This window comes from Sorex araneus, chromosome 3, assembly GCF_027595985.1.
Source record: "Sorex araneus isolate mSorAra2 chromosome 3, mSorAra2.pri, whole genome shotgun sequence".
In the NCBI taxonomy this organism is placed as follows: domain Eukaryota; kingdom Metazoa; phylum Chordata; class Mammalia; order Eulipotyphla; family Soricidae; genus Sorex; species Sorex araneus.
This window is the reverse complement of record NC_073304.1, coordinates 145,358,493-145,502,671: the sequence shown is the minus strand read 5'-3', so window position 1 is coordinate 145,502,671 and position 144,179 is coordinate 145,358,493. Positions and strand designations below refer to the sequence as shown.

Below are 144,179 nucleotides of genomic sequence, written 5' to 3'. Positions count from 1 at the left end.
AAAATGATGGCTGGAGGAATCAGTCAGCTGGAAGATGTGTGCCAAAAGTAGATAATGAACCAAACATGATGGCCTCTCAGTGTTTGTGTTGCAAGCCATGATGCCCAAAAGTAGAGAGAGAGTATGAGGAATACTGTTTGCCATGGAGGCAGGGGGAGGGTGGTAAGTGGGGGGCATACCAGGGATATTGGTGGTGGGGAATGTGCACTGAGTGGAGGGGTGGGTGTTTGATCTTTGTGTGATGGTAACCAAAAACACGAAAGCTTATAACTATCTCACAGTGATTCAATAAAATTGAAAAATAATAATAATTGAAAAAAATAAATAAAAAATAAAGTATTGTAATGATGCATAATCTAAAGTTATATTCCTCAGAGAGTTTACAAATCTTTTGACAAATCAAAGATGTACCAAGGAAAAGAGTAAAAATAATAAAATTAATAATTTTTTAAATTTTGGATTAAGAATTAGGCTTTTAAGGTCAAGACTGATGTGAATGAAAGTAACTTCATTAATCCAGGTGAGTGATATTTATTATGAATTCTCGGTGTGCTTGTCATTGTGGTCTAAATATAAATGTATACATGTGTTGACTACCCTGTTGAGGATAAAAGCAAACTAAGTAAACAAAGTAAATGTTATATTTATATAATTTCACATATATGTATTTAATAAGTATATATACATGCATAAATATCTATAATAAATAGTAAAAATAAAGAAGTAATAGAAATTAAGAGGATGAAAAGATTGGTGATTTGGGCATATTTCTGGCAAGAGAAGAGGAGAAGATAGTCACACAAACTGTGCAATAGAAGTTTCTAGATGAGGATGGCTATCCAGCATCTGGGTGGGCCAAGCTCAGTCAGGAGGGTAGACCAGTGGCAGTAACTACCTAGCTTGTAGAGGTGGGGTAGAGTGAGCTGGGTCTGTGGACTAGGGAATGTTTAGAGAAGAGTTTTTAAAAACTCAATGTGCCTTGAGTTGGAAGAGGGCTCACTTAGTAGTATTTATCTCTGACGGTTAATTGTAGCTGTTGAAAAGAACCCTTAGAATTCATATAATTTTTTAAAGGAATATAAATGATGACAGAGCTGATGTCAACCTACTGGGTAGGTAAACCATGCACTCTCAGATAGACCATAATTCATCCTGTAACACATCATTTTCCCCTCCTCAAATTATAATATGAATGAAGTCAGTCTGGTACATGAATTGGATAATTCATGCCATATACATAATATGACACCTGGCACAGAATAATTGAAATAAAATTTACGTAGAAGGGCTGGAAAAGAGTATTGTGAGGGTGCATCCACTCAACCTATGTTTGATTCTTGACAGCGTATAACCCCTAGAGCAAAGACAAGTGAAGTTCTAGAAGTCCCTAAGTACCACTGGCTATAACTATGGACTCTTCCAGAACCTCTGGGGTGGCCCAGGTACCCTGGGTCTTGTAGGGCCCAAACAATATTATATTCTTGAGCCCTTGTGCTGAACCCACAGCTCTCTGGTTGATAGAGAAGAGCTGGGGACCTCCTGAGCACTGCTTGAGATGCTCCCTCCTGAAAATTATGTAAGGGCTAACAAATAATAGGATCTAATAGTTACCTGTTGACATCAGGAAGCATGGTGGGTACTTGAGAATTTTCTGTAAAAGGCATTTGTAGGACTTCCTTTATCATTCATCCAAGTAAAGAGGGCTTTGATACCTTGCTGAAAATACAGAACTTTCCCAAAACATTTCCAGTTATTCAACATCCCGTTATTCAGTATATATCCAATTACTTATAAGTACTTTTCAAAGGCTACTTAACCCTGCTCTTTGCTTTGGGTAGAAATGGCATTACAATGTGATTCCAGTTCAGCAATGAATGCCATTGTAGATCCAGTCAAATAAAAGAAATTTGAAAAAAAAAACTATAGCATGGAACCACTGCTACCAATAAGCTATTTTGTATAATCAGAAATCTTATCATAAAGTTTATTTTCAGGCAATTTTATCATAATTTTATCTATACTGTAGAAATAAGATTTCAAGGCAAACATAAACTTTCACAGTTCACAGCCATTATGCTCTAAACTTTACTTTTTTTCTGATGGGCTGTAAATTCCGGGTACCAAAATCTGAAAAACTTATTTTCTTTTAATAACACTGTTGATGCTGACACTTTTACTGCCAGGCACCAGCTGGGTGACATTTGTGATAATAGAAAATTTCTTTTCCTTCCATTAGATTTCTTAAACAAATAAAATCTTTCCATAAATGAAGATTGTTGTTTTTTGTGGTGCTTTCCTGCTTCTGATGATTTCTTTTCATCATCAAGATTGTTTTAGTTTGACAGTGTGCTCTGTGAAATTGAAGGAGAAACTGACATCAGCTTTTAACATTTTCAATTTAAGGTTTTCATGAGGTTATAGATGCATACTTTGATGGAAAGAAAAATGAGTTTCTGTCCTTTCAAGTGTTGTTTAGTTACAAGAAGTGACTCTTATAAGTAAAATTTTGTAAGAGATTAAAACAAAGGAACTGAAAGTGACCAACAAAGAATGCCCTCACTTCTAATGGGGTCACAGATGGCTGAGGTCAAATTGCTCCCCCTCTCATCTTCTTCCTAAAATAGTTTTAGAAACTATAACTCAAGTTTTGGGTCTTGCATCTGTCTAGCTCTGTGGCTTCTGGAGCACGCTGATTTTAACCAAGTCTGGAGGGGGATGTTTGGGTAGCTTTTTGCTTCTCTTTCCTGTTCTCCTATCTGAAAGTCTCCTTCTCATTTTTAATAAAACAAAAAGAAATATGGGAGACTCTAAGTGAAGTATTGACTTTTTAGATTTCGGTTTCCATTAATTAATTCAAGAGGATCAGAGTTCTACAGTTTTCGCTGCTAATCCCAGCTCAGTGTTACTTAGCTAACAGAGAACTGATAGGTGGGCATGGATTTAGATGCCATTCATCTAAATTAATGGAGTACTAGAATTGTGACTGGCCAAGAAATTCTCTTTAATGAATATGTATTACATCATTCATGTCAAATGTCATAGACATTAGTAGCAATTCTATGGCTTTAAGCATGACATTTAAGAAAATAATGAAATTCAGAATTCTAATTTTGAAAGGGAATTTTTATTTATTTATTTTTTAAAATTTATTTTATTGAATCACCATGTGGAAAGTTAAAGTTCTCAGGCTTATGTCTCAGTTATACAATGCTCAAAAACCTGTCCTTACACCAGTGCCCATATTCCACCACCAAAAAAAAAAAAAAACCCAGTATACATCCCACCCCTCATCCCCCAACCCCCCTTGCATAACTGATAAATTTCACTTTGAAAGGGGATTTTTAAATGGGAACGAAACATCCAGTTCAGGAAGGTATTTTAAAACCACAACATTTGCAAGCTATTTAAGATTTTATAAAAAGCAATTCAAATATGCTATTAGCTCATTTTCTACATCAGAAGTGTTGCAATGATGTCAATTTGGGTAAAAAGATTTTTGCCTTGATTTTATTATTATTCCTTTATTGCCTTTGAGCCCTGGCCTTAGTCTGGTGGGCCTAGATCATGTATCTCTAAGAAATGAATGAGGGAAGCTGAAGAGTCAGAGAAAGAGAGGTGACAATAGAAGCAAAAGTGAGCTAGTGAGAGAGATTAAAGTGAGAGATTAAAGTGAAGGATATGAGGAAAGAGAAATAATATAGCAGGCAAAGCACTTGTCTTGCACACAGTCACCCAGGTTTGAACCCAACTCTATATAATTCCTGAGAACAGACCCCAAGAATAGACCCTTAGCACTGCCAGGTGTGACCCCCAAATTACAAATATATATTATATATAAACTAAAAATAAAGTAAATTGCATAACATGTAAATATTATATAAATTTAGCCCACAAATAAAGTTTTACAGAGGCACAGTGCTTCTATTTATTTACATTTTTCCTATATGAAATATGACATGTATATAACCATTTATATAGATTATCTGTGGCTCTTTTAATGCTACAGGGGAAGGACCAAATGATTTGTCAAGTCTAAAATATTAAATACTCGTTGCTTTCATTTTTTGTTAAAGTTTATGAACTAATGTACAGTTACTATTTAATGCTGATATTTGACTAAAATAGGTTTCAAATCTTAAGATTATCTCCCTATCTCCCTATCTATGTATCTATCTATCTATCTATCTATCTATCTATCTATCTATCTATCTACATATATATGCACTGTAGCACCAGTAATATCTCCATTATCATTATGAGACTTGTTACTATTTTATGGCATATCTAATACAACATGGGTAGCTTGCCAGGCTCTGCCGTGCAGGCCAGATACTCTTGGTATCTTGCTGGGCTCTCCGAGAGAGACGAAGTAATTGAACCTGGGTCGGCTGTGTGCAAGGCAACACCCTACCCACTGTGCTATCACTCCAGCCTATACACCCATACACACACACACATATGCATATATATATATGTGTATATATATATATATATATATATATATATATATATGGTTTTTTGGTCACACCCAGTACTATTCAGGGGCTACTACAAGTTTATGGCTTATGGGGACAAGTTATTCCTGGGGTGACCAGGGAACCTATATGTGGTGCTGGGGCAAACCCAGGTCTCATACATGCAAATTCTTTGCTCTAGCATGTTGTGCTGTCTCTCTGGTTTGTAAATCCTTGAAGTTTAATAAAATTGAAAAACAAAATGGCCATTCAATGTGTCACATTCCATTTTATTTAATTTTTATTTGGGTCCCACCCAGGAGTGTTCAGGACTTATTCCTGACTCTGCACTGAGGGATTACTCCTGGCTGGGCCTGGGGTCTAAAATGGGATGCTGAGATCAAACCTTTGTAGGTAGTATACAGGGCAAGAACCCTATCTGCTATATCATGCTCTGGCCTCAAGATGCCATATTTTAATTTACTCAAATTCATACTGATTGTAGGCAACAGATATACAATCATAGTAGCACTGTCATCCCATTGTTCTTCGATTTGCTTGAGTGGTCACCAGTAACTTCTCCATTGTGAGACTTGCTACTGTTTTTGGCATATTGAATATGCCATGAGTAGCTTGCCAGGCTCTGCCGTTTGGGCGGAATACTCTCAGTAGCTTGCCAGGCTCTCCAAGAGATATGGAGGAATCAAACCCAGGTCGGCCGCGTGCAAAGTAAACGCTCTACCTGCTGTGCTATCCTGAGCATACAATCATAGTAACAGAAATAAATTGGATTAATTTTTTCTCCCTATAAAAAGTTCATAGGTCGACAATGTGTGAGTGGGTAAAAAAAATTCTTAATGCCTTTAGTTAAGATTTTGTCTCATTTAATGTTGGGAAGACCCACTCGGGTTGAAAGCTGTGTGCCGAAAGACTATAGACCGAACATGACAGTCACTCAATACCTCTATTGCAAACTACAATATCCAACAAGAGAGAGAGAACAAAAGGGAATTCCCTGACGCAGAGGCAGGGTGGGGTGGTGGGGTTTGGGGTGGGAGTGGTAGGAGGGATACTAGGAACATTGGTGGAGTTGAATGGGCACTGGTGGAGGGATGTAAACGAAACACAAACATGAAAGTTCATAAGTTTGTAACTGTACCTCATGGTACTCACTAATAAAAATTTTAAAAAAAGATTTTGTCTCTTTTAATATCCCTATTTTTCATTACCCCATGTGATGCTCATACTGATGATCATGATGCCTACTACACCTTCTTCATTAGTAGTAAAAGTACAAATTCTACTTCTCTTGACCTAACCACGCATTTCTGCTAATCTCTCGGGATAAGATAGGGCACAGGCATGGCCTCATGGGCAGGAATGTGGACTGTAGTTTCCATTAAGGCGTTTTCAGAGCAGGGTTCAAAGAGTTTCAGGAAGAGAAAGAAAGGGTAGAAAGGTCAGTCTTGGAGAACATGTTCTTCATGTCTCCTACACAGTGAGTCATGATCCTTATATTTGTATGTCATAATTCTCAAGAGAGTTTGCTCCAACTTAGATGACTTGGCCTGTAGAGTTTATAATTTCAAAAGGCTAGGTTCTGACAAACTACAGTGTGGTCATTTTTGTTTATAGAGACAAAACATAACACTGATGGTGATGGGACTTCCTTCCCATACACTCTAGTGCATTAATGGAACTCTGGTGGAGGGTCAGAGAATCCACTCTTCTGTGGAAGGCTCTCAGTAAGACTCTCAATAAGGCCATTTAATTCCCAGCTGATTCTTTCCCAGGAAAAATTACTAAAGGAATGCATATTCAACAAATTCTCATTCCAAACTGTGAGGTGAGGCCAGAAATGTTGCTGGACTTAAGCTTCTGGAGAGGGTGTGAATCTGGGATTTCTGAAGAGCAGGGCTTGAGGGGCCCTCCTCAGCTGGCAAGATTACTCTACTGTATCAAATGGGTCATCCTGTTTCCACCCCAAGGTGTCTTCGCTACACTAGTGGCAGCAATTCAGAAACTTTCTGGGGCAAGGTGTCTACAAGGCTGTCACTTCTACTGAGCTCTAGGAGACTAACTCATTTGAATGACTCCCTCAATTATTTGAAGAGAAATGTTGGGCCATAAATGGAAACAAAACACTTCTGGGAAACAGGAAGTCAAATATTTTGTTTTTAATCATTTCCCCCAGATTCATAGACTGTTTCTCTGAGACTGAAATACATTTTAGATTGCAAAACAAAATACAAAAATGATGTCCACACTTAGTATTATAGGAAAATATCACAAATATGCAACTATGAAAGAAACAGGCATAAGTATTTCTGTCACATATTTCAAGTAATCAATTTACTTGCTATCAGTAGTATGTGTTTATTTGTAGTAAAACCAAATGGAGTTTTTAATCTGAACCATGTATGATGCTGCCAGAATTTTCACTTGTAGCTGTTATCCTAAGGCTCTTTAGTGGGCAGCTGGTCTCATATGAGAAACATGAAAATGACAACTGGTTCCAGGTAGGTGTCCTTCCACAGTGTTGTGGAATACAAGGTAAGTAGGAGTGTCATGGTGCCTCTTTCCTGGAAAGTTCTTCAAAGAATTGTGGAATACTGGGTCTTACTAAATGTTCTGAAAGTTTCTTCCAATGGAGGACAAATCTGAAAGAACTTTTGCCAGGCCTTCACTGGGATCTGAATTTCAGAATTTTTGCACCCTGAGAAGTATAGGATGACTTGGGTTCAGACTATATAATTTTGTTTACTTCAATTTTGAGCCCTGTTGGTGGATGGGCTGGCTCTGGGTGTGTATGGTGACTGAAATAATTGCCAGTGGGAGCCTCCCTTCCATATTCTCATAACACTTGACAAAGCCAGGGAATGCAAGAGTTTGTGAGTAGGAATGTGATTTCTGAGTTATGGGCTAGATGTATCTGAATGCCAAGTCATAATGAAGTCATAATGAAGCTCCTTTCTCTATGGCTGCTCTGGGTTCCTTTATTCCTGGAATGATTCATCTGCCCTCACTAAGCTGAAGGCATTTCCAGTCAGACTACTCAGCTGTTAAACAAGCCTGTGGTCATCACCAAAGGTAAATTGTAGTTAGTGGGTGTTCTTAACCCTGGTGGAGGCAGGTATTGATAAAGATGGTCTACCTAAAACAGCATATGCAAATTGCTGAAAGAACCTGGGTCAAGATTTCAATGACAGGTTGTCTTGAAACTTCAATTGCTCCTATTATTATATTTGAGCACTAGCAGCCAACCTTCACAACTCAACCACCGCCACACTCCAGGCCACTTTTCATATGCTCAGGCCAAGCCTCATGCCTGAATGAAGTTCCACAGAACCCACGTAATGCAGAATTTTGTGATCTTGTACTCTGGGCTCAATGGGACCCAGGAGCAGAGATCTTCTGCCTGCTTCCCCGAGTCTCTGGCAACCCAGGGGTCATGCCCATAAACCACTTCCTACTGGCGCCAGATAATCTCCTCATGGGTCACCATCCAGATTTCACGGCTGCTTCTCCCAAAAGGGAGCATAAAATGAGGCCCCATAACCATGACACCGGACTCCGTGCCAGGTTATTTTCTCTCGGGGCGCCCCAGAGAGGGACAGATGAGAAACCTCCCTGCCCCAAGGGACCCAGCCCTGGTAGCCAACTTCCACAACCCAAACACCGCCATGCTCCAGGCCACTTTCCACACGCTCGGGCTGATCCTCACAAATGAGTGAACATATTCTTGGACTGCTCAGCCACTTTCATGGCCAAGCCATATATCATAAGACACTCCCTACTCATTTTCCATAATTTCCACACCATATTAGGTGGGGTTCAGACAGTAAACAACAAATTGTAGCGGGAAATATATATATGCCTGACTGGGAACACCTGTAAAGGCAATTAGAGGCTGCCCCAAAAGCCTCCATCCGTCTTGGAGAGCCCAGCAAGCTACCAAGAGTATCCTGCCTGCATGGCAGAGCCTGGCAAGCTACCCGTGGCATATTTGATATGCCAAAAGCAGTAACAACGATGGTCCTCATTCTCCTGTCCCTGAAAGAGACCCCAATATGCAATCGGGCTGCACTAGCATGAGACAGGGATGAATGGAGACATTACTGGCATTTGCTTGAGCAAATTGATGAACAAGGGGATGACAGTTATACAGTGATACAGTGATCCTATATTTGAGAAACTTTGCTAGAAAGTAATAGAAAAACAATCATATCAGATTGTGGGACATATTCACATGACAGCAGGGAAGTTGAGTAGTTCTAATATAGATATCTAAGTGCTACAAAGGCTGAAACATTGGCCCTTTTTACTATTTCACCCTTTAGAGAAAAAGCTTACCAAACTTCTACTCTGGGCATTTGCAAAATCCCTTGTACATTTGAGTCTTATTTGGTACTCTTTATGATCTTGTATTCTTCTATTCAAAGCAGAGGGCCAGGAAATAAGAAATTAGTATTTTATTGAAATGAAATTGGACGAATTATCTACTCCATAGCCCACTTGAATCCATGTGATAAAAACCTATTCACTTGTAAAATCTGTGTTTGGGGAAACATATTCACCGTGCTCAGGGGTGCATACACCCAGATCTTCCTAAATTCATAAGAGTAGCTCCCTCAGGTCAAGTAATTGAGAAAAAAAATTTATAAAAAATGCCAAAGTAATAAGCTAAGAGAGACTCAAAATAATTTCTATTTTGCAAGAAACCTAAAAATCATACTATGTGTTGTTAACCAAATTACTGATGAACTCCTGTCTTTCAATTACCAAAAATAACTTCGCCATCTCTATAATATAGTGAAATTCTTTACAAAATTTATGTTAATTATAGAAAATAGGAAATACAAAATGAAGTAAATGTTTGTTAATTGTGTCTGCGTTCTCCTAGATAACTTATCTAGAGATTATCACTCTCTAGATATTCATATATTAATACATATCTATGTACATACAATTTATTTCCAAATAAACATCACTAAATTTAATTTTAGGTTAACAAAATGTTCAGCCTTCAAATTAAAAAAAAAGATTTATGCAGTCAGTTTTATGATAGATTTATTTTATTGTTGGGCTTCTTACGTTTAAGACATTCAAAATATATATTGAAATAAAACTTTGTTAAGTAACATTTTAATTTGGAGGGGATCACCTCACCTGGTGATCCTCAGGGGTTACTCTTGGTTCTTCACTCAGGAATCACCCCTGAAGTGCTCTGGAGAACAAGAAAAAATGCCAGGGATTTCACCTGGGTCAGCCACAAACAAGGCAAGCACCTTACCTGTGTGTACTCTCCCTCCATCTCTTGTTAAGTCACGAATCACAAATCACGAAATCCTGTTAATCGTGGATTTCTCAAGCGGGCTCAGTAACCTCTCCATTCGTCCTTTCCCTGAGATCTTAGAAGTCTCTCGACCTGGCCCTCCCAATGATGTCGCACTGGAGGCTCTTTCAGGGTCAGGGGAATGAGATCCAGCTTGTTACTGGATTTAGCATAAGAAAACACCATGGGAAGCTTGCAAAGCTGTTCCAAGTGGGCAGGAAACTCTTTGAAGAAACCTCCCAGAGGGAGAAGTAGGCTATAAGATATCACTTCTGGGAGCTTGCTTTTAAGTCTCTGGATGTTGGCCCTTGATGGGATTACACACACCTGGGTTCCTCTGCCAGTACCTTCATGCGTGAGGCCTGTCTGATCATGTGGAGAGGGGCCTCGAGCATGGTTGTAGCTAGGTTCTGGAGGTCTTTGGCTGACGGGAGCTCTGCTCGGGGTGGGGAGGGAAGCTGGAGCCCATCTCCTCCAAGGGGCCCCGGGGAAGACAGCCAGGCGTGTGGGCAGAGAGTCTCTCTTGTTAAGTACATTTTTAAATATAATCCTTTGTTTTATTTTCCTAGCTAATGAGTTACATGTTCTCTGCATATGTTCCACTTTTCAGCCTCTTCTCCCTCACACAGTTAAGCCCAGAACTCATCGCACAGGAAATGATCATCAGATGTCAAAATTTATTTGATGTTTTCCAAGTAACACTTGGATTTTTGGCTTTTTTGTGAAGATTATCTTCACAAAAAAAAGAGCATTTCTTTCAAACATGCATTGTGTTTTCAAGAAAAATATAGCCTCCTGGGAAGAAATGTTACATAAAATATACTAAATATCATTAAAATAAAGTTTGACAAAACATTTTTTTTAGAGAATTCTTTTTGACTGAGATAGTTCTGTATTATTTTAACTCAGAAGTTAATTCAAGAATTCTATGAAACTTGAATTGCAAAAGCATTACATCTGTTTTATCTTCACTGGTGTCTGTCTGAATCTTTTTAGGACTGAAAAAGAAAAGAATACCTCCCTGATAAAATACATAATAATAGTAAAAACACAATACTCTTATAGGCAGAACCAGAAACTGTTTGCATTGAAATTAAAATAATTCAAATTGCATTCTACTTGTTATTCATCTCTCAAATATTTTGTACATTGATCATACATAGTTACTTAAAAATTACATATGTATGATGCAGATCTCATACATAGTTACTTAAAAATTATTTTAAAAATATAAAATTTAAGTGATGCACCATTTTATGACAATCCGGGGACATTGATAATAGAACTATGGTTACCTGAAGAGAAAGATTTTTGGAGGGGAGGTAAGTAGGGAAAAGAAATAAGATTCAAAAATATGTTACTCACAAGAAATTCATTATATACATAAAAGCACAGATAGATTAAAAGTAAATGGGTTAAAATGGAAATGAAAATGGAAGAAAATATTTGCAACTTACGTATTTGATAAGATACATTTAAGTGAAAGAAGCTAGTCACAAAAGGTAACATATTTTATGTTTCTATTTCCATACACACATAAGTTCCAGAGCAGACAACTTTAAGGAGACCGGAAATAAGATCCTTCCACAACCAAAAAAAATTACCAACATTCTTATTAGTAGAATCAGAAACTGCCTACAAATTACAAGTGGAGGGAGTTGGGAGGGAAATCCTAGGCATAACATTCTGTAGGGTGACATTGACTTGTGCTTTCTCCTCTACAGCAGGGAGCTTAGGTTTCCTAAGTAACACCCATCACCAGTGCTCCTGGAGCACTTCCATTTCCTTGGCATTCATCTTTAACTTCTCCTTTGTGCTCTGCTTCACCTATCTGTTAATCACTCATTTCCCCTAACCAGAACCTGTGACTTGTAAAGACAAATTAATTCTTCAGAGATCTCAGGATTTATATATTTTTTTCTTTTTGGAAGGGCGATGCACAGGGGTTACACCTGGCTCTGCACTCAGGAATTACCCCTGGCGGTGCTCAGGGGACCATATGGGATGCTGGGAATCGAACATGGGTCGGCTGCGTGCAAGGCAAATGCCCTACCTGCTGTGCTATCGCTCCAGCCCCTCGGGATTTGTATTTTTAAGTGAAATATTACCTTTCTCTTTTCCTTATGTCCTTTGCATAAAATACATTAGAGCAATGTCCTTTTTGTATAGACACAGAAAGACAGTTAATGTGTGCTTTTGTAATGGGAATTAATTCACTCTGAATAATATTTAATCCTGGGCATTGTCATATTTACTTGACTTAAGCCTCAGTTGCCCTTAGTTCCTAGCACCCCAAAGCAGGGTCCTGATGAAGGGACTAGATAGACCCAGGGCAAGTGGTAAGTTATTCTGGCGTTGAAATGGGACAGGTCAAGTGCCATAAAACTTATAATAAATTAAGAACATAGTCATGGACAAATTCTGTCATGACCCAAAAAGAGGTAACTGGATAAGGACAGGACCCTGTGAGGTTAGAAAGGACTAATTTGGCCTGAGGATTATAGACTAGGAACTATAGGAGATGTTCCCAGGAGAGCCACCTTATAAACTTATGTATTTCTTACTGTGTCCATATAAAATGACAATAAAGATTATTAGTAAGTAAATTTAAGATGAGCGTTTAAATGTAAATGGACTAAGGAAAGGAGAAACATGACCTTAGATGAGATGAAATTCCGCTTTTGAGTGAATCTCCTAGCAGGATGAGATCTTTGTCTTAGGAGAACTTCCCTGGAAGGAAGGGCTTTCATATGTTGATGTGCTACCTCACCTATGAGGGATTGCAACCCTCCACCCTGGTTGTTGGTATTCTTTACAAAGGCTGTGAGACTGGAGACTGAACACAGGGAGACTAGCATGGGAAAAGTAAGAGACAGGAATGAGAGGCAGTGTGAGACTGGAGTGGGGCATTCAGTGAGATTGGAATAGGCGCATGGGGAGAATGGAATAAACAGAGGGACAGAATTGGAATAAACTGCGACTGATCACCAACCAGCTTGGTGGCCCTATTTCCTCCTTCATGCATCAGTTGGCAGTGGCTGCAGGTGGGGGTGGGGAAGTGGCTCATGGCCACCAAATGCATGTGGTAAAAGAGCACTAACACATACATTTTGTGAATACACAACATTCTTCCTTGGTTTTGGGCCATACCCAGTGGTGCTTCTTATTTAGTTTTATCTGTTAAGCGATTTTTATCCTATGTTGCACACATAGATTAAATGATACATTTGGTTTTTTTTCTAATTTATTTTACTTCAACAACTTCCCTTGAATCCCTTCTGTTTTGTTTCAAATGGCTGTATGTCATTTTTCTTTTGATTTTTAGGCCATACCCATCGTGCCCGGTTCTGTACTTAGGGGTCACACCTGGCAGTGCTCAGGAGAATGCACATGGTAGTGGTATCATAGCAAAATATGTGGATTTAATGGGTGTTGGCTGGATACAGGGCACGCACCTTATCCCCTGCAAGCTTTCATCTTGATGTTATATCAAATAGCATACTACAGTATAAATATATCGCATCTTACCCATTAATTTATTTATCAACAGGTGTTTTCATGTTTTGGCTTTTGTAAGTAAAGCTGGTGACTGAGTCCCATTACACAATAATTTCTTCCCAAATATGCCCAGATTATAAGTGAGGGAGCTGGGGCTTAGCCTAATCGAGTTTGCTCCAAATCTCATTTCATTACCCTGAAGCTAAGGTCTCTTCTCCTTGTCTTGTAGATTATTAATAAGAAGAAGTCACAGTGGAAGGAGCATAAAGAAATACTAACAACAGATGCTCAAATAAATTCTGATCACCATCTGTTGTTAGGTGTACAGAGAAACCAAGATACATAAGAACTGTATTTCACTCCCCAAAAGCTCGGTTGTCAGGATAACAAAGACCCTGATGTCCATATGATTATGCATAAAGTAAAGAAGGTGTTGAAAGTGCTAAAACACTGATAGAAAGTCCTGTGATTTTTTTTGACAGAATAGTTCTGGTTTGGTTACTCAGGAATAATTGCTGAGGTGGTGACATACAACTGTGCCTTAAGAAGAGGATTGGATTTCAGTAGATAGAGAGGAACAAAGATAAAAACATATGACCAGCAAAGGAAAATGCACGAGCCACGAAATGGAGATGAGACAGGAGACAGTATCTGAAAGTCAGCAGGAATCCCTTGATTCAGATGGATGGAAATGAGGAAGGCACAGTTCTCTGATGTCTATGATGGCTTGCACACAAGCTGTAGCATTAACTTTTGAATGAAAACTGCCAATAAGTAGCCTACCATGAAGAGTGATCTTCAGAGGGTCAAGCTTGAATGGGAGTGAAAGGATCTTGGCATGTCCCAGTTGATGGGCAGCATTAAAGGGTGTGACTATCAAGTGCTGTCAACAGGTAGGAAAGAAACCAGGAAAAGAATAGAGAATGAGGAAGAACAGTCCAGAAAAACAGGCAGTCTGATGCAGAGCTGATGACTTCCAATGGGGGACTCAGATATTTACACAGGGAGGATAGGCTGAGGGTCCCTTTTGGGGATCAACCTTCCCCATCTGCTTAGACACAGATCTTTCAAGGGTAAGTTTGACAAAGAGTGGGAAGATAAGAGACAAGTGAAGAATACCAACAGAACTGTGAGAAATGGCCATTGTCCTGGGCTGAGACAGTGAGAGAGACTACCCCCATGCAGGCAAAGAAGAGCAGAGCCAGACCACAGGTGTCTTAGAAGTAACGGGAGAAAGAGACTCAAAAACATTGAGAGGACAATGATGCAAATAGCATAATCAGATCTAGAGAAACAAAAACTCGAAACAAGTTGTTAGCTTTATAATTTAGGAAACAAAGTTTGCCCTTCAAGGAAGTTGTTTCAGTAAAAAACAGACCTATCAGGATGGCAGGACCAGTGCTGGGAGAGACAGAAGGAGCAACCCATCCACCCTCCATGCAGAAGATAAGATGGACACACACACACACACCAGTATGCATTTCAAAAAACTATCTAGGCCATCTTGCCACATTCAACAGAGAAGAGGCCAGGCAGTCTGGTGAGCAACGCGGCCGGAGAAATGCTCCGGACCCGAATCCGGGCCAACAACACCGGGGATCCAGATGGAGGAGGTACAGCTGGTACACCTTCTCCAGATGGAGCCCTGGCGACACTAAGCAGCAACTAACACGGCTCTGGGTTGCTGGACTGGAACACGTCCGCACGACCTTTTCTAAAAACTGAAAACATACAATCTTTTAATGGAAAACCAATTATCAAATGCTTCCTTAGTAGGGCTGTCTTTCTTGGGGGGAAACTCCAACAACAATAGTGAGTTTTGTTTTGCAATATGGAACGTAATCAAGGTAAAGAGAAAATGGAGTGAAATTCATCAGTTATACAATTGGGGGGGCGGGAGCGGGGGGTATACTGGGGATTTTGGTGGTGGAATATGGGCACTGGTGAAGGGATGGTGTTTGAATATTGTATAACTGAGACATAAACCTGAAAACTTTGTAACTTTCCACATGGTGATATAATAAAATTTAAAAAAAACTATCTAAAATTGGCTCTAGAGAGAAAATAACTGGAGAAGGGGACAGCCCAAAGACAGGATGTTCCTGGCTTGGTCTTGCTGCTGCTGAGCACTGCTTGTCTATCCCAGAGAAGCAGTTATTACCAGACAGAAACTGGAGTGTGGCATCTAAGACTCCCAGATTGGGTGCTTCCAAATGGATCATAATTGTATTATCTTGCATGGAAACCCCTACTGCCAGTTTCATCCATAGTGAAGGATCTGGTACATTGCTTCCCTGCTAAGAAGGATGGAGTTCATTTGGGCTGGTCCCATCTCCAAACATCAGTAGGCTCTCATGTGGACTTGACTACTAATGCTGTTCTCAGGCTTCCTTGCTGTACCTTCGCTTCACTTATTTAGGTTTGCTTTTTTTGGGGGGGGGGAGGGTCACACCCAACGATGGTTACTCCTGGCTCTGCACTCAGGAATTACTCCTGGCAGTGCTCGGGGGACCATAGGGGATGCTGGGAATTGAACCTCGGTCAGCTGCGTGCAAGGCAAACGCCCTACCTGCTGTACTATCACTCCAGCTCCCCTCACTTACTTAGTTTTTAATCTGTGATGAACTCAAAAACATGGTTGGGATGTCTCAGCCAGGATGAGCCAATCAGCTAGGACCTATCTAAGAAATGGCTCAGACTGACCCGGGACAAATCTGATGCTAGACCAACACTCCACTCTTTGGGATACACAGGCTCAAGAGAGTCCCACCTTTTGGTGCTTTACTCTGACTATTTGTGCATTTTGAACAAAGGTTGTTAATCACTTTGATCCTTGCCCTCTTTTGTTTCCTGCACCCTAGTAATGTCCTTTCTCATCTGAAGGCTGCTCTGGGTCCTAGGCCAAGCTCATTTCACAGGTAACCCGGTTTGCCCTGCCGTCTCCAGGGCCGCTGTGCACAGGCCTCTGACTTGGCTCAAGCAGACAGTATATGTAGGGGCCTGTCTGGCTTCCAGTAGAGAAGGCAGGATGTTAATCTGGAGCTCTTCCTCTTCCCAGAAACGCAGTAGTGCTGACTGATTCTGGGAGCCGCAGATGCTGCCCTCCTTGGGTTTCTGTGTGGGAACAGCTGTGCCCAGCAGGATTCAGGAGGCTCTGTGGTCCGGCTCTACTCCCCCCCCCCTCCCCCCCCCCCCCCGCCAGGCGCCGAGGACAGTTGGGAGTCCCTTGTCCCGCCATTGGCTTAGTCACTGGCTGAGTCCAGTCCAGTCCGCCTTTCTTTCGCGAGGACGTCACCTTACTCCTACACTCTCACAAACTCTGGAGGGCTGCCGCATCAGAGAGAAAACAGTCTCTTATGCAGTGCTATTCTTTAGGGGCTTCCCTGGAGCCGAGTTTCAAGCCCACGAAAAACCTGCTCTCCCGGTGCTATGAACGGGTTCCAACCAAGCAGGATTGGGGCAGTTTAGAGTTCAACAGCGCCGCCTCCTGGTGCTTTGTTGTCAAAGGCTACAACCAGAGACTGCAAAGGGTGTTTTTGAAAAAGTAAAAGTTTGCCACTCTCCGTTATGTTTCATACCCACCCCTCCGCATTCCTGCTAAGTGAATAAGCGGAAAAGATCGGCATTGAGAGATTCCCATCTGCTCCTCCCAGCTCTCCCTACGGTCCAAAGGTCCGCCCCATTTCAATACCCGTTGTCGTGCCAATGGCACTGACATGCAGCTCCTTATCGTCTGATCTCAGCCAAAAGGGAAAAATGCTTAACAGACACCCGCGTGGGCTGTGCTTGGGAACTGGGGTGCCTGCTCCCGAGGCAGGCTCGGCAGAGGAGACGAAGTGTCCCCTGAAACGGGTCGTATAAACAGGTCAGAGTGCCCGCAGCGCTCCCCGAACGCCGCCCTGCGGGGCGCCGGTGCTCAGAGACTGGACATCACACACCCGCGACGACCCCGCGGGACTAGATGAAGCCCCTGGCTCCGCACTCGGGGTCAGAGACTGGTGGGTCCCCAGCTGAGAGGGAGGCGCGGGCGTGAGTCTCCCTCTTCCCAGCGCCTCTAGGACTCACAGGCGCTCGGCAGCTCCGGGCCTTGGGATCGTGCCGTCAGCGGCGTTGAGTCTACCCGCCTGCCGTGTCTTCCCGCGGCACCTCTCCCCAGGCCTTGCGAATCCTGCGCACCAGCGCCCCTCCCGTCGGGTGTCCTCCTCCAGAGTCCTCCCGTTCGGGCTGTCCAGGAAAGGGGCTGGCAGGAGAGGCAGAGCAGCAAGCGGTGCAGGGGCTGCGGCGCGCGCGGGGGCGGGGGTCCCCAGGGCGCGAGACGCTGGTCTCCTGCGGCGCGGACCTCCCAGCGCGCCCGCCCTGTTTACTCATCCCCGCGGAGCGCCCGGGGAGCGAGGGCTGCGCGCGCGCCCCGAAAGCCTAGCAATCTGAGGACGCGGTATCAGCCCTTCCCACAGGCACTTCCTTCCCGTTCCCGAACGTCCAGGGAGGGAGGGCCAAGCGCTTAAAAACGCACGCCCAGGCCGCCCGGGTGTCAGAGCCGCCTGGCGTGGGCGCGTCCAGTCGGCCACCGCAGCTGCTCCGCTCGCGCCTCGGGCCCGCAGAGACCAGCCCTGCTCCCCGGCCGCAGCCCGGACAAGCATGCTCGTCCTTCTCCTCGGGGTCCTGGCCCCCGCCGGCTGGGGGCTGCCGGCGCCCACCGAGCCTCCGCCCCACGGCAGCCAGTGCGTCGAGCACGACTGCTTCGCGCTCTTTCGGCATCCGGAAAGCTTCGCGGCTGCCAGCCTGTCCTGCAAGCGGCGGCACGGCCACCTGATGACCGTGCGCTCCTCCGTGGCGGCCGACGTCATCTCCCTGCTTCTGGGCGGAGACGGCGGGGTCGGGCTGAAGCTCTGGATCGGCCTGGAGCTGCCGCCCAACTGCAGCGACGTTGCCCCTCTCGGGCCCCTGCGCGGCTTCCGGTGGGTGACAGGCGACAACAGTACGAGCTACAGCAGGTGGGCTCGCGTGGCCGACGAGGCGCCCCTCTGCGGGCCGCTGTGCGTCGCCGTCTCGGCGGCCGCGGGCGCGGGCGAGTTGGCCTGGGAGACACAGCGCTGCAACGCCACGGCCGACGGCTTCCTCTGTGAGTTCCCCTTCGCGGCGTCCTGCCGGCCGCTGCCCGTGGAGGCCGCGGCCGCTAACGTCTCCATCACCTACAGCACCCCCTTCGGGGCGCGTGGGCCTGACTTCCAGACGCTGCCCGAGGGGAGCATCGCCACCGTGGAGCCTTCCGCGCTGCAGCTGGTGTGCCGGGCCTCGCCGGGGGAGGGCGAGGCGCGCTGGGGTCGAGAGGTGCCCGGCGCCTGGGTCTGCAGCGTGGACAACGGCGGCTGCGAGCACGCGTGCACCCTGAGCGCCGGGGCGCCGCGCTGCGTGTGCGCGGCCGACACCGTCCTGCAGCCCGATGGGCGCTCCTGCGCGGCGCGCGACGACCACGCGTGTCACAGGCTCTGCGAGCAATTCTGCGTGCTCAGCACCGACGCGCCCGGCGAGTACTCGTGCATGTGCGCGACGGGTTACCGCCTGGCGGCTGACCAGCACCGCTGCGAGGACGTGGACGACTGCTTGTTGGAGCCGAGCCCGTGCAAGCAGCGCTGCGTCAACACGCAGGGAGGCTTCGAGTGCCATTGCTTCCCTGGCTACGAAATGCTGGACGGGGAGTGCGTGGAGCTCCTGGACCCATGCTTCGGGAACGACTGCGAGTATCAGTGCCAGCCTATAGGGGAGACCGACTTCCGCTGCATCTGCGCAGAGGGCTTCGCGCCCGACCCGAAGGACCCTCACAAGTGTCTGATGTTCTGCAACAAGACTGTCTGCGAAGCCGACTGTGACCCCAACAGTCCGGGTGTCTGTCGGTGCCCTGAAGGCTACATCTTGGACGAGGACTCCATGTGCGCTGACATAGATGAATGCGCCAGCAACGAATGTACGGGCGCCTGCCGCAACCTCCCTGGCAGCTTTGAGTGTCTCTGCGGCCCAGAGACTGCCCTTGCTGGCCAGGTTGCCACCGACTGCGATCCAGTTAAGGTGAATGAGGACGCAGGCTCTGGAGAGCCGCCCATTAGCCCGACTCCCAGCGCCACTTCTAGGCCCTCGCCTGCGGGGCCCATGCACTCTGGGGTGCTCATTGGCATCTCCATTGCGAGCCTGTCTCTGGTGGTGGCACTGTTGGCACTCCTCTGCCACCTGCGCAAGAAGCAAGGCACTTCTCCAGCTGAGCTGGAGTACAAGTGTGGGTCCCCAGCTAAGGAAGTGGTTCTGCAACAGGTGCGAACGGACCTAACGGCCCAGAAACTCTAAGGTGGCCTGCCTCTTTGCTGGGCTTCCCAGGTCCCCCTTCCAGAAATGGGCCCCCTAAAGCATCCCAGCAGTCATCAGAATGTAGAAGTCTCTGAGCTCTTTTCACCGAGGTGCGTCTGTATTCGACTAAAGAGAAGGGTTAGAAGGAAAGTGTGCCCTGCCACTTACATGATGTCCCCTGAAACTGGGCAGAGGTGAGACTTTACAATGAAGATACAGACTGCAAAGTGTCCCTTGCCGTCATCCTGGACCCCAGAAGGACGAATGTGACTTGGAAGCAGGCCTGAGGGCAGACTCTGATCCTGTGGGTGATGCACTAGTGAGTGTAACTGAACAATGGATGATAGTTGTAATATTTATTTTTCAGGAATTTATATTTTCTCCTTTATTTTGCATCCTTTCCCCACCTGTGTGCTTCCAACACTCACTCTGTACCCCTCTCCTCCTTCCCACTTTCATCTTCCTTCTTCTTTTTTCTGTATTTATATACTCTCACTAGGTAAGTGACAGTTAAAATATCTTGAATATGCCTCATCCCCTCTCAGTCCTGCCAAGTTGTTTTTCAGCTACGAAACAAAACTCCATTTCTGTTTCCATCATTTCTCCTAGTTTTTCTCTCCCAGGAAATATCCCTAATCTACCAAGTCTCTCTGCCTATGTCTGACCCTACTTCTTGTCTGTCTAAGCACCCATGTGAAATGGAAATGAAAACACTAAAATCAAGAATGATGGGGGAAGGGCGATTATCTCTTTCACTGGGTTTGCTAATTTATTCTGAACTTTCAGATTTCCAGAGCAATATCATTGAACAAAGATTAAGGTGCATGTATTAAATTAATGTTGCTAGACCATCGTAAAAATTAAACCCAAGGAGTTTTTAATTTTTATTTTTAAACAGTGAGCTTGGGTTTTGTTGTTATTGCTGTTTTGATTTTACCTGAAAGTTGGTAATTGTTATTAAGCTGCGTGTGCAGTTTCCTTTTCTACTATTATTATTGTGAGTTGTTATTGAAAGTTTTGAAAATGTTTGCATTATTGATTTTAGATTGAAAAGGAAACACCTTGTAGAAGACAGTTTAAGACTGTGTGAACTGCATGATTCATATAATAGTCATTTTGACAAGCCAAAATAAAATCTGCTCTACTCATTTAGGGGGATCTGGGAGCTTGGCATGGAACCAGGAGGATGCCCTGGTAGGGTCTCATCATGATTTGGCCTTGAGAATTTTTTCCACTTCAGAGAAGCATCGCAGTCCTAGCTATTAGAATGTGGTGGCTTGATATGAAGTGGTGGTTCCCCACTTAGAAATACAGTATCAGGTTCCATGGCCATACTTCCTTCAAGATAGTCTATTTTAATAATACCCTCAGTGGGGTTGTCTACACTGTATAGTTGAATAAAATCATCCCAGACAGTTCCTAACTTTCTGGGGTACATTAAATGTGGATCAGTAATAAGTGGCAGGTCAAATCAGGCCTTTGTTTATCAAGAAACTGAGGAATTTTATTTTATAGCTTTTCTTTCTAATAGAAGAAAATAGGTACACACTTTTAGACACTGCTATACAGAGTAGAGTTTGGTTAAACTAAGCTAGGAATTAAATTGTGCTTCTTCTAGAAAAATATGTATGAGATAGGTAAGTATCTTTTGTGGTTAAAAATGTTTTCCTCCACTATTTTGTAAACTGAGAATATTTGTACATAGTTATTTATTTATGGAAATAAAAATAAAACACAGGCAAAATCCTTGCTTATGACATCACAGGTAGAAAATAAACAAATAATTGTTCATGCTTGTGTGATGCATCTGTTCAAGTATCCTCCCCCAAATACAAAATACAAAAATAATTTCTGTCATTATAAAGCCTGGCTATAGAAAGTTTTTAATGTGTGGCTGACTTGAATTTTCTTCCAACTTATGCTTTATGACAACTTTCATATCACTACCAGTTTGATAGGCTCCCATCAATGCAAATACCAAATATCCTTCCACACCACAAAATTAACTCCATCAGTACATGGCATTATCTTTGACTTTCAGAGATCTCTCCAGAGGTCATTTCATTGTAGGATTTTGTGTTACAACTGTGTGTACACATTTTAAAAAATATTTTTGCCATTTTTACCATTTTGGAACCATAGAAACTTCATATTCATTCAAGACTTGTACCTATGTGTTTCAAAAATATATTATCAGATTATCCATTAAGATGAGTTCAAGAAACTCCTTCTTAGAGCTTCTCTGGAATCACAGTCACATGGCTTTCTGCATTTGGTTTGGCTTTATCTACATTATAAGCTTTGAAACACAACAATTCTGAGGGGTCTCAGTCTGGACCTCAAATTCAAATAGTTGTTTTTTCACACCAGGGTCTTATGTGGTATTAACTCATTCTCCTTTCTTTTGAGTTTAGAAAGTATTTTTTTATACACACATTTCTTTGAGACTTTTCTTGAGACAGTAGAGCTGACTAAATCTTATAGGTAGTGAGATGAAAGTTGTCATAAAGTATAAGTTGGAAGAAAATTCAAGTCAGCCATACATTAAAAACTTTCTATATCCAGGCCTAAGTGTTCATGCCTAAAGTCTAAGCTATCTGGGAGACTGAGGTTAGAGGCCACTTGAGTCCAAGAGTTCTGGGATAAGAACTCCTACTCTGAGATCAGTGTCCTCACTGTTCAGCTTAAATATGGCAACCCCTGGGAGTGGGGGGCCATCAGATTGTCTAGGGAGGGATGAACTGACCCTGGTCAGAAACAGAGAAGGTCAAAATTTCTCACATATCTGGATACTCTGTGCTCATTTTAATCCAAATAGTTGTTGTGAGATGCATTTGTAGAGTCTGACATCTACTGAGAAAAAGTGTCAGTTAATAGAGGGAATAAGAGAAGGAAAAAGTGTCAGTTAATAGAGGGAATAAGTGTCCCTGGGGAAAAAAGTGAAGCCATGCCCTCTATAGAACTTGTGAGAGAATAATTCAACAAGCAGGTGCAAATCAGGTCAATAAATGTTCCAGGATCCATAGGTGCAGTTGATACCCTCACAAACTTGCCCTCATCCATTCTTTCATTCTTAAAATAAAGGGTACTTCTACAAAACAGCCAAATTTTACAGGATCACTTTAAGATTTCTTCTTCCAGGACTTATATTTTCTTGAACATCACAGAAAGACCAAGGCACACATTCAAGACTCATAGGCAAGAACCCTAAATTGGCCTCTTGTATCTTAGAGCTGTGTAGACTGGGACCAGACCCTCCCTATGGCCCTCACATTCTGTCCTGTGGGAGATCAGTATCCCTACTTACAGACTCAACCATACTTGAGATTCTCCAAACTAAGAAACCACAGAACTTCTCTGAGAAAGATGCCTTGATCATATTAAAAAAAAAACCACGCAAAACAAAACAGTTAACTACTAGTTCTAAAAACTATCCCCCAAAAGTTAAAATTAAGGTGGATCTAATTAAATAGGGACCTGGGGTAAAGTGGGGTTACTTGTGAGTCTCTGAACTGTCTTCTCAGTATTGGAAATCCAAGTCTAAGAAGGAATCTTAAGTCTCATCAAGTGGTATGTGCGCAATATAGCTGTGTGCACAGGACCTGGGCGGGGGGGGGGAAGACCAAAATATTTGGACAGGTCAGAATCTGATCTCAGGAATTAAATGCCTTTTTACCTCTAGACCATCCTCAGAGCTAGCTCCTTTTCTTGGATTAGTTTCAAGAATACACACCCTATGACAGGCATATTTGTAGGTATCGTGATAAGTCCTCCTGACCCTTTATCCTTCAGAAAAACTTATGCTGTAGTGGAGAGGGAAATATAAAACAAACACACAGCTGCTAAGTACATTTAACTTAGAAATAAAATAGTGGTGAGAGCTGGGTAGATGTACTGATCACCAAAGTATCAGGATGCAACCTGATTGGAGAAAACTTCTATGATAAACTGACATGGAAACCTAGACTTGAAAGAGAAGTAAGGATGAGCTGAATGAAGAATGGAGGGAGAAAAGTTGGATGAAGAAATGACATGTGCACAGGTCCTACACTAGCAATCCCATGCAGCAGACATGGAGTGAGACTGTGGTGAGTAATAAGGGTAGGGGTCAACATGAGGCTGAAGAGGTAGAAATGGAGATGGAAGTGGAGGGGAAGCTGGGGCTGGGGAGCAACTTAAAGATGTCGAATTCTAAATCATACATCTGTGCTGCACCAGAGCACGATGATATTCCATTAAAATCCTAAGACTATTGAGGAAAGATAATGGCTACTTGGAGAGTTATTTACATGGGAAGGAACCTTTTGACTTCTACATTGCATGGAGTGTAGAAGCCAAATACATCTGCATTTGCATCCTACTTATACTTGGATATCACTGTGACCATGGTATCTATTCAATTCCTTTAAAGTTGTAAAACAGTCTGATAAAAGTGCCACCTCACAGGGTTTCTATGAGGACAAGATGAGGTGAGTCAGGTCAGTTCCCAGTACACAGCAGGTGCCAAATACATGTCAGGTTAGGTGTTAGTAAATTAGTGAATAACAATTGAATAAAGAAAAAAATATGTTTTGATATCTTTTTTTATAAGTTTTATTTATTTATTTACTTTTTGCTTTTTGGATCACAACCGGCGATGCACAAGGGTTATTCCTAGCTCTGCACTCAGAAATTACCCCTGGCAGTGCTCAGGATATATGGGATGCTGGGAATCGAACATGCATCGGCTGTGTCCAAGGCAAACGCCCTACACACTGTGCTATTACTCCAGCCCCTGTTTTGATATCTTGATGGCAAATTTAAGGTCATGTAGAAAGTATGGTTCTTTTAAGGCAAGATGAAGTGTCTTGGAGAAAAAGTATCAATGTAGGAGACAGTGTCATGGTGGGATGTTTGGAATATCAAGTGGAGTCTCGGGAGGGGGGTGTTTGCAGGGGGGGCAGAGAATCAGTCCCTCAAAAGCTGTAAAATCCTGCTTCAAAGGCCTAACCTTCCTGTTGACAAGGACTAGCTATCAAAGTATCTGGATACACAGGTCCCTTCCATAATACTCCTAGAGAAATTGCACAGAGGAAGCACCTTCTTTGTTTTCTCAGGGCCCCAAAAGAAAGAGAAAGCTGACTTGGGTGCAAGAAGAATTATAACTGGGCATGGGGGGTTATTCCCATCACTTCCCACTTCTCTCTCATTCAGTAGCATCATATGGGCTCTCAAGATCAACAACATCAAAGAGGAACTGCAAGAGAGGAAGTTTAGGTTAGTTCAGAAACAAGGGCCCAGTTGTTCATGGACTCTTGCAGAGAGCTTACTCAGCATCAAAAAGTTTCTTGCATCCTTTCTCCTCTTTTCTCCCCACCTTAACACCATCAGAGTTCTCCATGAACCCTGAGAGGAGACATTTTTTTCTCCTTGACACTTGCCATGTCATCCCTTTGGGAACTCTCCTTACTGAGGAATCTCAGGATCATTGTTGAATCTCAAAAAGGGTCTGTTCTAAGCCAGAGCCAGAAAGCTGGCTCTCTTTATTTTTAACAAACAGGCTTTAATGAAAACACAACACATCTTTCTCCCAATATCCTGCTCATTCATCCCATGATTTGGACTTGTGCTGCCCAAATCCTGGAAGTCACTTGGAATATGTGAATAAACATAAAAGTAAGTGGGTTAACTCCCACATCTCGCAACTTCAGGGAGGTGAAACTTAAGGGGTGTGATAGGAAGTAAGGCCATGCAAGGGAAATGACTGTTCAGTCTGCTGGATCTTGTGTGGTAAACCTCTGCTCTGTCACACTCTTCCTGAGGCCCCTGGGTGTGGATAGGTCAAGTAACAGAAGTACCAAAACTATAAATTTTTAGGGCTCCCTTTTGCCTATGTTAGGAACTAATTATATCATCTCTTCAGGGAAAACTGAGGTTACAAAATATATAAAAACACATTCTCATGGTTATGACTCAGTAGGGGGTACAAACTCACTTGAAAACACATGTGCTGACCTCTCCAGGCATTTCTTCATAAAATAACACAGACAACACCCTGATATTTCTTTCCTTCTTTTTCAGACTGTGTAGCCAGGGTTCAGCACTCTCTTTTTGTTTCAAGAGAGTTCTTCCTCCCATTTTTGATCAGCAGGCTCAGATATAGCAAACAACTGATTTCCTCTCACAGGAGAAATGCAATATTGTTTTAACATTAGATTCTAAAAGGCTCAAAAAAATCCCTTTCAGTCTGTTTTGAAAGTGATTATGAAAGACATGAGAACCCTGGAGTGCATTAGCTCAAGGCCAGGCCCAGTGTAAATGAGGGAGCAAAGAACAGAGTTTAGGAAACCAGTTAAAAACTGCACCAGTACCCCACGCTGGGTTCCATGACAGAAATGTTTGCTCCCAACCCAGGACCATAGACCATATTGTCCCAGATTATGCCTAAAATAAATCTTGTAAATAGGAAATTTGATTACTGATATTATCCAGAGATGAAAACTGATTCTGTTTTACATGTTTATCATGTGATAGCTTCTCCACATTGTATTCTGGAGTCTTTCTTCTGTCTGAACACTCAGACATTGCCTCCTACTGATTATGCAGAGGCTGCTAGACTCAAGCAAACCTTCCTTTATCCACCCAGCAAAATAGAGCAATCATTTGTGGAGTATAGAATAACATCACATGAGGCTGACACCCAAGGCCAGTAGACACAGGGGCCAGGAGGATTGCCCCATAGCTGGAAGACTGTTTTATGAGAAGGCAGATGGAATAGAGAAGGGATCACTAAGAAAATGATGCTGGAGAAACCAGTTGGGATGGGAGATGCATGCCAAATGTAGATAATAGAACAAACATGATGACGTCTCAGTGTCTGTGTTGCAAGCCACAATGCCCAAAAGTAGAGAAAGAGTATGGGGAATATTGTCTGACATGGAGGCAGGGAGAGGGTAGAAAAGGGGGGGGTATACTGAAGATATTGGTAGTGGGGAATGTACACTGGTGGAGGGGTGGGTGTTTGATCATTGTGAGAATGTAACCCAAACATGAAAGCTTGTAACTATCTCACAGTGATTCAATAAAATTTATAAAATTAAAAAAAGAGCAATTGGGGCCTTTCTCCTATGCCTCATTTTTATGCCATTACATTTCCTTGAGAATAGGGATCCTGACTACTATGTAGGTCTTCAGCCTTATGTACCATCACATTCATCACTGGAGCATATATTATTAACATCCATCTTAAAATGGTGATCAATACCCAGAGCAAAGCTTTTGATGCTTCTTACCAGGATTTTATTTATCTCTTCCATCAAAATTTATCACTCTTAAATAGAATCCAATAGTAACCAAAAAGGATTTTTTTCATGAAAAAAATCCATGAATAGCATAAGCAAACCCTATTTCACTGGTTTACAAGTCTGAATTTCCAGAGCAATAGCACAGCCACACCTGCAGGGCACAACCATTAGACATGATTCAATGGACTGAGTCTTCAAGGGGAGTTCTGAACCTCTGACCTGGAGGGAAATATGTGTTCTGTCTGCAATGTTCAGAGTAAGGGCTTGAGGCCAGAGATATAGTATGGGATTAAGATGCATGCCTTGTATGTAGTCAACTCTGATCCAATCCCTGATCCAATCAAGCATTGCTAGGGTCACTCCCGAGCACAGAGCCAGGAATAGCCCCTGATACTAGCAGGCATGTCCCTGAGCTCTTAACCATGAGTAAGCACTGACCACTACCAGGAACACTTCAGAGCCCCCACTCCTACCCCCTCCTAAATAATAAGGGTCTATGAGAACACTTAGAAATTGGTAACATGCTCAGACATATACACAAAGTTCACTTATTGTAGGGTGGTTTCTGGAGCCCAAAATTCTTCCAGAACAAGAAGATATAGTTTCCTGAATCCATAGATGGAAATCTGCTTTTCTGGAGAATGTCACTCAGGAAATATTGTTCAGAAAATAAAAGGTGGGTAGTCTCCCTTGATTTGGAGTCATGCTGTACTCATCCCCAACTGTGTCCCCTTGTAATCCATCACCCTTCCATGCTGTTATTGTTCAGCCTCCTCAGGGCATGGGTCACGACCTAAAGGACAGCTGACAGTGAAGGAAACCACTTTCAGTAATTGTATTAAGTTTGTCAAATTCTATAGAACTACTTCACCGTAAAAAGAGTAAATTAACTTCAAAAAATAAAAATAAATCAAGAAAATAAATTATAACCTCTTCAGAATATCTAGAGAAACTTGGAGAGGTATCAAAGCAGGTAAGGAGCTTGCCTTGCACAGGGCCATCCGAGTTGAATTCTTGCCCCCATATACAGTTCCCTGAGAATTGCCAGTAGTGATCCCTGAACACAGAGCCGGAAGTAAGACCTGAGTGCCACTGCATATGACCCCCAAACTGAAAGAATAGAGAGAAAGAGAGGGGTGGGGGAGACAGGGAGAAAGAGGAAGAAAGGAAGGGAGAGGGAGAAAGAGAAAAGCAAGGTTCCTTAAAACAATTCTCTGCCATCACCCTTTGTCTTCCTCTGTCATCATCTGATTATGGAACTTGCCCCAGCCAGGCTCTGCACACACACTGAGTTGGGAAACCATTGTTCTACACCATCTCCAGTGATTGTCATTATAGGCTGGTATGTGGGGAAGCTGTGATCCATTTCTGAACTGCGTTATCTCCAATTCTGTTCTGTTTTCCCCATTTATTAACTTTTTTAACTTCTTGAGAAAAATGTGAGGTGAGAGAAAGAGAGGAAGTACATATTCAAGAGAGAACATGGGCTTCTCCAGCATGAAACAACGCAGCAAAGCCAAAACACATAGAGACAAGTAAGTGAGGAACATGTTCGAGGGAGAGCATGGGCTTGAAGAGTAAGCCTCCAATCCTGTTCTTTTCTTCAGGCACATTCCCTCTTAACCAGAGCAGACCAGTGTAGACTATCTATTGGCAGTCCCAAAGTTATTCCCTTGGGGTCTTTCAAAAGAAGTATTTACAGGCTTTATTGTACCCAAATCAGTACTTCTATTCTAGGAATACAATTTTCTTGGGAAGTTTTTAATATTATTAGCTCTTTGGCAATTAAAAAATGCCCTTTTGTACACTATCAGTCCATTCACATGATAGGGAATTCTGCCTTCCTGCTGATACAAAATTGGTGGAAGCAGTAATGGAAAGGATAAAACCTCCCCTTACATGGGGTGAATGTACATAGACTCAAGAGTTCCTGAGTTAATTTTACCCAAGCCTCTTTAGAAGCCTGTTACCACTGTCCTATGTAAGGTCATAAATCCTAAGGCAGGGATGGTGGTGGTGGAGACAGTTTGGTGATGGAGTGTCTGAGCCTCCAGAGACCTTGGAGTCATCAGCCTGCATCTGTGACCACTCTGGTCTTTTTGGGCTCTTCACTGCCTCTGACCACATATCCATTGCAAATTCTGTGCCCTCTGATTATAGTTATTTGCATCTCCACTCTCTTCTGGCTAGATTCTCTCCACAACTGTGTGTGGGGAAGGAGGGGGTAGTATACTATATTCCTATAGGATGGAGGTTGTGCTAAGACAAGAATTTTAGGATCATTACTTTAAAACCTGATCCTTTTCCTGTACAGTTTTCTCTTCAGTCCAGAAGTGCACTCTCACTGCTGTGATTCTTCATTAAGGAGTTTGAATTAAGGAGAGTCTGCATTGGCTGATCGAGGCAGCAGTTGGCCTGAACCACAGTCCCTGAACACACACACACACACACACACACACACACACACACACACAAGGACTATGTTGGGGTGGGGATGTGTAGAGCAAACTGCAATACTGTTGGCCTGCTGCAAAAGTCAGAGCCAGGCACTTCTGATGCTGAGGTTTAAGGAATTTCAGGTTCGTCTTTCATCTCTTTATGGTAAGGGAGCAAGAACAGGAATGATTCACCACCCCAAAATTTCAGGAGTTGCTGGCCACTGGTCAAGCTCCTATATCTGGTTTTCTAAATAGCATAATCCAAACATGTCATTTTGGCCTGAGTTTTACTTCAACACCCTCCTTTAGCACCGAAGTGAGAATTATTGGTTATGATAAACATGAAATTAATAAATTAAAAATAAACATTAAAATAGCATTTGTCTCTGCTCAAAGAAACTCAGAATAACTCTGAGGAGAGGCTGCCAAATCAAATTATAGCACCATCTTCCTGAACATCTGAAAACATCTGAAAAATGGCAAGTTAAAGGCAATTCAAAACTAAGCAAAGCAAGTGCATTTGAGAGGTGGCAGAAGTCAATTCTTCTGGTGGTATAAATGTCTGCATTCTCACTCAAACCCAAAACTGATACTCATGGTCTCAGTAAGAAGAGAACAACCAAGGTCAAAAAATGCCTGAACATCTGAACCAGCAGGTGGCATGTATATGTGCCTCTGGACACCTGTCATCTCCACCAATGACTTTTGTCTCACTGCACACAAACTACAAGGAAGAGTTTTATGCAACCAACTGTTGCAAAGATCTTAGATGGAGATGCTCTAATTAATCCCTGGATCACTGCTTGCTATTTCTGAGTTGCTAAGCAGCAAGAATTGAGAAATATCTCCTGCAGCTAAAAAAGAAAATCACCAATAGTTATCTTCATGCCCAGCCCCTCCACTGCATGATTTATGACTATGGGGCCAAGAGCAGTGTTAATGCTCATCTTAAAACATTTCATAGATAGATTTAACCTAATCACGTGACCAGTCGGTAGAACCATCTATAACCAGGCATTAGTGTATCTGGCAGGGCTGGATGGTTGTGATGGAGTCACAGGGGTTTTATATATATATATATATATATATATATATACATGTATATATATAGATATAGATATAGATATAGATATGTGTGTGTATGTGTGTATATATATACATGTATACAGGCATGGAGATAACTACTGATTATTTATTTTTTAGCTGCAGGGACGTCTCAATTCTTACTGCTTAGTAACTCAGCTTCAGCAAGAAATCCATATATATTATATATACATATACATAGATAGATATCCCAAGTTAGGTATTAAAGATGAAAGAATACCATCTTAAACCTTCCACTGTCAGTGAGCTCAATTCTCCAATGGTATTGAGAAAGCCAAGATTATAGCTGAGAAGAATTCAAAATATACAGTTTGCACTGCTTTCAGTGGAAAACTGAGGCCTAAGGGTGTTAAATTACAGCTTATGTGGACAGTTCAGCCGAGGTCCCCTATCTCCCATAGACATTTCAATCTATCACCTAAGGCTTCCTTGCCTTCAATAATTATCAGTTAAGTTTAAAAACCTGAATTTCTCAATAGTCATCCAACAGGAAATGTAGTTAACAATTACTGGTCTGGACCATTAGTTTATCACAGTATGCTCTGTGGAGGTCACAGAAATAAAAGGACACAGTTCCCACTTATGCCAGGGCAAAGGGCTATTTTGCATTCTCTTTAGTGGTATGGACACTTTGCCCCCTGCTAGCAGCCTGGGTGGTCCTGCAACTCAGTGCAGTATTATTTGCTAAGTGTTCACTTTGCCTGTCATGCATTGCCAGAAACTGGAGAACAAAGAAATAGTTAATTTTTAAAGCTTGATAAGAAGTTATATACTCTCAATGCCCACAGAAATCTATAGCACTGGCTTACTCCAGGTGCTTAAGATAGCTCAACGTGGTACTGATAAGTTAAGGATAGTTGATGCCTGTGTGTTGGCATTCATGCATTGTATGTGTTCCCATGCACTCATGTTTGGGGACATAGAGGATTATGTGCCTTTTTCATGTCTCTACTATGTAACACAGACTGGATACACACAGATAAAGGTATACCCCTTCTTCCTGAATATATAACCCCTAAAGATCTGTCACTCCACTAAAACCATCTGGCCCTGCCAGACACACTACTGCCTGCTTACAGATGGTTCTGCTAGTTGGCCATGTGGCGGAATATGTCTCCAAAGACACATTAGGCAAAATTGGGTCTTGATTTCATTCAGAAAGGGAAATCAACTGTCTAGCACTATTAAAAGAAGGACATGAGATGTCACCCTGCGCAAATGTGTGCTAGCACACCTCCTGAATTTATAGGTTACAAGGAAGAAAGACTCTGGGTAGCAGTCACTTGCTGGAGGCATGCAAACTGGTGTCCAGGACAAAACTCATCTCTACCACCTGACCCCTGCACACCAGGCATCCACCCACACAGAAAACTCTGGCTTTGACTTGAATGCTCGAGGAAAGTGTCTTCCCTGCTTGTCCCTGGCCCTCAGTGGCAGGGAACCTCTCTCCTGTGCTTTCCCAGCCATCTGGCCTCTATCAAAGCCTCCCATGGTCATCCTACCTGCTTACCTGGTAGTGGTTATCCTACCTGCTTACCTGGTAGTGCTTACTTCCCAGTGGTCATCCTTACCTGCTTACCTGGTAGTGCCGATGGCCAGCACTGACCTTGGGGTTGACAGCTGATTGAAGGGGACTGTTTGTATTGAAACCCTGATGATCTCTGCATGACTGAGGGCTCTGGGGAACTTAAGGCCTCTCATTCCAATTGTCCTGCTCCTCTCTTACCTTGAGGACTTGGCAGTCAAACATACAGGTCTTACCTCTGCTAAGCCAGGTAGCGTCTCCCACATAGGATTTTAAGAGCATCTTTAAACTCCAGGTTCCAAGATCAGCACTCAAGTACTTTTGCCTTTGCAAGTATTTCCTTCCACCTCTATTTTTTGCAGATAGAACCTGTGTAGTTCCTTGTAAATGGACTCTTTCCTTTTGGAAAGGCCTTTTATATCTGATTTAATATCAGGAAAAAGTTACATATTTTTACTGTGTTCAGCCTGGATATATTTATTATCTATACCAGCCTGATGCTTTACTGAATGATAACTTGTTTTGATTTTTAAATAGTAACAGCTGCCTCCTCTCTCCAAAATCCAGGCTGATTGTCATCTGTATTTCCTGATCTTTTCTCTTGCTCAGCTCCATTCTCCCACTTATACCATAACATAAATTGCTACCTTAAATGAGATCTCAGGCTCACACACCAAATGTCTGGAGCAATAAGTCTATCTTTTAAAACATTATTACTAACCTGGTTTTAAGTTTTGTAGCAAACCTTACATCATATCATGTCTTTTCAAATATTTAGTACTTGCAGAAAGATTGCTACAGGAGAAGCAGTGGGAAAAGACTAGCTCAGGAGAAGCAGGATCAGTCACTTTGTTATTCTAGCAGGCAGGAGTCTGGTGGTTACAAAGCTCCTGCCCCAGAAAGTACTGTATGAATTACAAATAGTAAAAAATCCCAGGAACAGAAGCAAAGGGCATGTGCTTGCAGCATCTTCTTTCTTCTCTTCTCTTTCCATTTCTATTATGTCCCTACCACAACGCCCAATTCGGCTGAGAGCAAGGAGGCTGGCAGCCTCCAACCTCTAGATAATCCTGTCCCAATTAGATCTGCTAGAGCAAGCCTCATGCAAATGGCCAGTCCTGCTTCCCTCCTGGGGCACAATAAAACAGCCAGAAGTTCAGGACTGATGAACATCCTAGACAGTTCTTGACTTAAAGAAGTTCTGCCATCCTGCCTGGAGATGTCCTTCTGAACGATTGTCATGGGGAGAAGGGAACACAGGAGCCAAAGTGCTCTGGGCTGGTGCACAGACTGTAGAGGGAAGAAAAGAGGAGTAGCCTGTAGTGGGAACCATCGTTGCTTATTCGGTGAGCGCCCAGGAGAGGCAGCATGCTGGGGCTGCTCACTGGGCAGTGAAGAGCTTCTCAGAAGGTGGTGGTCCTAGTGAGGGGGATCTGCTTTCAGCTCGCTTCTGGTGCCAGGGGCTCTTGCTGGCAGGGAACTGGGGGGCACATGCACCCTGCTGCGCCTCTGCTTTTGAAAGCAGTGGCATAGTAGTCCAGGGGCTTCTCCTCCACACCTCCGCCCTCCTCCAGGAAGCTGCAGCAGGGCACGTACAGAACCCGCTGGAACGAGCGGCGGAAGTTGTTAGAGAGGAAACCGTAGAGGATGGGGTTGGTGCAGCTGTTGGCGTAGCTGAGAATGAGGGACACATGGTTGATGGCGGCGTTCAGTCTGGCCACGAACAAGTTCAGCAGCTGCACCATGTAGAAAGGCATCCAGCAGAGCAGGAAGACAGCCACTACCATCAGTACCAGCCGCGTGATCTTCCTCTCTGAGCGCCGCCGTTGCTGCCAGCCTGCCCTCAGGGCCACGGCCCGCATCTTGCCCACGATGAGCAGGTAGCACAAGCCGATGGCCAGGACGGGCAGTAGGAAGCCCAGCAGGAAAGTATAAATCACGAAGACCTCAGACCAGGCCAGGTGCGGCCAGTGCAGGCTGCAGGCCACGGCCTGGCCACCCCGCGCCGGCCGGGTGTCAGCGAAGATGGCGATGGGCAGAGTGACCAGCAAGGACGCCAGCCACACGCCCAGGTTGATGAGTTTGGCCACTCGGGGCCGCCGATAGGTGGCGACGCGCAGCAGGTGCACCACGGCCACGTAGCGGTCCACGCTGAGCACCGTGAGGCAGAAGACGCTGGTGAACATGTTCAGCCCGTCCATGCTGAGCACCGCGCGGCACAGCACCGCCCCGAAGGGCCAGTGACGCAGGGCGGCCGACGACGCCACGAAGGGCACACTGAGCATGAGGAGCTTGTCCGCGACCGCTAGGTTGAGCAGGTAGATGTTGGTGGCTGTCTTCATCTTGGCGTAGCGGAGGATCACGAAAATGACCAGGGCGTTTCCCACCAGACCCACGAGGCACACCAACGCGGCCACTCGCCCCTCAGAGGTCTGGAGATGGGTGCCCCAATGCGCGGGTGGCCCGCCTCGTTTTCCCACCTCCTCTGCCTTCTCCCCGCGGGAGGATCTCGGGCTAGAAGACCAAGCTCTGGCTAGGTTCCTCCCCACGCGCCGTCTCTCATCTCGCAGCCCAATTCTCCAGCCCTCTGCCTACCACTTGCCTTCTTCCTTCCGGCAGATCAACGGGGGCAAGGATTGGGCTCCAGATTCGTGCGTTTTGGAGCAGCACCAGGCAATGCAGGCTAATAAGAGCGACAGCCTCCAACAAGGCGCTTGGCCTGCTCCCCACGCAATTGCTCCGACACCGTTGAAACCTTGCGTGTCTGTTCCCTCACTAGCTTCAGTTTCCAGGAGCATAAGCCGAGACTCCTACAGGCCTTTGCGCTGAGCTCCAGATACCGGACTCTGAGACTCCTACAGGCATTGCGCTCGCTGAGCTGCAGATCCCGGAATCTGAGACTCCTCCAGGATCGCGCAAAGCTCCACATCCCCCCACCCCGGCCCCGTCAACTGCGGCTCTGGAATCTTTCTGGTTGGATTTCATCATGATTAAGGTGGCGCAGGCCCAGGGAAGGGAGATGGATGTGCTCAGGCAGCTGCCACAAAGAAGATGCCTCTGAGCAGGTCAGGGGTGTGGATGGCCGTCGGCACTGGACCCGGGGGCCTGGGACTTTCTGCTGACTGTCCCACTTGGCAAGTCTCAGCTCCAGTCTCTGCCTAGGGAGGGGTGACTGGGAAGGCTCAGCATCCTCCCTGTTTTCCCCTCTACCCCACACTTCATAGTGTGAGCTCATGCGTTTGCCCTTCCCAATCTGGGCATGGACTGGACACCCAGCAGGCACCTCCATCTAGCCTTAACTGGTCATTGTGTCCAGGCTAATCAGAGTCCCCAGCACAGTCCCACAGTCCCAGCAAACTTTCAGAGTATATGGAAGTGACTTCTAGGTTTGTGGTGGGGGTTCAGCACCCTTGTAGATGGGCCCCAGGATGCTTGAAGCCAACCAGAAGTGACCCTTCAGGGGAGACTAGAGGTTTTCAGATATATTCATCCAAGTTTTTTTGTTTGTTTGTTTAAATAGAAAAAGGCGGCATGCATATAGGTGCATCACAATAGCTTACCTCAACCTCTGGCCTTGGTTTCTGTCATCCAGAGCTATTACTTTATAATTAATTATATTAATTAGCATTAAAGGTCATAGCAGATCTTTAGGGCTCTCCACTTCTCATTCTTGTTATTCATGATGAAAATCTCATTCTTATCAGTGGCACATGCAAAATACTTGTATGAGGAAGAGTTGAAGATTTCTGTTATTCTAGTGGTGCAAGTGCTAGAAAGAGAGGGGAAACATGGAGGAGTGGGTGGAAAAGTGAGTGAGAAAAGTTATTTTCCAACTGTAAGAGAACCTGACAGGTCTCTTCTGAGCACAATGGGTGGTATGTGAGAGCTGTCCTGGGATGCTGGACTCCCAACTTCTGTTTTCTGTCTCGTCCTTTAGTTCTAGCCTCCTCTCTTCTCTGAAAATGTATTTCCTGTGTATACATGTATTAATGTATAGTCCCACCTGTCCAGTGAACTGTAGAAGTTTTACATCCTACAATTGTAGGATCCTTTCTTAATTTTTCCTGTTGCTCTCCCTTATCCTTTGCACGTAAGCATACTTCACAGCAAATTAAGCTAGCATTTAATAAGAAAGATTTGCACCACTGTTTCTCATGGATATTCATAAGAAAACAATTTACAAAATGAGTATTAGCGCATAAAAATAATATTGGGCCAGGGACACTGAGTATTGCATCATTCATTCATTTACTCAATCATTATATTTTAATAAAGACTCAGGGTCCTTTGCCAACATGACTGCATTTGCTGCTTTGGTTTGAGGCGAAGTGAGGGCTGCAGGCTGCATTTTTACTACTGTCCCAGTAGCAGAGTCAATGCCTAGGACCATGGAGGAAGGGTGGTAGTATTGAGTGCCATGAAAGCCTTTAGAAATGTCACAAAGAGCAGATGGGAACTATGAAAATGAGGGTGAAGATGGACGACAAAGAGCAGTTGCTGCTGGGGGTCTGAGGATTGAGCAGAGATGTGGCAGCAGCACTGAGCAGAGGTTAATGATATGGGAATCTAAGAATGCTCCACACTGGGATGCTTGTGTTTCTGTTAGAAACCTACAGTCCTTATCGGAAACTTCAAAGAAGCAGCAAAATATATAACCCAAGAGAGGGATCAGAAATGATGTCTGTGTGATTCTTTGGATGCTAGCTAGTATCCAAATAGTATCCTGATAGTAGGGAGACTCCAGTTCTAAGTTTACACAAGGTGATTTTGAGGTTGTTGTGTAGTCAAGAGCTACATACTTGTATCAGAACTGCAGCATCAAGGAAAGACCAGGGTACTTAGGTGCATGCTGGGTGCATAAAGAGCAGACAGACACCTCAGGAGCCATGTAACTTCATGGACTTTAAACTAGGTTGCCTGGTTCAAATATAGCTCCATCTCTTACCAAGTAGCTGGTTGAGTGAGTTTTACCCTGGGTTGAATAGTTTTCTAAGTTCTTTGGTGTCACTGTTTCCACATCTTAAAGTGGGCTTGATGGTAGTGATTATCAGCTCCATCAGAACACACTGCAGAGTCTTTTCTGGGAGGATGACCAGCCCTGCCCAGTACAGCACTCTTTGAATGCCAACTATTCTTTGTATTTTTCTGTCAGTAGCTGTGAAGGGAGCAACTCAAAATATGAACTAGAGATGTGGTCCAACAGATCCCATGTGATTCCATTGTCAGCTATCTTCAAAGAATGAAGGGAGCATAGCCCATTAATAGAACAACTACATCTTTCTTATCACATGCGTTAGCTGTCTAGAGAATTTTGCTTATGGTGTTTTCTTATCTATCTTGTACTTAAAACAATAGTCCTGAGGTATGTGGGGGGAGTATTATGGACAAGTGGCCGACTTAGAGCAGGCTTCACTGACACAGCCTGGCCTTGTTGCCTGTCCCACAGCTTGGTTATAGGTCATGTTCAAACTAATTTCTTTGGGGGAGTGAAAGGTAGCTCTATTAAAATTTTTTTCATAAAACCCAAGTTTTCTGCTACCTAGACCATATGGCTGTTCTACTAGTGTGTGTGTGTGTGGGGGGGTACTTTCCATTTTTATTTTATTCATTACCACACCAAGTAACTGAGAATATTTTCATCTCTGTTCAGAAAAAGTATATACATATATAGACCTTAATTTTAAAGGAATTCACCATTGCCAATTTTCAGAACAGAGTTTGTCAAGGTAAAAAAACATGTATGGTATTACCTGGTACTGGTAATATCAGGCACTAAAGGTAAAGTGGATCCAAGGCCTAGAGAAGGGAATCAGACTTCAGGAGAAATCTGGGAAGTAAAAATGTGGGCCAACAAAATTCACTGGAACAACAGTGAATTCTTCAAGAGTGAGGCCATGCACACTTACTCAGTATTGCCAGTACCTATAGGAGAAACGAGTTCCTTCCAACAGAAAAGAACCTCTGCTCACCTACTCTCGATTTCTCTACTCTCAATTTCTACTATGCCTCATACCCCAGACTTGGGTTAGTGGGGATGAAGAATTGGTGGAATACCTTAGTATTTATTTATCTGCCAGTCAGTCAGTCTGTCTGTTTGTCTGTCTCTCTATCTTTGCAGTGCCAAAATAAGTCCAAGGCTTCATATATGCAAAGCATGTGCTCTACCCACACCTCCAGTCTCTCCCTTAGCACTATTTTGTCTTTGGGTTTTTGAGCTATACTCACAGTGCTCAGGGTATACTCCTGGCTCTTTGCTCAGGGATCACTTCAGTTGGACTCAGGGGACCATACATGGGCTAGATTGGTCATGTACAAAGCAAATTCCCTACCCACTGTACTATCACTCTGACCTCACTTAGCTTTAAAAATCATTAAAATGAGGAAAACAAGCTGACTCAATACCAACAGTCACTTCCTCTATCACAGTATTGTTGTACCATGTTGACCTCATGACTGAGAAGTGGGGAAATTCAGGTCTGATGTGAAGATTTTTCCCTGAAGTCAAAAAGAATGTATGACAATCTATGTTTCCCAGAATGCAATTATTAGACTCCAAGAATTATTCACTTTGGATGGTTTTAAGCAAAATAGTATTCTAAAAATTAATCTTTGTGATCAATATCCACTAAGTGTGCTCTCCTGATTATTTTGTGTAGATGTAAGGAACTCATTTGTAAATACCTCTCACAACATGCATATTTCTGTTAGACAAGCACTGCATATCTTCATGAGTGGTCATAGATAATTAGGAAAGGTAGATTTTTTTAAACACAGAAAATGCAAGGAAATTACATTTAACTTGTAACAGTCACTCCTAAATGACAGCAAACATGAGAAATTCCATTGGAAACATAGAATATTTTATTTATTTATTTATTTATTTACTTATTTATTTATTTGGTTTTGGGGCCACACCTGGTTCTGCCCAGTGCTTACTTCTGGCTGTGTGCTCAGGTGTCACTCTTGTTGGTGCTCAGGGGACCATATGGGATGCTGGAGACCAAACCTGGGTTGGCAATGTGCAAGATAAGTGCCCTAATCATTGCACTATTCCTTCAGCCTGAGTGCTTATAAAGACACAGTAATTAATTGGTGTTCCAAGTGTATTAAGATTAAAATATGTATTTCATATGTATTTGTATAATCTAATTGCAAATTTGATAAAGGGAACAGTAACAGTACTTTAGAACAAATGAATAGAAGTTCTATATTAAGTTAACATAGAAAAATTACTTGAAATTTTAAATAGAGAGCAAAAAGAAGAAAAAATATACATAACTGAGTTACTAGGAGTTTTGGAACAGCTGAAAGTGTAGAATGAAGAAATACATTTTCTGGCAATACTGCCCAAAGCACTATACAAATTTAATGCAGTCCCTATCAGGATACCCATGACATTTTTTAAAGAAATAGACAAAACCTCCTGAAATTTATATGGAACAATAAACCCCCATGAATAGCTAAAGCAATCCTTGGAAAAAAGAAGATGGATGGCATCACCTTCCCCAACTTCAAACTATACTACAAAGCAGTAGTAATTAAAGCAGCATGGTATTGGGACAAAAACAGACCTACAGACCAATGGAACAGAGTTAATATCCTGTCACAGACCCCCAAATATATGGCCACTTAATCTTTGACAAAGGAGCAAGAAATGCAAAGTGGAACAAGGAAAGCATCTTCAACAAGTGGTGCTGGGAAAACTGGGTAGCTACCTGAAAAAAAATGAACTCTGACCTCTGTCTAATGCCAGGCACAAAAGTCAGATCAAAGTGAATTAAAAACCTCAATATCAGACATGAATCTATAAGGTTCATAGAAGAAAATGTAGGTAGAACTCTCCATGACATTGAAGCTAAAGGCATCTTTAAGGATGAAACAGCACTGACCATGCAAGTGGAAGCAAACATAAACAAATGGGACTACATCAAACTAAGGAGCTTCTGCACTTCAAAAGAAACAGTGACCAAAATACAGAAAGAGCCCACAGAATGGGAAAGAACATTTACCCAATACCCATCTGATAAGGGATTAATATCCAGGATATACAAGACACTTGTAGAATTGTATAAGAAAAAAAACCTTCAACCCCATCAAAAAATGGGGAGAAGAAATTAAGAGAAGTTTCCTCAAAAAAGAAATACAAAGGTCCAAAAGGCACATGAAAAATGCTCCACATTCCTAGTCATCAGGGAGATGCAAATCAAAACAACAATGAGATATCATCTCACACCACAGAGTGGCACACGTTCAAAAGAACAAAAGCAACCAATGCATGGATGTGAAAAAAAAAGGGACGCTCCGTCACTGTTGGTGGGAATGCTGACTGGTCCAGCCTTTCTGGAAAACAATATGGACAGTACTTCAAAAACTAGAAATTGAGCTTCATATGACCCCGCAATACCACTTCTGGGAATATATCCTGAGGATGCAAAAGAGCACAGTAGAAATGACATCTGTACCTATATATTCATTGCAGCACTGTTCACAATAGCCAAAATATGGAAACAACCTGAGTGCCCGAGAACAGATGACTGGTTAAAGAAACTTTGGTACATCTACACAGTGGAATACTATGCAGCTGTTAGGAGAGATGAAGTAATGAAATTTGCTTATAAATGGATAAACATGGAGAGTATCATGCTAAGTGAAATGTCAGAAAGAGAGGGACAGACATAGAGGGACTGCACTCATTTGTGGAGTGTAGGGTAGCATCACATGAGGCTGACACCCAAGGCCAGTAGATACAAGGGCCAGGGGGTATTGCCCCATAGCTGGAAGACTGCTTCATGAGCAGAGGGGAGAAGGCAGATGGAATAGAGAAGGGATCGCTAAGAAAATGATGGCTGGAGGAACCAGTTGGGATGGGAGATGCATGCCGAAAGTAGATAATGAACCAAACATGATTACCTCTCAGTGTTTGTGTTGCAAGCTATAATGCCCAAAAGTAGAGAGAGAGTATGGGGAATATTGTCTGCCTTAGAGGCAGGGGGAAGGTGGGAAAGGTGATGTATACCCGGGATATTGATGTTGGAGAATGTGCACTGGTGGAGGGATAGGTGTTTGATCATTGTGAGATTGTAACCCAAACATGAAAGCTTGTAATTATCCCACGGTCATTCAATAAAATTAAAAAAATTTTAAAAAGAAGAAATACATTTTGAAAACCACATATTTTGGAGAGTATCACTCACTTGGTCTGAATCCTAGTCCAAAGGGTTACTAGCTGTGTGACATTGATATACATTGATAAACTTCTTAATACCACCATCTTCTACCCTGAAAACTGTCTTTAAGTTTGGTTTTATTAATGACAGGCTATTGTGTTAGATGAACAGGTTGAAATATATGAAACAAAATGATATTTGGCACAGAAAAGCAGTGTATTCTTTATTATCTTAAATCACCTTGGTCTAAGCTCTCTGGTACTTGTTTCTCAAATCTAGTCACAGTTTTCTGGTCTCAAGAACACTGACACAAAACTGTAAAACCCTTTTTCAGAGTCAGTAACCCTGAGGAAGCAGCTATTTTTCCTGCAACATGAGTTTTGCTAGGATATAAGGAGCCTGACAAAGGTGCTACCCAAACTGATCACCAATAACACTCCATCCCTCTCAGGAGCCGGGAACAGGGCTTCTGACACAACTTGGGCTGTCATCTCTGAAGATAGAGTCCTCTCTACCATGGGGGGATGGACAACAGGTACATTTAAATCGGTGGAATTACCAAGATAAAGGCAGTCTGAGACCATGGTGTGGAAATTATTGCTTTTCAGAAAAGCTAGAAGAGTCTGAGCGCAGTAAAATGGAAGTCAAAAACTCTACTCGAGGAACAGCAAAACTGAAACAAGGCAAACAAAGAATGGGATATCCTAGTGGAAGTGGACTAGGTGAGTAGATCCTATAGCTGTCCTCCTCCATGTTTCTCCACGTGAAACATTCTTGCTAAGTAAAACTAGTGGAAAACAAAGTTATAAGATCGTTTCTACTCATCCTTCAGTATGTAACTGGGTTTTTTGAGATTTGTTGGCTAAAGTCTGTCATCAAGCTAGAATTTATTCCCTGTACAGTGGTACAGAGCAAGGATTGATTGAATATGGGGGCTATCCACTGCCCATTGGCACTGCTGGGAACAGCTTCTAAGAGTGCACTGCAGAATCTCCCCAGCTTACTAAAGCCTAGAAGAGTGAAGCAGGATTGGAGACATAAACATCTGACCTATTTCCACCCTTCCGATGTGCTTCTTATGGCAGCTGGTTATAAAGCAGCTGCACCACAGGTCTCTGTGGGCAGGGGTGGGATGAGGTTCAGGGTAAAGGAGGATTTTCTATAAGTGCCGCACCCCAAGGAGAAGCTTGGACCTCAGCAGCATGGGACAATACTCCTGAGAGTAACTCCTGTCACCTGCTGATTAGAATACTCTTCAAAGCACTCTTAGCAGCTCAGCTTGGTTTTGATCATTCTGTCCTCCAGCATACTGAAGGCATAATTTTCCAAGGGCTCAGTGCATGGCATTATCAGAAGTGATTTGTATAATAACTTTAGGTTTCTATCTGAGCTCTAGTGATATGAAGATAATGCAATGGTAATGCAGCTTCAGTCTGCCCAGTTTACACCTTAATAGAAGGGCACTGGTTAAGAATTTATCACTGGCAAAACACTAAGTCAGAAACCATATGGAATGAAAAGCCAGTAGGTGAAAGGCACCAATGTGAATGGGCACTATAGTCACAAAGATTCAGATTTTGTAGACTCTGTCAGGCCCATGGAATACGGTCATTAAGAATCACATGCTCCTTTGAAAGATGTTCTCAGACTGTTCCAGCATCCTGGTTTCATCACTTTTCCTATAAGAAAGAATAAGCTAAATGACAAGAAAATGAATTTAATTCTGCTGCTGCCAACCCAGAGGATGTAAACTTGGCAGGGGTGCTTCAAGTGGAGGCCCAGTCCAGCCCAGCAGCATTTGTATCACCTGTTGGAAATATACATTCTTGACCACTGAACCAGAAACATAGACTGTGGGAATAAGACAACACAGGTACTTGTAAGCTCTCCAGGGGACTTTGATGATGTATAAGACTAGAAACCTTGTTTTCCCCATCTGGTTTCCTTTATGGAGTCATGAACCAGCATTAGGAAGGTAATTTAACATTATAAGTGCCCTGAAATCTCTAAGCCATGTGAGCCATTAAGTCCTTGAAATGTGACTGATCCAAATCAAGGTGTGCTATAGTGTATGAAATACACATCAGGTTGCAAGGGTCTGAAATGAATAAAAGAGCAACAGATATCTTTTTAAATTGTTTATTTGATATGAGTTGAGATGATCATATTTTGGAGAAAGAGGTAATAAGATCAAATGTACTATAAATATGGTATATTTATGAGACTAGATCTGGAGCAGCCGCACACGAAACGCTCCTCTGCTCCTTAAAGACTATGATCCTGGAGGGCTACTAACCACTTTTGGCACCCTGCAGCTTCTTATAGAAATGCATCTAGAATGTGAACTGAGTTACAACCCCATGCCGCCCTGAGAGGGGAAAGGTTTTTCTCTCTCGACATTTTCTTTCAGCAGGGGTGGCAGCAGTGGCAGCAGTGCCCACATGGCGACCGCCATCTTCTAGAACCCACTACCCAGAGGTCCGAGCTTGCAGTGACTTGGTACACAGGAAATCTTGGGATGGGTGTGTTACCGGTACACTCTCTGCCCAGATGAGATCCAGAGCAGCTGCACAGGAAACTGTGAACTGAGCTAAAATATCAGAAATCTAAAACTCATATATTCTTCATTCTCAGCAAAGGAAAACAAATTATCAAATGATGCCTTTTCAGCAGGTTTGATTGTTGGGGGGAAAATTTCAAATAATAATAGTTTTCTGTTGAAATATTGAGTATATTCAATATTTTGAATATATTCAAAGTATAGAGAGAATAAAGTGAAGATCATTAGTCACACAGGTAGGGGGGCTGGAAGGGGGGTATACTGGGGTTCTTGGTGGTGGAACATGTGCACTGGTGAAGGGATGGGGGTCTGATCATTGACTGACTGAGACTTGAAACTGAAAGCTTTGTAACTTTTTCCATGATGAATCAATAAAACATTTTTAAATGGTATATTTATAAATATATATTATAAAATAAAGTATATTGAAGATTTTACCAGCTTCACTTTGAAATTGTGATTATTGGAAATTTAAATTACATCCTATTTCTATAGTGTTGAAACCTATAGGATATCACTTGTACGTACAACTATTTCTATGCTGGCTCTGCACTCTTAGGTTTTTTTTTCTTTTTTTGGGTCACATCTGGTGATACTCAGGGATTCCTCCTGGGTCTGCACTCAGGAGTTACTCCTGACAGTGTTCAGGGGACTATACGGTATGGATCAAACCCGGGTCAGCTGCATGCAAGGCAAATGCCCTACTCGCTGTAGTATTTGCTTAGGCCCTGCACTCTTAGTTTAATGATTCTTTAGATCCATGTTTCTCTCTGAATTTAAATTGAAGTTAAAAAGCTAATTTAAGTTCATGCTATATTATGAGTGTTTGCATGTGGCTACTATTCTAGACAGTGAAGATCTAGAATATATGGTTTCTCATGAACATAATCTCAACACCATCCCCATCACTAGTGTACCTGTATCACTTTCTGGAGGACCTCAAATCCCCTCTTTTTCACCCTCCCTAACTCAATTGTGTGGATAAGTTCCCTCAATGTACAGACATTGGATTTTTGTTTCTACTTTGCTGTGTATCTTTAAGTCCCACATCTGAGAGAGATCACTGTCCCTTTATCTTACTGACTTCACTCAGCATGATACCTTATAGTACTGTTCATGTTGCTGCAAATTGCATTATTTTTTTGTCCCTTAGAATGTCATAGTATCCCATGGTGTATATATAGCACAGTTTCTTGATCCATACATCAGTAGTTGAACATTTGGGTTGTTTCTATATCTTGGATATTGTACTAAGTGCAGTGATGAACTTGGTCCAATAGAACCAAGCTTTGAAACTGTGGGTTACAATCCTAGATAGGATCACATAACAATATGAAGAATTGTGAAAAATCTTAAAAATTTCTTTCTGTGCTAGAGATAGTACAGGGGTTAAGATTCATGCTGCGATTTGATCCCCAGCACCACATGGTCCCCTATGCACTGCTGAGGTGGTCAGAATAATCAAAAGATAATCCGGGCCACCCCAAGTACCAGAGGGCCTGAGGTGAGTAGTTCACATCAACCTCTTAGAGGGTCCTCAAGTCTGTAGAGTACTGCTCAGATGATCCTCCCCCAATTTATAAGAAATAATTGTTTAATTTGTGTACTTTCCTCTGCCCCTCTCAGAGAGCCCGGCAAGCTACCAAGAGTATTGAGCCCTCTCTCGGCAAAGCCTGGCAAGCTACCTGTGCATATTGGATATGCCCAAAACAGTAACAATAAGTCTCTCAATGAGAGATGTTACTGGTGCCTGCTCGAACAAATTGATGAGCAATGGGATGACAGTGACAGTGACTTATATTGTACACCTATATTATATTTTCAAGATCTTATCAAATTTTCTCTTGTGAAAAGGGGTCAGAACTAGCAAAAGTTTAAGAATCCCTGATCTAGAGCATTCTATTGCAGTGGTAAATGCCCCACTACACATTTAGAGTAGAATTTAAAGTTTAAAATTTTATTTTTTCATTTTAAATTTATTTAAATTTTTAAAATTTAATTTTAGACACTGTGGTTCAAAAATACTGTTAGGGATAGGGCTTATGCATCATACATTCCAGCACCACACTTTCCACCAGAGTGCCTAATTCCCCCCAACATTGTCCCAGTGTGCTATATCCCCTTCTCCTCCCCTGTGGTATGCTTCCTACTGAAGACCAGTTTTTGTTTTCTGTTACCTTTGGGAATTTGTTATTCTCCTACTATGTTTCTTCCCATCTCACATACGAGTCTGTTCTTATCCCCACTAATTTAACTCAACATGATATTCTCCAGATCCTTCAATGTAAATTTCATATTTAATCTTATCACACTTATTTTAAAACTAGGAATTTAGCTTTCATATGATACAGCAATTCTATATCTTGACTTATACCCAAGGGTCCAAACCTCTACTCAGAAAAGACATATGTGCTTCTGTATTCATTGCAACACTATAGCCAAAACCTGGAAACAATCCAAGTGTTAAAGAAGAGTAGAATTTTGTATCCTGGTGCCCATGTCTTGTTGACCAGTTTCAGCCATATTTATATGCCTCTCAATTTTCTGAAAAGCTTCATTACAAATAAATCAAGGTGACCCAGTTATGACCCTTTTCATAGTCTATGATTGGGATATGGCGAGGCATTTGGCCCAACTCTGGCCAATAGGATAAGAAGGGAATTACTGAAGTTGCAGGAAAAATTTATTTAAAAGGTTTGGGTATTTTTTTTTGGTAGATTATAATACTTAGAGGGGTTGCAGTCACTTTGTTATGCTGAAGTCAATTGTTCGTCACATATGATAGTCAACATAATGAAGATGGGAGGGCAGAAATTAGGAAGGAACTGGTCTGTTTGATAATAGTGATTGATGACGAGGCAGTGAGGCAGCCAACTCTGGCACTGCTCCCACTGAACTTGTTTAGTGTGGTGATTCACATTTTTTTTTTTTTTTGCTTTTTGGGTCACATCTGGCACTGCACAGGGGTTACTCCTGGCTCATGCACTCAGGAATCACTCCTGGCAGTGCTCAGGAAACCATATGGGATGCTGGGAATCGAACCCGGGTCGACCACGTGCAAGGCAAACGCCCTACCCGCTGTGCTATCGCTCCAGCCCCTGATTCACATTTTTGTCTTAGAGTTTTCAATTTTCTGTCACTTGCCACACAAAACATCCTAGTTTACTGACCTTTTAAAAACTTGTTCTTCTCATTTCAGTAATGAACACAGAATTCTTTACTTTCTATTTATTTTTTCCTTCTTATTTAGACACCATGCTTACGTAGTTGCTTATAATAGGGTTTTTGGCATATTATGCTTCATCCTCCAAGCCCAGCATCCCATATCCCTATCTCTCCATCATTAACCTCAGATTCCCTCCCACCCCACAATCTGACAGTTACAATTTTTAAGTTGAATTGTTGTGACTTGGGTTTCATGCTTCTGCATTATTGGGTCCAGTAATTTAGATTATACAGATACTTTCTCTCTACATTACAGTCCCAAGGTCCCTAATTCTTGCTCCTATTTTACCTCCAAACCTGCTCTTTGATTTCCCCCTTTCATTTCTCTCTCTCTCTTTTTTTAAATTTTTGCTTTTTGGGTCACACCCGGCGATGCACAGGGGTTATTCCTGACTCTGCACTCAGGAAATACCACCTGGCAATACTCAGGGGACCCTATGGGATGCTGGGAATCTAATCCGGGTTGGTCTCGTGCAAGGCAAACGCCCTACCTGCTGTGCTATTTCTCCAGCCCCTCCAATTTCTCTTTTTGCTTGGCACTTTTCTGTATTGTAGAGCCAGTTTGTTGCCACCTTTGTTACCTACTGCTTCCTAGACATGTTATTTTACCACAGACAAGTGACAAAATTCAGTCTTAAACTTTGTCCTTCTGATTTCCTCATTGAGTAATATATGTGATAATAACACTAGTAAATAGTCATGTCATACTGACTATGAGCTAGAACAGTATTTTTCAATCAAGAGGCATATGGCTGGATATTCCAAGAGGACCACAAAGTAAAAATCATGTAAATGACGCGTTTAGTTAGGGATAAGACTAGAGGCCAAACTGTAGGATGGGGGTGGGGGTTCGGACACGAAGGAAACAGGGAAGGATGGGGACTATGATCAGAAAACCATTAAGACTCACTATTCTAGATCCTGTCCAGGACAACCAACTCTTGCAGCATACACAACAGATTCAGCATAGGGTCCAAATCTTCTATGTTCTCAACACCTATATTATAATTATTGCAGTTTTAGGAAACTGGGTGCTAATTTAGGCATTCTGTCCTAAAGGTAATTAGGTATAAGGTATATTTTGTTCACTGTGGAAAGCAAACTTTCTAGTCCTCCTCCCACAAAAATACAAGGAAGATTATGAGAATATATGAACACTTTTTAGTCCTAAATTAGTTGTCAAAACTGTATGTCTCACAACTGAATTAAAAGGGATCAATACCACATAAAAATGTCTTCCCTCAGTGTTCCAGTAATAATGCATTTACTTAAAAATTGATTTATTATAAAAGTTTCAGCAAATTCATTTGGAAGCTAAAAGAGCTCATTGTAAGACTGATTCTAGGCAGACTTCAAAATTCTTAATCTTAGTAATGAGATTTTTGTTTTGTTATACACAACCTCACTACCTGTCATTGTTAATGCTCAGAGTGAGTGGTTAAGTAAGTAGTCTATTTTTAGTGCTTTGTCAAGAACTAGAATGGGTTAGGGATTTACCCTACTGGAAAATTAACGTTAGCTTACCACATCTCATGGAAACTGTCAAAAGACAGTTCCTGAGTGAGAGACAGATTTTGTCAGCTAAGACACCACAAGACTTGTGTTTTCTGTTGTCAGTTATCCTTGCCCAACCTCCCAAACCTTCTTGTCCATCTATGAAGGTAATAGAAAAGTGGTTCTAGGAGGATGTGGTACATACAGTAGATTTACACTGGAGTTGAGGAATCCTGAATCTGAGAAATCGTATCTTGTTACTGGCTATAGAAAACCTTTTCTTTAAAAGGAGATATTATTCTGATCAGAAAACAATTTGCTCTCTTCTCTAAAGAAACCTGGTTTCTCTTATTTTTAAATAAAGTCTTGAAAAGATAGTTTAGATCGAGGACTGCCAGAGCCTTTGTGCATAAAATATTCAGAAATTAGAGCTTGGCAGAGAATAATCTCCTGACACTCTGCTCAACACATGAGAAGGAATGTATGTACCTTATTCTGCATGTATCTTATTTATCTCAGTAGAGTTCTGGCTATGTTTTCCGTTGATTTTCAGCTGTACCCATCCAAAATTTTATCTTTTGATATCTCATTAAGTTCTAAATAACTCATTGTATGAAAAGAGATAGTTGAATGCATAGAGAGCACAGAGCACTACTGACTATAGTCTCCCCACAAAAATTCCTTAAAAATTATTTCCAGTAGTTCATGTTTAGCTTATCAGGACACTAAGTCTGATTGGTTCACCTTTGGTTCAATATTTTATCATGAATCACTAATCATAGTGATGTAAGAAGAACCATTTGACACATACACTTTGTTCAGTCTGTATCTGAGCAGAAATGGGTAGATTTTCTTACAGTAAGGTAAGAAAATAGTTTTAATCTTCATTTTTGACTTATTCAATCAATACTTGCTGCCTAACTGGTAAAATTCTTTCTAGCAATCACAGAAAGTCACTTATATTAAAAAGTCATCAAATATGACAAAATGTCAGCTGCAAAAAAGTCATCATAATAGTCATTTAATTATATGACCTGCATTTCTGCATATTCAAAAACTGAATTGTGCTTTCCTGCTGAGTGTATCCAGAGCAAAACTTGACAGTTTCTTTTATTGCTAATGACTTGCTGGGTTAATACTCTTTGGAAGGTGCCAGAATCATTTGTATTGTCACTGAAATGCATTGTTGATGTAAATTCTACTAAGAAAAACAGAAGCAATTGCAAATTAACACAGCAGTCAGAGAAAAGGCAGCCCCTTGGAAAGAGATTAAAGAGAGTGCTCCTTTTGAAAGATTTAAGAAACCCCCTTAAGAGAACCATTCAGTGCTCCTGTGAGATTATTTTGGAGTTATTGACAAGGAAGTCAGCCCCCCCACGACCTCCATAACAAGAGGTTATCTTGCAAGGCCACTCAGTCTTGCCCTGCTAACTGTATTGGTTGGGTGTTGGGGTTCTCTCTGTGCCTTCCATCATTTTTTCATCAACAGAAAAAAAATCTTTAAGATTTCTAATTGTTGGCCTTGTAGAAAATAGTAGTCTCTGAATTTCTGAACACTATCTTCAGTGCTAAATAAATTTCTATCCTGCAGGATGCTATGTTAGATTTGTTTGCATTTGAACCATTCTCTTAAAATGAAAGGTCCATTGAGAGAAGACCAATTAAAGTTTGGTCAAACAAAGAAGAGGTTAAGAGAAGATTGATGGCACATTTTGTCAGCACTAGTGATTGATCCGAGTGATAGTACAGCAGGTAGGGCATTTGCCTTGCATGCGGCTGACCTGGGTTCAATTCCTCTGCCCCTCTTGGAGAGCCTGGCAAGCTACCAAGAGTATCTAGGCCGCATAGCAGAGCCTGCAAGCTATCCGTGGCGTATTTGACATGCCAAAAACAGTAACAACAACTCTCACAATGGAGATGTTAACTGATGCCAGTTCGAGCAAATCCACTAACAATGGGAAGACGGAAGACGATGCTAGAGTGCTACAGTGATTGAATAGTTTAGAAAATGGCAAAAAAACAGCAATTAAGAGGAAGGTGGGGAGACTACCTCAGTCTTTGGAAGTAATGGGACCCATCTTGTTTCTGCCCTGTGCTCCAATAATGAATTATCTGTTACTTAACTACTTCTCAGGTTTCAAGACTAGTTATTCTCAAGAGCCCTGCATAAGCCTTTAAGCCTGAGTGTGTGTTCCTTACAATCATACATGAAAACTGACCTCTTGTCTAGATTTCATGCTCCAGCTTGGCTTACAACCTTGCCATGTAGCCCTGGATTCTATAACTTGGTTGCTCAGATATTGAATTTTCAGCTTGTAACTCCATTTTCCTTCCAAAGTTAGGGTTCTTGGGTATTTATTTATTTAGTTACTCATTCATTTTTCCTAGGTCTCTGAAAGCTGCAGATATTTAGTGAACATTTTCAGAGATACAGGAATGAAAACCCCATGTCTCAAAGCATGCTTTCTTCTCTTAGAAGCTCACAGTCTACGGTGGGAGGGTTGTAGGCAGGTAATAAAGAAGTCTTCTGGGCTGGAGACTGGATTAGGATTTAGGGAGCCTAAAGACAGATCTTCTTTAAGTTGAGTAGCTAGAGGACTTTATAATGAGGAATAATATAAAGAATTTCTCAGATTTCTCCACTAGGTCAGAAAAGGAGTGCAGATATATAAGCAGGGGGAAGGTGAAAGGAAGCCTAGGTACTCTAGTCCTTCAGGACTGAAACACAGAATTTCCCTCTACTTTCAGTTCCAGTTTTGATGGGGTCTTTGTTGTTTTATCTCATAGGAGAACTTGTCTCTTCATCACATTAGCAGTTAGAGGTAAATTCTGATAGGTGGCTACATTGGAAGACCTTTGAATTTTTACATATTCAATATAATTAAAGTGTGCATGAGGCCTTGTTCAAAGTAAAAGGACGTGGTTTAAGGTTCACATGAGCCCTTTGATCTTCTCTGCTGGTTTCCTAGAAGCTAGACAAAAATTCATCTTCAAAGGCAGCATCTGGAACAGCCCTGGAAGATGGGTTTGCAAAGCATTAGGAGTAATTGCACCAGCAAGTCCCAGTTTCTCTGTTTTACTAACAATTCATGCTGAAAGTCAATATTTGCTGAGTTAAAATGTGAAGACCTGACCCTCATCTTGCAGAGCTATCACTTTCCTCTAGAACAGATCTTTTCTGTGTCATCTAATTTATATGCAACTCACAGCTTGGTATGAGAGGGGAAAAGAAACTTCCTAGTATGTGATGCTGATAAACACCAACTCAGAGCCACACTCTGGATAATGGCTAAAAGGATCTTGTGTAAGAAACAGAAATTACTACAGCAAAAACTTGTGGAGGTCATAGGGAGAGTTTATATGATGTGTTTCTGAGATTTTCTTGAAAGTGTCTCTTCTTGGGGCTCTAGTTTCATGAAGCAGAAATTCTGTAGTGGGGGCCTCTGGACCTACCAATTTTGTTAACATTTGGATAATTCATGCATGTAGAAAGTTTGACAATAAAGAGGAAAAGTTAGATGGAATTTTCTATTTTTTTTAAACTTTATAAATCTTCTTACTTCTGAATCTTCTGAATCAAGTTCATGGCTTGAAAGGGGTGTTTTTAACAACCAACAGCAAACAGAAATTGTGTGAGATTCTAGATTCACAGATTTTGATGTGGTGGCCAAGGACATTTCAGGTGAGCTGACAAGTAGGGCAACTTGAAAGAGTTCCTGGTTTGGTTAGAAACTGCTAATTGCTGTTATTTTAGAGAAATCTAGAAATCTGCACCAGTGATTTGTTCTTAAAACTTGATTTCCCAAACAGCAGTTGGCAGCACAGTACTAGACCTAATTAGAAATGCAATTTCTGCACTCTAATATTTTTGTCATGAATCATAAACCTGAGGGCCTAGGAATCCATGTTTTTCTATGCTCTAGAGAGTATTTTGATAAAGGTCAAGTTTGAGAGCCTTTCCCCTACCCAAGTTTTATTTTTCTAAAACACTGTGAATATCAAAGCTATTCATAGTTGGGTTTTTGACATACATTTTTCCTTCACCAATTCCTCCACCTGTGTCAAGTTCTCTCCACCAGTGTTCTCAGGTTCCTTGACTTTGAGGACTGTGTAAGTGTGCACAATCTTCAGGCTTGCGCTTTCTCTCTGCTGCCCCATCAGAAGGAAGAAGGAACATGAATTCAGGTATTTTCCCCCTGCACTGCATGAACACTGGAGCAAATATCTCTCAGAGCCCATATTTTCTCAGTAACTACACATCACTGTATTTGGAACAGTAAGTGAAATACTTTGTTTCTTATGGACCAAAATTATAACATTATTGACTGATGTTTTCATAAAAATGTCTAAGAGTTTCATTTAAAAAATTGGTGTGTGAGGTTGCTGTGGATAATAGAATTTTCTTGTTAAACGACCTGATTCCTGAAGGTAGAGGTACATACAAGGTGGTGCTCAAGGGTAACACCTGGCTGAGTGCTGGAAATATACTCCTGGAGGTAGGCTCAGGGCCATGTAATTTCAGGGATCAGACACAAGTCTCCTGCATGAAAGCATGTACTCAAACACCAAGCTATCTCTCCAGCACTGGCATGATTTTGATTATTATATGAGGTTCTATGAGAGAATGTTCTGTTTTAAGAAGCAAGTAGAGCCATTTTAGTGTTCAGTGGTGATGGTATTGCATGAAATATAGGTATCTGATGAATTTTGGTAAAAAGTCATGTGGAGGTTCTGTGAACAACTCTTACAACTTTTCTGTGGAGACATTTATTTTAATGTGCATAAATAGAGACTATTCACCTTACCGTAATATCATGGTTGTTTCTGGGTGGGATTATGAGGGCCATTTTTTAATTTTTAAACTTGTTTTCCTCAAATAGTTTCTAATAAGCATTAATTGTCTTGAAGTAAAACACGATGAATGAAATGATAAAGACACAATTTTCATATGAAAAAGATAATTTTTTTCTCTCCAATTGACATTTCATTTTAGCTGCTTGCTCAAGTTACCAAGGTGCTTTTAAGAATTAATTTTATTTAAATTTTAATAGAAAAGTTTACTTCTCTAAGAATGAGGTAGCTGAAAGTCATAAAAATGCAAGAAAAAATTAAAACAACCAAATAGGATAAAGCACTATTTGCAAGTCCATAGGGAAGAGAAAGAAACTAGTTCTGTGTAAAAACACAAAAAAGATAAAGGAAGAGAGGGGAGTGCCTCACCAGGGAGGTTGATAGTGATGATGAGGCAGTCGAAGGAAGGAACGGAAGCCAGGTTGGTTGGTCTCAGTTGCAGTTTATTCCATTCCCATCTCCATTCTCCTCTGATTCTCCTCCTGCTTCTTCCTCCCCCATCCTACTTCATTCTCCTTCTCCTCTCGAACTAGGTCTCGATCTAGCTTCTCTACATCTGGCACTGGGACTGGTCCTGGGACTGGCCCTGGGACTGGCCCTGGAACTGACCGGCCCCAGCCTACTCCTTCAGCCTAGTTAAATCCCCCAGAATGAGGGGTTGGGGCTTACACATAGGTGTGGTTACAATCAATAGGGGGTAAAGTTCTATCCCTCAGGGGATGCTGCTTCTAGGACAGATACTCTTTCAGCAGGATACCCGCCCAAGAGCGGAATCCCATGGGTGTGTTTCTCTTCTCCTTATCCCACTAACATATAAGTATTCATATTATTAATCATTTTGTATGGTTAATACAAGAGATGCATTATGCTTATAGAATTGCTCTCCTGGGGTCATCTTGATCTTAAACTACAGTGCTCAGCCCAGATTAGTCTTTCTTAGCCCTAGCAGGGTCCTAGTCTCGTCATTGCTTTTGGATCAGGACATGACATGTCCATGACCAATCTATTAACATATAGTTAAGCATTAGGCACTTTGGCCAGGCCCTTCTCGATGCCAGCGTAGCACATAACTCACCGCTTGCCCTGGGTCCGTCTTGTCCCTCGTCGGGACCCTGCTTTTGGGGGTGCTAGGAAGTAAGGGCAGCTGAGGCTTAAGTCGAGAAAGCAGATGCCCGGGAGTGAATAATATTTGAAGTCAATTAAGTCCCATGTTACCAAAGCATATTAACAATTGTCTTTCTTTGTCCATACAAAAAGGATATTGTTTTAAAGTAAACTATTCAAAAGACATAAGGAGTGGAGAAAGGCAATATTAACTTACAATGCAAGTACACTGTTCTAGCAAGGTCTGACCTTACAAATGAACAGAGTTTGATTAGAAGAAGAGCAGATAAACTGGTAGAAGTGGTTACAGATAAACAAAGGAATAGAAGTGACTTGGGAGCACTTTGATGGGTGTGACTGATATAACTAAGCTCCTAGTGGCAAGAGGAGCAGGACATACCAATGTAGTCTAGAATAGTTTAGAGATTATTACCAGATAAGCCCAAACTCTGTGGCAAGGGAGAAAGGACAAACCAATGATATCCTACAAGTTCAGATGTTGAAGAACCATTTATTTAGTGCTTCTGTTTCCAGGGGAGTTTTATTGTAAAAAATGTGATCCTTTCTTATGTCTCCCTATCTGTCCCTCTGTATGTGTCCCTGTCTTTCTTTCTGGTCATGGTTTGGGTGGGGAAAGGAAGGGCTGCCAGATCTTTGGGGGAGGCACTAAATTATCTTCCTTTTCCTTTTCCTTATCCTGCCTTGTTAAGCATCTCAACAGTATTATGTAGATAATAATCTTTTCTGGTAATTTTAGCATTGTTACCATGTGAAGATCTGGACAATACTTGGCAGACTCCAAGTACCCGTGATAACAGCTGTTATTTTAAAGATCTTCCTCCTCTTTAAACATGGTTACTAAGATAACACATACAGACCACAGACTGCCTCACCACAATGGGCTTGATTTCTTGAACACATAAACAGTACAATATCTGAATCCCTGGATTTGCTTGAAGTGTGCAGGATGAAATCAGAACCTGAAATCTCAGCAGAGGTAAAGGTGCTTGGTTTTCCTTCCAGATAATGGGTGGTGAGCCTGAGGGATATGTCGTCCTTGAAGTTTGCTGCTCAGTGAATGCCTTGTCTTGTCTCAAGAGGACAGAGGAAGCTCTCTGAGGACATGGCAGACTTTTTTCAGGTGTATTTCTTTGATTCTTGAGGTACATTGGTTCCTATTTTTTCAGTTCTTAGGAATAGTCAGATATCTTAGAAATGCCTATTGATAACAACTTTTCAGAAATCTGTGGTTCTTGTTTTTAACCACTAGGCCAATCAGATCTAGCAGACTCTTAGGAAATCCCCAATAACACTTGAAAAGTATAATTATTCCTGCCTAAGGCTTAAGATGCTTTTGAAACAAGTGGCATGCAGGTAGGAAGCAGATACTGTGCTTCAGATCTGATCTTGTGCTGAATCCAGGCACTCCATGCACAGTCTCCTTTCTCTTCTTATTCAAAGATAAGGACTCAGCATTGCACCATGTTGGAGCCTGACTAGATTCATGAGGAGGTTCCCGAGATGCTGCCTTGCAAGCAAGGCTGTGTCTGATTTGCAAACAGCTTGGAACTCTGATTGAATTGGGCTGTTTTCAGCATGTCACGATGCAACAACTCCTTATTATAGATTAACTGTGCTACACTTGGATGAAAGTTAATCAAATACCTTACTGAGCTATTGTGAAAGCTTGTATAGATTTAGATTTATAGAGAATGAGAAAATAGAATGTATGAGGGTGGGATGTAAAAGATTTATAAGGTGGCCTGGCTTGCTATATCAGAAATGCTGTACATCACTGAATCATTAGACAATATGCATTTTGATCTTATTTACTTTGATGTATTCTGAGGTATGCTAGATGTTTTGATCACTAACCCAATAAAAGGAGGTTGCAGTTGCTGATCAGTGCTGAATGGCCTGAGTGAGCTTTAACCCTCCATGCCTATGCATTCTACACACCTCTCTTGTCTCTGTGCCCCCAACCAATCATTTGATCAAGAATTAACAGCACCCACTTCTCAATAACATGTGGCTTGATTAAGCAGACAAGAACTCTGTGGTTAGTGAATGGCAGGCTTCTGAAATACGCTTGTGTCTCAAAGGATTATCTTCCATTCTGGTACCATAATGGTGTCCTTCTCTTGTGTCCTCCAGGTAAGGAGATTTCACATTCTTCTTCCAAGAGTACTAAAGAGGATTTCCACAAATCTTTTTTTTTTTTAAGAAGTTTTACTGGATCACCATGAGATGCAGTTACAAACTTGCATGATTATGTTTCAGTCACACATCAAGCACTCATCCCTCCACCAGTGCACATTTTCCACCACCATTGTTCCCAGTGTCCCATCTGCCACCTCCACCCTGCCCACTCCCTGCCTCTGCATCTCCACAAATCTTGGTAAAGCACAGTGCCTTTCCTGACAAAATCAGTTTACTTTAATCCCCATTAATGTTTTACTTCCAGTTAGAATGAAAGGAAATAAACCATTTTTTTTCTTGGTTGGGGTGGGGTGGGATGGAATCTTCCTGAAGCATCTCCACAGCTTTTGCCTCTAAGTATTTCTTTTCACATTGGAGTTTCTGAATCTAAGACTGGGGCATATTCTGATGGTGACACACAATGATTGTGCTGAACTGATATAGTGTCATCACCTGAAAAGCCAGAACTAGGCCTGAGAGGCCCAAAACTCCAGGTTTCATTTTTGACTGTGTAGTTGATCTTGAAACTATAATTCTTAAAATGATGTTTTCTGTTCAGTAAAATGAGGATTATTAAGGTATCACTCTCCTCATTGAGTGGCTAGAACGGTGAACTGAGAATTATAAAGTCATGTATTGCTTTAAAATAGAGATTCACTTGGAGGAACTCACCTCCTATTATGGTATGAACATCACATAATATGATTATACAATACAGTTGATACAACTTACTATCTGGACTGTCCCAGTATATGTGCCCCATCATTAATCAAAATGTCATTAAATGGCACATGTCTATATTAAAATTGTTCACCAGGATGCCTCAAAATGTTCTGAATGGAAGTAATAAGGGTGGGAGCATGGTATAGTATAAATAGATTATTTTTGTTAAGATTTCTAGTTAAGGTAAATCTATGCAATTCTAGCAGATAAACTCAAATATATGATTTATTTCTTACTGTTTTGAAGAGTTGGCAGAAATTGCGATTGCTTGGAAGTGAGAATTCCAAAAAGGCAAGTCCAGACAAGGGTCTTCCATTCTGTGAGTGCTCCCTTGAGGCTGATTTCTCAGCACAGCTCCAAGCAGCACAGATAAGGATCTAGGAGCTGTCCTGAGACTCCTTTGCCAGGAAAAGATGTTTCAGTTAAGAGTTCCACAGTTACTTTTCCCCTAGAGCAAACAGGTTAGGAGAATTCCCGTTGGACATATTAGCACTCATAAAATATAGACCTCTACAGCATTGCATCACAATGCCAGAATGCCACCTAAAATTACTCAGGATAATAAAAACTAGGAAAAGACAATAGAAACCAATTTGAAGACTTAATCCTTATTCTGCACTCACAAATCCCTTCAGGATGTGCTCTGGGGACCATAGGGTTAAAGTGAGCATGCTTTTAGAGGAATTTTATTAACTACACTAAATGAGGTAAATAAAAGCATATAAAATAAGTAAAAAGACAAAAATTCCCTGAATAAAAGTGAAAATAATTAAAAATCAAAGTTGGAGAGTTAGAAATAAGTGTTTGGAATAAAGAACTTAGCATACTGGCAGAAAAGCAACACACTGAAGCAGAATAGAGTCAAAGAAATTGGTTCTGTCAGAACTGAGCTACAATAGAGCACAGTATACTTACAGATAAAAGCAAATGTCACCCAGATACTATTGAATATTGGATAGTTTTCTCTGTGAAACTTTGATTTTTCTGAATGTTGTGTTGATACTTCAAGCAATAAAACTACATTAGCTGCTTCTCAAAGTCTGCTGCCTCACTAAATAGTATGTCTTGGTGCATGTAGATGGCAGAAAGGATGAGATTTAGAAGTTCTTATTCTATTTTATTCTATTTTTTGTTGCAGCATGGTAGAGAGGGAAAATAAGGACTTCAGAAGGAGGTATCGATTCTAATACATGTGGTCTTTAACTCTGTGAACCAGGTCATCATATTCTGTGTTTTTGTGCCTATATTTTTTACTCCTTTAATCTATAAAATAGATTTTTTGAAATTGTGCTTATAGACATAGAAATTTAATATGAACATCTGTTCCAAGTAATAACTTGGTACCCAATGTCACTCCATTTGTCTGTAGAGCTGAAAGCAGTAAACTTTGCTTAACTGCCATGCCTGGGGTTTCTTTGAGGAAGTTTGATAGACCTTCTGGCCTTAACTGTGTCTGAAGGACTTAGAATTCCCAAAGGACACATGGGCAGAGTAATTTTTGGGCCGAAAAGAGCTATTTTGCTTGGACATCAAGATAGGTTCAGGCCCTGGGACAGGAGGCCAGTCATAGAGAGGTTGATGACCAAATACTGGAAGTTTGGAGTGTGAAAGGGAAGATTCTGCAGGGGCTATTTTGGGGCTATGGACGCTTAGATATAGGCAGGACTGGGGGCAAGAACACATCCTGGAGGCATATATATATATGTATATATACACACATATAAATGTACATACATATCTATTAGATATGTATATACACACTGAAAAATGAAAAATAGGGGGTCTGGGTGGAGACAGTCCAGTCCCAATCCAAGCAGACTTGGAGATCTCAGCCCTGGGTCCCACACACCTGGGTTCCTCTGCTAGTCCCTTCATGCATGAGGCTCGTCCAGTTTCCAGTAGCTTGGAAGCCACACCCTCAAACTGCCCCTGGCGCCGTGTAATCTCACCAACAGCCAACAGCCAGAGACTATAAGACCAAGCTCTCAGAAGCTAATAGCCTTGTTCTCCCTCTTGGAGAACCTGACAAGCTACCAAGAGTCTATTGCCAGCATGGGAGAGCCTTGCAAGCTTCCCATGGAGTATATCCCAAATACAGTAAAAGATATATACATACCTCTCGGAGAGCCCGGCAAGCTATTGAGAGTATCCCGCCTGCAAGCTATCCATGGTGTATTCGATATGCTAAGAACAATAATGATAGGTCTCTTTTCCCTGACTCTGAAAGATCCTCCAATCGTTGGGAAAGACGAGTTAAGGAGAGGCTGCTAAAATCTCAGGGCTGAGTGTAATAGAGATGTTACTGGTGCCCACTTGAGTAAATCGACAAACAATAAGATGACAGTGATACAGTGATATATACATACACATCACTGTCTCACTGTGTCATTGTCATCCTGTTGCTCATCGATTTGCTTGAGCGGGCACCAATAATGTCTCCACTATGAGACTTGTTGCTACTGTTTTTGGCATATTGTATATGCCACCTGTAGCTTGCCAGGCTCTCTGAGAGGGGCAGAGGAATTGAACCCAGGTCGACCGCATGCAAGGCAAATGGCCTACCCGCTGTGCTATTGCTCCAGCCCACATACACACATATATGTATATATATATGTATCTCAGTGCTCCAGAATATTCGTATTCTCCTCTGTATTTTTGTGAGCAATTCAGAAAGTCTCTTTAACTTAGTAGTCTCTGGGAAGGTCTACTGTACCTGAGATGCTCTGGGTGAACCCACCCCCAACCACTGCCTGCAGATACCTATAGAAAAGTGCTTCCCCCTAAGGGCTAGTGGAGACAGGGTAAACATCTTTTGACAAATCCATTGTCTTAAAAACAGATTGGAAGGCAGGCTGGGGAAACTGAGTACATTGGTGGTGGAAAATTTACACTGGTAAAGGGATGTGTGTTGGAATACCATATGACTGAAACCCAATCATGAACAACTTTTAACTATGTATAACAGTGATTCAATAAAGCAAACAAACAAAACAGATTGAAAATGCAAGTTCTGAACTCAGAACTCTGTGGGCTCCCATGGTTCTGAGATACCTGCCTATCTTCTTCTACAAGAGCTTTTCCTACCTCTGAAGGCCAATTTTTGCCTGAATCTCTCATTGGAACTGATTCAGGCTCACAGATACATTTAATTTATTCTAACTAAGTTAGCAATTACCTGGCACTTTGTTCATCCTGTTTCTTATACTTGGCCTTCTTTTGCCCTCACACCCAGATGTTCAGACTAATGATGATCAGTCAATTACTACTGACTTGATAGTATCAGTGTAAGTATTTTTTAGTCTGAGCTTTCTCCACCTCTCAAGTTAAGTTGGACCCATTTTATTTTTTTGGATGAACTAGTACTGCTTAATTAGCTGCATGCATATCTGTCTACTGGCTTTGCTTATTCCACCAACTTTCTTTTTATTTAAAAAAATATTTTTAATTTATTATTTTTTGTAATGAATCACTGTGAGGTACAGTTACAGAGTTACAAACTTTCATTCTTATGTTTCAGTCATACAATGATCGAGTACCCATACCTCCACCAGTGCCCATTCTCCACCACCAATGATCCCAGTATCTCTCCCACCACTCCTCCCCATACCCCCCACCCCACCCTGCCTCTGTGGCAGGGCATTCCCTTTTGCTATCTCTCTCCTTTTGGATGTTGTAGTTTGCAATAGAGATATTGAGTGGCCATAATTTTATCTATAGTCTACTTTCAGCACACATCTCACATCCCGATCGGGCCATCCAAGCACTCTTTACTTAGTGGTCTCTTCTCTATCAGAGCTGCCTTTCACCCCAGCATGTGAGGTCAGCTTCCAAGCTATGGAGCAATCCTCCTGGTACTCATATCTAATATTCTTGGGTGTAAGTCTCCCAGTCTGTTACTTTATATTCCACAAATGGGTGTAATCTTTCTATGTCTGTCCCTCTCTTTCTGAGTCATTTCACTTAACATGATACTATCCATGTTGATCCACTTATAAGCAAATGTCATGACTTCATCTGTTCTAACAGCTGCATAGTTTTCCATTATGTAGATGTGCCAAAGTTTCTTTAACCAGTCATCTGTTCTTGGTCACTCAGTTTTTTCCAGATTCTGGCTATTGTAAACAGTTCTGTGATGAACAGTCAAGTGCAGATGTCATTTCTACTGTACTTTTTTGCCTCTTTGGGATATGTTCCCAGAAGTGGTATTGCTGGGTCAAATGGAAGCTCAATTTCTAATTTTTTGAGAAGTGTCATACTGTTTTCCAAAAGGGCTGAACCAGTCAGCATTCCCACCAGCAATAAAGGAGAGTCCCTTTCTCCGCACATCCTCGCCAACACTGGTTGCTTTTGTTCTTTTGGATGTTTGCCAGTCTCTGTGGTGTGAGGTGATATCTTATAGCTGTATTGATCTGCATCTCCCTGATGATTAGTGATGAAGAGCATTTTTTTTCATATGGCTTTTGGCCATTCTGATTTCTTCTTTGAGAAAATTTCTGTTCATTTCATAGCCCCATTTTCTGATGGTGTTGGATGTTTTCATCTTGTAGAGTTTAACCAGTGGCTTGTATATCCTTGATATCAACCCCTTATCAGATTAGGTATTGGGTGAATATCCTTTCCCATTCTGTAGATTGATTTTGTATTCTGGTCACTGAATCTTTCGAGATGCAGAAGCTTCTTAGTTTAAGATAGTCCCATTTGTTTATCTCTGTTTCCACTTGCTTGGTCAGTGGCATGTCATCTTTGAAGATTCCTTTAGCTTCAGTGTTGTGGAGGGTTTTGCTGACATTGTCTTCAATGTACCTGATGGATTCTGGTCTGATATTGAGATCTTTAATGCATTTTAATCTGACTTTTGTGCATGGTGTTAGGTAGATGTCTGAGCCCATTTTATTTTTTGCATGTAACTGTCCAGTTTTGCCAGCATCGTATGTTACAGAGGCTTTCCTTGCTCCACTTCACATTTCTTGCTCCCTTATCAAAGATTAGATGATCATATATTTTTGAGGTTGTGTGTGATGATATTCCACCCTGTCCCATTAGTCCACAGCTCTGCCTTTGTTCCAGTGCCATTCTGTTTTACTTACTACCGCTTTGTAGTAGAGTTTGAGGTTGGGGAAGGTTATGCCTCCGATCTTGTTTTTTCCTCAAGAATTGCTTTAGCTATTCGTGGGGTTTTATTGTTCCATATGAATTTCAGGAATGTTGATCCATTTCTTTGAAGAATGTCACAGGTATCCTTACAGGGATCGCATTGAACCTGTATAGTGCTTTGGGGAGTATTGCCATTTTGACAAAGTTAATTTTTCCTACCCATGAACAGGGGATGTTTCCATTTCTTCATATCCTCTTTAATTTCATGAAGTAAAATTTTGTACTTTTGTACTTTTTGTACTTTTCTTTGGAGAAGTCCTTTACCTTCTTAGTTAAGCTGATTCTGAGGTACTTGATTTTTTGAGGCATGACTGTGAACGGGATTGATTTTTTCATGTCACTTTCCTCTCTCTCATTATTTGCATATAGAAAAACCATGGACTTTTGGGTATTGATTTTATAGCCTGCGACTTTACCATACAAGTCTATACTTTTTAGGAGTTTCTTGGTAGAGCCTTTAGGATTCTCTAAATGAAGTATCATGTCATCTGCGACAAGTGAGAGATTGATTTTTTCCTTTCCTATCTGGATGACTTTAATATCTTTTTCTTGCCTTAGCGCTATTGCAAGTACTTCCAGTACTATATTGAACAGAAATGGTGAGAGTGGGCATCCATGTCTCAATCCTCATCTTAGAGGGAAGGCTCTTAGATTTTCCTCATTGAGGATAATGCTTGCCATCGGCTGTGGTAGGTGGTTTTGACTATATTGAGGAAAGTTCCTTCAATTTACATTTTGGTAAGTTTTCATCATAAACGGGTGCTGGTTCTTGTCAAATGTTTTCTCTGCATCTATTGATATGATCATATGGTTTATATTTTTTCTTTTGTTGATATAATCGATTATGTTGATTGACTTCCTTATGTTCAACCATCCTTGCATCCCTGGGATGAATCCCACTTGTTCTTGATGTATGATCTTTTGATTCTATTTGCTAATATTTTGTTGAGGATCTATGTTCATCAAGGATATTGGTCTGTAGTTTTCTTTATAGTGTTGTCTTTGTTTGCTTTTGCTATTAGGGAGATATGTGCCTTATAGAAACTGTTTGGGAGAGTTTATGTTTCTCCAAATTTCTGGAAAGCTTGAGACAAACTGACAATAGATGTTTGGAAGAATTCTCTAGTGAATCCATCTGGACCTGGGCTTTTGTTTGGGGGGAAGACATTTTTTTTAAGAATTTTTTTGTACTGAATCACCATGTGGAAAATTACAATGCTTTCAGGCTTAAGTCTCAGTTATACAATGCTGAAACAACCATCCCTTCACCAGTGCCCATATCCCAACACCAAAAAAAAAAAGTACACCTCCCATCCCGCCCTCCCGCCCCCGCACCCCCTCACCTTGTAACTGATAAATTTCACTTTACTTTCTATTTACTTTGGTTACATTCAATATTTCAACACAAACCTCACTATTATTGTTAGGAGTACCTGGGGGGAAGACTTTTGATTGCAGTTTCAATTTCCTTGATAGTGATAGGTCTATTCAGGTATTCAAAATCTTCTTGGTTCAGTCCTGGGAGATTATAGGAATCCCGGAATTTATCCATTTCATCTAGGTTCTTCTGTTTTGTAGCATACAGACTTTCAAAGTAGTCTCTGATGATCTTTTGAATTTCTTTGGTTTCCATTGATTTTCCCCTTTTCATTTCTGATTTGGTTTATTAGGGTCCTCTCTTTCTTGCACAAGCAAGTGAGTCTTGCTAGGGGTTTATCAATCTTGTCTATTTTCTCAATGAACCAGCTCTTGGTTTCATTGTTCCTTTGGACTGGTTTTTCTCTTGATTTCCTTGTTGTTAATTTCTGCTCTAAGTTTTGTTATTTCTTTCCTTCTGCCTGGTTTGTGCTCCTTTTGTTTGTCCTTTTCTTGAGCTGTGAAGTCAAGTTATTTATGTGGGTGGGCCCTTTCTTCCTTCCTGAGAAATGCTTTCCAGGAAGCAACACTATAAATTTCCCCCTTTTTTTTGGCCATAGCTGCGTCCCATAGGTTCTGATAACTCCGGTCTCATTCTCATTTGTTTCCGGGTATCTTTTGATTTCTTCCTTATTTACTCTCTGACCCACTGGTTGTTCAACATTGAGTTGTTTACTTTCCAGCTGTTTGATTTGGTTCTCTGCATCTGTGTGTCTTCAGTGTGACTTCTGTGTGACTTCAGTGTATCATCGTGTGACTTCTATCTTCAATGCATCATTGTCTGAAAAGATAGTTGATACAATTTCTATCTTCCTGATTTTATTGAGGTATGTTTTGTGACCCAGCACGTGGTCTATTTTGGAAAATGTTCTATATGCACTGGAAAAAAATAAAATTCTTTCTTTTGGGGGCTGTAAAGCCCTGTATAGCTCTATTAGCCCTCTCTATTTCTTCCTTCGAAGCCAGTATTTAATTGCTGAGTTTTAATATTGTTGATCTATCTAGAGGTGATAAGGCTGTGTTGAAGTCTCCAACTACTATTGTGTTGCTAGCAATGTCCTCCTTAAAATCTGTTAGCAGTTGCTTTAAGTACTTAGCTGGTCCCTTATTAGGTGTGTATTCATTTAGGAGTGTGATTTCTTCCTTCTGTACATATCCCTTGATTAATAAAAAATGGCCTTCGATGTCCCTCCTAATGTTTCTCAACCTGAAATCTTTGTTGTCGAATACTAGTATGGCCACCCCACAGCTTTCTTGAGGGAGTCATTTTTTTGCAGGATTGTTTTCCATTCTTTGACTTTGAGTCTGTGTTTGCTCTGACTGTTCAGGTGTGTTTCTTTGTAGGCAGCAAAATGTGGGTTCAGTTTCTGAATCCATTTTGCTAGTCTGTGTCTCTTAATTGGTGCATTTAGACCATTGACATTGAGAGAGATTATTGTCATGGGGTTTTGTGCCATCTTTCTGTAGGGTTTTGTTGTGCTTGTAGGGGTTTTTCTTGTCTTACAGTAGCCCCTTTGTCCTTATTTTAAGTTTGGTTTTGAGTCTATGAAGTTCCTGTGCTGTTGTTTATCCATGAAATAGTGTATCGTTCCCTCGAGTTTGAGTGAAAGTTTAGCCAGATAAAGTATTCTTGGTGAAGTACTCATTTCATTGAGTTTTTTCCACTACACTACATCCCCCATTGTCTTCAGGCTTGGAGGGTTTCCTCTGATAAGTCTGTTGTAAATCTAAGGGGTGCTCCTTTGTATGTGATTTCCTTTTTTGACCTTGCTGCTTACAGTATTGTGTCTCTATCCATGGTATCCATCATTCTGACTATGATATGCCTTGGAATCTTTTTATTAGGGTCTCTTTTAGCTGACACTCTTCAGGCTCCTTGGATCTAGATGTCTGTATTTTCCAGCTCTGGGAACTTCTCAGCAATGGTATCTTTAGTTGTGGCTTTTTCATGGGGTTGCCTTCCTGTTCTTCTGGTACTTTGATGATTCTTATGCTGTTCCTTTTGAGTTCATCCCCTAGGATTCGGATTCGCCCTATAGCTATTTTGAGGTCTCTTCACATTATTTATTGTTGCATGTAAGCTTTCTGAAACTCATCTTCAAACCCACTGATTCTATCTTTGGCTGTAGCCATTCTACTTTTGAGGGCATCCACTGAGTTTTTTATTTCATCTACCGAATCCTTTATTCATGATTCTTCTGCTTGTAGCTTTCTAATTTCTACTGTCATTTCGTCCTGTATTTTCTTGGCTGCTTGTTCCACTGTTTCTTTCATGTCCTCCTTTAATTTACTGGATGCCTGTTCCACCATTTCTTTGAGTTCATTAAACATCTTCAACATTTCATCTCTGTATTCTTTATTGGAGAGATCATATTTGTGGATAACTCCTGTTGAGGCTTCTGGATTCTTTTCATTGTCCTCTCCTCGTGGTGGGGATTTTTATTGTTTCTTCATATTGTTGTAGCAGTATGGAAGTGGTTCTTTCCATACTATCAGTACATACTATCAGTTTACTATCAGTATTCCCCTCTTGCTGTGAGAAAGGATTCTGGATGAGCTCAGTCAATGTTGGTCACCTTTTTCCCCTTCTAGAATTCCACCTTCCTTCAGGTGCTCCTCCGTGACTTATGTGAGACCTCTAGTGAATCTTCGAAGGATGTGTTCTTTGATATTGGGTTTGTACAGCTTCAGTGTTCACTGGTAGCTTTGATGAAATTGGAATAAGCTAGTGGACTATTGGCCTATTGTTTTTGAGATGGCCAGGATGTTCTCCACAGAATTATGTGATGGAGATTGAAATATAAGTCTGGAGTGCTGGGAAAGGGGGAACATATCTGCAGCCTGCCTGCTGTGGAGGCCATGCCTCCTGCTGTGAAGGCTATACCTCCCACCAGTCCTGGGATGTTAGAAGGTGCTCCGGTCCAGAGGTGGCAGAGCTGGGATGTGGGGCTGAGGGCTCACCCAACTGGGGAGGAAACCCATGGGACAAGGAGGGCTGTGCAGGGGCCAGATTGCAGCAACTTTCAACGAAGTCTGAGTTCATTATCTCTTAGCAGGGATTATTTATTTTCTTGTTTTTTATGAATGACCTTTCTGAGCCTAGCTTTTGTCAGTTTTCATCTCTTTCCACCATTTTACTCCCTAAACACTCAATAAACTTAGGATCTTGGGAGCACCTCTTAATAAATAACCCCGTAAGTCCAGATTATTGTTTTACTTTTTTTTTTATTTTTTTTTAATTTTTTTTTATTTTTATAATTTATTTATTTTTAACTAGAGAATCACCGTGAGGGTATAGTTACAGATTTATACACTTTTGTGCTTATACTTCCCTCATACAAAGTTCGGGAACCCATCCCTTCACCAGTGCCCATTCTCCACCACCCGTAAACCCGGCGTCCCTCCCACCCTCCCCACTCCCATCTCCCCCCCACCCCACCCTGCCACTGTGGCAGGGCATTCCCTTCTGTTCTCTCTCTCTAATTAGCTGTTGTGGTTTGCAATAAAGGTGTTGAGTGGCCGCTGTGCTCAGTCTCTAGCCCTCATTCAGCCCGCAACTCCCTTCCCCCACATGGCCTTCAACTACAATGTAGTTGGTGTTTTACTTTTTTTGAGGGGACCAAAACAGTACCATAGACCATTAAAACTCTTTAAATATGTGATACGTTTTAATTGAGAAAAATGCTCTATGTTTGTAAAAGATGAATCTCATGTATTTGTCGGCATCGAGTTTCAGACAGAAACCTGGTATACAGACGAAGTAGCAATACTCTATTTTGATTTCTGGTTCATTTTAAGATACATTACAAATGTATCTGTAATTAAATTAAATAATTCAAATTAACCCATAATTTAAAAAAACTTGAACTGTACCAGTACAATTTCTTATTCATTATAGATCTTTCTCTGTTCTGAAAGATAATATTTGCAACAACTAACAGTCCCTCACATAGAGAAGAGTTAAGAAGTAAGTGTGTGGAAAGGAGTATTCTCCCCTTGGTGGGGGGTAGGGATGCCATGACTGGAGAGTAACTCTAAGGACTCGAGACATTTCTCCATAGTGAAGGACTTACTGTTACGTAGAAGAACATTCCTTGAGAGGCTGCTAGGAAAAGAAAGGGAAGGAAGAAGCTATCTCAGATCAGAAGTGGTTATTTTTATCGGTTCTTTAGAAATAAAAGGAAGTCTGAAGACTCTAAGAAAAATGAATGAGGGGAGAGTTTCAACAGCTTCACCAGTAGCTTGGTTTGGTAATAGAAAGACTCTAGAGAAGGTCCATGTAACATTGAATTTTAAGTTGTTTGTGTTTCCTTTTATGCCCGCCAAATCTTTTTATTTCTCTCCAATATTTATTTGAATATCCACCAACCAGTGTAAGTGTATGTGTTAATGAAATTGAAGTAGATTTAAGTTCTCCCAAAAGGGATAATGAAATTGAGGTCAAATATACAAATATGAGGATTAGGAAATAACCACTCCCAAGTGAAAGTGCTTGTGAGAACACTGATTCCCAGACATTTGCAAAAGTCTTGAGGAAGTTATGGGTTTTCCACAAACCATAGAAGAGATCGAATGAACCCTTTCTAGTATCTAAGAGCAGCAAGATCTGACATCTGACTTAGCCATGAATATACCCTTCAGTAGAGTCACTTTTTAGTTAGAGAGATGCAATAGCTTTAAAAGTGAGCAGCTCCTATCCTTGTCTTGAGGAAGCACAAGGCAGACAAGACAGGCCAGATTCTTCTTCCCATGATCACTAGAAGAGCATTCATTCCCATTAACTACCAGAACCTAGGGTATTCTCCAGTGGTGTCTGCTAAACCAACCATATCAGCTCTCAGCTGTTGCTGCTTCGATTGAACTTTTCCCTGCTGAGGTAGAGAGCTACCATATATTTATTTCTCTAAGTGTTTATCTTGTGGTGATAAAATGGTGGGGTTAGAGAGTTTGTTTATGCCACATGCATTTGAGACAGACACCTGGCATGGGTGGGGATGCTTGCCGGTCTCTCTCACTGTCAGACTATCATGGTCCTGGCTTGAGAAGTTCAGAAACATTCTAATGAAAGAGTCAGTGTTTCCTTTGCAAATAAAAAGATGTGGATAAGATTATTTAAAATTCTGTTGTGTGCTAGGCCAGACTTCAAGAAGTTTGTGAAATAAGGTTGTAGCTCAAGAACTCCCAAAACAATAGAAGCTATGAAAACATTAGAAATTTTCAAATGGCTGCACTTTATTCTCCAAATAAAGGTATTTGATTAAATAGCTGTTGAGGGAGGGGCTAAAGAAGGAACTTTCATCAAGGACTTCTAGGCAGGTGTTTCATGCTCTTTTCTGATCGGCATCTTATGGAAGACTCCAGCTTTGACTTGCCCACCTGGTTCTTGCACAGACCATTCTATTTACAGGAATGGAGAAATAAGATGGTATTTAAGGGGAGAAAGTATTCATTTCATCTCATCCATAGGAACATCTGATGGAAAATGGTGAAACTCTTGGTTTTCTCTCTACTCCAGATGGATCTTCTAACTTTTTCTTTTGTCTATTTTTAAGAGCACACCTGCTGGTGCTCGTGGCTTACTCCTGGCCCAGGGATTACTCCTCGGAGTGCTCGGGGGTTCATATGCTCTGCCAGGATCAAATAAAATCGGTGGTTTTTTTTTTTTGACATAAAAGGCAAGACCTTAATCGCTGCATGATTTATCCAGCCCTATCTTCTATGTTTAATCATAAAAAATCACTTCAAACACAATCTTAGTCTCACTACAGCTCTGAAGATGCTAATAGAGGGCATAGAGATACCTCTTAGAGATGAGGCCCTGTAGGTCAGAGTGGTTAACTTTATTCTAGAAGAGATATCCAGCCAGAATAGAACAAACCCTGGAGGAAGGTCTCATTTATTTTCCTTGAGACCTCAGCACCAAGAGTGCATTAGGGTCAGACAATGACACAAATGAATGGAATGCACTTAGCTATTGGGCAATAGGGTGTGGTGGGAACTGTGGACAACTGAAGTATTTTAAAGTGGAGTAGCCCTTGAACTCCACCTGATTGGGAAAATGATGACATGGAACCTATATCTCTAGATTTTTCAATTTTACTAAAATTTACATTTTATGAGACATCATTAGACAATTATTTTAAAATTCAGTCATATGAAGACTAAGCAAACTTGTATTTCAGTGATGTTTTATCATAGGTACATTTTTTGCCTGTCCTGTACTTTGATAGGATGCTGGAAGGGAGTGTAAGAAGGGATGAGGATGCCAGGATTAAGGCAATTTGTGATGAACCATGCTTCATTTTCTCAGAAGCAGCCTGCCAGTTCTTACTCACTCTGTGAGGGCTGGATTAGCAGGCCAGAGAGTGACTCCCAGTCAGTTTCTTTGAAGAATGCCAACAGATCTAAAGCATTATAGTTACCCACTCCTGAAATTCTTCCCATCCCTGGCTGAGTTCTAATGAAAATCCTCCTAATTCCTATTTACCTATATAAAATCATCTTTTGGAGTCAATGGCAAACCTTCTAATTTTCTTAATGAGGATACAGATGATATCTAACGTCTTATATCAGCCAGTTTTCCTACCATATTATTTCTGTGAAGATGGGATGACATGAGAAAACTTAATTTTTCTGCATCTGTCGTCTTTAAGAAGTTTATTCAGCATCTATCCTGGATTTTTTGAGAATATTCTAAAGTTCTTCTTAGGACTTCTCTGTTCCCTGAATATCACTCTCTGTCACCTCCCCAGCTCCTTCCTCCTGTGCAGTGAGACATTAGTATATGAAAGATCTATTTTTCAATGGTTGTTTATTTCCTGGAAACTGTGGCTTTTCCTTTTAAAATAAGTGTACAGAACAAGCCTCTGAGACATACTCAACTTTCCTGAGTGGTTGGGTTTATCTGGAGATACAAGATGCTTCCATGAGATTTGATATGTACGAAGCAGATAAATGCATTGGTGGGATATGGGATAGCTCCTCCTCTCTGTAAAGAAACAGGCTGTGAGCAGCTCTAACCTGGGCTGAACCACCAGGCACTGGAAGAAGGTGTTGCAGGAATCTGTCCTGAGACATTCAGAGCTCTCCCGCACGCAGCCCTTCATAGCCTTGCCCCAGGATCTCAATTACTTCTCCCAAGCAGAAACCAGTGCAGCCACAAAACCAAACAAAAAGCTGCAGTGAGAGCAGAAGCAGCCTCTGGAATGCAGGATGGGAAAGGATGTGGACCTGCCAGGCCATCTTCTTCGTTGTGAAAACATGCTTTGTTGTGAAAGCAGCAGGCAAAAAGAGCACATGATTTCTTAATTCTTCTCAATTCTTCAGGATTTTTAACTCCCTTTAGCCAGAGAAAGTGTGCAAGAGGTTCTCAGATTTGTTTTGGAACAATTCTTAGCGAAGTTGTCAGTGACTGTTGGAATTTGTAGCCCACATAAGTCAGATATGCAATAAACAAATCCATCCTTATTTCACTCACTTCAATGTCATTCACACTTAGAGCACCCAGTGTCCTTTGCCTTCCCCCAAATTAGTGTTAAAATGTTCTGTTAGCATCCTTACTACCTCTCCTCTGGGTGGGGCAGCCAGAGAGGGCACTGGGCCTGAGACTGAGGTCACTCTTCTCTTTCTGGTTCTCTCACCATCCTGTGTGTCCTGCATTCTAGTGTGGTCAGCCCAGCACCCTGTGGCCACACTCCCTAGTGTCTTCTCAGTGGCCCAGGACATACAGTCTGTATGGCTCCTCTTTAATATTCCAGATAATGGGTACAATCTCCAACTTGCTGAGGTATGTAGAAAGCAAAATCTGGCAACAGATTGATTCTTCTTTCCCTTGGCTATAATACTCCCCCAGTGTATTAGGGAAGCCTTGGGTTTTTCTATCAGCTTACGTGGGGAAAAAGTAAAAGGAAGAAATGTCAGAAGAAAATATTTGAATCAGTATTTTCCAAATTAGGGTAACACATACAGGGTACACAGGAGAGAAGCAGCAGTTTTTCTTTATTTTTAAATTAAATTATTTAGATATCATGCTTTATAATAGTATTAATACAATACTAGATATTCCCTCTACTTGATGTCTCATATGAGACTCGACATATGAGTGAGAACATTCTGTATTTGTTTTTGTCCTTCTAACTCACTTTACTAAACCTGATACTCTCATAGTCCATCTAAGTTGTAATGAAACACAAGATTTCATCTTTCTTTACATCTAAGTCATATTCTATTAGGGTTATGTACTAAAGTCTCTTTAGCCTCACAACTTTAGTTGGGCACAACGGTTGTTTCCAGATCCTGGCTGTTTTCAACAGAACTGCATTGAATATAGGCATGCAAAAATCTTGGCAAGTTGGTTTCTGTGTTTGTGTGTGAGTTCTTGATATAGATATCAAGGAAAGAGATCAAAGTGAATATTTTATTTTAATTTTTCTGTTACTTCTTTTTTTACTGTTTTTGAAAGGTTATCTAAAAATTTGTACTTATTTCTTTTCTAAAAATTATTTTATTTATTTATTTATTTATTTATTTTGTAGTGAGTCACAGTGAGGGTACAGTTACAGATTCACACCTTTTCATGCTTGTTTTTCCCTCATGCCATGTTCGAGAGCCCATCCTTCCACCAGTGTCCATTCTCCAACACCAATGAACCCAGTATCCCTCCTACCCCACCCCCCGATCCCATCCCTCCCACGCCACCCCACCTCTGTGGCGGGGCATTCCAATTTGTTCTCTCTTTCTCCTTCTGTGTGTTGTGGTTTTCAGTAGGGGCACTGAGTGGCCATCGTGTTCAGTCTCTAGTCTACTTTCAGCATGCCTCGACCTCCTTGCGCAGGATCTCCAATCACATTTTACTTGGTGTTCCCATCTCTATCTGGGATGACTTTCCCCCAGCGTGTGAGGCCAGCCAGCTTCCAAGTTATGGAGCCAACCTCCTGGTATTATATAATACTATTATTGGGTATTAGTCTCCTACTCTGTTGTTTTATATTCCACAGATGAGTGCAATCTTTCTATGCCTGTCCCTCTCTTTCCAGCTCATTTTACTCAGCATGACACTTTCCATGTAAATCCACTTATATGCAAAGTCCATGACTTCCTCTTTTCTAACAGCTGCATAGTATTCCATTGTATAGATGTACCAAAGTTTCTTTAACCAGTCATCTGTCCTCGGACACTCGGGTTTTTTTCCAGATTCTGGCTATTGTAAACAGTGCCGCAATGAAAATATAAGTGCAGATGTCATTTCAACTATACTTTTTTGTTTCTCCGGGATATATTCCCAGAAGTGCGATCGCTGGATCAAATGGAAGCTCAATTTCTAATTTTTTGAGAATCGTCCATATTGTTTTCCAAAGGGGCTGGACCAGTCGGCATTCCCACCAGCAGTGTAGAAGGGTCCCTTTCTCTCCACATCCTCTCCAACAGTGGTTGCTTTTGTTCTTTTGGATCTGTGCCATTCTCTATGGTGTGAGGTGGTATCTCATGGTTGTTTTGATCTGCATCTCCCTGATGATTAGTGATGCAGAGCATTTTGTCATGTACCTTTTAGCAATTCATATATCTTTCTTGGAAAAGTTTCCGTTCATTTCTTCGCCCCATTTTCTGATGGGGTTGGATGTTTTCTTCTTGTAGAGTTCAACCAGTGCTTTGTATACCCTTGATATCAATCCTTTATTGGATGGGTATTGGGTGAATATCCTTTCCCATTCTGTAGATTGCCTTTGTATTCTGGTCCGTGTGTCTTTTGCAGTGCACAAGATTCTTATTTTAATGTAGTCCCATTTGTTTAACTCTGTTTTTACTTGATTACATAGTTCTGTGTCATCTTTGAAGATACCTTTATCTTTAAAATCGTGGAGGGTTTTGCCGACTTTGTCTTAGATGTACTTTATGGACTGTGGTCTGATGTTGAGGTCTTTAATCCATTTTGATCTGATTTTTGTCCATGGTGTCAGGTTGAGGTCTAAGCCGAATCTTTTGCATGTGGTTGTCCAGTTATGTCAGCACCATTATTGAAGAGACTTTTTTCGCTCCACTTCACATTGCTTGCCCCCTTATCAAAGATTAGATGATCATATATTTGGGGTTGTGTGTAGGGATATTCCACTCTGTTACATTGGTCTGTGGCTCTGCCTTTGTTCCAGTACCATGCTGTTTTAATTGTTACCGCTTTGTAGTAGAGGTTGAGGTTGGGGAGGGTGATGCCTCCCATAATCTTTTCCCCAAGAATTGTTTTAGCTATCCGTCGGCATTTATTGTTCCATATGAATTTCAGGATTGCTTGATCCATTTCTTTGAAGAATGTCATGGGTATCCTTACAGGGATCGCGTTAAATCTGTATAATGCTTTGGGGAGTATTGCCATTTTGACAATGTTGATTCTCCCTATCCATGAGCAGGTGATATGTTTCCATTTCCTCATGTCCACTTTTATTTCATGGAGTAGCATTTTATAGTTTTCTTTGTAGAGGTCCTTTACTTCCTTGGTTAAGCTGATTCCCAGGTATTTGATTTTCTGAGGCACGATTGTGAAAGGGATTACTTTCTTCATGTCCCTTTCCTCTGTCTCATTTTTTGCATATAGGAAGGCCATGGTTTTTTGGGTATTGATTTTGTATCCTGCGACTTTACTGTACAGGTCAATTGTTTCTAAGAGTTTCTTGGTAGAGCTTTTAGGCTTCTCTAGATATAGTATCATATCGTCTACAAATAGTGAGAGTTTGATTTATTCCTTTCCTATCTGAATCCCCTTAATATCTTTTTCTTGCCTAATGGCTATTGCTAGTACTTCCAGTACTATATTGAAGAGAAGTGGTGAGAGTGGGTATCCTTGTCTTATCCCTGATCTTAGAATAAAGGCCCTTAGTTTTTCCCCATTGATGATAATGCTTGCCATAGGTTTGTGGTAGATGACTTTGATTATCTTGAGGAAAGTCCCTTCTATACCCATTTTGGCAAGAGTTTTCATCATAAACGGGTGCTGGGTCTTGTCAAATGCTTTCTCTGCATCTATTGATATGATCATATGGTTTTTGTCTTTACTTTTGTTGATATGATGGATTATGTTGATTGATTTCCGAATGTTAAACCATCTTTGCATCCACTTGATCAAGGTGTATGATCTTTTCGATGAGTTGTTGAATCCTATTTGCTAGTATTTTGTTGAGTATCTTCGCATCAGTGTTCATCAGGGATATTGGCCTATACTTTTCTTTGTTAGTGGTGTTTTTGTTTGCTTTTGGAATTAGGGAGATATGTGCCTCATAGAAACTGTTCGGGTGGGTTCCTGTCTTTTCAATTTCCTGGAAAAGCTTGAAGAGAACTGGCAACAAATCTTCTTTAAATGTTTGGAAGAATTTGCTAATGAATCCATCTGGACCTCGGCTTTTGTTTTTGGGGAGACTTTTAATTAAAGTTTCCTGATTTCCTTAATATTTATGGGCCTATCCAGGTATTCCAAGTCTTCTTGGTTCAGTCTTGGGAGATTGTAGGAATCAAGAAATTCATCCATTTCTTTTAGGTTCTCTCGTTTTGTGGCATACAGACTTTCAAAGTAGTCTCTGATGATCTTTTGAATCTCTTAGGTTTCTATTGTTAAAAATTATTTTAATGTAGTGATTATTTTATCTTAATAAATAGATAAAATAGCCTGAACTCTGCACCAGGCTATTTTCACACAGGCCGCCACAGAGCAGGATTGGTGAGAACCCTCCCCGCCCCAAGGGACCCAGCCCCAGGCAGCCGACCTCCACTACCCAACCATCGCCAAAGCTCCAGGCCGCTTTCTGGACCACGCAACACATTATAAGACACTTCCTTCCCATTTTCCATAATTGCCACACCATATTCGATGGAGTTCAGACAGTAGGCAACAAATCATAGAGTTATATACTTATATATATGTGTGTGTGTATATATATGTATACATACACCTCTCATATATATATGCATACACACACACACACACACATATATATATATATATATATATATATATATATATATATATGGCAAGCTTCCGAGAGTATCCTGCCTGCATGGGCAGAACCTGGCAAGCTATATGTGGCATATTCAATATGCCAAAAACAGTAACAATAGGTCTCATTACCCTGACTCTGAAAGAGCCTCCAATCGTTGGGAAAGACAAATAAGGAGAGACTGTTAAAATCTCAGGGCTGTCCTTTTGTAAAACAATATGGATGATTCTCAAAAAATTAGTAATTGAGCTCCCATTTGACCCAGCAATACTATTCCTGGGAATATACCCCAGAGAGGTAAAAAGGTAAGGTAGAAATGACATTTGCATGTCTATGTTCATTGCAACACTGTTTACAATAGCCACAATGTGAAAAAAATGGAGTGCCCAAAAGCAGATGACTGGTTAAAGAAACTTTGGTACATCTACACAATGGAATACCATGCAGCTGTTAGAAAAGATGAAGTAATGAAATTTGCATATAAGTGGACCAGCATGGAAAATATCATGTTGAATGTAATGAGTCAGAAAGAAAGAGACAGACATAGAAAGATTGCACTCATATGTGGAATATAAAGCAGCAGAGAGGTACGAGCTAGCAATGATGCAACTTCTGGCAGAAATTCCTCTGGACTTATTTACTAAAATACTAAAATACAGAAATCCAAAGCATTGTGGCCATCATTATGGCCACATGACCTCATATCTCTTCATTCTCAGCAGTGGAAAATAATTTCAAATGCTTTCTTTCCAGCAGGTCCGACTCTGGGTGGGGAGGGGGGGAAACTCTAAACAATAATAGTGAGTTTTTTGTTTGAATGTAATCAAAGTAAAGAGAAAGTAAAGTGCAATTTATCAGCTACAGAGGCGGGTGGGGGGATGGGGGTGGGGTATGCGGGAAGGCTTACTGTGGTTCTTGGTGGTAGAATATGTGCACTGGTGAAGGGATGGGTGTTTGAGCATTGTGTAACTGTGACTTAAGCCTGAAAGCTTTGTAACTTTCCACATGGTAATTCAATTAAAAAAATAAAAAAATAAGAAAATAAAATCTCAGGGCTGGGAGGAATAGAGACATTACTGGTGCTCGCTCAATAAATCGATGAACAAAAGGATGACAGTGACAGTGACAGTATTTTAATGTAAAAAGACCCACAACTGTTGATATAATTCTAGAGCTGAAATTGATTAGTTAACAAGGCCCTGATATTAAGATTGATAAACATAAAAGATCAATTTCTATGTAAAAATTGTTACCACTCAACAACAAAAGGAATTGTTAAGCCTTATCAAGAACTACTAAATTTTTTGTTGCTAATTGAGTCTTCTGTGCTATTGTTTTTGTTTGTTGAGTTTAATTGGCTTCTATGCTACTTTCCCATCTAATTTTGTATGCTCCTACTATGTTAATTTTTGAGAATTTTTTTTCCTTTTTTGGTCACACCCAGCAATGCACAGAAATTACTCCTGGCAGTGCATATGGGATGCTGGGAATCGAACCTGGGTCAGCCGCATGCAAGGCAATTGCCCTACCCTCTGTGCTATCACTCGAGCCCCCAATTTTTTAATAGTTTATTTTTTTAATAAGCTTTATTTTTTAAGTCACCGTGAGAACAGTTATAGGGCTTTTAGCATCAAGTCTCAGTCATACTATGGTCAAACATCCATCCCTTCACCAGTGCACATGTTCCTCCACCAAGAACCCCTGCATACCCCCCGCCCACTCCCCCTCTGTGTGTGTGGCAGATGATTTTCACTTTACTCTCTCCTTACTTTGATTACATTCAATTTTCGACAGAAAACTCACTATCATTATTTGAAGTCCCCCCCCCCAACAATCATACCTGTCGGAATGGCATCATTAGATCGTATGCTTTCTATTGTCGATAACAAAGAGCATATGGTGTTGCATGGTCGCGAAAGCGGCCACCCAGTTTTGGGATTCTGGTATTCAGACCAGAAGATACCACTGGCTACAATGTTGTGGCGGGTTTTGCCGACCTTGTCTTCAATGTACCTTATGGATTGTGGTCTGATGTTGAGGCTTTAATCCATTTTGATCTGACTTTTGTACATGATGATAGGTAGAGATCTGAGTCCATTTTTTTTTTTTTTTTGCTTTTTGGGTCACAACCCAGCGATGCTCAGGGGTTACTCCTGGCTTTACACTCAGGAATTACTCCTGGCTGTGCTTGGGAGACCATATGGGATGCCGGGGATCGAACCCGGGTCGGCCGCGTGCAAGGCAAACGCCCTACCCGCTGTGCTATCGCTCCGGCCCCAAGAGTCCATTTTTTTTGCATATAGCTGTCCAGTTTAAACATGCTTTCCTTGCTCCACTTCACATTTCTTGCTCCCTTATCAAAGATAAGATGATCATATATTTGGCCCCCCCAAAGTCGAACCTGCTGGAGATGAAGCATTTGGTAATTTGTTTTCCATTGCTGAGAATGAAGAGATATGAGGTTGTATGGCCACAATAGTGGCCGAGAGGTTTTGGATCACTGGTGTTTGTCTTAGTTCTCTTAATAGAACATCTTAATAGAACATTACTTAATAGAACTTCACTTAATAGAACATCTTCCAGTCCCATCTAAGCTTCAGTAAGTTGCATGATTTTATCATATCTTTTGATTGTCTGTGAAGACACACCAGTGCATGTATGTCATGCCTTCATTATCTATCATTGGACATCTAGGTTGCTTTTATATACTGGCTATCGTAGAAGTGCTTCAGTGAACATAAATATGCACATATCTTTTTAAATGACTGTTTTGTGTCTTGAGCATAGATACGAAGTGGGATTGCTGGGTCATTTGGGAGCTCTATTCTTAGATTTTTGAGAAATTTCCATATTGTTTTACATGGGACAAAATCAGACAACTGAATGAAAGTTCAGCACTGAATGAGAGTTCCTTTCTTAATATCATGTCCTCCTTGACACAGGTTATTTCAGATTTTTTGATATATGCCATTCTCACTGGTATGAGATTACATCTCATTGTCATCTAAATTCCTTGATAATTTGTGATGATGAACATTTTTTCATATGTCTGCTGGAAATCCTGCTATCTTCTTAAAGAAAATATCTATTTTCTCTCCCATTTTTATAAGGCTATTTGATTTGTTGATATTGATCTTTGTGAATGTTTTGTATATCTTGGATATTAACCATATTGACCCAGATAGATGCATTGTGTGCAAAATTTTCTCCCATTCAGTGTGATATTTTTTACTTTAGCCTTTGTTTATTTTGTTATGCAGACATTTTTTTGGCTTGATATAGTCCCATTTTTCCGTTCCCGTTGTATTTGCTATTGGAATCATATAGTAGAAAGTAATTTTGAGATCCAAATCCTGAAGCATTTTTCTTGTATTTTGTTCAATCTATTTTGTGGAATATGGTCTAATCTTGAAGTCTTTGATTGACTCTGAACTGACTTTTGTGTAAGGTGTGAGATACAATACGTTCATATTTTTACATTTTTCCTAACACTGCTCTTTGAAAATGCCATCTTTATTCCATTTCATGGACTTTTTTTTAGCAAATTAGATGCTCATATATTAAAGAATTTATTACTGGGTATTCAATCCTAACCCATTGTTCAGATAGCTTATTTTTCTTACATATATTCCATGATACATTGATTACTGTGATTAAAAAATTATTAAATCACAGAGAAATACAGTTACTAGGTTGTTCATAATTTCATTTATATAATGTTCCAACACCCATCCCTCCACCAGTGTACATTTCCTACCACCAAGGTCCCCAGTTTCTCTCTTGCACCCCCAGGCCCACCTGACTCTGTGACAAGGACTATTTTCTCTCTCTCTTTCTTTCTCTTTCTCTCTCTCTCTTTCTCTCTCTTTCCCTCTTCCTCTCTCTCTTTCTCTCTCTCTTTCTCTCTTCTTCCTTTTGGGCATTATGATTTGCAATACAAATGTTGAAAAGTTATATATATCCCTTTACCTACTTTCCACACAGTGATCATTTCAAACTATTTTTGTCATATTCGTCCCTTTACTATCCTAAATGCCTTTTGCCACCACCCCACACACTTGTGGCAAGCTCCCAAACATTGATGACTCCCTCTGGTCTCCATTTTTCCTGGCCTTGGATATTAGTTTTATACTATTTAAAATTTATTTTATTTTATTTTTATAAAATTGTTCACAATAATTCATTACATTTAATATTTGAACAACAACGAACCACCATTGCACTTTCTTTTTTTTTTTTTTTTGCTTTTTGGGTCACACCTGGCAATGCACAGGGGTTACTCCTGGCTCTGCACTCAGGAATCACTCATGGTGGTGCTCAGAGAACCATATGGGATGCTGGGAATCGAACCCGGGTCAACCGTGTGCAAGGCAAACGCCCTACCTGCTGTGCTATCGCTCTAGCCCCACCATTGCACTTTCCCACCATTATATTTCAAATGTTTCTATCCCAAATCCCAAAGCGTGCCTCCCAGAGAAGAACCAATCAATTTTGAATTGCTTGCTGTGAATAATTCGCTAAAAATTTTCCAATAAATCTTTCTTAGAGGAAAGTGTGTGAAGATTGCTTTATTTCATCCCGGAGCCAATGAATCCTTGTATGTGCTACTCTTAGAATATGAGAGGTTGTGCAGCCACAAATGTGGCTACACACTATGATTTTTAAAAAATATATATCCCACAAATGAGTGTAGTCATTCTATTTATGTCCTTCTCCTTATGACTTATTTCACTCAGCATGATACTATCCATGTCCATCTATTTATAAATAAATTTCATAACTTCATTTTTCCTAATAGCCATGTAGCATTCCATTGTGTAGATGTACCATAGTTTCTTTATCCAGTAGTCTGTTCTTGGGTGCTTAAGTTGTTTCCAGATTCTGGCTATTGTGAAGAGTGTTGCAATGAACATATAAGTGCAGGCAGTGTTTCTGCCGTGTGTTTTGCCCTGCCCCCTCTCCTACCCGAATGTATTTCCAGAAGTGGTATTGCTGAGTCAAATGGGAGCTCAATTTCTAGTTTGTTTGAGGAATGTCCAGTTTATTTTCAAAAAAGGCTGGATCAGTCAACATTCCCACCAACAATGAATGAGAGTTCCTATCTCCTAGAATCTATGCTTGCACTATTGTTCTTTTTTTTTTTTTTTGCATTTCTCTTGGCACTTTTGCATGCTGCAGGATGGACTCTGAGGATCCGGGTTGCCTTCTGCCCATGCCTGGGGGACTGTATGAGGTGCTGGGGATTGAATCTCAGTCTTGGCTGCATTTCAAGGTGGGCATGTTTTTTTCAGAGCAGCAAGGGACAATTAACAAGAGACAACACCTGGTAGCATGTCAGGAAGATACTTCCTGGGAACTTTCTTATTTCTAACAAGGGCTTTGGCCTATTTGGGATGTGTCATTGTTCCATATAAATTTTATCAATGACTTGTCTAATTCCTTGAAGAGTGTCTTCAGATTTCAATGGAGACAGCATTTAATATGTATAATAATTTTAGGTTGTAGATAACAGACAACAGGCAGAATGGGCGATAGTTGCCAATGTCATGGATGTCTCCCTTCTTGTATAAAAGAAAGGTCCTGCTGGTTTTCCATTGGGACAGAACCTTGCATTCAGACAGGTAGAATGTGAAGAGCCGAGCAAGTGTATTGATGTGTACTGGTGGCAGATTCTTCAGGTGTTTGGGTCTGACCTTTTCTGGATTGGGTGCCCAATGCAACTTTACCAAAGAAATGGAAGGGAGAACGTTGGGAATGACATATCCATCCTTCAGAATTTGATATGTGGGCAGGTAGACATGACTATCAAAGAGATCTGAGTAGAAGTTGTGAATAATCCTCTCCATTGCTCTTCTGGAAGATGTAATAGATCGATCAGGAGGCTGCAGGGCAGTTATCGTCCAATCTGCCTGTTGTCCGTCATCTACAAGTTGTTCACTCTAGTCACCCTGAATGGAATAGGCAGAACACTAGACAAAGGACAACCATGCGAACAAGCCACGTTTCAAAAAGGTTTCAGCATGATCAACTATATCCACACGGTGACCAAGTTCATTGAAGTTTTGCTAGAATTGAAGATGCCACTCTATCTAAAGTTCATCAATTTAAAGAAGGCCTTTAATTCTGTTGAGACTGAACCAGTCATTGAAGCCCTAGCCAAGCAGGGTGTTCAAACTCAATACATCAGGATCCTCCATGAGCTGTATTACAGATTCACCACCAGGATCTCACCATTCTACACAGAAGTGATCATCGACATAAAGAGAGGGTTCAGCAGGGTGATACCATTTCACCGAAACTCTTCAGTGCCACTCTCAAGAATGTCATGCAATGATTGGAATGGGAAAGAATGGGAGTGAAGATAGACGGTCAGCAACTACACCACCTCTGCTTCTCTGATGACATAATTCTAATAACACCAAATATTAGCCAAGCAGCACAAATGCTGGCTGACTTTGACCCCGAGTGTGGAAAGGTCAGACTACAGATCAATCTCACCAAGACAATGTTCATGAAAAACAAACTAGTCCCTGACATTCCATTTGCTCTGAACAGAACAAACATATCCAAATGCAACAGCTATGTGTACCTGGGTCGAGAACTCAACATGAGGAACAACTTGGCACCAGAACTGCACAGGAAGAAGAGAACAGCATGGAACACCTTCAAGAGCATTGAAGAAGTTATTAAGAGGGCAAAAAATACCTGTTCCAGGCACATCTTTTCGACTTCACCATTCTTCCTGCAATAACATATGCCTCACAGACCTGGGCCCTACAAAAAACAAGACAAGAACACTATTCGGGTATCCCAAAGAGGAATCAAAAGAGCTGTGCTAGGAGTATCACATTTCACTCAAGTGAGAGAAGGAATCTGGACTTCCAACTTCCGTCAATGAACAAGAATCAGGGATGTTGTCTCATTTGCCAAGGTGTCGAAAATTAGATAGGCCTTACACATAATGCAATTAGAGATGACGACCGGACTAGAGCTGTTACTGACTGGATTTCATGGGACATCAAAAGACCGCCTGGCCTCCCACCTACGAGATGGTTGGACTTCTTTTTCAAAACCCTGAACAAACGGTTTGAGGCTCTTTGTGTTCCTGGAGCAAGCAGATACCTTCTGGCTACCCTAGCATGTGACAGAGACATTTAGAGACGTTATTGGTGCCCGCTTGTGCAAATCAAAGATCAATGGGATGACAAGTGATACTAGTGATACAATAATTTAGGTAGGATAGGAAATGGAGCAATAGCACAGCGGGTAGGGCGTTTGTCTTGAATGCAGCTGACCCTTGTTCACTTCCTCCATCCCTCTCGAAGAGCCTGGCAAGCTACAGAGAATATCCCGCCCACATGGCAGAGCCTAGCAAGCTACCCTTGGCGTATTTGATATGCCAAAATCAGTAACAACAAATCTTACAATGGAGACGTTACTGGTGCCCACTTGAGAAAATCTATGAACAATGAGAAGACAGTGCGACAGACAGCATGACAGTCATTTTGACATGGTTGATTTTTTCAGTTCATTAACATGGAATATTTTTCCATTTCCTAAGGTCTTCTTCTATTTCTTTTTTTTATTTATTTTTTATTTTTTTAAAATTTATTTTATTGAATCACCAAGTGGAAAGTTACAAAGTTCTCAGGCTTATATCTCAGTTATACAATGCTCAAACACCCATCCCTTCACCAGTGCCCATATTCCACCACCAATAAAAACAAAAACAAAACAAAAACAAAAACAAAAAAAACAAAAAAACCAGTATACACCCCACCCCTCACTCCCCAAGCCCCCCCCCCGCCGTGCGTGACTGATAATTTTACTTCCTTTTCTCTTTACCTTGATTACATTCCAGATTTCAACACACAACTCACTATTGTTGTTGGAGTTTCAAAACAGACTCACTATTTTTGTTGGAATTTATCCCCCAAGAATACAGCTCTATTAACAAGGAAATATTTGATAATAAGTTTTCCACTGATGAGAATGAAGAGATAAAATGTCGCGGCCGCGCGGTTTATAATTTCTGTATTATAGTAATTAAGTCTGCGGAGATTTAAGTTGGAAAATGAATCATTTCCCTTCCTGGAACAGCCTGTAGCAAAAGCTTAGTTCACAGTCTCCATACATGGTTGCAAGCACTTGCTGGAACCCCAAATCCTAAAGCTGTCTCTGGTTCCTGCTTTTTCTACATCCACCGGCTGTGCAGAGGCATGGGCACCCGGGTCGAAACTCGGCCGGAGCCCGAGCTCCGGCCCGGACTGAGACTCCCTCTTCTATTTCTTACTTCAGTTTCTTGCAGTTATCCAGGTAAAGGTCTTTCATCTCTTTTGTTATGGTGATTACTAGTTCCTTGATGTCCTTGATAATGCTGTGAGTGAGATAGTCTTTTTGATCTCCTTCTCTTCTGTTCACTATTAACAAACTTTTGTATACTGATTTTGTAATCAGCTACTTTACTACACTAGTTTATTGTTTCCAACTGATAAGAGGTATCCTTTGGTTCTTCTGTATATTTTCATGTCATTTTCAAATAGAGACAATTTGAATTTTTTTCTGAGATAGATCCCTTTGATTTATTATCCTCGCTTAATTGTTACAGCTAATGCTTCCAATACTATATTGAAAAATATCAGAGAAAGTGGACATCCTTGCTTTGTGCCTGATGATGGGAGAAGGCTTTTAGCTTTAAACTACTGAGGATGACATTGCTTGTGAGTTTGTTGTAAAAGACTAAGGATTTTCTTTTTCTTTATTTTAAATTTTTTATTAGTGAATCATGATGAGGTACAGTTACAAACTTATGAACTTTCATATTTGCATTTCAGTCATACAGTGATTGCTTACATCCCTCCACCAGTGTCCATTCTCCTCTGCAAATGTTCCAAGTATCCCTCCCACCACCCCCACCCCAATCACCACCACCCCACCCTGCCTCTGTGGCAGGGCATTCCCTTTTGTTCTCTCTCTGTTTGGGTGTTGTAGTTTGCAATAGAGGTATTGAGCGGCATCATATTTGGTCTATAGTCTACTTTTGGCACACATCTTTCAACCCGAGTGGGTCCTCCCAACATATTCTACTAAGTGTTCCCTTCTCTATCAAGACTGAGGAAGTTTCTTTGATCACCATTTTGCTGCAGATTTTGATTTTGGTATCATGATTGTATGTGGGATTTTATCAAAGTCTTTTCTAAACATATCATAAAATATGTTATGCCAAGTGAGATAGTGAGAAAGAGAGAGACAGACATAGAAGGACTGCACTCATTTGTGTGATATAAAATATCATAATATGAGACTGACACCCAAAGACAGTATAGACAAGGGCCAGGAATATTGCCCCATAGTTGGAAGCCTGCTTCATGAGCTGGGAAAGAAGGAAGCTGGGGTAGAGATCACAAAGTCACTGATGGTTGGAGGGATTGCTCGGGATGGGAGATGTATGCTGAAAGTAGATAAAGAACCAAATGTGATGGCTTTTCATTATATGTATTGCAAATCATAATGCCCATAAGTAGAGAGAGGATAAGAGGGAAATTGTCTGCCATAGGGTCAGGGGGAAGGGTACTGGGGGCATTGATGTTGGAAAATGTGCACTGCTGGAGAGATGGGTATTCTATCATTGTATGACTGAAAGTCAAACACGAAAGTTTCGTAACTATAGCTCACAGTGAGTCAATAATTTTTTTAAATTAAAAAAAATCAAAAACTGAAGTTTAAAAACAAAAATTATGATCAGTCACATTATCAGAAAATATGATCAGTCATATATTAGTCACTTTTCTTTTTGTTGATATGTTTTATTATACTGAATGACTTTCATTTATTGAATCATTTTTGTATTCCTATATGAATCTAACTTATTGTGGCATCTACTCATTTGGATATGTTGTTAGGATTAGTTTGCTAATATTTTATTGAGAGGTCCACGTAAAAAATACAAAAATTTGCGCTTAGAAGGGGGAATGTGATGTGTGTGTGTTGTTCGCAGGTTCTTGGGGTGGCACTCTCTCTCTCTCTCTCTCTTGCCGCTTGCATTCAGTGCTCTCAAGCTGTGTATGGGCTAGATTGGGATGGCTCCTCCTTTTGCTCTGCTTCTGTATATGCCACTGAGCTCTCTTCTGTCTGTCTCTCTATCTCTGTCTCTGTTTCTATAGTCTCTCCTCTGGTCTTCCAACCTCTCTCTGTCTCTGCTTCTGTGTCTTCTTTCTTGCTTCTGTGTCTTCTCTGCTGTTTCTTCTCCTGTGTCTTCTCCCCTACTTCTCTTACAGTCTTAGTTTATATAGCAATCACATAGGGTGGTGACACAAAGGTGGGTTGAACATTAAAAAATCAACAAAGAGGGGTAAGACCACTCCTCCAGGAGATTAACAAAATCTCATCTAAGGAGTTACTCCAGATTACAAGGGTGGGATCCAAACAAAGGTGTGTTGCTTTCTTCCTTCCTCAGCTAGTAATCCACTTAAATAGTTGTAGTAAATCTACTTCAAATATTTCTAGCAATGTCATTCTGTATGAGCACAGTAAGAGATATATCAAACTTAAATTTTGGTTCTTCCTGAGGACATCTTACTATATATTCCAGACCACAGTCCTCAGGTCAGGTTAGTCTCCGTAACCCCATCAGGGTCCTAGTCTCATCGTTACTTTTAGATCACTACAGCATTTGTCTATGACCATGTTCTCAACTTATAGTTGAGTATTGTGACTCTTAGGCCTGACCCATTACAATGCCAGGGTAGCTCACAGCTTGCCCTGGGTCCATTTCCCCCCTCGGTTGGGACCCTGCTTTTGGGGTGCTAGGAACTAGGGACAGCTGAGTTGAGAAAGCAGATGCCCAAGAGTAAATGTTATTGGAATCGATCAGCTCCTAAGTTGCAAAGCATAATGTTAACTGTCTTCCTGTGTCCATACAGAAAGGACATTGCTTTAAGGTAAACTAAGTTCCCTGCAGCAAGGCTAAAAGGACAAACCCAATGTTACCCTACAGGTCCACTCCTGAACGGCCGTGATCCCAGAGGCACACAAACCAATTTTGGAACCCAGCAGCTTCTGGTAGAAATGATTCTGGGCTGTGAACTAAGCTATAACCCCATGCCATCCTGGGAGAGGAAAGGTTTTTGTCACTCGGCCTTTCCCCTCAGCGGCAGCATGGCAATCTCCATCTTTCAGAGTCTATTAGACAGAGGTACGAGTTTGCAGTGACAGGGTGCACGGGAAATCTCTGGCTGTGGGGCAGAACCAGTGCTGCTTTCTACCCAGACAAGACCTCGAGCGGCCGCCCATGAATGGCTCCTCTGTTCCTGAATGGCCATAATCCCAGAGGAACACAAACCAATTTCGGAACCCAGTGGCTTCTGGCAGAAATCCTTCTGGACTTAATTACTAAACTACCAGAAATCCAATAGTCCAGCAGGTAGGGCATTTGCCTTGCACGCCGCTGACCCGGGTTCGATTCCCGTGCTCCTCTCGCAGAGCCTGGCAAGCTACAGAGAGTATCTCGCTCATACAGCAGAGCCTGACAAGCTACCCATGGTGTATTCGATATGCCAAAACCAGTAACAACAAGTCTCACAATGGAGACGTTACTGGTGCCCGCTCAAGCAAATTGATGAGCAACGGGATGACAGTGACAGTATCCAGAAATCTAAAACCTGTTGCAGCCCCACAACATCATATGCTCTTCACTATCAGCAATAGAAAACAAATTATAAAATGATGGCTTTTTGGCATTTCTGATTGTTGGGGGGAAATTCCAAATAATAATAGTGGGTTTTTTATTGAAACATTGAATGTAATCAAAGTAAAGAGAGACTAAAGTGAAAATCATCTGCCACACAGGCAGGGTGGGGATGGGATGGGGGGTATACTGGGGTCCTTGGTGGTGGAACATGTGCACTGGTGAAGGGATGGGTGTTTGATCATTGTATGATTGAGACTTAAACCTGAAAGCTTTGTAACTGTTCTCATGGTGATTCAGTAAAAAAAGAAAATAAAAAGAAAAAGAAAAAAGATTTTATTGAGGCTTTTTGAGTGATGTTCATCAGTAGGTTGGTCTGAACTCTTGATTGTTTTAAGCAATATTTCTATGTGCTTTGGTATTAGTGTAATGTTGGCTTTATAGAAGCTATTAGAAACATTCCTGTCTCTGTGTGGGTAGATATCTGCGGTACCTTGCCAGTCTCTCTTAGAGGGTCAGAGGCTTTTGGGGAGGCCTCTAATCATCCAGTCGACTGAAAGTTAGTTTTTGGTTGTCTGGCATGTTGTAATGATCTGCACCTGACGAACATGCACTGTCTGCATCTCTGTACAGCACCTGGGACATCTGCAGCCTCAGGTTGATCTCCTTGAGATTGATGGAATGCACCAGCTGTTGTTGAGCATCTGGCAAAGCAGGACCCCATTGTGAAGGGTCTGTGCCAGGTTGAACATCCACCTGGCCAAGACCCAGGACACCTGGTGATTTGTGGGCAGCACTCTGTAGTGGATGAGCGACTGCACATATTGCCGCTGCGACTCCATGCGTGATGGTGCTGCGACTCAGCCAGCCACAGTCCCTCCATGCCCCACCAATGCCACTCCATCCAAATCTTACAAAACGGTCAGTGATGTCCAGTAGGGTCACACGCAGAGTTCCCTGTCTGGTGTGTTGAGCCATGTACTGTCTAAGGCGAGATGGTGAGCCACGTTCAGGAGAGCACAAGGTGTTCAGGTGGCATTGGCGCCATCTTGGATGGCATAATAGCTACCCAATAAATGTCAGTTATATTTCTATTCCACTGTATTCCAAGGAGATTTTAAACTAGCAAACTATCAGCTAAGTATATACTTATTATATATTAAAGAAACTGGACCCACGATTAACAACAAATAACTTTACCTATGACCTTCCCTTTGTTGTAAATCAGATGGATGGTTCCCAAATCTCTCTCATTGTTCTAGCCTTATTATCACCTTCATATTGTTTTGAGGACATATATCTAGAGTATACAAACAATTCAGAATTATAGATAAATAAAATCTACTAGTGAACGAAGCAGGAATTCAAGTATATTCCAATTCTCTACTTGTGATTAATGATTTAGCAAGCATCATTTTTTGTTTTCTCCCCCACATTCAGCCATGCTCAGGAATTACCCTTGGCTCTGCACTCATGAATTATTCTTGCATGCAGAGCCAGAAATCTTCAGGGTGTTCAAGGAACCATAAAAGATGCTGGGGATCAAACCTGGTTCAGCTGCATGCAAGGCAAGCACCGTACCTGCTGTGGTATTACTCCAACCCTAGCAAGCATTTTTCAAAGCCTACAATAAAGAATTCCGAGGCAGCAACTAATTGATTTTACATATGTATATGTGTATATGTATATGCATGTAATTACTTATCTACTTATTTATATTTGTACATATTTATGTATACATAAACTTTTCTCTTTCCTGGTTTTATGTAACAGAGCAGCAAATATCTAAGGACTCTGAAATTTTCAGAGACAAAAATTGTCAGAAATGCAAATGAAGTTATAGTGAAGGGAGATGTGAAAGGAGAAGTACAAGTGAATGGGACAATACTTCCCTGATGTTTGATTTCATTTCTGTTTTAAATTGATAAAAAGTTTAACTAGAACACACACTGATTCTTATATCACTGTATCACTGTCATCCTGTTGTTCATCAATTTGCTCTAGCGGGCACCAGTAACATCTCCATTCGTCTCTGTCACGTGCTAGTGTAGCCCGATGGCATACTGGGGACTTTTTCAGGATCAGGGGAATGAGGACCATCGTTGTTACTGTTTTTGGCATATCGAGTATGCCACGGGTAGCTTGCCAGGCTCTGCCGTGGGGTGGGATACTCTCAGTAGCTTGTTGGGTTCTCCGAGAAGGACAGAGGCTTTTGCGGTGGCCTCTAATGCCTTTTCAGGTGTTCCCAGTCTACCAAATGTAAGCTTTTGGTCGACTGGCATGTTGTAACATTCTGCACACTGACAAACACGCACCTGGGCATGACTCTCTGGGCAGCACCTGGGATATATGCAGTCTCCTTGAGATTGACAGAGTGCGCTCGGAGATTGATGAGCAGCTGGCAGAGCAGTACCCTGCCTTGGAGGGTCTGTGCCAGGTCGAACACCTGCACCGAGTCCCAGGTCACCTGGTGATTGATTCACAGCACCGCATAGTGGATGAACCACTGTGCACACTGCCACCATGGCTCTATGTCTGATGACATGGCGACTCGGTCCAGCCGGGGCAGGTGCCAACAATGTGGCTGCCACCATGGATTCTCCGTGCCCCACCAATGCCATTCTGTCTGAATCTTGCAGATTATGCAGCGATGTCCATCAGGATTCATGCATAGAGTTCCAGCAGGGATCACGGTGGATCCCATAGACCCTGTAGAGTTCCATGCCTGGCGTGCTGAGCTGTGCGTTGTGTATGGCGAAATGCTGAACCAGGTTTAGGAGAGCGTGAGGGGTTCGGGTGGTGTTGGTGCCACCTTGCCTCCAATCAAATATGGTGTGGTAATTATGGAAAATGAGTAGGGAGTGCCTTATGATGTGTCAGTTTAGGAATATGTTCACTCATAAGTGAAGCTCAGTCTGAGCATATGGAGAGCAGCCTGGAGCATGGCAGCAGTTGCTCCAGGTCCCTTGGGGCAGAGAGGGCTCTCACACGTCCCACTCTGGGGTGCCCTGAGTAAAAAAAGCCTGACATGGAGTCGGGTGGCATGGTTATGGGGGCCTCATTTTATGCTTCCTTCTGGGGGAAGCAGCAGCTGCTTCACCTGGAAGGGAGCATAAAATGAGGCCCCATAACCATGCCAAAAGACTCTGGTTTTCACTCGGTGTACCCCCAGATTCTTATATAGAGGAATCAAATGTTTACAGCATTCTAGACAAGTGAAATTCTCTTTGGAAAAAAATAAGCGACAGTCAACCAATGAAACTGGGCTAATACTTTGAAAGTCAACACTAATAACTCAACACTACCAACATTTTTAATAATTGTAGCACTGTAGCCTTGTTGCTCAATGTCCTGTTGTTCATCGATTTGCTTGAGCGGGCACCAGTAATGTCTCCATTGTGAGACTTATTGTTACTGTTTCAATAATTATGTCTCAATTATTCAGGAGGTCTGAAGACAGCCCCCTACCTTCCTTTTCCATATCTGAAATGAGTCCTCATGATCTTGTGAAACCACAGAACTTTCTCAGAATTGTAAAACAAAAACATCTTCAACACTTAACTATGTCAAGAGTAAGAATAAATCTGAGGATGTTGCTGATGGCATTGGTGGGGTCAATATCACAGTAGGACTGAACTACAACACTATGCCACTATTTCATCTCAGAGCAAAGGAGAACACTGAAATGCATATCATGGCGCTTAGGTTTCTTTTTATTTATTTATTTATTTATTCATTAAGGAAACAAAATCTATCTTCAAGAAGTTAGGAATAACTTATAATAGATCATATTAGCGAGAATAAGGAGGTGAATCCAATAACAATAAAATCACACACTTTGATATCAGTACAGAGTGAAACAAAGCTTTGGTCTGGGATAACTATTCCATACAGAAGATTAGAAAGAGGCATACTAAGCAATTACACATTGCTATTAATTTTGAACTAAAACATGGCAAAACAATTGGAACAGTTTTGGGCTAACAATAAAATGAAATGAACAAAAAGTAGCAAAGTGATTGCGAACCTCCCATTATTCTCAGAGTATTTTAAAAAAATTTTTAAATTGTTTCTTAAGAGCTTCTCCATGATTTTCTCTCTCTTACAAACAAAAATATTACATTATACACTTAAAATTTTACTCAGAGTAGGTTTCATGCTATGTATCTTACCACAATATAAAAAGAGCTACCAAGCCACAAAAGATATCAGAAAACTTTAGGTATATATTAATAAGTGCAAGAAGTAAGTCGGGATGTTTCCATCCCAAATCCCAATCTCTGTCCCAAAATACAACCGAAAGAATATATTTTGTATTGTCTGTTAGGAAGAACATGCTGAACATGCTTACAGAAAAGTGTTCATGTAGGAAACAGTGTGAAGATTGTTTTATTTTGGCAGGAGCCATTAAGACATTCTATAGGATATCACTAACATGTTGTCAAACTTTGGTGATGTGAGCTTTGGTGTATATATATATATATGTAATATATATAGATCTGAAAATATGTATATATACATTTATATTTTTTCCTCTATGATTTGTTGCTTACTGTGTGAACCCCATCAAATATGGTGCAGTAATTATGGAGAATGGGTAGGGAGTGTCTTGTAATGTGTCCAGGAATATGTTCACTCATACGTGATGCTCAACCTGAGCAGGTAGGGAGCGGCCAGGAGTCTGGGGGCAGTTGAGTTGTGGAAGTCGGATGCTGGGATTGGATCCCTTGGGGTGGAAAGGGCTCTCACCCGCCTCCCTCTGGGGCACCCTGAGTGAAAACAGCCTGGCACAGAGTCTAGTGGTATGGTTATGGGGGCTTTATTTTATGCTCCCTTCTGGGAGAAACAACCATGGGATCTCTATTTACTTACTTTCTATGGAATCACTGTGAGATACAGTTACAAAGCTTTCATGTTTGAGTTTCAGTCATACAATGATCAAACACCCATCCCTCCACCAGTGCAATCTCCACCCCTAATGTCCTCAGTATACCCCCCTTTCCAACCCTCCCCCTGCCTCCATGGCTGACAATTTACCCCATATTATCTCTCTACTTTTGCACATTATGGTTTGCAATACAAATACTGAAAGATTATCATGTATTGTTCTGTATCTACTTTCAGCACATATCTCCCATCCCAAACGATTCCTCCAACCATCATTGTATTAGTGTTCTCTTCTCTATTCCAGCTGCCTTCTCTCCTAGCTCATGAGACAGGTTTCTAACTATGGGGCACTATTAAGAATAGTCTTTGTGTCTACTGTCCTTGGGTGTCAGTTTCATATTATGTTATTTTATACTCCACAAATGAGCATAGTCCTTCTATGTCTGTCCCTTTCTTTCTGACTCATTTCACTTAGCATGATACTCTCCATGTCCATCCACTTATAAGCAAATTTTATGACTTCATCTCTCCTAACAGCTGCATAGTATTCCATTGAGTAGATGTACCAAAGTTTCTTTAACCAATCATCTGTTCTCCGGCACTCGGGTTGCTTCCAGATTTTGGCTATTGTTAACAGTGTTGCAATGAACATACAGGTGAAGATGTCATTTTTACTGTGATTTATCACCCCCAGCACCCCCAGCATATATTAACATGAAGTCGTATTGTGAGGTCATATGGAAGTTCAATTTCTAGTTTTTGAAGGAACACCCATATTATTTTACAAAATGTCTGGACCGGTCAGCATTCCCACTAACAGCATCCCTTTCTCCCCACATCCACACCAACATTGGTTGCTTCTGTTATTCTGAATGTGTGCCAGTCTCTGTGGTGTGAGATGATATCTTATTGTTTTGATTTGCATATCCCTGATTATCAGTGACTTGGAGCATTTTTTCATGTGTCTGGGCCATTTGCATTTTTTATTTTTGCTTTTTGGGTCACACCCGGCAATGCTCAGGGATTACTCCTGGCTTTGCACTCAGGAATCACTCCTGGCGGTGCTCAGGGGACCATGTGGGATGCTGGGATTCGAACCCAGCATCCAGGTTGGCTGCATGCAAGACAAACACCCTACCTGCTGTGCTATCACTCCAGCCCCTGTATTTCTATTTTTAGGAAGATTCTGTTCATTTCTTCTCCCCATTTTTTGATGTGAATGGAAGGGTTTTTTTGTACAATTCCACTTAGTGTCTTGTATATCCTGGATATTAATCTTTTATCAGAAGGGTATTGGGTAAATATTATTTCCCATTCTGTGAGCTCTCTCTGTATTTTGGTCACTGTTTATTTTAAGGTCAAGAAGCTTCTCAGCTTGTTTTCACTTGCTTTGTCAGTGGTGTTTCATCTTTAAAGATGCTTTTACCTTCAATGTCATAATAGGTTCTGCCTACATTTTCCTCCATGTTCCTTATGGATTCAAGTCTGATATTGAGTGAGGCCTTTAATCCATTTTGATCTGACTTTTGTGCCTGGTGTTAGAAGAGGATAGGGTTCATTTTTTTTGCAGGTAGCTGTCCAGTTTTCCAAGCACCACTTGTTGAAGAGGCTTTCCTTGTTCCACTTCACATTTTTTGCTCCCTGTCAAAGGGCCTAGGTTTCAATTCTGAATCTTTTACTCTCCTGAAACCTGTACTCACAAGGTTGAGAAAGGTTAAGAACAAATACACAACCTCCTGAAATCATTATATGTGGGGAATGGTGCTGTTCCACTGTCTAGTGTGATCCCTGCATCACTGTCCTTTGTGATGCCCAGTATTATAATGAAGGACTCAATCTCTGGCTTAGAGTGTGTAAGTGTGCAAGTGCATCAAGCATGTGCAGCAACCAGTACAAAGGGAAGGGAATGGGGAAGGGGAGCTAAAATTAAAGGTGAGTGTGCATTTAAAATGATATTATCAAATTTATCCCCCAAATAATTTCACAGGATACTTCCACCAATATGTTATCATATTGACTGCTTCTTAATCCTCAGTTAACTCTATATATTAATAATCTTATTTAAAAACTGATAGGATATCTATATATTGTAATCTTGTATTATTGAAATCTTTTTTATGTGATGACTAGAAAGATTGATTACTCAAGTATACCTGTATATTACATATGTGATATATAATATGTGTACTTTGTGTATAAGCATGCTCTAAATATCCTGTCTACTAACTATTTTTACAGAACCTCATTTGATGACAGATTTTTCTATCTGCTGATCAAAAATAGGTTTTCTGCATGGACAGAACTTGCTGGTTCTGAGAAGTACCATTCTAATTAGAAGCGAGGTATTTCTTTCTCACTTCTTGATGAGTCATACTGAGAAAGCAAGTTGCGTTGGTGTCCCTGTGAACCTGTGCTTTGGTGCACCATGTACTTCCTCAGTGCCATGTCCAGGGCTTCTGACTGCAGGTCCTGCACCTGGGCATGGCCATGCTGTGCAGCCACCTCTGTTCCAGCAGGGAGAGACTTGTGAGTGGCTTCCTATCTGTAGGATAACATTGGGTATGTTCTTTCAGCCTTGTTGCAAGGATCTTAGATTACCTTAAAGCAATGTCTTTTCTGTATGGACACAGGAAGACAGTTAATACTATGCTGTGTAACTTGGGAGTTGATTGATTCCAATAATATTTACTCCTGGGCATCTGCTTTCTCAACTCAGTTGCCCTTAGTTCCTAGCACACCAAAAGCAGGGTCCCGACTACGGACTGAATGGATCCAGGGCAAGCTGTGAGCTACTCTGGCATCGAAATGGACCAGGCCAAAGTGCCACAATACTTAACTACAAGTTGAGAGCATGGTCATAGACAAATGCTGTCATGATCCAAAAGTAACGACGAGACTAGAACCCTCCTGGGGTTAGGAAGACTAAACTAGCATGAAGACTGTGGTCTGGAATATATAGTGAGATGTCCTCAGGAAGAACCAAAATTTAAGTTTCATGTATCTCTTAATGTGCTCATACAGAATGATATTACTAGAAATACTAGAAGCAGATTTACTACAATTAATTAAGTGTATTACTAGCTGAGGAAAGAAGAAAGCAACACACCCTAGATGGAATCCTGCCCTTAAGCGGATCTGCTTGTAATCTGGAGTAATCTCCTTAGGTGAGATTTTATCTTTGAGTTAATCTTCTGGAGGAGTGGTCTTACCCCTCTTTGTTGATTTGTTAAACCCACCTTTCTATCACCACCCTATGTGATTGCTATATAAACTAAGACTGTAAGAGTGGAGGGGTTCAGAATCAGAAGTGAGAGTGAGTGGGGCTCCAGAGAGAGAAACAGGAGATATCGGAAGAGATATTGGTAGAGAGATTGGAAGAGACCAGAGGAGAGACGACACAGACAGAGTCAGAGATAGAGAGACAGACAGAAAAGAGCACAGTGGCACACACAGAAGCAGAGCACAAAGGAGGAGCCATCCTGATCCAGCCCTTACACAGCAGCTCGAGAACACCAAATGCAAGCAGTGAACAAGCCACCCTAAGAGCCAGTGAACACACATCACTCCTTCTGCGCATGCGCTTGTATTTTTACACCTATCAGCACTGAAAATTTTCCAGTTATCATTTTAGAATCGAAAAATGGGAGAGTTAACACGTTAAAAAATTTCAACATATCAACAAAACTTGGAACATTTTAAAGTTAAATTAGAACATTTTGAGTAATTTCTCTTTCATTTGTAACTAAAATGAAGCTCAGCTCCACTGTTTATATTCCATTCATAGGAATCAACTGTCCCCTGTCTCCCCGCTTCTGCCTGAACGTGAGGGAGGGCCCATCCTAGCCATGGACCTGAAAAAGGGCTAAGTGTGGAATTCTTTACTTTTTTGTTTACATGTCATTGGAGATGAGAGATGGATGGTATAGCTGAGAGGTAAGGAAGGAAAGAATTTTTGTCTATTCTGATTTAGTTTAATTGTTAAACTATTTTTTCTCTAAGGACCAGGCAGTTCTAACTGGAGGTTAAAATTCACCAGGCTGTGGTTTCCATAGACTGGGAATAGTGCTGAAAAGTGTATGGACTTTGGTGACCAGAAACAGCTCTGACTGGCAGCTCTAAGACCTTTCCTAAATGAGTTTCCATCATCTATTTGGCTTACTTTAATAAGAAACTTTAATTCAAGACAGAACACTCCTAAGTAGTGTTAATTCAAGACAGAGACTCTCCTAAGTAAATGATTAATTTTATGGGATTATAAGTAACATTCATGATCACTCTTGAAAATGATATATAACATGAAATTATTTAATTGAGGTTTCTTTGGAAACTAACTTGGAAAGTGGTTAAAGGACCCCGGGATGAAGTACCTGGTTTATACACAAGCTGCCTAACAATGGACCCATCCTACAGTTTTAGAAACCCTGGAATTTATTTTCTGATCTACAAAATGGATAAACCCTATTTCAGAGAGTTTCTAGAGTTTCAATTAAATGATTAAAATACACTCTACAAAGTGCTGGTTAAAATATCAGGGAGACAAAACCCTCCAGAATCCAACCACCGCCATGTTCAAGGCTGCTCTCCACAGGTTAGGATGAGCCTCATCCATGAGTGAATCTACAGAAAAACCCAGGTATGCGGGACCTGTGACTGAAATCTCCAAGCTTTCTGAGAGTGGGGCTGGGCCTCCTTTCCCCATCTCCCAAGTTTGCCAGCTGCTTGACAGTCACACCCACAAACTGCCCTGGGAGCCATATAATCTCATCAATGGCCATGATCCAGAGACTCAGAAATAAAGCTCCCAAAAGAGAGCAACATAGGCCTCACCCATCAGTGAATTTGCTGTATAATGATATTCTAAATGTTAGAATTCCTGGACCTCTCATACTCTATCTACACCACTGATGTACCAAGATAGTACCCAACATTTGATGGGGTTTAATCAACATGTTAGTAATCTCTTATACAAGAGCTTAATGGCCCCAGAATGAAATGCAACAATCTTCACACACTTTACTCTAAGGAAACTTTATTGAACTAATTTTAGTGAATTCTTTATATAGCAAGCAATACAAAATTAATTCTTTCGGTTCTGTTTTGGGGGGCACAGTTTAGGATTTGGAGGGGAAACATTTGAAATATGGTGAGGGGAATGTGCAATGGTAGTGGGATTGGTGCTTGAATATTAAAAGTAATGAATTATTGTGAACAATGTTATAAAGATAAAATTTTAAAAAGCAAGCAGAAGGCCAGAGTAATAGTACAGCATGTAAGGCATGTCTTGTAAGCGGCCAACCTGGATTTGATTCCCAGTACTCTATATAATACTCTGAGTCTGCCAGGAGTAATTCCTGAGGGCAAAGCCAGGAATAATCTCTGAGCATCACTGGGTGTGGCACAAAAGCCAAAGCAAAAAAGAAAATCTGACAGGATTAGCAATTCAAATATTGAACAGTGAAATGGCAAAATTTTTTGTGTTCTGATTTATGTTCATGAAAGATCTATTTATTTCTTCAACAAATGCAACCTTGCACATACCAACATGACAAAGGAATGCAGAAGATCTGGGGACTCCTTCCAATTTCCAGAACAGAGGCTCTCTCTCCCCGACTCCCAGTGTGGGAAAGTTGCCTGGTAATGGTCTCTCCTGTACCCCCAGTCCTGGGGAGGTTGAGGATCCTTCAACCCCTCTAGAGGCTTTGACCCCAATAATGAAGTAGCTGTGGCTCCTTTCTCTTAGGTGTCCTGTGTGTCATGTGAAAACAGGACCTGGCTGAGGGCTGCATGTTTGGCCATTCCTCTTTTCTCACTTTGTGAGTTTTCCTAACTGCCTAAGTCTGAAATTGAAATTGGCTCCTGGACCACTTAGGTTCATTCAAACTGCCTGTGATCTTTGCCTCCTCTGGAGTGTTCAACACAGCAGGTGCCTTCACTAAATCTCTTAAGAAACAATCCTTTCAGGCCTTATGGTTTGTAATACAGATAGTGATAGGGAGAGAGAAAGAGTGAGAAAGAGAGGGATAGAGAAAAAGGAGAGAGAGGGAAAGCTTGCCATAGTGGCAGGCAGTGGGATGGGGTCAGGGTAGGGTGGGAGGCCATTAGTGGCAGGGAATGTACACTGGTGAAGGGATGGGTGTTGGAACATTATATGATTGAAATCCAATCATGAACAACTTTGTAAATGTGTATGTCACTGTGATTCAATTAAAAAAATAAATAAGTTAAAAATAAAAAATAATAATAAAAAAGAAGCAATTCTCTGGATTTCTGTAATTATAGAGTCCTGTCTCCTCTATTGCAGAGCCAAGAGTTCCACCATGGGTGACCCAGGGTGACAACAACTTCAAAGAGGAAATAAACACTACAAGCCCCTCTGGGTCTCTCACTTTGCCTTTCAATTTCTTCCTAATTTGGAGATTTAGGGGTAAAGCTTCCAGGTTCTCGTCCCCATGTGCACCTACTACGGAGATTCTCTTAAAAATTATCAGCTGGTGAAAGCCAGGGGGCACTTTTCAGAGAGAAGTTGGCATGATCATGGAGTAATCCCAGCAGCCCTTTTCATATGGGCCCTAATCCACCATCTGTTTTGGCTGGGTCACTGGCTGTTGTTTAAGGGCACTCAGTTCCTAAAACAAGAGGGCCTTTCTATCAACTCAGCCCAGTAGAGAATACAGCCTCTGCAGTTGCTTCAGTTATCTCCCCCCAACTTTTTTACTTTCTTTTTTTAAAAATTTTATTTTATTGAATCACCGTGAAAAAAATACAAAGCTTTCAGGTTTAAGTCTCAGACATATAATGATTAAATCCCCATCTCTTCACCAGTGCACAAGTTCCACCACCAAGAACCCCAATATACCCCCCTCCCACCCCCCCACCTAAGTAGCTAGTGATCTTCATTTTATTCTTTCTATACTTTGAATGCATTTAATATTTCAATAGAGAACTCACTATTATTTTCTGGAATTTTCCCCCAACAATCAGGCCTGATGAAAAGGTATAATTTAATAATTTCATTACGTTTCTGAGAATGAAGACTCTATGAGCTTGCTGTTGCAGTTGGCGGTTTTGGATTTCTGATATTTTAGCTCAGTTCACAGTCTAGATGCATTTCTGAAAGAAGCCGCTCTGGTACATCAGGAAGATATCACACTCCTAAATGTCTACGCACCCAATGAGCGACCAGCTAAACACATACAACAGCTGCTAAGAGACCTTAAGAAGAACATTATGAGAAACACAATAGTAGTTGGATACTTCAACAACGCACTGTTTCCTCTGGACAGATCAAGAAGATTAAAACTCACCAAGGAAATACTGGCTTTGAAAGAAGAAATAGAAGAGAGAGGGCTAATCGATCTATACAGGGCTTTATATCCCCCAAAAGAGGAATACACATTCTTTTCCAGTGCACATGGAACATTTTCCAGAATAGACCATGCGCTGGGCCACACAGCACACCTCAACAGAATCAACAAGATAGACATTGTACCAGCTAACTTTTCAGACCATGATGCACTGAAGATAAAACTTAATCATAGACAGATGCAGAAAACCAAATCAAACACCTGGAAATTAAATAGCTTGATATTGAACAATGAGTGGGTCAGGAAGGAAATCAAGGAAGAAATCAAAAGGTACATGGAAACAAATGAGAATGAAGACACGAGCTACCAGAACCTGTGGGACGCAGCTAAAGCCGTTTTAAGGGGAAAATTTTTAGCTCTGCAAGCATATCTCAGGAAGGAAGAAAGGGTCCACATAAATAACTTGACTTCACAGCCCAAGACCTTAGAAAAGGACCAACAAAAGGAGCCAAAACCAGGCAGAAGGAAAGAGATAATAAAACTTAGAGCAGAAATTAACGACATGGAAACCCAAAAGACAATTCGAAAGATCAATGAAACCAAGAGCTGGTTCTTCGAGGAAATAAACAAGATTGATAAACCACTAGCAAGACTCACAAAGAAAGAGAGAGAACTCTTATAAGCCAAATCAGAAATGAAAAGGGGGACATCACAACAGAAACCAATGAAATTCAAAAGATGATCAGAGACTACTTTGAAAATCTGTATGCCACAAAACAAGAGAACCTAGAAGAAATGGATAAATTCCTCGACTCCTATAAACTCCCAAGGCTGAACCAAGAAGACCTGAAGTACCTGAATAGTCCAATTAACATCAAGGAAATTGAAATGGTAATCAAAAGTCTTCCCAGAAACAAAAGCCCAGGTCCAGACGGATTCACTGGCGAGTTCTTCCAAACATTTAAAGAGGAACTTTTGCCAGTCCTTCTCAAGCTTTTCCAGGAAATTGAAAAAACAGATACCCTCCCAAACAGTTTCTATGAGGCTCATATATCCCTAATACCAAAAGCAAACAAAGACACCACAAAAAAAGAAAACTACAGGCCAATATCCCTGATGAACACAGATGCAAAAATTCTCAACAAAATATTAGCAAATAGAATTCAACAACTCATCAAAAAGATCATACACCACGACCAAGTGGGACTCATCCCGGGGATGCAAGGATGGTTTAACATCCGTAAATCAATCAAAATAATCCATCATATCAACAAAAGAAAACATAAAAATCATATAATCATATCAATAGATGCAGAGAAAGCATTTGACAAGATTCAGCATCAGTTTATGATGAAAACACTCGCCAAAATGGGTATAGAAGGGACTTTCCTCAATATAGTCAAAGCCATTTATCACAAGCCTATGGCAAGCATTGTCCTCAATGGGGAAAAAACTAAGAGCCTTCTCTCTGAGAACAGGGACGAGACAAGGATGCCCACTCTCTCCACTTCTGTTCAATATAGTACTGGAAGTACTTGCAATAGCGATTACACAAGAAAAAGATATTAAGGGCATTCAGGTAGGAAAGGAAGAAATCAAGCTCTCACTATTCGCAGATGATATGATACTATACCTAGAGAACCCTAAAACCTCTACCAAGAAACTCCTAGAAACAATAGACTCATACAGTAAAGTTGCAGGCTATAGAATCAATACCCAAAAGTCCATGACTTTCCTATATGCAAATAATGAGAGAGAAGAAAGTGACCTGAGAAAAGCAATCCCGTTCACAATTGCGCCTCAAAATATCAAGTACCTCGGAATCAGCTTAACAAAGGAGGTAAAGGACTTGTATAATGAAAACTATAAAACACTACTTCAGGAAATAAAAGAAGACACGAGGAAATGGAAAGACATCCCCTGCTCATGGATTGGAAGAATTAATATTGTCAAAATGGCAATTCTCCCCAAAGCATTGTACAAATTCAATGCGATCCCTATAGGGATACCCTTGACATTCTTCGAAGAAATGGAGCAAGCGCTTCTGAAATTCATATGGAACAATAAGCCCCCACGAATAGCTAAAGCAATCCTTGGGAAAAAGAAAATGGGAGGAATCAACCTCCCCAACTTCCAACTCTACTTCAAAGCGGTAGTCATTAAAACAGCATGGTACTGGAACAAAGGCAGAGCTGCAGACCAATGGAACAGGGTTTAATACTCTGACATACACCCCCAAATATATGATCATCTAATCTTTGATAAGGGAGTAAGAAATGTGAAGTGGAGCAAGGAAAGCATGTTTAACAAACTATGCTGGCAAAACTGGATGGCTACATGCAAAAAAATGGGCTTAGACCTCCATCTATCACCATGTACAAAAATCAGATCAAAATGGATTAAAGACCTCAACATCAGACCAGAATCCCTAAGGTACATTGAAGATAAGGTCAGCAAAACCCTCCACGACATTGAAACCAAAGGTATCTTCAAAGCTGACATGCCACTGGCCAAGGAAGTGAAAACAAAGATAAATAAATGGGACTATCTCAAACTAAGAAGCTTCTGCAACTCAAAAGAAACAGTGACCAAAATACAAAGACAATGTACAGAATGGGAAAGGATATTTATGCAGTACCCATCCAATAAAGGGTTGATAACAAGGATATACAATGCACTGGTTGAACTCCACAAGAAGAAAACTGCCAACCCGATCAAAAAATGGAGTGATGAAATGAACAGAAACGTCTCCAAAGAAGAAATCCGAATGGCTGAGAGGCACATGAGAAAATGTTCAACATCACTAATCATCAGGGAGATGCAGATCAAAACAACAATGAGATATCATCTCACACCACAGAGACTGGCCCACATCCCAAAAAACAAAAGCAACCGGTGTTGGCATGGATGTGGGGAGAAAGGGACTCTCCTTCACTGCTGGTGGGAAGGCCGACTGGTTCAGCCCTTTTGGAAAACAATATGGATGATTCTCAAAAAGTTAGAAATTGAGCTCCCATTTGACCCAGCAATACCACTCCTGGGAATATATCCCGGAGAGGCAAAAAGGTATAGTAGAGATGACATCTGCATTTCTATGTTCATTGCCACTCTGTTTACAATAGCCACAATATGGAAAAAACCAGAGTGCCCGGCAACAGATGATTGGCTAAAGAAACTCTGGTATATTTACATAATGGAATACTATGTAGCTGTCAGAAAAAATGAAGTCATGAAATTTGCATATAAGTGGATCAACATGGAAAGTATCATGCTGAGTGAAATGAGTCAGAAAGAAAGAGACAGATATAGAAAGATGGCACCCATATGTGGAATATAAAGTAGCTGTGAGGTACAAGCTTACAATGTTGCGATTCCTGGCAGACATTTCTCTGGACTTAGTTACTAAAATACTAAAATATAGAAATCCAAACCTATGATGCTGCTAGTGCGGCCTCCTGACCTCATATCTCTTCATTCTCAGCAATGGAAAACAAATTACCAAATGCTTTCTTTTCAGCAGATCGACTTTATGGGGGAGAAACTCCAAATCAATAATAGTGAATTTTTTTGTTGAAATATTGAATGTAATCAAATTAAAGTGAAAGTAAAGTGAAATTTACCAGTTACACATTTGGGGTGGGGGGCTGCGGAGGTGGGGGAAGGGGAGAGGTATATCGTGATTCTTGGTGGTGGAATATGTGCACTGGTGAAGGGATGGGTGTTTGAGCATTGTATAACTGAGACTTAAACCTGAAAGCTTTGTAACTTTCCACATGGTGAATCAATAAAAGAATTAAAAAAAAAAGCCGCTCTGGGTGCAATGTCACTGCAAAACTCATATCTTTGGGTTGGGAGTCTTAGGAGGTGGCTCTTGCCACGTGGATGTTGCTGCTGCCGCTATTTTCCACACAGAAAAACAGGGTGGAGAGGGAAAATCCCTCCCTGGGTGGCGTGGGGTTGTAGCACAGCTCACAGTCTAGATGCATTTCTGTAAGAAGCCGCTCTGGGTGCCAAAATGGGTTAGAAGACCTCTCAGATCATAGTCTTTAGGAGCAGAGGGTCCGTTTTGCGCATGGCAGCTCCGGATCTTATCTGGGCAGAGGGTGTCAACTTTTTTACTTTCTTCTTGAAATAATTTTTTTTGAGAAAGAGTCTGCAACATAAGCTTTATCTGAGAGTGGGCTCCTCAGAAGCAGACCTGAAGATAGGGATTTGAGAGGAAGTGGTCTATTTGGAAGGTAAACTCTGGGAAGTGTAGAGAATGGGAGGAGGAAGAGAAGGAATCATCTGCTGAAGAACTCACTGTTACCAATAAAGAGGACTTGTGACTTAATTCTGTGAGACAGGAAGCAGAGAGAGACCTGCTCACAGTACAAGGCTGAATAAGATGTTTGGTCCTCCACTAAATTCTGCAGGCATCATTGAAGGAGGTCACACCCTTGGGCACCAGCTTTCTGTACTTATAGCTTTCCTCCTCCTCTCTCACCCCCTTACAGGAACAGGGCCATATATATGCTTTGGAGTAAACGACCCTAGGTGAGTGTAGGAAGGGAATCAACAGCATCAGTTCCATCTACTAACTCCCTAAAGGGTTTCCTCTCTCAGAGCCAGATCCAGAAGAACCCAGGTAGATGCAAGTTCCATTTGAGTAGAAAATTCACATGCAATAACATGTGAACCAGAACATATTGCAGGTGCTAGATTCAGAAACTGTATGGTTGCTCAGAATGATGACTTGTCATGAACAGCTTTAAATCCAGTGTCATTTCGAAGAGTGTCTAGTTTCTTTTGAGTGGTTTATCGAAAAAAAAAACATGTATGAGGAGAAAAGTTTGCAAGTAACAGAGACTTCAGATCCACACATAAGGAACATGTTCTGCTTTGAGAATTATCTTTATGAAGTGTCCCCGTTTCTATCTTCAGAGTGTTTGTAAACTTGTCTTTCATTTTAAAAATACCAGGCATTTTTAATTTTATAAAATTTTTTGATTTGTGGAAGGCATGAAAGAGGCAGACTCAGCTGATTATTTAACTGGCATTTTTATATGTCCAGTTCTGTGGTGATGTTGGATCCAGGACAGAGAACAGGAAACATAAAATACATGCTACCCTGTATAGCTTTTTTTTTTTTTGCTTTTTGGTCACACCCGGCGATGCACAGGGGTCACCCCTGGCTCTGCACTCAGGAATTACCCCTGGCTGTGCTCAGGGGACCATATGGGATGCTGGGAATTGAATCCGGGTAGGCTGCGTGCAAGGCAAAGGTCCTACCCATTGCGCTATCACTCCAGCCCCTACCCTGTATAGCTTGTGGCTTAATTTGCCTTTGCAGAAAAGACCCAGTAATTATTTCCATGTGGATGTCATTTTATGGCTTGTCAAGAACTTCAGGCACCGTTCCTGCTCAGGTCTGGAAATGAGCCAGGAGTAATTCCTGAGTGCAGAGCCAGGAGTAACTCCTGTGCATGGCCAGATGTGACCCAAAAAGCAAAAAATAAAAAAAAAATAAAAAAATATCGAATCACCGTGAGAAACACAGTTACAAAGTTGTTCATAATTGGGTTTCAGTCATAGGATGCTCCAATACCTGTCCCTTCACCAGTGTACATTTCCTACCACCAATGTCCCCGGGTTCCCTCCCACCACCACCTCCATCCTCCACTATCAACCTGTTTCTAAGACAGGCATCTCTGTCTGTCTGTCTGTCTGTCTCTCTTTCTCTTTATCCCTCTCTCTCTCTCTCCTTCTGGGCATTATGGTTTGCAATACAGGTGTGTATTCATACAACGAATAAGAAACCCGTGGCTCTCTCTTGCCGTCTGCATTCGGTAGTATTGGGCCACTTCCCCACCTGGGATGGCAGATGCCAAGTATGGATGAAGGAGGAAATGAGGCCAGGCTGGTTGGTATCAATTGCAGTTTATTCCATTCTCCCCACGTGCCTGTTCCAGTCTCACTAAGCCTCCCATTCCTTTCTTACCCTGAGCAACCATACCCATGTCTGGTAGCACAATCAACATATGAAAGCCCTCTGCTCAAGGTTGAAATACCACCTAGGGTGTGTTTCTCCTTTCCTTAGTTCAACAATCATTTAAACATTCATCTTAATTTTACTTCTTAATAATATTATTCATTTTGTATGTACACTGTAAGAGATACATTAAGCTTATAGGATGGCTCTCCTGGGGGCATCTCGCTATAGATCCCAGACTATAGTGTTCAGGCCATATTAATCTTTTCTAACCCTAGCAGGGTCATAATCCTATTGTTACTTTTTTGATCATGACAGAATTTGTCCATGACCATTCTCTTATAGTTAAGTATTATGGAGACGCTACTGATGCCCGTTCGAGCAAATCAATGAACAATGGAATGACAGTGCTATTATGGCACTTTGGCCTGGCCCATTTCATGCCAGGATAGCTCACATCTTGCCCTAGGTCCATCCAGTCCCTTGTTGGGACCCTGCTTTTGGGGTGTTAGGAAGTAAGGGCAATGGAGGCTTAAGTCAAGAGAACAGATGCCCAGGAATTAATATCATTCAGAATCAATTAACTCTCATTACAAAAGCATAGCATTAACTGTCTTCCTGTGTCTATACAAAAAGGACACTACCCTGTAGTAACTATATAAAGGAATTAAGGAGAAGAGAAAAGCAATATTTACAAGTTAACGGAGTCTGGTTAGGAGATAAAGGTGTTGACCGGTTGGGGAAGCAGAGCACAAAGAAAGAGGTCACAGATAAACACAGAGTAATGGGAGCACTGTTATGGGAGTAACCCAATAAGCCTAAGCTACCTTTGGTAATGCAGAAAGGACAAACCAATGTCATCCTTCATATCCCCCTTTTCTGTTTACAAAATCACAAAAAATTGAAATAGAGGAACAATTCCTATCACAAAAGTCTTATTTGTTGTACTAAAACTTCAGTCTGCCTCTGAACCCAGAGCAGTGCTGTTTTAAAGTGTCCAATTGTCCTGCACTATACAGGAGTGATGAGTTGTTTATCATGTTTTGAAGAAATGAAGTGTCTGGATCAAATTTGAAGAATTGTTTCTGGAACAGCAGCAGTCGTAATTACACCAATGAGTTCCAAGGGAGCAGCTATTAAGAGTCCGATAAACTTCAAGGAGCACTGGATCAGGCAGGGAGCACTGGAGCAGGAGCATCACAACCTCTGTCAGGAGTCCTTCAGCAGGGGAATGCAGCCATCCTCTGGTCAGGTTCACTGGCAGTTAGATGTGCGACCTAGCTTATGTTTGAGGAAAAAAAACCCTGTTTTAAAAGTTATCAGAGGCTTTGACCATCGGGGTTTGGTCTCCATGCTTGGGAGTAGAGAAAGAGACAGAGGAAAGCTCCACCACAAATAGATATCCTAGAAAGAATTGAAAAGGTGTTCCTGTTAAATGTCATTCCTTCCTTTAGGGAACACCAAGTAAAGGGTATTTGGAGAACCAGCTCGGGTTGGGAGATGCAAACTAATTGTAGACTACAGATCAAACACAATGCCCACTCAATGTCTCTAGTGCAAACTACAAGACCCCAAAAGAAAGAGAGAACAAAAGGTAATGTCCTGCCACAGAGGCAGGGTGGGGTGGAATGGGGTGGAGTCGAAGGGGAGGGGGAGGGGGTACTGGGAGGAATACTGGGATCATTGGTGGTGGAGAATGGGCACTGTTAGAGGGATGGGTATTCAATCATTGTATGACTGAAACACAAGCATGAAAGTTTGTAAATCTGTAACTGTACCCCACGGTGATTCACTAATAAAAAATTTAAAAATAAATAAAAAAAATAATAATAAAAATAAAATAATAAAAACCAAAAAAATAAAAGTGCCAAATTTCAGCATATTAAAATCTTCAAAGGGCTCAATGGTCTCGTTCCTATTTGCAATTGAAGTCTTCCCTGACATTTTTGTGCATGTAATGAGTCTGTGAATGCATGTGTTTAATTTGCCATTCATCTTAAAAAGCTCAAAAAGCTTTACTAGTATAGGCATTGTCAGTTTTTTTTTTGGGGGGGGGCCACACCTGGCTCTGCACAGGGGTTACTCCTGGCTCTGCACTCAGGAATTACCCCTGGCCGTGCTCAGGGGACCATATGGGATGCTGGGAATCGAACCCGGGTCAGCAGCATGCAAGGCAAACGCCCTACCCGCTGTGCTATTGCTCCAGCCCCCGGCATTGTCAGTTTTAATAGCAGAGGGAATGCCCATGACAGAAAAACATTGTAGTAGGAAGGATCAGACTGCTTTGGTTCTCTCCAAAGACATGGGAACAACCCTTGGGAAGCGAGAATAAGTATCTATAGCTACATGGAGAAAAAGTTTCTTGGGAAAGCATGTGACATGAGTAATATCTATTTGTAGTAATATCTACAGACTGTAGGCCTTGAGGATTAGCTCCAGCCACATGGGGGATGCATTGTAAAGGAGCACAGATAGAGCAAGGACAGACACTATGTCACCATCATTGGGATGTGATGGTGAATATGAAAGTGGTGGGAGTTCCTGTGTAAGGACTGGTGCTCTTCTGCAGCTGAGGTAAAAATTGGTGTTGCCAAGAGATCAGTAGCTTCATTTCCTTGAGTCATAGGTCCAGAAAGAGCAGAATGAGGTCTGATACGAGTAATAAAAACAGGTTCAGATTGTTTTTGTGAAAGATCATGTAGCTGCTGAACAGGTTCTCATATACATCCCTTTACTCAGTTCCTGTCCAGAGGGACCATTTCCCTAACCATGATTGCTGGAGTGGTCTCTTCTCTAATCTAACTGACTCCTCTACTTGTGGCAAGTTTCCAACCACAAATTTTCCTGGTCCTTGTTTCCACTTGTTTCCTGAAATGTTTTATAAGTTATTGTAGGTATGTTACCCCTAAACTACTAAGTATTTTAGTATGTACTTTTAAAAAAAGTTTATTACATCACACAATATAAAATTAGAAAACCACCATACCACATGTGTAATATTATTTTAACTACAGAATTTTTTCAAATTTACCAGTTAAACTTTGGCTTTTTATAGTAAAATAATACAGGATCCAGTTTGAAGGATTTAAACTCTGGGACAATTTGAACATCAATATAGACAGTACTAATAGTAATATGAATCTTTGTAAAGAGTAACAGTAAGGAATTTTAAAATAAATGAATAAAGAAAAGGGGAATCTTTTATTTTTCTTGTCTATTTGATTTTTGGACCTTACCAGGCAGTATTTGGAAGCAAATGCCAGCTCTTTAAGCTATCTCTATAGCTTCAAAACCTCTTACAATTGAGGCCAACTTAAAAATACAGAAGGCATGTTGGAATTAGAAACATCATGATTCAGCACTTACCATAGCAATAATTGATACAGGTGAGAATCATCAATGTGTGATTCAATTAACAAGTTGAGAAGCAGGATTTTGCCTGTCATCAAAGATAATTATTAATAATAAAAACAACACTAGTGGTGGGATTGGTTTTGAATCAATGGGAGCTGCCCCTTCCTCCAGCATGTGGGGCCAGCTTCCAAGCCTTGGGGCCAACCTCCTGGTACTTATCTCTACTATTCTTTGCTGTTAGTCTCCTATTCTGTTATTTTATTTTATATTCCACAGATGAGTGCAATCTTTCTGTGTCTGTCTCTCTCTTTCTGACTTATTTCACTTAGCATGATACTTTCCATGTTGATCCACTTATATGCAAATTTCATGACTTCATCTTTTCTAACTGCAGCATAATATTCCATAATATTGTGTAGATATACCAAAGTTTCTTTAACCAGTCATTCATTCTCAGGTACTCGGGGTTTTTCCAGGTTCTGGCTATTGTAAACAGTGCTGCAATGAACATTCGAGTACAGATGTCATTTTGACTGTACTTTTTTGCCTCTCCAGGATATATTTCCAGCAGTGGTATTGCTGGGTCAAATGAGAGCTCAATTTCTAATTTTTTGAGAAGTGACCATATTGTTTTCCAAAAGGGTGAACCAGTCGGCATTCCCACCAGCAGTATAGGAGGGTTCCTTTTTCCCCACATCCACACCAACAGCGGTTGCTTTTGTTCTTATGGATGTGTGCCATTCTCTGTGGTGTGAGGTGATATCTCATAGTTGTTTTGATCTGCATCTCCCTGATGATTAGTGATGAGGAGCATTTTTTCTTTTTTTTTTTCTTTTTTTTTTTTTTGCTTTTTGGGTCACACCCAGCGATGCTCAGGGGTTACTCCTGGCTTTGCACTCAGGAATTACTCCTGGCGGTGCTTGGGGGATCATATGGGATGCCGGGATCAAACCCAGGTCGGCCGCGTGCAAGGCAAATGCCCTACCTGCTGTGCTATCGCTCCGGCCCCCAAGGAGGAGCATTTTTTCATGTGCCTTTTTGCCATTCGTATTTCTTCTTTAACAAAATAAAAATTAGTTTTTTTTAAAAGTGTGGTTTTAAATCTCTTCATCCATTTTCTAACGTTTATAAAACACAAGAGACAATGGGCAAGAAGGTATGCTGAAAACTGCTGGAAACCTCTTTTACTCTGCAAATGATATCTTCAATAAACCTCACAGAACCATGCGGGCAAATGTCACGGGAGTCTTCCTATGATAGGCTGAGGGGCATGTGCTGAATTGGCATCTGATAATGTTTAAATTGTAGCACTAAATCTTCAATTGTTCAATTCTCCTCACAGTTGGTGTTTTCAGCATCAATCTGCCAAACTCACCATGAAAGCAACTCATCATTCACAGTTCCATCCCTGAAGACATGTTGTCTCCACTTTTCCACTGGACCTAGGAGGACTCTCCAGCCAGGTTGAGTTGGTCAAGACACTCAAATACTGGTTAAAAACAAACAAACAAACAAAGGCTGGAGAGATAGTACAGTGAGTAGGGCTCTTGTGTCTTGCATGCAGCTGACCCAGTATTCCCTGGCACCCTGAGGCCCAGCAGGAGCGATGCCTGAACACAGAGCCCTAAGTACTGCTTGGTATGGCAGAAAAAATAGAAACAAAAATTGTTTTAAAAATCTCCTTTGAGGCATTGTAAGTCCATAAAAGTGATCTATTAGAGGATGGTTTTGCATAACTTTTACTTTAAACAGGTAAAGAGAAGCCTCATGAAGACCTTGGATTCTAAGTCCTCTCCATCTTTTCTCCAAATTTGGGCTGCCTGTATAGAGTATGGTTACATATCAAATAGAAACCCAGAAACCTATAGACCCCCAGGTGAAAAGAAAATACCCTTCTCATGCTCCTATACATATACCTGAACCTATTTTTCATTTGTGATCTATGGCAAACCATAAAATTCTAGTCTCAGGTGAATGCTTGTGTTCTACTGTGTTATCCTGTGAAATATTTTTTGTTTCAACCAAATGGGGGTCATCACATCATCCGGACCCAACTCTTGTATTAAGGGTTGTTATTTGTCTTGGTGTCCTTACATCTAGATTTGAATTTCTCACAGGAGAACACTAATTATCCACCAACCAATCAAAGCTACTTTACCTCAAGTCACAGCCTGCACAACCAACTTCTACACAATGGTACCTCAATGGGGACCTGGGTTTAAGATATTAAACCCAGGGTATACTGTGTTTCCTGGCAATGTACTCATGATCATCAGAGTCTATGCTCAATCCAGACTCCAGGCTTCTTATCAAAGACCAGAAATCTATAGTACTGGGTTTACTATACTCGATATTGTTGGTTAAAGCCAGGAAATTCACTGTTTTATTAAAAAATGTTAACATGACACACATATATCATAAAAATAATGCTAATCTTGCATTTAAGAATAGTTATTACTTGGTGGTGATATTTTTAAAAACTCTTTGAGGGGAGACAGAATCATGGATGACCCAAAACTATGGTTCTTATGCTTGAGCGAACATCAGAACCCCCCCTGAAATCCTGTAAGTACACAGGTTGCTTGAGAATTTACATTTTTAATATATTCCCAGGAAATATGAATGCATTGTTTTTGAGCACTTTCTTGGATACCCATTGAGCAAGCCCACATAAGTGAGTATCACATACTGATGCCTCGTTTCTTCCCTATCCAAGTCTTGTTACAGAAGGAGCAGTTGTTTAGAGTATCTCAGATCTTAAAATGTGTATATGGATAAAAGTTTTAAATTAATAAACATTTGGGGGTCATGTTTTTCTCCTCAATTTCTGTAAAAGCCAGGAGATGTCACCCCCAGCAAGCGCTCCTTTACTGGCTTCTGTTTGGGTGGATTTGGAACACTCTGAGTCTCTTCTAACTGCACCAGCTCCGATCCAACCTGGGTCCCAGATCTGTGCAGGTTGTCCCAGCCCCAACTAAAGGAGTTGTCTACCCTACCTCCAACCACAATGCATACATGCCAGGTGACAGCTGCTCTTCACCCACCTCATACTCTCCTAGGGCTACTGAGAACCCACAGGATCTTAAGTTATTCCAGCACACATTTATAAAAGTCCCCATCATTAGAATAGAAGACCTAATTTCAACTTTGTTTGTCCTGCTGAAGTATCCTCACAAGATAGTTAAGATAATTCAAAAAGCAAAATAGCCTGACAAGGCATACTACTTTTTGGGCCAATACTTAGATATGCTTAGATCAGAAATGCTGGGATCAGAAATGCTGGAATACCTTAAGATCCTGTGGGTCCATGAACTTTAGCTGCTTAGTTTGTATCTCCTCAGAGATGTAGTCATGAATCACAAGAGCAGGGCCAGCGGGTGAGTCCTCATGGTCCGTGGTTGCTTCACAGGTAAATTCTGCAGAGACACATAACCATGGAAATTCCAGGTCCTCTGATGTCTAGCCTGAAAACACTGGGGTCTTCTTGGAGTGGGGTGGGCAGCCTTCCCCCTACCCCTGTATTTATGGAAGTCCCAACAGTCACACCCACCTTATACAGCTGCTCCAACTTGGATGGGACTGGAAGATCTCATCTTAAGTAAAGTAAGTCCAAAGCACAAGGAAAAACACCTGTGTTCTTACTAATCTGTGGTATGTAGAATAGCATGTTAAGGGAGTGAAAAGTATCAAAAAGGAGAAAACATATATTCTGGATTATAGAAATAAAAATTCCAGGGAAGGAGAGAAATGGAGACAAGGAAGCAAGAAGAGGCTACTTCACATAACACAGAGACAAGAGACAAGGGCCTTGGGTTTGTCTGTGGTATGGAGACAAGGAAATTGTATATATATCAAAACCATTAGACACAGCACTACTGAAACCAGGGGATCCAAACAACAATATTTAAATTTTAAAATATTTCTGTCAAGTATTCAAGTTGGGTGGTGGGAAGGAACCTGGGTGATAGGTTGAGGGATGATGTAACAGTTGGTAGGATTGGTGGTTTGAACATTTGATGCCTGAATACCTATTATTAACAACTTTATAAATCACAGTGTCTAAATAAAAATTAAATGAAAAAGTAAATATTTTATGGCTTAGTCACAGTCACCTTTTCAGAACATTGCAGGATCAGCAACTAAAATGAAGTACTGTCCCCTCATTGTGTCTAATACCCTTGAAAAATAGACAAATAAAAGACAAGAAACAACAAAGAAGCATGAGGATGGATTATGGTTTTTCTCTTTTATTCTAAGCTTCATGTTGCTAGAAGTGTCCTATCAAATAACATCTTATATAACCAAAATGAAATAGGGGAAAAAATTTTCACATTTCTTAGTTATGATGGTGATTACACCAAACTGCAGTAAGATGAACCCTTTGCTTTCCAGTTTTAGAAACATCCAGAAATGCTATTTTGATTAATTTCTATTTAGAAGTTGGATAAAACTGACCCCATGTTCTCATACTTCAACATAAGCATCATAGTATTGTCACATTGTAAACCCTAAACTGTGTTATAAAAGGCCTTTTGGTAAAGTGAAAATTATTTTGTAGATTACCTCTCAAATATTTTCAGATACAAGCTTTCTTTCTCTCACATTTAATGTTAAGCTAAATGTCTACAGTTTTTGAACTGTACTGAATTGTATTTTCAATTATTTATGACATTTAATTATCATTTCTTATGGACTTTTAAAGATGATTTATAATTTAAACAAAACATATTTTAAGTGCCATTCTAATACTTGTGAGAAGTGAAAGGAATTACTTGTATCATTTGTCATCTCATTGGTCTTTGATTTGCTTGAGCAGGCACCAGTAATGTCTCCATTTATCTCTGTCACGTGCTAGTGTAACCGAACTGTATCTGCTTGCTCCAGGAACATGAAGAGCCTCAAACTGTTTGTTCAAGGTTTTGATGAAGAAGTCTGACCATCTCGTAGGTGGGTGGCCACGCGGTCTTGTGACATCTCGTGGAATCCAGTTTGTAACAGCTCTATTCCAGTGGTCATCTCTAAATTGTATTAAATGTCCAGCCCATCTGATTTTTGATGCCTTGGCAAACAAGACAGTGTCCCTGATTCTTGATCATTGATGGAGGTTGGAACTCCAGATTCCTTCTGTCATTTGAGAGAAACATGATATTCCTAGCATAGCTCTTTTGATTTCTCTTTGGGATACCCGAATAGAATTCTCATCCTTTTTTTATAGAGCCCCAGTCTCTGAGGCGTATGTTAGTGCAAGAAGAATGGTGGAGTCAAAAAGATGTACCCAAAGCCGGAGGTTCTTTGTCCTCTTAAAAACTTCTTCAATGCTCTTGAAGGCATTCCATGCTGCTCTCTTCCTCCTGTGCAGTTCTGGTGCCAAGTCATTCCTCATGTTGAGTTCTCGACCCAGGTACACATAGCTGTTGCATTTGGATATGTTCGTTCTGTTCAGAGCAAATGGAACATCAGGGACTAGTTTGTTTTTCACGAACATTGTCTTGGTGAGATTGATCTGTAGTCTGACCTTTCCACACTCATGGTCGAAGTCAGACAGCATTTGTGCCGCTTGACTAATATTTGGTGTTATTAGAACGATATCATCAGCGAAGCAGAGGTGGTGTTAGTTGTTGACCCCATCTTCACTCCCATTCCTTCCATTCCAGTTATTGCATGACGTTCTAAAGGGTGGCACTGAAGAGTTTCGATGAAATGGCATCAACCTGCTAAAACCCTCCTCTTTATGTCCATGATCACTTACTTGTAGAATGGTGAGATCCTAGTGGTGAATCTGTAATACAGCCTCATGGAGGATCTTGATGTACTGAGTTAGAATGCCCTGTTTGGCTAGGGCTTCGATTACTGCTTCAGTCTTAACAGAATCAAAGGCCTTCTTTAAATTGATTAACATTAGACAGAGCAGCATCTTGCACTCTCGTGAGACCTCAATGAGCTTGATCACTGTGTAGATATGGTTGAATGTGCTGAATCCTTTTCACAACCCAGCTTGCTCAAATGGATGTCCTTAGGTCTAGTGTTCTGCCAATCCTATTCAGGATGATTCGAGTGAATAATTTGTGGATGATGGACAACAAGCAGATCAGCGATAGTTTCAGATGTCATGGATGTCTCCCCTCTTGTACAACAGAAGGGTCCTGCTGGTTTTCCATTGGGATGGAACTTTGCATTCAAACAGCTAATGTGTGGAGAGCTGAGCCAGTGTACTGACGAGTACTGGTGGCAGATTCTTCAGGTGTTTGGATCTGATTTTGTCTGGACCGGGTGCTGTATGCATCCTTACTGAAGAAATTGTGTGTTGGATTTTGGAAGGGAGGACATATGTTGGGAATGACATATCCATCCTGTGGAATTGGGTATGTGGGCAGGTAGACGTGGCTATCGAAGAGATCCGAGTAGAAGTCGGGAATCCATTGCCCTTCTGGTAGATGTGATAGATCCATCAGGATGTCAGAAGGTACTCATCTTGGTCTTGTAGTTGGCAGAGAACAGGCGATGCATTGTGAATGCTCTTCCCAGCTTCTGCCGCATTGGCCAACACTGCTGCTCTTCTCTCTTTGAGGTCTTCCTTTGTTCCTTCTCTGCACAGCTTTGTGAGCTTGGACATTAGCTTGTGATTGCCTGAGGTTCATGCCAAACCACTTTGACAAATGAGCTCGAGAGTTTCCCAAGACAGGTGTCTGTTTGTGGCTTTCCCACTCTCGGCATTCCTTGCACAGTCATGGAGGTGCAAAACCAACCAATCGTATTCCTCATAGATGTTGTCAGCGACAGCATCTTCCCACAATGCCACAATAGTGCCAAAGAGCTCCCAGTTTGTGGTCATTCTGGGAGTTCTCTTCTTAAACTTAAACTTTTCCCACTCTGTGAAGTAGAATTTTGCACAAAGGAGATGGTGGTCCGATCCCGTTTGGAATTTGGGGACAACATGACATCAGTCAGGCAAAAGCATCAATTTAATATGATGTGGTCAATTTCATTGTGGAACTGTCCACCAGGAGACTCCCATGTCCAACGTTTAGATTCGGACTTCTGGAACTGTGAGTTACCATGGATGGTCTTGGTCAACATGATGAACTCAGACAGTCTCTCACCCTGTTCATTCCATTCTAGGCCACAGGTCCCGATGTGGAATTTTTTGGGTGACCTCAGTCCTATCTTGGCATTGAAATCACCGACAATGATCTTGCAGAAGGTGTGATCTTCTTGATAGAACTTCTCCAGCTCCATGTAAAATTTCTCAATTTTTTCTTCATCATAGTTGGATTTTGGTACGTATACGACAAAGATATAAACTGCGGCAGTGAGCAACATCTAGATTCAAGCTTAATCATCTGATTCAAGTCATTAGGCATTCGAATGAATCAATGTTCATGGCCAAGTTCATGTTGACAAGGACACCGACACCACAAACATCTCTATTGTCACATATTCCGAGGAACAGTTCTTCTCCAGTGTCGAAAATGGCATGATGTGATCTATACAAGAAGGTCAGACCAATGATATCGTACTTGATCTTCTTACCTTGCACCATCAGGTCCTCGATAGATGCTTCTGATGTCAGTGTATGTGCATTGAAAGTACAGACAATCATTTCAGTCCTTCTTCATTTTGGCAGCCTAGATTTTCCCTGAGGTTTTATCAGCCTCTCCTTTCTCATCCTTCTTAATGCTGCCATTAGGGGCTCTTTCGGTGTCAGGGGAATGAATCCCATTGTCGTTACTGTTTTTGGCATATCAAATACAACATGGGTAGCTTGCCAGGCTCTGCCGTGCAGGTGGGATACTCTCGGTAGCTTGCCGGGCTACCGGCACCTCCGAGAGGGATGGAGACTTTTAGGGGGGCCTCTAATCATCTTTACAGGTGTCCCCATGGTAATTACAGAAAATGGGTAAAGAGGCCTGGAGTGTGGTGGTGGCTGGGTAGTGGAGAGAGGACAGTATAAAGGCCTTAAAAAATACTGTAATTTTTTAAGATTTTTATTTTATTGCTAAAGAACAGATTCTGAAAGTTTTTTGGGGGACAGAGGCATAGAAACTATAGTCATAGAAGGTGAATGGCTAGTGGACACTTGAAAGATGCTCAGCATCACTCATCATCAGAAACAAGTCAAATCAATATGACAATGAGATATAGTCTCATGCCAGTGAGAATAGCACATATCAAAAATAGGAGAAATAATATGTGTTGGTGGGATGTGGTGAAAAATGTCACGCTTATCTACTACTGATGGGAATATTGTCTAGTACATCCCTGTGGAAACTCTACAGTAGTTCTCAGTAAACTTGTAACTGAACTCAGTAAACTTATAATTGAAAAGTAAATTTTCAATTAAATCCAGCAATTCCACTTTTGGGAACCTACACCCAGGACATAAAACTACTCTTTCAAAAAGTAATACACACACTATTATTCATTGCTGCACTCAGTACAGTGCTAAGATATGAAATCAACCTAGGTGTCAAATGATGATGAATGGATTGTGAAGATGTGGTATATATGTAATACTATGTAACTATAAGAAATGATAAAATTCTGCAATTTGCTGCAACCTGGTGGGAATTGGAAGATGAAGTAAGTCAGAAGAGGAAAGACACATACAGGATAATCTCACCACTCTGTATTTGTTTTTTGTCTTCTTTTTTCTTTCTTTCACTCTGTAGCATATATATTACTGCATGAGGAAATATATTGTAGTAAAGGGGGCATGCCTAGATTGCTCTTGACCCCAGTGTTTATAGAGAAGGAAAAATCAACAAGGGATGGGGTGGAGAAGAGAAACAGGAAGGAATGGGTGAACAAGCATCAGGGCTTCGGTTATACTGGTGATATGTGAGTGGCATAGTCATATACCTAAAACTCACACTAAACAATAATGAAAACATGAGGTCTAAGCTGCAACCACTAGAACTTTGTAATGTGCCTGTCAAGGTGGCAGGTAGAGGATGAGGGAAGGCTGTGCGTGGGGTGGAATATGGGAACACTGGTGGAGGGAAGTTGACATTGCTGGTGGGAGAAATATTATTTGCCTAAAATCCAACTATTAGAAACTTTTCAAATAAAATTTTTTAATTAAATTAAAAATATTTTTTCATAAAGAAATTATAGTCACAAAAGCACTGGGAAAGGTACTCACTGTGTTCTGTTCCTAAGTTGACCATGTTAATTATACTTACAGCAGTGGTTGGCATCTACTTGGGGTAGTCAAAGTGTAAGTATTCAGAATTTCATTTCCTAATGGGTGTTGGTAGTGAGACAGGTTGTTATCACTTTTATTCTATATTCACATTCCCTCCTATCAAAGATTAAAGTGAGATCTCTCCTAACTCCTCTGCTCAACATTCTAGTTCATATTATTAATTAAGTTACAATAAAGGTAATCACAGAATTAATGCCAATACTTACTCAAATATTTATCAGTGATGTAAAATGACAACTAATGACTACTTATCAGGCAGGATAAAAATTAAACAGAGATTTCAATGGGTATGTAGGAAGCAAAACTAACAAAGACTAATACTCAAGTGTTCAACTCTAAAAGATTGATTTGAGCTAACTGAGGCAATATACCCACCCCCAACTTCCCTTCTGTTGAAATAGTGTGAATCCATCAGTTAGTCTTCTCTATACATAAAGACAACACAGAGACAAGTAAAACCCCTTCATAAAGTTGACATACTCAAAGGAAAGTTTTCCAGGACCCTTGTGAAATTAGCTCCAAACATGACATCCACTGGTGGATGTAGAAGCTAATATCTGACTAGGGCAAACTGAAAACGTTTCTGAATGGCCACTAAGGTAGAGATTCAGGAGTGAGTAAAACATAGGAGAAATAGAGGCCTAAATTGGCCTGGAGAATTGCCAAGTAAATTTTCTTGTAAAATTATCACTGACCTTCCCATTCAATAATTTCATGTTATGCAGTTTTGAAAGTTGTAATTTCAATTTAGTGCCCAAATTATGTGCTTAGAGGAAATGATTCTGATTTATTTTTGACCACTATAGATTCTGAATGTTCCAGTAAATATCCCAGGTTCTATTTATTGAACACAATAGTTTTAATTTCCAGACTTTATATGTTTATTTTTGTGGGATACACATTATTTTCTTCTAATGGACTTGGTCACTGTCACTGTCACTGTCATCCCATTGTTCATCAATTTTCTTGAGCAGGCACCAGTAACATCTCCATTGTAAGAATTGTTGTTATTATTATTGTTTTTGGCATATCCAATATGTACATCACAGGTAGCTTGCCAGGCTCTGCCATGCAGGCAGGATATTCTCGGTAGCTTGCCAGGCTCTCCGAAAGAGATGGAGGAATTGAACCCAGGTCGGCCATGCGCAAGGCAAATGCCCTACCCGCTGTGCTATTGCTTCAGCCAGACTTGGTAGAATTACACAAATAAAAAGACAGAAACAAATATTGGGGTAATTTGTTCAGTTATTCAAAAGTATATACCTTATTCTATTTTAGATTAACAAAAATTTTTAGTTTAATGCCTTCAAATATTTTCTAATCTTAATTGAGGTAGTGATTTACAACAATTTTAATGACAATTTCATGCATGCATAATACACATAATACACACCTGCCACCAAAATCAAATTTATTACCCTCATTGATGCTTATGAACACTTAACTCCAAAGACACCAGTTTAGAGACATTGTGTATAAAATGACTGAATACACTATGATAACTAGTTTGAATAAAATAATATTGTATTATATACCTAAAAAGCCCAAGAACCAGAATCTCTTTTATGCCAGTAAGATTTAATGGCCAATGGCTGGATATAGTACAGAGGGAAAGGCGCTTGCCTTGCATTCATCTGTCTTAGTTTGTTCCCTGACACCACACTGAACCCTTAAGCCCCACCAGGAGTGATCCCCAAGCACAGAACTAGGAGTAAGCCACAACATCAATAGTTGTGGCCCCAACAGAAAAAAATAAATAAGGAAACTTGTGAACACTGGTGGAGGGAATTTGACACTGGTGATGGGACTAGTGCTCAAACTTTATATGTCTGAAACTCAGCTGCCAATAACTTTGTAAATCATGCTTCTTTAATAAAATTTATAAAACAATTTAATGACCATCTCAACTGCTTAATCTGTTCTGTTTTCTTTGCCCTCGCCCTCCCAGCAATACCTCAGGGTCCTCAGTTGCCTTTTGTGGTGTGATTACCACAAATCTGAGCTCACACTCACATATATCACTACCCAAAGGGGAGACAACTTTGCCAGAGGTTTTAGCATCATGTCTCATTGGCTCAGATTAGTTTCCATTTCCAGCCTTAAACCAGGACAGAACAGAGGATCATTATGGCAAGCTTGGTGGATGACTGAAAGGAGGGTGAGTGATTGGCCCCACTTACTGACACCAGTCAAGCTCCCACAGTCACTCCTCAGCAACGGAGGGCATACTGGATGCTGAAGGCAGGATCTCAGGTGACTTTGGCAGTGACTGACTCTAGATGTGTGTCTGACAGCACCCTGTCCTGGAGAAGAATTTGGTACAATAAAATTCTTTTAAAAAGATTCTTATAAATAACCCTGAACTCATCCATGCAGAAGGTTCAGTTGTAAAGCAGCTCCACACAAACCTTTATTCATGCCTGCACTGCTTCCCTATGACTTGTTAAACTATTTTCAGGCTTAGAGATTTAATAAGATTTTTCAGAGCAAGTAACAAATATCCAAATGCACTTTTTATGCATCAAGGCAAGGATACAGTGAAGAAATATGAAGACACAAAAGGCAGCAACCAGAATCAGAAAGTGTGAAGGATAGAGAGAAAGCTTGAATGCACAAGGACACAAACACAATGAATTAGAGTATGTGGAAAATATACACTTTCCTTGAATGATTCTTGGATGCTGGTTTGGTTTTTAGGGATGTGGATTTGTGTATTTACTATAGCTCCTCAACCCAGTGGTAGCATATGTGTCCTATGAACCAGCACCATTTAGCTATCTTTGGCAAAAAGGCTTAACACTCCCCCCCTCACCAAAATCCTTTGCCTAAACAAAACTATGCCTCATTGCTATGCAATGTTCTATGGCTAATTGGTGGGCCCCCAAAACCTAATCAGAGATAGAGAAATTCATTTAGCTTTCTTGCCCAGATTAGTGTTTAGTCAATTCTGGCATGTTTCTTTCATAAGCTCTCTGGGAACTTGCTGTAAGGCTCACAGCGATGTGTGCTCTGGAGAGACAAGTCCTATGTACGTCACAACTGCCAACAACGTTTTTTGCTTGTGATTTTACTGCTTCCAAAGTAATTTTTAAATTCAACTGAAAAACTAACACCTATTTGTTGTAAAAAACATGGAAAAAATATATTTTAGACCAAAAATGTACCACAAAATTTGTATGATTGTTTTAAGTTTCCTTTCTTTTATATTTTTCCAATTTGGTAGCAATTTATGAATCTTTTTTCTTTTCTTTTTAATCTTATGTACACTAAATATTAATATATTTGATGCATAGAAAATAATGTATAAGTATACTTTTTGTTTCCTGATTTTTAGTTTGCACTTAGTCTGCACAATACAAAACTTCTTTATATATTAAGTGTAAATAAGACATATTACCTTATTGTGTAAATAGCCATAATCAACTTGGATATGCTTCATTAGGTATGTAGGTATTTGAGTTGTGTTTTGTTATATAAACAATGTGGTTCATTGTATAAACAATGCATTCATGTAAAGAAGATTATGCATTTCAGAAAAGTTTCTTAGGATAATATGTCCATATTTGAACTTAGTCAAATGAAGGTTTAATTTAAAAGTTAAAAATTAATATATTCAAAGAAGAAGTGAGTCTGAGGTTTTGTGCCCTAGGGGGAAAAGACATTTAGCATTATACACTTGTCACATTTCTCAGATATACCACTGACCCCTAATATGGTCCTAGCAAGTTATTACTAAACATTAATCAGTGAAAAATCAATCTCACTAGGTATCTGATATTTTCATTTGTTAGAGCTAGTAAAGTGATGGCAAAACTGCCACAACTGGAGATCTGAAATTTGGACACAACAGTAACATTCACATAATAAAACATGCCCTCACACACTCATACATACTATACTTTATTCATTCATTTATTTACACACCAAAACATATAATGTTTTAATTTCTTAGTACTTTAGTTTTGAAAACTAACAAAAATAAAATTCTAAAAAATTTGGCTGAATAAAATTTCCAAGGAATATCCTGTTTTCTAGGTGACGTTCTTAGAATGCCGGACCTCTACCCCATGTGTAGTACGTCAAGGCCGACCTCGCTTCGGGCAGGACTGGGACGGTGATGCAGGACATCTCTCTAAGAGAGCCCTGGCCCATAGGCCTCAGTGCTACGGCCAGTACTTAGATCCCTGTAAACATTTCCCCTTGCACTTCCTAAGTTCTGGGCGTGTTTATTTTACAGAAAGGGGGCTCGGCCCAACTGGGATTTGTTTGGAAGAAATTACTTCTTTTCTTTCTTTATAAAAATAACCCGGTGTCTTTATGTAACGGGGCCTGACTGTCAGTTCAGTGGGCGGCTTCACCTTTTCCTGGGTGTGTTCCTGGAAACGGAACCTGGAGCTGGTTAGCTTAACCGTTAGTGCACCCCCAACTTGGCCTCCACGACTCCGGACAGGGTGCATTCTGTTGTAGCAGAGGTTTCTCGGGATCACTTGGCAAATATATAAGTTTAGCTTATCTTTGATAAGTGAGCGAGTGAATGAGCGCATTACAGCTGCTTCCTTTTTTTCTTGATGTGAGATTGGGGGTGGGGTCACACTCAGCATTACTTGGGGCTTATTTTTCTGGCTCTGCACTCAGGAATGATTCCTGGCAGGACTTGGGGAATGAAATGCAGTGCCGGGTTCAAATACAGGTTGGCCATGCGTAAGGTAAGTGCCCTGACTGCTGTTAGAGCACTTTAGATCTCACAGTGCAGATTCTTCTGATCTATTTGCCCCATGTAATTCTCACCACGGAGCAGTATGCCTATTGCCAGTGATCTATTATTTTGAAAACAACTGGGTCTACCACATCCAGGACATTTTAAAGTATAATTTTTGTCTATAATCCCAAGAATAAGTTAAGAAATATTGTAATTGTGTTTCCTCAGCATAAGTTGTTAGTGTGAAAATATGCCCAACAGTCAGAGTACTCATTTCTAAATATTTGCATGCTTCACATCAGGATATGTAGAGAAAGAATGTTGTCTGTGAAGTTGGAATGGGTAGGAGAACAGAGACTTTGGGTTCCATCAAGGATGAATGTAATCCTTGGAGCTGCAGAACGAGTGAAGCATAGTGTTGACAAAATGTAGTGTCAAGGATTGAACCCAGGTTAGTAGTGTGCAAGACAAACAAAATCCACACTGGATAGTTACAGAGAACATTTACCTCTTTACTTAATCTCACCATATCACTCTCCTCAATTTGTAAATGGGGCTCAGAGAAAAGCAGTTGACATCACACAAGCAACATTCATTCATACAAGTTGTTTTTCTTTAAAGAAGCACATAAAACTTTCTAAATAGTTATTTCATTAGGTCACAGAGAGCCTGTGAGATGAGGTGAGTCTACATCTCCACAGGAGGAGGCAGAGACCCACTGAGAGGAGTGGTGTATTCCTGTGCACAGTTCTCAGTTTACAACACACCCTTGTCAGGCTCTTTATGCCAGAATATTTGGCTTTAACCAAACAAACAGACCCAAACATCTAATAACTTTCTGAAGTCTGCATCCAAGTATAAATTTGGCCTCTTTGATACCAGGAGACCTCCAAGCATGTGTCTGCTTTCTTGTAGAGAAACCCATGCTATGATGTCATGGACTTTGTTTCTGAGAAAACTCAATTGTTTTATCTTAGGAGGAAGGATGTTGGGAGCAGTGGAAGACAATTTGGCTTTTGTCTCAATTTAGCATGTATGTGGAAACATGTTTGTGGAAAAAACAATATCAACTCATTTATGATATGAGCCGTCTAAGTCACTTGTGCTTTGAGAAAAATTTAAAAGGGAGGGCACAAAGTGGTATCACTTAATTCATTGCCATCTGAATTTGAGCTGCAATTATTTATTTATTTTCTAAATGCAGGTGATGGAAAGCAGGAAAAAAGTTTTAGAGTCAGTGTGTAAAAGCACAAGAAAGAAAAGGGAGCAGGCACCACACCGGGGAGGTTGATGGCGATGATGAGGCAGGTGAAGGAAGGAACGGAGCCAGGCTGGTTTGTCTCAGTTGCAGTTTATTCCATTTCCATCTCCATTCTTCTCTGATTCTCCTCCTGCTTCTTTCTCCCCCATCCTACTTCATTCTCTTTCTCCTCTGGATCTGGATCTAGCTTCTCCAAATCTGGCCCTGGGACTGGCACTCGGACTGGCCCTGGGACTGGCCCCCAGCCCACTCTCACAGCCTAGTTAAATACCTAAGAATGAAGGTTGAGGTTTACACGTAGGTGTGGTCACAATCAACAGGGGTAAAGTTCTATCCCTTAGGGGATGCTCCTTCTAGGACAGATTCTCTTTCAGCAGGACACCCGCCCAAGAGCAGAATCCCATGGGTGTGTTTCTCCTCTCCTTGTCCAACTAACATATAAGTATTCATATTATTAATCATTTTATATGGATATAGCAAGAGATGCATTAAGCTTATAGAATTGCTCTCCTGGGGTCATCTCGAACTCAGACTACAGTGCTCAGGCCAAATTAGTCTTTCCTATCCCTAGCAGGGTCCTAGTCTCATTGTTGCTTTTGGATCATGACATGACATGTCCATGACCAAGCTCTTAACATATAGTTAAGCATTAGGCACTTTGGCCAGGCCCATCTCGATGCCAGCGTAGCACATAACTCACCGCTTGCCCTGGGTCTGTCCTGTCCCTCGTCGGGACCCTGCTTTTGGGGGTGCTAGGAAGTAAGGGCATCTGAGGCTTAAGTCGAGAAAGCAGACGCCCGGGAGTGAATAATATTTGAAGCCAATTAAATCCCATGTTACCAAAGCATATTAACAACTGTCTTTCTTTGTCCATACAAAAAGGATATTGCTTTAAAGTAAACTATTCAAAAGACACAAGGATAGGAGAAAAAGCAATATTAACTTACAAGTTCACTGTCCTAGCAAGGTCTGACCTTACAAATAACAGAGTCTGATTAGGGAAGAGCTGATTAACTAGTTGGGGAAGGGAGCATAGAGGTGATTACATATAGACAAAGGAGTGGGAGTGACTGATATACCTAAGCTCCTAGTGGCAAAAGGAGCAGGACATACCAATGTAGTCTAGAATTGTTTAGAGATTATTACCAGATAAGCCCAAACTCTGTGGCAAGGGAGAAAGGACAAACCAATGATATCCTACAAGTCGGCAGCATGTTAAGCATACTATCACCCAACTTGATGTTATATCTTAACAGTACTTTGTCTCAATAATTTTCACTTATAAACCTTAGAAATCTAGTCTAATAGAAGAAAAATCTAAACAAAGTCAAATTGAGGGGCATTACATACAACACATGCAAAGTGCTCTTCAAGAGAAAACAAGAAAAGTCAGAGAAATGCTCTCAGACCAAAGAAGGCTAAAGAGGATGGATGATAGATAAATGCATCATGCTTTAATGGACAAAAAAATGGCATTATATAACACCAATGACATCTTTTAATTATAAATTTAGTTAGTATTGATTTCTTATATCAGTCTATTACTGTGACAAGTGCACTCACTAAAATAAGATAATGGCAGTGACAGAGTTTGGAAGAGGAGACACAGGGACATTCTGCTCTGTTTGCAACTTTCCTATAAATCTTCAACTATTCTAAACTAAAAAAGCTTAGTTAAATTTAAATAATACTGATACTATATTTAGAGTAACTGAATGAGGAAATGCAATGACTTAAAGAGGGAATGCCTGTATCATCCCCTTCCAAAGTATATGGAAGAGATGGAAAGGCAATAAGTGGAGGGCATGGGGAGAAGAGACAGTGAGAAACACTATGGGTCAAGGGTCAAGCTACATTAGTGTTAAGGAGTGATCGAGCTAAATATCCAAATAGAGTCACAGGACTGAATTCATGAGATCCCTAACTTTAACAACCACATTTTCAAAGGTGCCTGTCAAGATTGTAGGATGGGGTTGTAGGGTTAGAAGAGGGAACCCTGGGAACACTGGTGGAAGGAAATTGACTTTGGTAGTAAGATCGGTGATTGAACATTTTATATCTAAAACCCAACTTTGAATAACTTTGTAAGTCACAGTGCTTAAATAGAGTAAACTTTAGAAAAGAAAATAATAATGCTAATAAAGGAGGGGTGAGTCTGGCATTCAAGTTATACAAAGATAGAAGTTTTGAGTGTTCTTAAAGAATTTAAGGGGCTGGAGTGATAGCACAGAAGGTAGGGTGTTTACCTTGCAGGTGTTCGATCCAAGTTTGATTCCCAACATCCCATATGGTCCCCCAAGCACTGTTGGGAGTAATTCCTGAGTGCATGAGCCAGGAGTAACCCCTGTGCATCATCGGGTGTGACCCAAATAACAAAAAAAAAGAGAGAGAATTTAATAGATTCAGTTCCTAATTACCACCATGATGGTAAAGAACACAAATATATAATTAAATATATGGGAAAAGAAAAGGAATAAGCCATCTTTAGAATGTTTTCTTTTTTGTCTTTCTTTTTTTTTTTTGCTTTTTGGGTCACACCTGGCGATGCTCAGGGGTTACTCCTGGCTCTGCACTCAGGAATTAACCCTGGTGGTGCTCAGGGGACCATATGGGATGCTGGGAATCGAACCCGGGTCTGCCGCGTGCAAGGCAAACGCCCTACCCACTGTGCTATTGCTCCAGCCCCTTAAATGTTTTAGAGGAAACAGTTAATATTGTACCTAAGTCCTTTCCACATGATAATTCATATCCACAAGTGCATAAAATAAATCCCAACAAATATATAAAACAAGTTTTTATAGAGAAAAACAGAAGAAGTGAGTCAATTCATTTTCTAGGTCCAACTGTTGTGTTCAAAGTGTCTCCAAAGAGCAGAGTTGAGGAACAGGGAAGAAGGATGACAAGTAAGGACTTTCTTAAACCAGGTTGTTTAGAGCCACCCTCCCCACCTACGCTAGAATTTTAAGTTCATTTCTGGAGATACTAAACCAATCCAGCTTAGGATTTTGACTCCATAGTACAGTAGGACATCTTAAGAATGTCTACTGGGGAATTCATTTGGATTACCAAAACCTTCACTATGAGGTCTAGGTTCATTTTTCATTGTTTTTTCAAAAATATCTACAGCCTGGACCACATTTCCCAACCATGAGTCTCGGGGTTTTCCAAGGAAACAGATGCAAATATACTTGGTTTATCCAGATACACCTCTAGATTTGGATTGCTATAGACTGAATTGTACTTCCCTTGATTCCAAATCTGACTATTCCTTGAAACAGGCCTTTATTTTAGTGTAAAACGTTGTAGTTTTTGTTGTTGCTCTTTGTTATTTCTCTGGAATCACATCCAATGGTGCTCAGGACTTTTTGTGACTTTACTCAGGACTTACTCTTGGAGGGTCTGGAGATCACATGGAATGCTGGAAACCAAAACCTGGTCAGCTGCTTGCAAGGCATGCACCTTACCTACTCTACTATCTCTTCAGTCTTTTTCAATATGACTAGTACCATTATCAGAAAAGACTTCATCATGCATAAAGAAACATATGCACAGAGGTAAGGCCATGTGAGTACATACTAAGTCAAGGAAAGAGGCCTGTGGAAAAAATCAACTTGCTGGCACCTTGACCTTGGATTTCCAGACTCCAGAACACTGACAGAATACATTTTTGTTGTTTTAACAGCTCATGTGTATAACTTTATCATGACAATCCTAGAAAACATGATATTTGGATTTCTCTTAATAAAAAAGGTCAATTTTGGTACCACATACTCCATCAGGGCTTGTCCAAGTACAAGAATCTTCTGTATTGACCAGAGTATTAGCAAGAAGTAAAAATAGCATTCAAAGGGGGCTATTTAATCTTTGCACCATGTCCAGGCTCCCGATGGAAAGCCTTATGTCCTAAACCCTGTGGGCTTACCCTTTGCAAACCCAGTCCCCTAGATTATGGAGTCACTCTGTCTGATGTGAGCTCTAGTTCTCTGAACCCAGATGTGCACTTCTGGGTACTAAGGTTACCACCTCCTCCCTCTCACCATACCCAGGCCCTGGACAGAAAGCTTTGCTAATGGGACCCTGTAGGTTTCACCTTTTCACAGATCCCAGGGAGTTACTCTAGCCAACCAAACCCAAAAATGCACTGATGCATTAGAATTAATAATTACAATATTTCTGAACACAGCCTTCATTACACTGAAGCCAATGGATGCAACATTCATCCTTTACTGACTTTATGCAGTCTTATCTCTCAGTCAACTAAACTGAGTGACAATTCAAAACCTCCTTGTCATAGTTTAATACAACTATATAGTAAAAGAATTAATCTGAACAACAAAGGTATTATCAGCAACTCTTTGGTATAAACAATTTAATATATCAGTTCTTAAGTAATTGAGAATCTAAACCTCCAACAATAACCTACACCAAATTCAAAGAGCAAAGGGGAAACTAAGGCACACAACTGCTGTGTCAGACAGAAATAGAAAACACAGGTAAATCTTCAAGCTAATTAAAACTCTCCAGCCTGGTCAATGAGGATCTGAAATCAATACTCATTATATTGGCAATCAAATTTAAGCAAGCACCGAACAGTAAAATTAATAACTAGATGAGAAATTAAATCATTCAAAAAAAAAGAGCTGATACAGAGAATAACAAGTTCCATACAAAATGAACTGAAGGATCTAATGAACACAATAGCAAACTGTAGCAACATAATTGCAGAGGTAGAAACCCATGTAGATAAACGTGACAAAATCAAGCCAGTATTGACAGTGAACTGACAAAAGAAGAAAGAAGCACTATAGTGGAAGATAATGTTAATCAATAATGAAAAAGGAACAAAATTTAAGTTATAGGAATATTAGAAGAAGAAGAAACTGGGAAAGGAGAAGAGCAAGTGATGGGATAAATCATAGCTGGGAACTTCCCCACTCTCTGGATGGAGGCTGAAATAAAGACTTAAGAGGCCCAAAGAGTACCAGCAAATGCCAAGACATATAGTAATCAAAATGAAAAAATCCAAAGACAGACTTCTTAAAGTTTTTAGAGAGAAGATAAACCTTAAATATAAGGAACAAAACAAAAGAATCACAACAGATCTCTCATATGAAATGGTACAGTAGAGAAGAAAGTAGAATTGCCTATTCAAATTACTCATTGAAAAAAAGTTAAAAAAATCTAGAGTCTACTGCCCTGCAAAACTCTCATTTAGATGGGAGAAAAGGATAAAATCATAATCAGACAGACAAGATCTGATGGCATTTGCTATTACTAAACCAACCCTGAATGAAATGCTGAAAGACTACAGTCAACTGTTGAAGCAACAACCACACACAGTAAAATGGCAACACAACCCTTTATATAAATAATTTCTCTGAATGTCAGTGGACTGAACTTTCCCATCAAAAGATACCAAGTGGCAGAATAGATCTGGAATAGATCTATTCCAGAATAGATCTGGTTTTTGTAACCATCCATTTGTTGATTACAGGAAACACATCTAAAATCACAGAATAGACACAGGCTCAGAGTGAAAAGATGGAAAACAATCACACAGCCAAAAGTAAAACAGAAAAAAGCTGGGGCAGCCATACTTACATTAGACCAAACAGCATTTAATCTAAAGATAGTAATAAGATATAGGGATGAATACTAGTTATTGGTTAAGGGAACAACAGATCAAGACATACTAACTTCAAAATATAAGCACCAAATATAAGATCACCAAAATTTATAAAACTTTTTCTCACAAACCTAAAGAAACATATGGCTGTAAACACAATAGTGAGGACTTCAACACTCCACTGTTACGATTGGAGAGATCAGCTAGACAGAATGTCAATAAAGACATACGATCACAAAATGGAGAACTAGAAGCATGGGGACTAGTAAAGATATACCAAGCCTTGACTCAGAAAAGTCAAATACCCATTCTTATTCATTGCACATGGAACCTTCTCCAGGATAGATCATCTATTAGATCATCTATAAGATCACTATCACTCTCATCCCATTGATTGTCCATTTCCTCAAGCAGGCCCAGTAACATCTCCATTCGTCCTAGCACTGAGATTTTAGCAGCCTCTCTTTACTCATCCTTCCCAACGTGCCACCTTAGAGACTCTTTCAGAGTCAGGAGAATAAGACCCTCCATTACTATTGTATTTGGCATATGAATATGCCATAGGGAGCTTGACAGGCTTTCCTTGCGGGCAGGAAGCTCTCAGTAACTTGCCAGGTTCTCCGAGAGGGAGAACTAGGCTATAAGAGATTGCATGGCTGCAAATGCGGCCACATGCTTCCGGGAGCTTGGTTTTATAGTCTCTGGATGTTGGCCATTGATGGGATTACACAGCGCCGGGGCAGTGGTGTGACTGCCTAGCTACTGGAAAATGGAGGATCTGGGCAGAAGACCTGATCCAAGCCCTTGGTCTTGCACACCTAGGTTCCTTTGCCAGTTCCTTCATGTGTGAAGCTCATCCAAGCATGTGGAGAGTGGCCTTGAGCATGGCTGTGACTGGGTTCCAGAGGTCTTCGTCTGCCAGGGCTCTGCTCAGGAGTGGGTAGGGAACTCAACCCACCCCCTCTGATAAGCCTACATAAATTCATAGACATAAAAATCTTACCAAGTATACTATGAAAACACAATGCCACAGAGATAGAAATTAATCATAGAATGATGTGGTGAAACTGTAACCTAGAGATTGAACAACACACTACTAAATTAATAATTAATTTAATAAATTTAATTAATAAAAAATAAGCTGGATCCAAGTGGAAATCAAGAAAGAGAAAAAAATTCTTGAGACTAATGAGAATAAAGAAACAAATATCAAAATCCATGGGACACTTTGGCTCTTGATGGCACAGATGCAAAAGTGGACCTTGGTAAGTATGTTGTACTCAGCACCCGTGGTGTAGGATGGTACAAGATAGAATTTCCTATCTTGGCTCACCTGATCTCACCTTTTCTAATGTAGTCTCTGCTTTATCCTAATCTCCACCTTGGAAAGTGCTCCTTGGCTCTGGATTTCTCTGCAGCTATATGCCCTGCAGCACTCCGTCTCACTGTGTTCTCAAGTGGATTTTCCCAGTAAGGACCCTCGTGGGATTTTGTGTTTAATTCAGCTTTTATGCATTATTGTGTTAATACTGCAGGTATGTTCTCAAGTATTTCCGTTATGGTCATCTGAGCATGTCCCCCAAATACAGCTATTGTTGTACTGACAAATTGTCAATAATGTTGATATGATGAATTTTCATTATCACAAGAAGTTCTCTTATACAACCCTGAAAGCTAAGTATTAAACACTTTTATCTTCAGGGGCTGGAGTGATAGCGCAGTGGGTAGGGCATTTGCCTTGCATGTGGCTGACCCAAGTTTGATTCCCAGCATTCCATATGGTCCCCTGAGCACCACCAAGAGTAATTCCTGAGTTCAGAATTACTAGTACTGAATCCTAGTACTGAATTAACCATTTAAAATGTGTGTGTAACTAACCCCTGTGCGTTGCCGGGTGTTACCCAAAAAGCAAAAAAAAAAACCCACAAAACAAAAAACAAAAAACCTAAAAACAAACACTTTTATCTTCATAGATTTGGATATATTTGTCTGTTTTGTTGAGATGACTGTTTTCATGTGTCTCTTATTTTTTTTAATTTTTAATTTATTGATTAGTGAGTCACAGTGGGGGTACAGTTACAGATTTATACCTTTTCGTGCTCATGTTTCCCTCATACAAAGTTCGAGAACCCATCCCTACACCAGGGCCCATTCTCCACCACCAATAAACCCAGCATCCCTCCCACCCCCCCAATCCCAATTCCCCTGCTCCCCCCCCCCACCGCTGTGGCAGGGTATTCCCTTTTGTTCTCTCTCTCTAATTAGGTGTTATGATTTGCAATAAAGGTGTTGAGTGGCCATTGTATTCAGTCTCTAGTCTACATTCAGCACGCTTCACCCTTCCCCTGCGTGGCCTCCAACCACATTTTACTTGATGTTCCCTTCTCTATCTGAGCTGCCTTTTTCCCAGAATGTGAGGCCAGCTCCCAAGCCATGGAGTCAACCTCCTGGTACTTATTTCTAATATTCTTGGGTGTTAGTCTCCTACTCTGTTATTCTATATTCCACAGATGAGTGCAATCTTTCTATATCTGCCTCTCTCTCTCTCTCTGACTCATTTCACTTAGCATGATACTTTCCATGCCGATCAACTTATATGCAAAGTTCATGACTTTATTTTTTAACAGATGCATAGTATTCCATTGTATAGATGTACCAAAGTTTCTTCAACCAGTCATCTGTTCTAGAGCACTCGGGTTTTTTCCAGATTCTGGCTATTGTAAATAAGGCTGCGATGAACATATAAGTGCAGATGTCATTTCGACTATACTTTTTTGCTCCTCTGGGATATATTCCCAGCAGTGGTATTGCTGGGTAAAATGGGAGCACAATTTCTAATCTTTTGAGAAGCGTCCATATAGTTTTCCAAAAGGGCTGAACCAGTCAGCATTCCCACCAGCAGTGTAGAAGGGTCCCTTTCTCGCCACATCCTCTCCAACAGTGGTTGCTTTTGTTCTTTTGGATGTGTGCTAGTCTCTGTGGTGTGAGGTGGTATCTCATGGTTGTTTTGATCTGCATCTCCCTGATGATTAGTGATGTGGAGCACTTTTCATGTGCCTTTTGGCCATTTGTATCTCTTTCTTGGGAAAGTTTCTGTTCATTTCTATGCCCCATTTTCTGATGGGGTTGGATGTTTTCTTCTTGTGGAGTTCACCGTGCTTTATATACCCTTGATATCAGCCCCTTATCTGATGGGTAACGTGTAAATATCCTGTCCCATTCTGTAGATAGTCTTTGTATTCTAGTCACTGTATCTTTTGTGGTGCAGAAGCTTTTTAGTTTAATGTAGTCCCATTTGTTGATCTCTGTTTCCACTTGGATGGCCAGTTGCATGTCATCTGTGAAGATAACTTTATCTTCAATATCGTGGAGGGTTTTGCCGACCTTGTCTTCAATGTATCTTTTGATTTGTGGTCTGATGTTGAGGTCTTTAATCCATTTTGATCTGACTTTTGTGCATGGTGTCAGGTCGAGGTCTAAGCCCATTCTTTTGCATGTGGTTGTCCAGTTGTGCCAGCACCATTTGTTAAATAGGCTTTCCTTGCTCCACTTCACATCTCTTGCTCCCATATCAAAGATTAGATAATCATACATTTGGGGTTGTGTGAAGGGATATTCCACCCTGTTCCATTGGTTGCCGCTCTGCCTTTGTTCCAGTACCATGCTGTTTTAATTGTTACGCTTTGTAGTAAAGTTTGAGGTTGGGGAGAGTTATGCCTCACACCATCTTTTTACCAAGAATTGTTTTTGCTATCTGTGGCCGTTTGTTGTTCCATATGAATTTTATGATTGCTCGATCCATTTCTTTGAAGAATGTCATGGGTATCCTTATAGGGATAGCGTTGAATCTGTATAATGCTTTGGGGTGTATTGCATTTTGACAATATTGATTCTCCCTATCCATGAGCAGGGTATATGTTTCCATTTCCTCATGTCCTCTTTTATTTCATGGAGTAGCGTTTTATAGTTTTCTTTGTAGAGGTCTTTTACATCCTTGGTCAAGCTAATTCCGAGGTACTTGATTTTCTGGGGCACGATTGTGAATGGGATTGCTTTTTTCATGTCCCTTTCCTCTGCCTCATTGTTTGTATATAGGAAGGCCATGGTTTTTTGGGTATTGACTTTGTAGCCTGCAACTTTACTATATAAGTCTATTGTTTCTAAGAGTTTCTTTGTAGAGGCTTTAGGCTTCTCTATGTATAGTATCATATCGTCTGCAAATAGTGAGAGTTTGATTTCTTCCTTTCTTATCTGTATGCCCTTAATCTCTTTTTCTTGTCTAATGGCTATCGCAAGTACTTCCAGCACTATATTGAAGAGAAGTGGTGAGAGTGGGCATCCTTGTTTTGTGCCTGATCTTGGAAGAAAGGTCCTTAGTTTTTCCTCGTTTAGGATAATGCTTGCCATAGGCTTGTGCTAGATGGCTTCAACTATTTTGAGGAAAGTTCCACCAAAACCCATTTTGGTGAGGGTTTTCATCATGAACGGATGCTGGATCTTGTCAAAGCTTTCTCCGCATCTATTGATATGATCATATGGTTTTTATCTTTACTTTTGTTGATATGCTGGATTATGTTGATTGATTTCCGAATGTTAAACCATCCTTGCATCCCTGGGATGAATCCCAGTTGGTCGTAGTGTATGATCTTCTTGATGAGTTGTTGGATCTTATTTGCTAATATTTTGTTGAGGATCTTCGCATCAGTGTTCATCAGGGATATTGGTCTATAATTTTCTTTGTTAGTTGTGTCTTTGTTTGCTTTTGGTATTAGGGCGATATGTGCTTCAGAGAAACTGTTTGAGAGAGTTCCTCATTTTTCAATTTCCTGGAAAAGCTTGAGGAGAACTGGCAACAGGTCTTCTTTTTTTTTTTTATTTTATAGTTTATTTCTAATTAGTGAGTCAACGTGAGGGTACAGTTACAGATTTATACATTTTTGTGCTCATGTTTCTCCCTTACAGAGTTTGATAACCCATCCCTTCACCAGTGCCCATTCTCCACCACCAGTAAACCCAACATCCCACCCCCCCTTCCCAGTCCCGTCTCCCCCCACCCCACCCTGCCACTATGGCAGGGAATTCCCTTTTGTTCTCTCTCTCTGGTTAGGTGTTGTGGTTTGCAATAAAGGTGTTGAGTGGCCATTGCGTTCAGTCTCTAGTCTATATTTGGCCCGCATCATCTTTCCCCCACATGACCAACAACCACATTTTACTTGCTGTTCCCTTCTCTGAGTTGCCCAGAGTGAGAGAACAGCCTCCAAGCCATGGTGACAACCTCCTGGTACTTATTTCTACTATTCTTGGGTGTTCGTCTTATAGTCTATTATTCTATATTCCACAGATGAGTGCAATCTTTCTATGTCTGTCTCTCTCTTTCTGACTCATTTCACTTAGCATGATACTTTCCATGTAGATCCACTTATATGCAAACGTCATGACCTCATTTTTTCTAACAGCTGCATAGTATTCCATTGTATATATGTACCAGAGTTTCTTCAACCAGTCATCTGTTCTAGGGCACTCGGGTTTTTTCCAGATTCTGGCTATTGTAAACAGTGCTGCGGTGAACATATAAGTGCATATGTCACTTCGACTATACTTTTTGGCTTTTCTGGGATATATTCCCAGCAGTGGTATTGCTGGGTCAAATGGGAGCTCAACCTCAAGTTTTTTGAGAGTCGTCCATACTGTTTTCCAAAAGGGCTGAACTAGCCGGCATTCCCACCAGCAGTGTAGAAGGGTCCCTTTCTCCCCACATCCTCTCCAACAGCGGTTGCTTTTGTTCTTTTGGATGGCAACAGGTCTTCTTTAAACGTTTGCCTGAATCCATCTGGACCTGGGCTTTTGTTTTTGGGGAGATTTTTGATTACAGTTTCAATTTCCTTAATAATGGGTCTATTCAGATATTCCAAGTCTTCTTTGTTCAGTCTTGGGAGATTGTAGGAATGAAGGAATTCATCCATTTCTTTTAGGTTCTCTTGTTTTGTGGCATACAGGCTTTCAAAGTAGTCTCTGACAATCTTTTGAATTTCGTTGGTTTCTGTTGTGATGTCCCCCTTTTCATTCCTGATTCGATTTACTAGGGTTCTCTCTCTTTCTTTGTGAGTCTTGCTAGTGGTTTGTCAATTTTGTTTATTTTCTCAAAGAACTAGCTCTTGGTTTCTTTGACCTTTCGGATTGTTTTCTGGGTTTCCATGTCGTTAATTTCTGCTCTAATTCTTATTATTTCTCTCCTTTGGTCTGGTTTGGGTTCCTTTTTCTGGTTCTTTTCTAAGGCCTTGAGCTGTGAACTCAAGCTATCTATGTAGGCCCTTTCTTCCTTCCTAAGGAATGCTTGCAGAGCTATAAATTTTCCCCTTAACACAGCTTTAGCTGCGTCCCATAGGTTTTGGTAGCTTGTGTCTTCATTCTCATTTGTTTCGAGGTATCTCTTGATTTCTTCCTTGATTTCCTTCCTGACCCACTCATTGTTCAACATTGAGCTGTTTAATTTCCAGGTGTTTGTTTTGATTCTCTGCATCTGTGTGTGATTAGCTTCTATCTTCAGTGCATCGTGGTCTGAGAAGATAGTTGATACAATTTCTATTTTTCTGATTTATTGAGTTATGTTTTGTGTCCCAGTACATGGTCTATTTTGGAGAATGTTCCATGTGCACTAGAAAAGAATGTGTATTCTTTCTTTTTGGGGTGTAAAGCCCTGTATAGTTCTATTAGGCCTCTCTCTTCTATTTCTTCCTTCAGAGTCTGTGTTTCCTTGCTGAGTTTTGTTCTTCTCGATCTATCTAGAGGTGATAAGGCAGTGTTGAAGTCTCCGACTACTATTGTGCTGTTAGTGATGTCCTCCTTAAAGTCTGTTAGGAGTTGTTTTAAGTATTTAGCCGATCTCTCATTAGGTGCATATACTTTTAAGAGTGTGATTTCTTCCTGTTGCACATATCCCTTGATAAATAGGAAGTGACCTTCGTTGTCCCTCCTAATCTTTTTCAACCTGAAATCTATGTTGTCGGATACTAGTATTGCCACCCCAGCTTTTTTTAGGGAGTTGTTTGCTTGCAGGATTGTTTTCCATCCTTTGACTTTGAGTCTGTGTTTGCCCTGACTGTTCCTCCCAATCCTATGCCCCCTCCTCCCACCTTCCCCCCTGTGTCTGTGGTAGGGCATTCCCTTTTGTTCTCTCTCTCTCTCTCCTTTTGGGTGTTATGGTCTGCAATAGGGGTATTGAGTGGCCATCGTGTTCAATCTATAGTCTACTTTCAGCACGCATCTCCCATCGCGAGCCGGTCATCCAACCAGAGCTTACTTTATGCTCCCTTCTCTACCTGAACGGACTTTTCCCCCAGAATGTGATGCCAGCTTCCAAGCCATGGAGCCAACTTCCTGGTACTTATTTCTACTATTCTTGGGTGTTAGTCTCCTACTCCATTATTTTATATTCCACAGATGAGCACAATCTTTCTATGTCTGTCTCTCTCTTTCTGACTCATTTCACTTAGCATGATACTTTCCATGTTGATCCACTTATGTGCAAAATTCATTACTTCATCTTTTCTAACAGTTGCATAGTATTCCATTGTGTAGATGTACCAAAGTTTCTTTAACTAGTCATCTGTTCTAGGTCACTCGGGTTTTTTCCAGGTTCTGGCTATTGTAAATAGTGCTGCGATGAACATATAAGTGTAGATGTCATTTTGACCATACGTTTTTGCTTCTCTGGGATATATTACCAGCAGTGGTATTGCTGGGTCAAATGGGATCTAATTTCTAATTTTTTGAGAATCATCCATATTGTTTTCAGAAGGGCTGAACAAGTCAGCATTACCACCAACAGTTTAAAAGGGTCCCTTTCTCCCCACATCCCCTCCAAAGGCGGTTGCTTTAGTTCTTTTGGATGTATGCCATCTCTGTGGTATGAGGTGGTATCTCATAGTTGTTTTGATCTGCATATCCCTGATGATTAGTGATGCAGAGCATTTTTCATGTGCCTTTTGGCCATTCATATCTCTTCTTTGGAAAAGTTTCTGTTCATTACTTCGCCCCATTTTCTGATTGGGTTGGATGCTTTCTTCTTGTAGAGTTCAACCAGTGCCTTATACACCCTTGATATCAACCCCTTATTGGAGGGGTATTGGTGAATATCCTTTCCCATTCTGTAGATTGCGTTTATATTTTGATGACTGTATCTTTTGCAATGCAGAAACTTCTTAGTTTAATATAGTCCCATTTGTTTATCTCTGTTTCCATTTGGTTGATCAGTTGTGTGTCATCTTTGAAGATACTGTTGGCTTCAATATCGTGGAGGGTTTTGCCAACTTTGTCTTCAATGTACCTTATGGATTGTGATCTGATGTTGAGGGCATCCAGATAGGAAAGGAAGAAATCAAACTCTCACTATTCGCAGACGATTTATTATATCTAGAGAAGCCTAAAACCTCTACTAAGAAACTCTTAGAAACAATAGGCTTGTACAGTAAAGTCGCAGGATATAAAATCAATACCAAAAAATCCATGGCTTTCCAATATGCAAACAATGAGTCCGAGGAAAGGAACATGAAAAAAGCAATCCCATTCACAATTGTGCCCCAGAAAATCAAGTACCTTGGAATCAGCTTAACCAAGGAAGTAAAGGACCTCTAAAATAAACCTATAAAACGCTACTCCATGAAATAAAAGAGGACATGAGGAAATGAAAACATATCCCCTGCTCATGGATAGGGAGAATCAACATTGTAAAAATGGCAATACTTCCCAAAGCTCTATACAGATTCAATGCGATCCCTATAAAGATACCCATGAAATTCTTCAAAGAAATGGATCAAGCTATCCTGAAATTCATATATGGAACAACAAACGCCCACGGATAGCTAAAATAATTCTTGGGAAAAAGATGATGGAAAGCATCACCGTCCCCAACCTTAAACTTTACTACAAAGCGGTAACAATTAAAACAGCATGGTACTGGAATAAAGGTAGAGCTGCAGACCAATGGAACAGGGTGGAATATCTCTACACACAACCCCAAATGTATGATCATCTAATCTTTGATAAGGGAGCAAGAGATGTGAAGTGGAGCAAGGAAAGCCTCTTTAACAAATGGTGCTGACACAACTGGGCAACCATATGCAAAAGAATGGGCTTAGATCTCGACCTGACACCATGCACAAAAGTCAGATCAAAAAAGTTGATGTCTTGTGCAACATTTTTGAACTCTTTTCTCTTTGCTATATTTTATGCTGCTCAACTCAATAATTGCTAAATAAAAACCCATAATGTTATAAAAATGTCTTAGAGCCAAGTTCAAATCTCCTTAGTCAAAGAACCTTAATTTCCTAGCTGTTCATAATAGCAATAACAATACTCACAAGGTAGTTCTGGGAATTCATAAAATCAAGTAATTTTTTGTATCATTTGCAGAGCTGAACTTTGGATCAATATTCAGGAAACAGCTTTATCTTCTAGAACCCAGGACTCTGACTACAAAGCCACGGATGTCCTTGTTTTGCATGTGATGGTGGTTATTTCACGGGGATAAGATTTCATTATGACTTCTTTTTAGTTTTCATTTTGGGCCACCACCAGCTATGATCAGGCTTATTCTTGTTTATGTGCTTGGGAATCACTCCTGATAGTGTTTGGGAACCATATGTGATATTGAGGATCAAACCCAGATTATTGGCTGAGTTTTAAGGTCCTTGACATTTTAATACAGCTGACATGCTCTGATGAATTTCACGTATTTAGAACTTTTAAATTTTGACTTCAATAAAATTTTACTGTTAGGCGGAAATTGCACAATAAATCTTTGGCATCAAACATATCAATTTAGTAGGAAGGCTAGTTAGTGATCTCAATATCATTAGGTGACAACTTAGTGTAGCACTGTAGCACTGTCATCCCATTGTTCATCGATTTGCTCGAGCGGGCACCAGTAACGTCTCCATTGTGAGACTTGTTGTTACTGTTTTGGGCATATTGAATACGCCAGGGGTAGCTTGCCAGGCCCTGCCGTGGGGGCGGGATACTCTTGGTAGCTTGCTTGGCTCTCCGAGAGCGATGAAGGAATTGAACGCAGGTTGGCCATGTGCAAGGCAAATGCCCTACCAGTTGTGCTATCGCTCCAGTCTAACTTAACGTAACAAATATTTAATTTATGTTTATTGCACAACTTTTGAATTTTGTGTGTGAGAAAAAATTTTCCTCTCAGTAGAAAAAAAAAAAAGAATAAACTTCCAGATGAAGAAACTCTTTAATCTTGGTTTCTCAAAAATAAAATGTGGTTATATTTCACAGAATTCTTTCTGCGGGATGAAGAACTTGGAGAATCACTGGACCAACAGTGATGCTTGGGGTCCATTCCCAGACTCTGGTTTGGATGTACATTGTCTGTGAGGTTTGTTGTGACTTTGCCACAGGTCATCTTGGCTCTAAATTGCAGTTTTAAGAATTGTTGTTATAATTATGTTTTGTTTTTGTGTATTGCACTGAGCAGAAGGAAAATGTTAGTCTGGGAGTCAGAAAGACTATGTTCTAACCCAGAGTTGCCATTTAACTCTCATATGTTGGCCAGTCACTTGGTAATTTTGGCTACCACTTCTTTATTCAGCAGTTGGAGTAGCTCTCTCCATTTCTTCATATCTTGGAGAAAAATCACAGGATAAAATGGGTATGGTAGGGATAAAGGACAAAATAATTTACAAATATAGATTTTCCTTGGACTGAATAAAATAGATCTTTTCCATTTGTATGTTTTCATCAAACATAGAAAATGAAGATGATATTTATTAAAGAACATGAGTAAATTTTAAGGATAAAATAGAAAGAAACCAATTTGATTCCGGTTAGTATTGGGCGGAGTCAGATTTTGACCCAACACTAAATCCTTACAAACATAAGCATAGACATTTCACACTACATGTTTGTTTGTTTGTTTGCTGACAAAATAACAAAAATTTAAAAATGAATCAAGTATACTGGTCATTGCACTAAAGTGATAGCACAACGGGAGGGCATTTGCCTTGCACTCTGCTGACTGACCCGGGTTCAATTCCTCCACCCCTCTCAGAGAGCCCAGCAAGCTACCGAGAGTATCTTGCCTGCAAGGCAGAGCCTGGCAAGCTACCTGTGGCGTATTCAATATGCAAAAACCAGTAACAACAAGTCTCAAAAAAAAATGGAGATGTTACTGGTGCCCACTCGAGCAAATCAATGAGCAACGAGATGACAGTGATACAGTGATACTGATAACTTAAATAGATAATGTGAATAAAAATACAGTATTGAGTATGTAGGGATCCTAAGAAATACTATTTACTTTTTGTTTCCTTATTTTGTTTTTATTTTTGGGCCACACCCAGAAGTTTGCAGGACTTACTCCAGGCTTTACATTCAGGGACCCTCTCCTGGCAGGCTCAGGGGACCAAATAGGGTGCCAAAGATAGAACCTGGGTTAACAGCATGAAAGGTACTCACTGATACTATTTATAGATAATACCCACTATGTTATCAATCTGGTCCCACCATTCCTTACTCAACACACAGGACTCTAGAAAAGTTTAAGGTCATTCAAAATATTGAAGCAACCTTTTTTCAAGATTTTTCAGTTAATATAAATTAACTATTAATTCAGTAAAAATATTAGTAAGATTTTCAGTTGGACATCTATAAAGCTTATGAAGCTTCTTTTTCTTTTTTTGACTTATTTATTTATTTATTTACAGTTACAGATTTATACATTTTCATCCTCATGTTTCCCTCATACAAAGTTTGAGAACCCATCCCTTCACCAGTGCCCATTCCTCACCACAAATAAACCCAGCATCCACCCACCCCCCGAATCCCATCTCCCCCCAGTTACTTTGTCTTATGTTTTAAAATTACAATGACACCCAGAAGCATAGTTATCAGTATTTGGTGATAAAAATATTGGAGCTAAAATAAACATAAAGCAAGGTAAGTAAAAATTTTAATACTTAAAATATTTTAAAGCCTTATCTAAGATACATGTGGACATCTACATGAATAATGAGAGATAGATAGAAAGATATCACTTACCATTAAAAGTAATCAGGATTTTCAATGGCTCCCAATTGATTTTTTTCAAGAGTTCTCAATAAATTTTTATTTTATTAGTTTATTTTAAAATATAATTCATTTTAAAAATTGGTATTTTTAACAGTTTTCAGTTGATTTTTACCTATCAATAAATTGAATTTTTAAAATAATATAACCCAAGAATTAAGTTTCATTTAAGTAGAGAGACAAAATAAGGAGATATATTATATAAAATGATGACAAACCGTTAGCTTTGGATTGAAAAACTCAGATTGCTAAACAGCATTAGTAGAGTAGAGGTGAGGGATGGAGAGGGGGACAAGAGGTGACGCAGCGACAGTAGTGGAGAGCCTTGGGCACTTTGGTGGTGGGGGGTGCAGTGAGACTTTGTATGCCAATATCATAAAATCAACACTATTCCAGCCATTTTATCTAAACTAGGATAAAAGAAAGTTAAAAAGTGTGATAAAATGTGTTAAAATATCTGGAGCGATAGTACAGTGGGTAGGGTGGCAATAGCACAGCGGGTGGGAGTTTGCCCTGCATGCAGCAGACCCAGGTTCGATTCCTCTTGGAGAACCTGGCAAGCTACCGAGAGTATCCCGCTTGCACGGCAGAGCCTGGCAAGCTACCCTTGGCATATTTGATATGTCAAAAACTGTAACAAGTCTTACAGTGGAGACGTTACTGGTGCCCACTCAAGCAAATCAATAAACAATGGGACGACAAGTGCTAGAGTGTGATATATTTGGTAGCTTGTAACATAAAGTAAACAGCAGTTCTTTTTTTTCAGTGTTCATAGTGTGAATTAATGAAAAACATGGACTTAATAAGCCATCTTTGAACCTCTTTAAAAATGTGCAACTGTATGTGCAATTGCATTTGTATTTGGAGTTGTGGCTTTTGTGAGGTAAATAGGTTTTAACTAAACCACGAGGGGAAGAGGGTAAAGTCCACACACACACACTTTTATATATATGTATATAATTAATATGTGTATATAAAATATATGCATGCATATATACATATATAACTTATTATATGTTATATGTTATATATTATAACTTATTATAAGTTATATATAAGCATATATAACTTAAATGCTTATATAAATTATATACATATATATTTATATATAAAGTAAATATAAATACATTTAAATGTGTGTATATGTATATATATTTGAGAGTAGATTGTGAATACAGAGCAAGAAAGTAAACCATTTGTAAGCCAGGTAAGAGCGGGAAAAATGCTCTCATCAGGAACACAATCACGCTGGAGCTTTGCTCTCAGAGTTCTAGCTTCCAGAGCTTCCAGAACAATGTAAAGCAGATTATTGTTTGATTTTTTTCTGATTTTAGACCATACTTGCTAGTACTCAAGATTTACTGGCAAGTTATGCTCAAGAATTTCTCTTGGTGGAGACAGAGGAAAGGGACATGAAAAAAGCAATCCCATTCACAATTGTGCCCCAGAAAATCAAATATCTTGGAATCAGCTTAACTAAAGAAGTAAAGGACCTCTACAAAGAAAACTATAAAACTCTACTCCATGAAATAAAAGAGGATATAAGGAAATGGAAACATATCCCCTGCTCATGGATAGGGAGAATAAACATTGTCAAAATGGCAATACTCCCAAAAGCATTATACAGATTTAACGCGATCCCTATAGGGATACCCATGGCATTCTTCAAAGAAGCGGAGCAAGCAATCCTGAAATTTATATGGAACAATAAATGCCCACGGATAGCTAAAACAATTCTTGGGAAAAAGATGATGGGAGGCATCACCCTCCCCAACCTTAAACTCTACTACAAAGCGGTAACAATTAAAACAGCATGGTACTGGAACAAAGGCAGAGCTGCAGACCAATGGAACAGGGTGGAATATCCCCACACACAACCTCAAATGTATGATCATCTAATGTTTGATAAAGGAGCAAGAGATGTGAAGTGGAGCAAGGAAAGTCTCTTTAACAAATGGTGCTGGCACAACTGGACAACCACATGCAAAAAAATGGGCTTAGAACTCGACCTGACACCATGCACAAAAGTCAGATCAAAATGGATTAAAGACCTCAACATCAGACCACAAACCATAAGGTACATTGAAGACAAGGTCGGCAAAACCCTCCAGGATATTGAAGATAAAGGTATCTTCAAAGATGACACGGAACTAAGCAATCTAGTAAAAACAGAGATCAACAAATGGGACTACATTAAACTAAAAAGCTTCTGCACCGCAAAAGATACAGCGACCAGAATACAAAGACTATCTACAGAATGGGAA

General features: G+C 40.8%; 2 protein-coding genes across 2 annotated transcripts; one reads left to right on the top strand and one right to left on the bottom strand.

Annotated features, from left to right (window-relative positions):
• The first annotated feature begins 17,619 nt into the window (after positions 1–17,619).
• Positions 17,620–21,415, top strand: THBD (thrombomodulin). Its single transcript, XM_004614417.2, has one exon. The coding sequence runs from the start codon at positions 17,926–17,928 to the stop codon at positions 19,624–19,626; it is 1,701 nt and encodes a 566-aa protein (XP_004614474.1). The 5' UTR covers positions 17,620–17,925; the 3' UTR covers positions 19,627–21,415.
• An 11,964-nt stretch (positions 21,416–33,379) lies between these two features.
• SSTR4 (somatostatin receptor 4) lies at positions 33,380–115,586 on the bottom strand. Its single transcript, XM_055132150.1, is given in 3 exon segments — positions 33,380–34,408; positions 112,338–112,465; positions 115,517–115,586. Coding segments are annotated over 3 exon segments (1,227 nt in total).
• Between the last annotated feature and the right edge of the window lie 28,593 nt (positions 115,587–144,179).

Bases quoted from the DNA above. Each gene is read 5' to 3' on its own strand.
- THBD (XM_004614417.2), top strand. From the start codon at position 17,926: ATGCTCGTCCTTCTCCTCGGGGTCCTGGCCCCCGCCGGCTGGGGGCTG.